This window comes from Oncorhynchus mykiss, chromosome 5, assembly GCF_057628025.1.
Source record: "Oncorhynchus mykiss isolate SJ-2025 chromosome 5, ASM5762802v1, whole genome shotgun sequence".
NCBI classification, from domain to species: Eukaryota; Metazoa; Chordata; class Actinopteri; order Salmoniformes; family Salmonidae; genus Oncorhynchus; species Oncorhynchus mykiss.
This window is the reverse complement of record NC_143026.1, coordinates 2512412-2656590: the sequence shown is the minus strand read 5'-3', so window position 1 is coordinate 2656590 and position 144179 is coordinate 2512412. Positions and strand designations below refer to the sequence as shown.

Sequence of the window (144179 nt, the reverse complement as noted above, 5' to 3'; positions counted from 1 at the left end):
TTCTGACGGCCATCCCTTTTGATTGGAGCAGTACCTTCCACAGGCTACGTGTTTGCCCCGGGTAGAAGTGTCTTCATCACAGAAAAACAGGAACGGTTGAATTTCATCAAATTTGAACGCTTACAAACAATTTGATAATTTCTTGAATATTTGTAATTTTTTAACGTCATTTTAATAAAAAAAAAAAAAACTTATAACCCTTTACGACTTGTTTACAGGTTGAAATGGCAGATTCTATCATTGATACGTGCCTAAATTGGAACGCAGTCACTGTACAGTAACATGGCGTCAGAACTCAGGCTCTTGGCTTTGCAGCGCAGCATGGGTTTAGAGACTGACAGACGCTCAGAGTGAGCACCGTGCGCGACAAGACGCTCCCCCATCCCTCTCCCCTAATTGGACAACTTTTCCTCATTTGTTGTCTTGAGAGAGGAATTCTGTAAATGGAGAGGAGTCGATGTGTTCTGAACGATGAGACGTTGAGGATTATAATAAATACCGCTTTGATGTCATTACAAGCAAACCACACACCCGTGAGGCCAAATGTGCACTTCACATTTCCATATTATAAAACTCATGTCATTTACAGTGTCCATGTTTATAATCCCCATGTTTAGTGTACAGTTACAAGGATGTGATACTGTGTGTATCTGGGACTGAACACCTCCTTCTGCAACTGGATCCTGGACTTCCTGACGGGCCGCCCCCAGCTGGTGAGAGTAGGTACCTCCACCGTCCCCTCAGGGGTGCGTGCTCAATCCCCTCCTGTACTCCCTGTTTACTCCATCATCACGTTTGCTGACGACACGACGGTGGTAGGCCTGATCACCCATGGCGATGAGACAGACTATAGGGAGGACGTCAGAGACCTGGCAGTGTTGGGCCAGGACAACAACCTCTCCCTCAATGTCAGTAAAACAAAGGAGCTGATTGTCGACTACAGGAAACAGCGGGGAGGGGGGGGCTCAGCATGGTGGAAGTGTTGTTGCCTACCCTCAACACCTGGGGCCAACCCACCAGGAAGACCAGGGTCCAGTTGCAGTGGGAGATGTTTAGTCCCAGGGTCCTTAGCTTAGTGATGAGCTTCGTGGGCACTATGGTGTTGAACTCTGAGCTGTAGTCAATGAATAGCATTCTCACATAGGTATTTTCCCTCTTGAAGTGCAATTGAGATTGAGATGGTGTGAGTGAGGAGTGAGTCTAGGGTGTCTGGGATGATGCTGTTGATGTGAGCCATGACCAGTCTTTCAAAGCATTTGATGTGAGTGCTACAGGACAATAGTAATTTAGACAGGTTACTTTGGAGCTCTTTGGATCAGGGACATTGGTGGTCATCTTGAAACCTGCTGGGATTACAGACCGGGACAAGGATAGATTGAGATATTTGAGAACGTTCCCTGGTATTCTGTGTGTGATTGTTAACGTTTAAATGTTCTGCTCACATCGGCCCCTGTCATCCGGAAAAACAGGGGCTTTCACGCAAGGCACAGTGTTATTTTCCTCGATCAAATCAAACATTTGTTACATGCACCGAATACAAGTGTAGACTTTATCGTGAAATGCACACTTACAAGCCCCTAACCAACAGTGCAGTTCAAGAAGAGTTAAGAAAATATTTACCAAATAAACTAAAGTAAAGTAACACACTAAAATAACAGTAACGGGGCTATATACAGGGTGTTAGGGTACAGAGTCAATGTGCGGGGCTACCGGTTAGTTGAAGTAGTTTGTAGATGGAGGTAGATGGAGGTAGATGGAGGTAGATGGAGGTAGATGGAGGTAGATGGAGGTAGGGGTGAAGTGACTATGCTTAGATAATAAACAGAGAACAGCAGCAGTGTACAAAACAAATGGGGGGTAGTCAATGTAAATAGTCTTGGTGATCATTTGATTAATTGTTCAGCAGTCTTGTGGCTTGGGGGTAGAAGCTGTTAAGGAGCCTTTTGGTCCTAGACTTGGCACTCCGGCAACACTTGTTGTGTGGTAGCAGAGAGAACAGTCTATGACTGGGGTGGCTGGAGTCTTTGACAATTTTTAGGGCCTTCCTCTGACACCAGCTATTATATAGGTCCTGGATGGCAGGAAGCTTGGCCCCAGTGATGTACTGGGCCATACACACTACCCTCTGTAGTGCCTTACGGTCAGATGCAAAGCAGTTGCTATACCAGGCGGTGATGCAACCGGTCACGATGCTCTCGATGGTGCAGCTGTAGAACCTTTTGAGGATCTGAGAATTTTGAGGAATCTCTCAACCTGCTCCACTACAGCCCCGTCGATGAGAATGGGGGTGTGCTCAGTCCTCCTTTTCCTGTAGTCCACAATCATCTCCTTTGTCTTGATCACGTTGAGGGAGAGGTTGTTGTCCTGGCACCACACGACCAGGTCTCTGATCTCCTTATAGGCTGTCTCATCATTGTTGGTGATCAGGCCTACCACTGTTGTGTCATGGCAAACTTGATGATGGTGTTGGAGTCGTGCTTGGCTATGCAGTCGTGAGTGAGCAGGGAGAACAGGAGGGGACTGAGCACGCACCCCTGAGGGGCCACATGTTGAAGATCAGCATGGTGGATGTGTTGTTTCCTACCCTTACCACCTGGGGGCGGTCCGTCAGGAAGTCCAGGATCCAGTTGCAGAGGGAGGTGCTGTCACGAGAATTATGTTCTCAATGTTCATAACCCAATTCAATTAACTAATCAGCCTGAAGCCCAGAATTTGTAAGAAACTGGTTGAAATGAATCAGACGGAGGCCCAGCTACGAAAGTTTATTTACGGGAGCGCTGGTTGGTTATACAAAACCATTCATTTTATACTGGCTTCTCACGCACACACATTCACACTAACATACTCACACACATTCACACTAACATACACACACACATTCACACTAACATACTCACACACATTCACACTAACATACTCACACACATTCACACTAACATACTCACACACATTCACACTAACATACTCACACACATTCACACTAACATACTCACACACATTCACACTAACATACTCACACACATTCACACTAACATACTCACACACATTCACACTAACATACTCACACACATTCACACTAACATACTCACACACATCATTAGAATAATCTTATGATTCTAATCAATTTCATCCAATCATATGGTTTCAGGGTGGAATATTCTAATCATTCACATGATCAAATAAATCCCATTATCAATCCACCGTTAATGACTAAATAATACACACTGATACCTCATGTACTATCTGGAAATTTAAATGGTATCCAAGATTAATTCAAACCAATACATGTATGTACATTCGATATTCATCAATGACTGTTATAGGCCTATATCCGATCATAATGCTTCCTGTTAGGATTTTTATTACCATCTTCATTAAAAAAAATTACATGATATACATGTATGTACATTCGATATTCATCAATGACTGTTATATATTATATATTATATATATATAGATATATATATATAGATACTACAATCTTATTATATCTTATATTACAATCTTCATTAAAAAACAGTCTTAACCCTCAAAAACAGTCTCATCCAACATGGGCCCCTCGTATTACAAGAAACGGAGCCATCTCCTAGGCCTGGAGGCCCGTATTCGTCATCCCACTGGCCGGAGCTTGGAATCAGTCCATACCTCACCATCTGTTGACCTCTCCAGAGTCCTGGTAATCAAACCTCTCACACAGGGAACCAAACAACATCCACACAGAACCAAAACACTCATACAGGTGAAAGTTGCCCACAACACCCTGATTAGGACATTTTTCCATTTCCCAAACATACTGTCAAACCAATTTGTTAGAGCATTATCCACCCCAGAGTTCTCTGCTAATTCGTGAGCTAATGTGGTTAAACCAGCCAGGGCCTTGGTCACTGATCCGTCTGGAGCTGTGTTATTGTTGATGAAAGTACAACATTCTGCTCCGAATTTCACACACACACCCCAACCTTTTCAGCCAGTAACATATCCAAGGCTATTCTATTCTGCCATACCATCAAACTAGTTGCCGCGGTTTGTCCTGCTAAACCTTTTATCGCCTCTCTAGTATAGTTGATGAAACGCTGTTGGTTATAGTAGATATAATTGATCCAATCTACATTTTAATTGAAAGTTGACCACCAGAAGATGCTTGATTCCAATCCAGCCCATATCAGATTCCAATCCAGCCCATATCTGATTCCAAGCCAGCCCATATCTGATTCCAAGCCAGCCCATATCTGATTCCAAGCCAGCCCATATCTGATTCCTAGCCAGCCCATATCTGATTCCTAGCCAGCCCATATCTGATTCCAAGCCAGCCCATATCTGATTCCCATCCAGCCCATATCTGATTCCTAGCCAGCCCATATCTGATTCCAAGCCAGCCCATATCTGATTCCAATCCAGCCCATATCTGATTCTAAGCCAGCCCATATCTGATTCCCATCCAGCCCATATCTGATTCCCATCCAGCCCATATCTGATTCCTAGCCAGCCCATATCTGATTCCAAGCCAGCCCATATCTGATTCCAAACAAGCCCATATCTGATTCCCATCCAGCCCATATCTGATTCCCATCCAGCCCATATCTGATTCCAAGCCAGCCCATATCTGATTCCCATCCAGCCCATATCTGATTCCCATCCAGCCCATATCTGATTCCTAGCTTTGAACTCCAATGCTATCAATGTAAACTCTATTGTCAAAAGATCCTGACGGAGCACTCCTTCTCTCTCTTCTACCTGGCCCTAGGTCTTTGTGTTTGACAAGGGCATGCCTAACTGCACTAGTGCACAAATACCGGTTCAATTTGTAGGCAGGTTAGGCCACAGCTTCAGATCTCCACACAACCAACCACTCCCTCATTGTCTTGTCGGTTGTAACATTCTCTGTCCTATTGCATGTTCTTACTTCCCCTACGTCCCATCCGTGTGTGATGTATTGAGCCATACAATAATAATGTCCTCCTGTAACTGTGAAAGGGGAAAGTCTGGATGTAATGGGCACATGGGGGTACAGATAATGCAGATCAATGCAACTGTCATTGTCTGGCTTCCCTGCCTTCATGAACAGCTTTAACATACAGGCCATTCCCCTGGGTGTATCAATTCCATCAAATGGAAAGGGAATGGTTGTCAACTGAGGTTTTGCTGTGGCACAGGCATAACATTCTTCTTTCGCTACTGATCTGGCTGTATACTGAATCCATTCTAATCATAGGTTAGAATCCCCATAACCAGTTTCCACCTCAATCACTTCCTTTAGATCTTTCATCTGAACTATCTACACTGGCCCTTGGCTCTGGACGTCTCCACGGTCAGAATCTGTTTTGTTAGGGGCTCTGCTTCTATTCTGGCTGGCTATAGCACTATCACTGGCCCTAACCTCTTCTACCCGGAATGGTACCGTAGAGAGGTAACCCCCGAACCCTATTGGTATTCGGTTCTTCTCCTAACTCTGTGATTGTTCGACAGTGTCCGTGTGTCTTACCCTCTTGCAATGTGTGATATGAACCCACCGCGAAGGCTATCACCAGGAGTAGTTGGTATGGCCCCTCCCAACGGGCCTGCTTCCCGTCTATTCTCCTCAGGGACTGGATCCATACCCAGTCTCCTGGTTGCATTGAGTGAATCACCTTCTCCTGTAATTCACCTGTCGGACACAAAATCTTGGACATACGGGTTTGGTTAACAAACAGTCTTCTCATGTGTTCTGCTAGTATATCTTCAACTTCTATGTCTACTTGTTCTGTCTGGCATTATCCATTATTTAAATTATTGCTATATTTGCTCTATTTATCTATTACATTTTTTTTTTGATTATCCAATAGGCCACAAAGTATCCTAACCTACCCCCTCTTGATACATGGCCCTGCCCATATTGCCGCATAACAATGATTTAGGTAAGATTAGTCAATTATCCTTATGTCAATCATTTCTAGACCATGGTTCAGTGTCTAACATCTTAGCTCCCGAAACCATCTAAACTGTTTGCGTGTCTGACTAGAGCGTCAACAAGCGTCTGACTAGAGCGTCAACAAGCGTCTGTCTAGAGCGTCAACAAGCATCTGACTGACTAGAGCGTCAACAAGCATCTGACTAGAGCGTAAACAAGCGTCTGTCTAGAGCGTCAACAAGCATCTGACTGACTAGAGCGTCAACAAGCGTCTGACTAGAGCGTCAATAAGTGTCTGACTAGAGCGTCAACAAGCATCTGACTGACTAGAGCGTCAACAAGCGTCTGACTAGAGCGTCAACAAGCGTCTGACTAGAGCGTCAACAAGCATCTGACTGACTAGAGCGTCAACAAACGTCTGACTAGAGCGTCAACAAGTGTCTGACTAGAGCGTCAACAAGCATCTGACTGTCTAGAGCGTCAACAAGCATCTGACTGACTAGAGCGTCAACAAGCGTCTGACTAGAGCGTCAACAAGCGTCTGACTGACTAGAGCGTCAACAAGTGTCTGACTGACTAGAGCGTCAACAAGTGTCTGACTAGAGCGTCAACAAGTGTCTGACTAGAGCGTCAACAAGCATCTGACTGTCTAGAGCGTCAACAAGCATCTGACTGACTAGAGCGTCAACAAGTGTCTGACTAGAGCGTCAACAAGCGTCTGACTGACTAGAGCGTCAACAAGCGTCTGACTAGAGCGTCAACAAGTGTCTGACTGACTAGAGCGTCAACAAGCATCTGACTGACTAGAGCGTCAACAAGTGTCTGACTAGAGCGTCAACAAGTGTCTGACTAGAGCGTCAACAAGTGTCTGACTGACTAGAGCGTCAACAAGCATCTGACTGACTAGAGCGTCAACAAGCGTCTGACTAGAGCGTCAACAAGTGTCTGACTAGAGCGTCAACAAGCATCTGACTGACTAGAGCATCAACAAGTGTCTGACTAGAGCGTCAACAAGTGTCTGACTAGAGCGTCAACAAGTGTCTGACTGACTAGAGCGTCAACAAGCATCTGACTGACTAGAGCATCAACAAGTGTCTGACTGACTAGAGCGTCAACAAGCGTCTGACTAGAGCGTCAACAAGCGTCTGACTAGAGCGTCAACAAGTGTCTGACTAGAGAGTCAACAAGCATCTGACTGACTAGAGCGTCAACAAGCGTCTGTCTAGAGCGTCAACAAGTGTCTGACTGACTAGAGCGTCAACAAGCGTCTGACTGACTAGAGCGTCAACAAGCATCTGACTAGAGCGTCAACAAGCGTCTGACTAGAGCGTCAACAAGTGTCTGACTAGAGCGTCAACAAGTGTCTGACTGACTAGAGCGTCAACAAGTGTCTGACTGACTAGAGCGTCAGCAAGTGTCTGACTGACTAGAGCGTCAACAAGTGTCTGACTGACTAGAGCGTCAACAAGTGTCTGACTAGAGCGTCAACAAGTGTCTGACTGACTAGAGCGTCAACAAGTGTCTGACTAGAGCGTCAACAAGCGTCTGACTAGAGCGTCAACAAGCGTCTGACTAGACCTAAAAAAGGACCTGTGCATTTCAGGTAAAATAACAACCCAATGTTTATATCCCAGGACAAATTATTTAGCAACAGCAAGTCAGCTAGCTAAATGTCCATGAATCGTTTAATGTGTTTCGACCTGTCCCCAAATGAATATAGTTTGTTCATGGCCGCTAGCATTTCTTAATGAGCACGGATTAAAAACGAACAAAAAACAAAGGCCAAACCAGGAAGTGCAGTAACCCTTTAGGAGAGTGTGTTATGCAACTATTTTGTCTGTCTTCAGACTTATTTATTGTCTGTGTTCATGACATCTTGTAAATAGCAGCATCCGACTGGGGAAACATCTCCGTTAACACCCTTGTAACTGGTAATTACTAGTGGGAAACTCATTATCTCTAAGCTCCAGCTTTTACGACATGTCGAACTGTAACATCACATACTAAGGAAATGACCTTGATAACATCATGTTTCAACAGTTATATCACATCCAAACAACAACAGTGGTTCATTTGAGCCAGAACCTGCCGGAACAGGATCCGGCACCTCTCAGTTTTGGGCTGTTTAGTTCTGGTACTTCTGGTGGCATAAACAATCATTTTCACTGTTTGATCTTTTTTAAAATTGTTTAATTGCAGAGTTAAATCAGTTTTACTACTCCTTAATTCTATGTTATGCTGCATCCTTTAGCCTGATGTTGTTTTTGTTGGGCCAATTAGGTTGCAGGTTTCTCTCTAAGGAAGGGACTGACTTTTCTACCCATGAGGAGCTGTGGCACATGAGGAGCTGTGGCGCATGACAGCGCCCAGTGGGTCTTTCTGCTTCAGAATCCTCTTCGTAGTGCTCTTTTACACGTGTCTGTTACCCTGAGGTAACGTGTTACTCTGAGGGAGGTAATGTGTTACTCTGAGGGAGGTAATGTGTTACCATGAGGGAGGTAATGTGTTACTCTGAGGGAGGTAATGTGCTACTCTGAGGGAGGTAATGTGTTACGATGAGGGAGGTAATGTGTTACTCTGAGGGAGGTAATGTGTTACTCTGAGGGAGGTAATGTGCTTAAAGTCAATCTGCTTTGCCATTTCTTGGAACTCGGAACTCAAGAATTCGGGGCCCGTTGTCACTAACGACCTCATCTGCCATGCCTTGTGACGGTTCAGCTTCAGGAAGACCTGGGTAGTGTGGTTGTAGACGTGTAGAATCTCAGTGAATCTTGAGTTGTAGTCCGATACATGATCAGATTAGTTCTGTTTTGTTATGCTCACATAGGTCCAGAGCAATTGGCCCCGTTAGGGAGCCCGTCCTTTTGCTATGACTTTTTTTTTATCTCACAACAGAACTGACAACACCTTTACCTTTGAAATCCCGCCCACCATACCGAGGCGTCCCCCCCCCCCCCCCCGCATTTAGTCAGACCTTGATGTCTGACTCAACTGACTTACCCAGTTAAAGGTTAAATAAAATGTTTTTTTTTTTTTTTTTTTTAGATTCATGAGGAAAACACGGTTTAATACATTTTAGAATAAGGCTGTAACGCAATAAAATGAGGATGCACTGTACATTAACCAGATTTATTTGTGGGTAAAGTTGATAACATTACCGGTGGAGGGTTCTTATCAACAGTCTAAACCCATCTACATTTTCTAGAAATAAAATTAAAAAGCAGCTAGTGTGAGTTATTTTTGAATTCCCCCTATTGATTTAATGAATGTAAACATGTTTTTACATTTTTTTTTTAAAGTTTAACTTTCCAGTTTTGTTAATATAAATATACAATGAGCCTAACATCAACCCATACGTTGTCCTCAGTTTTCTCATCCTTCCAATTGTCCTGTATTTGTATTTATTATGAATAAGATGATCATTTTCATCTCTCATAACAACACGATGACGTAGCTACATATCCGAATCGACGTATTTCCGGTAAGGCCTCGTTGTATTTCTATGTTTTGGAGAAGAAGAAGAAGAAGAAAATATCTCTCACTATCCAGCTAGTCGGAGTGGTTTATCGCTTGCTTTGACCGCTGATTGTTACTTATTATCATCCCAAACAACTCCTTCCTTTTATATTAGAAGAAATAGCTATATGAAGAGTCTCCGGTGTAAAGGTAAGTGTTTATTGACAATAACAGAGAGATAGGCGTCTCTTTGTTCTATGAGTCGGATCACGCTAACGACCGTAGCTAGCTAGTTAGCCGTAGACGAAAGCTAGCTTCACATTCGGGCTGCTGTTTGATTTGAAATAGCTGAATAGCTAGCAAGATAACTGGCTAGCTCGGGTGTGTTATGTTAGCCACGGGCCCAGCTAGATAATTAGCAAGCTAGATAGGTAGCGATATGCAGAAAGGTTGAAATGACTAGCCAGCCCAGACTTAACATTATATCAATGTGTTAGCCACTGATAACGAAATGGGCTATGAACAGTATTTTATGTGTTGCTAAATATCTAGTAATTGTAACAGTAGGCCGTTCTTTGCCTTAGTTGTCTTATGCTCGGTATACACTACACGACTTCTGAAATCGTAACAACTTGGACGTGCTCACATTTCCCGATGTCCTTGGCCCCAAATCTTTCTTCCCATCCACCCTAAAACCACAGGACGAGGGTGTTCACACAATGAGTTCCTAGTTGATCCTGTCCTGCTTTTCTCGGTTGTCGTAGGAAGAAAACAAATGGGTGCAGATGTATTTTTTTAAAGTATTGAGGCGCAGAATATGGTCTTGATTTCATGTCGTTATATTTTTATTTATTTCTGTCATGTAATGTAGGACACTGATGTAATATTGGTTCGTTTTGCTTTGCCTGTTGCCTCGGGTGAGTGGAGGTTTTATGTAAGTACCAAGGATTCTGTGGTTTCCCTTGCAAAAGGGGTTGCTTTTGATAAAAACGTATTTTTCTTCCTTCCCAATGAAAACGAATTAGAAAATGTTAAAATATGTATTTTATGGAAAATATATGAATGTTTATGGACGATGCACCATGCTGCCTTGTTGACAAAATGACAGAGCTGCTCCATTTGAGAAGGACATGCCTCCCTCCCCGTTTTCACCAGATGTGACAGGCATCGGCCTGGGCTCAACATAATTGAATCCGCCCAATTGTTTTCGTCTCACATGCTGAATGCTCAAGGGCTATTGGGAGCAGTCCTTGCCCAATCATGCTGTAGCACTGCTCATACTATAACATGCAAACCCAAAATGTAGGACATGTCAGGACATCCGACAGGGGTCTGGAGAACAGAACAGCCATCATTGGTGCGTCCTTGACCTGCTCAAACTATGCGAGTCTCGACGTAATGATCCTAGCCCAAGTTCATAGGATTTCAGCCAGATCATTCGTATTCGTCTGAGATGGCAAAAATGTAGCGAATTCATGTCAAGGTTGTGTATTGTATTCCCGGCCTTAAACCCTCTACAGACTATGATTTTACCTGTCTTATGCTGTGATTTTGCAGACACTTCCACATCGTTGGCAATTTTTTTTTAATCGTAAACGATTGTTGGACATCTTGGCTCGTTCAGTGTAACGGGGTCTAGGTCGTAGGCTCTGACCGTTCGTTCTGGCGGTGTCTTTATCGTGTCAGGTGTTCCGAGCTGATCCCAGTGACTGACCAATAGGAACACTTGAGCACACAATTTGTCAGAGTAATATAATAGTTTGATTTTTAAACATTTACATGCTGTGCAAGAAGGAACGATTTCCCTAATAATCTTGTTTACATGATGGGATTTTGATAAATGCAGAAAATATCTAAACAAAATAAACCTTCCACCATGTTATTTTGGGGAAGCTTCTTTTGATTCTGACTTGGGACATATGAAGTTTATATGTGTAAACTTTTTTTTAAAGATTCATATGTTCAGTTTTTCCTGAACTCACTTCTCTCGCGCATAACCGTAGAGAGAGGCTTGCGCTGCTGGTGCATAGATCAAATACACCGCTGATGTTGACGTAAGCCTGTACCAATTTAACCAGCTTGATATCAAGATTTTAATTCATATCACATACAGTGACGTGATAATTGTAAAAGACAGAATCTGACGTACAGTCTGCACAAAGGCCTTAAACTCAACTCTACGAATTACTATGGTGAGTGTGAGCGGACTGTTGCTAGCAGATTGTAACGTGCTCCATTAGCCATTACAGGATAGTAGGCAGGGCAAACCCTGGTAGATCATCTACAAATAAATTGCAGTTTTTGGACACATTCAGCAGCTTTTACCAGATTAAATACAATACCATTGGAAATCAATGTTAAAAATTCAGTTGTATATTCATAAAAACTTAAATTGAAAATTATGCTGTCAACTGCTTCTTTTTTTGGGGGGGGGGTCACGTCACAGACGCCAAGCCCCTCCCCCATGCCACTCGCAACAGACACAAAATTATCTTCTTCCTCTTTGACAACAAGCAGTGTTAACTTGCTATTTGCATTTGAGGTTTGGTCCAACACAATCGGTCATATGGACACCGAAACACATTGAGACACTATTTGACTGGAATAGAGGAGACCTTGACCTTTCTAATAATACCCTATTTATGTCTCAACTCCTAACATGTCGAACAAAGCAGACCCTACTAAAACGAGAGGATCAATGAACATGTTGTGGAAAATCAATCAAATGTATTTATAAAGCCCTTTTTACATCAGCCGATGTCACAAAGTGCCGTACAGAAACCCAGCCTGAAACCCCCAAACAGCAAGCAAAGCAGATGTAGAAGCACGGTGGCTAGGAAAAACTTCCTAGAAAGGCAGGAACCTAGGAAGAAACCTAGAGAGGAACCAGGCTATGAGGGCAAGCCAGTCCTCTTCTGGCTGTGCCAGGTGGAGATTATAACAGAACATGGCCAAGATGTGGGGTCAGCGTGCTCTGGGCATTACTGACTCAAATTAATGAGATGTGTCTGATGTAGTACAGAGTTTTTTTTTTTTTTTTCAACAAACCTTAACTTGGTGATACCATCTCAGTTCTCCTATCCTCTAAAATATAAGTTTTCTTGTTTGCGGGTTTGTTTTGATTTTGGAGCAAAAAATTGTAAAATAAATCAATCTGCTAGGTAGGCACCTCTGACTACATCGAGTCGCTGTCAGTTCATACTTGGAAAAATGTTACCTATTTTTGTCCTGTGTAAATGTGTTCTTTTCTTTGGGTGCTGCAATCTGTCGTGTTTTAGCCCTGCCAAGGGAGCGGGTGTTAATGCAGAATGACTAGATCCCATTTAGCCCTGCCAAGGGAGCGTGTGTTAATGCAGAATGACTAGATCCCATTTAGCCCTGACAAGGGAGCGGGTGTTAATGCAGAATGACTAGATCCCATTTGGCCCCTGAATACTTAATGATAAGCTGTAGACCACACTGTCACCAAGAGTTCTCATCTATATTATTCGTAGCCGTCTATTGACCACCACAGAACGATACTGGCACTAAGACCGCTCTCAACCAACTCTACAAGGCCATAAGCAAAGAAGAAAATGCTCACCCAGAAGTGGGGCTCCTAGTGGCCGGGGACTTTAAGGCAGGCAAACTTAAATCAGTTTAACCAACATTTTACCAGTATGTCACATGTGCAACTAGGGAAAAAACAAAATCCTAGACCACCTTTACTCAACACAAAGAGATGCATACAAAGCTCTCCATCGCACTCCATTTAGGAAATCTGCCCATAATTCTATCCTCCCTGATTCCTGCTTACAAGCAAAAACTAAAGCAGGAAGTACCAGTGACTTCCGTGTTGCTCAATACGGAAGTGGTCAGATGACGCGGATGCTACACTACAGGACCCTTTTGCTAGCACAGACTGGAATATGTTCCGGGATTCATCCAATGGCATTGAGGAATGCAAGACACGGATGTGCATCGTTGACATCGTCCCCACAGTGACTGTACGTACATATCGCAACCAGAAGTCATGGATTACAGGCAACATTCTCATCGAGCTAATGGCTAGAGCTGCCGCTTTCAAGGAGCGGGAGACTAATCCGGACACTTATAAGAAATCCCGCTATGCCCTCAGACGAACCATCAAACAGGCAAAGCATCAATACAGGACTAAGATTAAATCGTACTACACCGTCTCTAAAGCTCGTCAGATGTGGCAGGGCTTAAAAACTATTACAGACTACAAAGGGAAACCCAGACTCGAGCTGCCCAGTGACGTGAGCCTACCAGACGAGCTAAATGCCTTTTATGCTCGCTTCGAGGCAAGCAACCCTGAAGCATGCACGAGAGCACCAGCTGTGCTGGATGACTGTGTAATAATGTGAACAAAACCTTTAAACAGGTCAACGTTCACAAAGCCGCTGGGCCAGACAGATGACCTATTACTGCTCGGCATCTGCCCGTAAGGCAGGGTGGTGTGAATGGCCCAGTACATCACCGGGGGCCAAGCTTCCTGCCATCCAGGCGGTGTCAGAGGAAAGCCTATAAAATTGTCAGACCACACAGCAAGTGGTACTGGAGCGCCGAGTCTCGGACCAAAATGCTCCTTAACCGTTTCTACCCCCCCCAAACCATAAGACTGTTGAATAATTCATAAAATCGCCACCGGACAATTTACATTGACCCCCACCCCCGTTCCCCCTCCCTTTTGTACACTGCTGCTGTTTGTTTGTAACCTATGCATAGTCACTTTGCCCCCACCTACATGTACAGATTACCTCAACTAGCCTGTACCCCTACACCCTGACTCTGTACTGATGCTCCCTGTATTTAGCCTCGTTATTCTTATTGTATTACTGTTGGTAAAATTATGATTAAATGACTGAACAAATCATTTTAAATGGAACTTTAAGTAAACTTAGTTACAAATAAAATACTCTGTTTTATTATATCCGATTTACAATGAGTTCATACGATGTGATTGTGTGACATGGACAAGGAGTAATTAAAGTTAATGAACACCATTCCAACTAGGAAGAAACAAATGTGTTTTCACAGTCCCCAACCCATAAGGTTGTTAACCTAGGAATGCACTCACTGTCTTATCTAAAAACCCCAGAGCTAAGTTTCTGTGGGTTCAACCATAGGTTATCTGTTAATTAGAACTGTCAGCTCAGTGGTGATCGATAATGTTGAGGGGTCAAAAGTTACCTGGGAGTGTGTTAGTAAGTTAGAATGAACTTTTCACCTCACTTTGTCCCGGTCGAGAGGAGGGGATTCTGTTAAAGCAATGAAATGACGTCATGATCTGTATATAAACTGTTGCTCGTGGTTAAGTGGGAGAATAAATTCTGTTACCTATTATTAAAAAGACTGGTCTCCGTCTATTTTATGCAAAAAATAATCTTACAAATTCTCATAAAATAGATTAAGGGTTTTCAATAATATATATATATATATATAATAATTAAATTACACTAACAATTACTTTTTATTATTACTTTGTATTTGTCTACTTGGTAAATATGTTCTTCTTAAACTGCACTGTTAAGGGCCTTTAAGGGCCACTGTTAAGGGCCTTTAAGGGCCACTGTTAAGGGCCACTGTTAAGGGCCACTGTTAAGGGCCTTTAAGGGCCACTGTTAAGGGCCTTTAAGGGCCACTGTTAAGGGCCACTGTTAAGGGCCTTTAAGTAAGCATTTCATGGTAAAGTCTACACCTATTGTATTAGGCGCGTGTGACGAAGTTTGATTAGATTTTGATTTGAACTCACACTTCTATTATGAATAAGTAATATACATTTTTCCATAGGGGAAACGGCTCCAACTCACGATGGAAGACTGCTTGCACACTTCTTCAGAGAACCTGTCTAAGCTGGTCCGCTGGGCCCACAGTCACGGCACCATCTGTGCTCTCATCCCGAACCTCAAACACCTGCTTACCGAGGGTTCCCATGGGAACCTGACCGCCATGTGGGGGTGCAGCGCGGGCCACGCCTACCACTGGCCCCTCCCCGCCACCTGTAAAACAGGCCAGAAGGTAGGTGGTTTTTTTTTGTCCCAGATGTTTGTGATTTTGACTGTTCTATTGACAAGCTGAACATGTTTGGGTTGGCAAGAGGGCAGAAACAGACTGGAGCCCAGGATAGGCATTTATGGCACTGCAATGTACACTGTGGCCAGTTTACACCACCCCGTTCACAAAAATGGTTCGCTCCTCCAGACAGTGAGTCGCGTGTCCGTGGCTTGCTATATAAAGCAGGCAGGCAGGCATCGAGACATTCAGTTACTGTTTAATTGAATGTTAGAATGGGTAAAACAAGTGACCTACACGACTGAGCGTGGTATGATTGTCGGTGCCAGGTGTGCCAGTTCCAATGCTCTGGTTCTCAGAAACGGCTGGGCTCCTGGGCTTTTCACGCACGACAGTGTCTAGGGTTTACCGAGAATGGTGCGACAAACATAAAAATATCCGGTCAGTGGCAATCCTGTTGCCAAAAACAGCTCGTCGATGAGATGTCGAAAGAGAATGGCAAGAATCGTGCAAGCTAAAAGGTGGTCCACGAACAGGCAAATAACGGTGCAGTACAACAGTGGTGTGCAGAAACGGCTTCTCGGAACGCAACTCGTCGGTCCTTTTCACGGATTGGCTATTGCAGCAGATGACCACACCAGGTTCCAATCAGATAAAAAAAAAACAAGAGGAAGTGGCTCCAACTGCCAACACTGGACAATAGAGGAGTGGAAAAACATTGCCTGGTCCAACGAATCCCGGCTCCTGTTGTCAAGCTGATGGCACTCAGTGTTTAGCATGAGGGGCGGCAGTGTAGCCTAGTGGTTAGAGCGTTAGAGCGTTGGACTAGTAACCGGAAGGTTGCAAGTTCAAATCCCCGAGCTGACAAGGTACAAATCTGTTGTTCTACCCCTGAACAAGGCAGTTAACCCACTGTTCCTAGGCCGTCATTGAAAATAAGAATTTGTTCTTAACTGACTTGCCTGGTTAAATAAATGTAAAGAAAAAATGAGCAGCAGAGCGCTCTGTAAGCAGTATGAGTCATGGCCCCATCCTGCCTGGTGTCAACACTACAGGCTGGTGGCGGTGATTTAATGGAGCGGGGAATGTTTTGCTGGCATGCCTTAAGTCCCTTGATACCTATTGAGCAACTTTCCCTGACGAAGTCTGGCTTTTCTGGAGGCAAAGGGGGTTCAACCCAGTACTGTAAGAGTTTACAATCAGTGGACAGTTTGTTTTTCTGTAAATAATGGGGCCAATGTGTGACATTGGGATAAACATTTCTAAATGGTTTGAAACTAAAATAATTTTTATTTTCATGCAGTTCCAAATGTGAACTCAGAGGAATAAAAGTGAATATATGCAAATTGGCCCATAACTCTGTCGTGTCTGTCATTAAACTGAAGACTTTTAGTTTTTATCAAAGATTCTCTGTAATTAGTATTACACGATCAAACTGATTAATCATGTAGCCGTAAATAACTAGGAAGTCGGGGCACCAAGGAAAATATTCAGATTACAAGGTTATAATTTCCTAATATAACCTTTCAGATATTTTATCTGATCAATTAGTCTTCGAAATAATGAATTATTTACTTTACCTCACGTTAGTCTCATTCCAAACGTCGTAAATTGTTGGTTTGCTGCACGAACCCAGTCTTCACTATGAGTCATCCATACATCAATTGTCTTAAATCATTTATTTATTACTAACTAAGTAATTCACAGAAATGCATAAACAAACACAGTAAATATGGTTACAAGAAATGATAAGGGAATGTGTCCTAGTGGGCTAAACCGGCATCGTGGCTTGGTGGACAAAACGGGGAGTGGAGGTCAGCTGAGAAGTCACTACAGAGTTGGTAATTATAACAATTGAAATGCTAATCCTTTACACATGAACGCTCACTCATTCGGGAACAATTGCAATCAATATATATATTTACGCTCAGTGTGTCATCTTGATCGCTGGTGAAAAGTGTGTTTCTTTTGTAGAATTGTCCGTCTCTCTCTCTCTCTGTCGTGGTTAGAGGGGATAGTTCAGAGTGACATTCATTCATGTCGTTGTAGAATGGATGTTTCGGCGGTTGTCATTCTTCAATGATACCGAATTCCTAGCTGCAGACTAGTAATTAATATCAAAGACTTGTTCTTATTCTGTCGATATCGATAGTCTAAGAGTTTAACCACGTGGTATGGTTAAAAGATTCAGCAATGGTCTTTGTCCCCTCGTAATGGAGGAAAACATGGTCTACTTGAGAATTTCTCAAAGTTGGGGTTTTATTCGGAATTGCAGAAAAGGGGCTGTCCCAGGATGCCTGACCCTAACTGGGCTCAGTGGCGGTCCTCTGATTTAGTTCAACTCAAAAGAGAATTGGAGTTTCCTTCATTAAACAGTCCAAAATCACATCACACAATTTTACAAACAGTGTCATACTCACTCATTCATCTTATACAACAATTAGATGTAATTACAATTAGATGTAAACCTCATATCTGGGGCTACTATATAAACAGCGTTATGGTAATGTGGTCACACCGTCTCCCATGAGCTTCACCAAGTTGTAACAAACGGACCAGTTCGTAGCTGGATTCTTCACCCATCTTTTATACTTTCTCCGGAACCTGAAATTTGTTCATACTTCAAGTTCTGTGCGGTGGAAGAAATTCCTTCTATGACTAGGGTGGCTGGAGTCTTTGACAATTTTTAGGGTGTTTATCTGACACCACCTAGTATATAGGTCCTGGATGGCAGGAAGCTTGGCCCCTGTGATGTACTGGGCCGTACGCAATAACCTCTGTAGTGCCTTGCGGTCAGAGGATGAGCAGTTGCTATACCAGATGGTGATGCAACCCGCCAGGATGCTCTCGATGGTGCAGCTGTAAAACCTTTTTTGGATCTGAGGACCCATGCCAAATCTTTTCAGTCTCCTGACGGGAAAAGGTTTTCTCGTGCCTTCTTCACGACTGTCTTTAGTGTGCTTGGACCATGTTAGTTTGTTGGTGATGTGGACACCAAGGAACTTGAAGCTCCGAACCTGCTCCACTACAGCCCCGTCGATGAGAATGGGGGCGTTCTTGGTCCTCCTTCTCCTGTAGTCCACAATCATCTCTTTTGTCTTGATCACGCTGAGGGGGAGGTTGTTGTCCTGGTACCACACGGCCAGGTCTCTGACCTCCTCCCTATAGGCTGTCTCATCATTGTCGGTGATCAGGCCTACCACTGTTGTGTCATCGGCAAACTTAACGATGGTGTTGGAGTCGTGCCTGGCCGTGCAGTCATGAGTGAACAGGGTTTTAAGTGTCAATGTAAAGTGACTCTCGGTTAGAAGCATTCCATAATTTGGGATGTGTGTGTCCATGAAAACCGTTTTCACCTGTAACATAAAGACACACAAAATGTAATGAGATCTTTATGCACAAACTATCCAACAGCCTGATACCTGGTTCGATGTCTAATTTAACCTCTAGCGACGAGCAATCCCGTATCCGGGAGCGTAATCATAGCCTCAAGCTCATTACCATAACGCAACGTTTCCTATTCATGAAAATCGCAAATGAAATGAAATAAATATATTGAAACAGCTTAGCCTTTTGTTAACAACACTGTCATCTCAGATGTTCAAAATATGCTTTTCAACCAAAGCTACACAAGCATTTGTGTAAGAGTATTGATAGCCTAGCATAGCATTAAGCCTAGCATTCAGCAGGCAACATTTTCACAAAAACAAGAAAAGCATTCAAATAAAATCATTTACCTTTGAAGAACTTGGCATGTTTTCAATGAGGAGACTCTCAGTTAGATAGCAAATGTTCATTTTTTTCCAAAAATATTATTTGTGTAGACAAAGTAGCTCCGTTTTGTTCATCACGTTTGGCTAAGAAAAATACCGGAAAATGCAGTCACTAACAACGCCAAACTTTTTTCCAAATTAGCTCCATAATATCGACAGAAACATGGCAAACGTTGTTTAGAATCAATCCTCAAGGTGTTTTTCACATATCTATTCGATAATCTATCAGTGGTGGCAGCTGGCTTCTCATCAGAAGCAAACGGAAAAATACTGCAGCTGGAGATTATGCAATAATTGCAACGGAGGACACCAAGCGACCACTTATGGTCAGTCTTCCAATGATATGCCTACAAATACGTCACAATGCTGTAGACACCTTGGGGAAAACGTGGAAAACGTAAGCTGACTCCTAGCTCCTTCACAGCCATATAAGGAGTCATTGGCATGAGGCGGTTTCAAAAAATGCGGCACTTCCTGATTGGATTTTTATCTGGGTTTCGCCTGTAACATCAGTTCTGTGGCACTCACAGACAATATCTTTGCAGTTTTGGAAACGTCAGTGTTTTCTTTCCAAAGCTGTCAATTATATGCATAGTCGAGCATCTTTTCGTGACAAAATATCTTGTTTAAAACGGGAATGTTTTTCATCCAAAAATTAAGAGCGCCCCCTATATCGAAGAAGTTAACGTCAGTTTACACTGCCAAAATATAATGAGATCTTTATACACAAACTATCCAACAGCCTGATACCTGGTTCGATGTCTAATTTAACGTCAGTTTACACTGCCAAAATGTAATGAGATCTCTATACACAAACTATCCAACAGCCTGATACCTGGTTCGATGTCTAATTTAACGTCAGTTTACACTGCCAACATGTAATGATCTCTACACAAACTATCCAACAGCCAAAATGCAAGTCATGTTTTATGTCACACAATCTTGGGATTTGGACAAATAAAACAGTTAAAAACCGGTTTTAAATCAACTTGTGAATGTTATTGATTATGATCCCCCATCTTCATTTAATTTTTAAAAATCTTTTTATTTTACCTTTATTTAAGGTAAGAACAAATTCTTATTTTCAATGACGGCCTAGGAACAGTGGGTTAACTGCCTGTTCGGGGGCAGAACGAACGACCTTGTCAGCTCGGGGATTTGAACTTGCAACCTTCCGGTTACTAGTCCAATGCTCTAACCAGTAGGCTACCCTGCCCGCCCCATGACATTAAAACATTGTCAGATTGTTATCAATGACTTCTAAAAGCTGGAACACCTTTTCAGGGAAATCCTCACCGGTACCCATCCTCTGGTACCCATCCTCTGGTACCCATCCTCTGGTACTCTAGTTTATAGAAAGGTCATATTGGAAGTATTCTGACCCTGTGACTTTTTCCACGTTTTGTTTCGTTACAGCCCCTCCCCCCTCATCAATCTACACACAATACCCCATAATGACAAAGCGAAAACAGGTTTATATTTTTATATATCACATTTACATAATTATTCAGACCTTTTACTCAGTACTTTACTCAGCACCTTTTGTAGCCATTATAGCCTGGAGTCTTCTTGGGTATGACGCTACAAGCTTTGCACACCTGTAATTTGGGGAGTTCCTCCCATTCCTCTCTGCAGATCCTCTCAAGCTCTGTCTGGTTGGATGGGGAGCGTCACTGCGCAGCTATTTTCAGGTCTCTCCAGAGATGTTCGATCAGGTTCAAGTCCGGGCTCTGACTAGGACACTCAAGCACATTCAGAGACTTGTCCCGAAACCACCCCTACATTGTCTTTGCTGTGTGCTTAGGGTCCTTGTCCTGTTGGAAGGTGAACCTTCGCACCAGTCTGAGGTCCTGAGCACTCTGGAACAGGTTTTCATCAAGGATCTCTGTACTTTGCTCCGTTCATCTTTCCCTCTATCCTGTCTAGTCTCCCAGTCCCTGCCGCTGAAAAACATCCCCACAGCATGATGCTGCCACCACCATGCTTCACCGTAGGGATGGTGCCAGGTTTCCTCCAGACGTGACGCTTGGCATTCAGGCCAAAGAGTTCAATCTTGGTTTCATCAGACCAGAGAATCCTGTTTCTCATGGTCTGAGAGTCCTTTAGGTGCCTTTTGGCAAACTCCAAGCGAGCTGTCATGTGCCTTTTACTGAGGAGTGGCTTCCTTCTGGCCACTCTACCATAAAGGCCTGATTGGTGGAGTGCTGTAGAGATGGTTGTCCTTCTGGAAGGTTCTCCCATCTCCACAGAGGAACTCTGGAGCTCTGTCAGTGACCATCAGGTTCTTGGTCACCTCCCTGACCAAGGCCCTTCCAAATCATGTCCAATCAATTGAATTTACCACAGGTGGACTCCAAGTTGTAGGAACATCTCAAGGGTGATCATTGGAAACATGATGCACCTGAGCTCAATCTAGAGTGTCATAGCAAAGGGTCTGAATACTTAGGTATTTTTAGTACATTTGCAAGAAAATCTAAACTTGTTTTCGCTTTGTCATTATGGGGTATTGTGTCTAGATTGAGGCGGAAGAGAACGACTTAATCCATTTTAGAATGAGGCTGTAACAAAATGTGGAGAATAGTTGCGGGGTCTGAATACTTCACTGTATTCTCTCTGATGTTGTCAGGGCCATTCCACCAGGTCAAATTCCCGATCCATGTCAAATGTCTTTGTTGACTTCTGATTCTAAAGGAGCGGGGGGGCTGCTTCCAGGACAGCCGAAGCATCAACTCAGACAGCCTCAGTGTCCAGGGAGGGGCCTCAGCCCGTCAGAGCAGCCCAGGAGGTGAGAGGTTTCTGAGCCGCTCCACCAAGGCCAAGGGAGGTGACAGCAGCCAGACACGGGACTCCTGCGACTTCTCCAACTGCAGCGACGACAACACCGAGGCTGACGACAACACCGAGGAGTATAACAACAACCTGTTTGATATTGTCTGTGAGTCTTCAGCCACGACGGATGAGGATGGAGACGTAGACTACGAGCCTCATCACAGACCCAGGAAGAGGGGTCCCCCGGGGGGCATGCCCGGCCCCCAGAGACCAGGGTCTGAGGACAGGGGACAGGGGGACAAGTCAGTGAAGAAGATCAAGCAGGAGACTGCTGAGGACTTTTACTCAGTACCTAAAGCCCAGCTAGCAGCAGGGGTAGGTACTGACTCAGGCCTAGCCTCTCACTCAGTCTCCCAGTCCCCAAAACCTAATAATTCCCTGTCCCACCATGCATTGCCACACAAACCCTTGCAGCTGGACGCCGACTGTTTGGTTGGTGGTGTGTCGTCTTCTCTGCTGGGCCACTCCTTTCCTCACAAACCTCTCCGAGGCTCTATCTCCAGCTCTATCTCCAAACCTTCCATGATGAGCACTAGTTCTCCCAGACATCAGGACCTGTCTTCGGTGTCGACCCAGGGCCTGAGCACCCTCCCTGGGGCAGGTAGTGAGCTGATGGAAGACCTGCTGAACCATGGAGGATCTGAGGGGCCGTTGGGGAACCTGACTCCCTCCTCTCCCAGTGGGATGAACCCTGACCTGGACCTCCTGGGAGCAGAGACCAAAGGAGAGGCAACAGGTACAGTTAACCTCTCGCTCTCTCTCTCTCTTGCTCTCTCTCTCACTCGCTCTCTTTTCTCTTCTCTTGCCCTCCCTGTCTGTGTGTGTGTGTGTCACCACACTGGTTCTGCTGTCATACATAAACAAACACAACCAATTGTCACAAAAAGGCCCCTCGCCATTTCTGAGTGGTGTACCTGAGAGCACTTAAAGAGATTCTAAACATCTAGAATATAATGTACCGTTACCCCTTTTCTATACCGGTGGAAACCTGTATCTGTCTGTTTTGTTGTTTTATTTCAGTCTTTTCTGTCTGTTGTAATCTGTTCAGCAACACTGCTGCATGCTCCATAAGACATGACAGTTCCTCTGTGAATCCTGTAGGCCTCTTAAGGGTGTAACAGGACACGTATGTGTGTACTGAACCGTTTGGCACGGGGACCTCGGTTCGGTCCGCACTGTGAACTCTAATACCTCTAAAAATATATTTACAAAGTAAAAATACTAGGCCTAAAGTCTATGCCTAAACTGTGTGGTGGGGCCCTGCTCCTCTGTGTGGTGGGGCCCTGCTCCTCTGTGTGGTGGGGCCCTGCTCCTCTGTGTGGTGGGGCCCTGCTCCTCTGTGTGGTGGGGCCTGCTCCTCTGTGTGGTGGGGCCTGCTCCTCTGTGTGGTGGGGCCCTGCTCCTCTGTGTGGTGGGGCCCTGCTCCTCTGTGTGGTGGGGCCCTGCTCCTCTGTGTGGTGGGGCCCTGCTCCTCTGTGTGGTGGGGCCCTGCTCCTCAAGTAAATCAGAGCTGAAAAAAAACCATTTCATGCTATTCTGTTAAAACAACTAAAGCCTATGTGCACGTTAATCAAACTTTAAAATCTTAATTGGCGCACTCCTTTTTGTGAGGCGCAGCCAGGAAGTACTTCTGTGCGATGGCGAGTGGTGGGGTCATACTTTGCTCTTGCACCCGTTATCGTAGACAGGCCATCACATTACCCCAGGGGTGGGAGATGTACCGTGCTACAGACACAACACCTTTTATTAGTCAGGGCGTCTGGCACTGAAGGAGGTAGTGTCACGGTGCGTTCGTAACCAAGGAAGAGGGAATTTACCACATACGACTGGGGAGAAATCCACTTTCCTCCAAGTGGTTATTACTATTGGGGAAACGATCATCCTGAGCACACACTTCTCCCACATGGTGACCTCACCTACTGAGGAAATGGCTTCTACAACAGCATTTAAATGCAACAAAACATTATATATGAATAAAAAGCTATTTATTGTGTTTTTAAAAAAACTATAATTTGTTTACAATAATGATAGCTGTACTTTTAGTTTATGGTTGACACCGCTTGTTGGTCATTAGCCAGTTGGCATTTCTCAACGAGTTCAAATCACATGAAATGCTTCCAACTGGTATTTTATGACTTCAGAGTGGAAACTTGAGGCCCGACGTAATAATCCGGTCACAACAGACAAAGTAAGGAACATTTTGAATTTAATTTACCGGACAGCCGAACCCGTGACCCCCAAAACCACAATAAGTACCGAACTTTGGTTTTTGGAAAACATTACACATTCACATATCACATATGGGGCGGCAAGGTAGCCTAGGTTTGGTAACGGAAAAAGTGGTCTGATACTCCTTCCATTTCAATATTATCGCTTGCACAGTGCTCCTTGGGATGTTTAAAGCTTGGGAAATCTTTTTTGTATCCAAATCCGGCTTTAAACTTCTTCATAACAGTATCTCGGACCTGCCTGGTGTGTTCCTTGTTCTTCATGATGCTCTCTGCGCTTTTAACGGACCTCTGAGACTATCACAGTGCAGGTGCATTTATACGGCGACTTGATTACACACAGGTGGATTGTATTTATCATCATTAGTCATTTAGGCCAACATTGGATCATTCAGAGATCCTCACTGAACTTCTGGAGAGAGTTTGCTGCACTGAAAGTAAAGGGGCTGAATAATTTTGCACGCACAATTTTTCAGTTTTTGATTTGTTAAAAAAGTTTGAAATATGCAATAAATGTCGTTCCACTTCATGATTGTGTCCCACTTGTTGTTGATTCTTCACAAAAAAATACAGTTTTATATCTTTATGTTTGAAGCCTGAAATGTGGCAAAAGGTCGCAAAGTTCAAGGGGGCCGAATACTTTCGCAAGGCACTGTATTTGACAAATCAAATTGGATCTGATTTGAAACTATTATGACTGGAATGATGAGACTCTCAAAATGGATACATTTTTTTATTTTCCTCATCAATCTACATACAATACACCATAATAGGTTTTTAGACACTTTTGCTAATTTATATATATTTAAAAAAGTGAGGTGTCTCGTTCAGAACCCTTCACTTTTCCCACATTGTTACGTTAGACCTATTCTGAAATTTATTAAATTGTTTCCCCCCCCCCTCATCAATCTGCACACTATACCCTATAATGACAAAGCAAAATATATTTTTTTCGTTTCATTTTTGCTAATTTATTAAAAATAAACTTAAACATTACTTTTACGTAAGAATTCAGACCCTTTCTTTACTCAGTACTTTGTTGAAGCACCTTTGGCAGCGATTACAACCTCAAGTCTTCTTGGGTATGACGCAGCAAGATTGGCACACCTATATTTGGGGAGTTTCTCCCATTCTTCTCAGCAGATCCTCTCAAGCTCTGTCAGGTTGAATGGAGAGTGTCGCTGCACAGCTATTTTCAGGTCTCTCCAGAGATGTTAGATCGGGTTCAAGTCCGGGCTCTGGCTGGGCCACTCAAGCACATTGAGACTTGTCCTTAAGCCACTCCTGCGTTATCTTGTCTGTGTGCTTAGGGTCACTGTCCTGTTGGAAGGTGAACCTTCGCCTCAGCCTGAGGTCCTGAGTGTTCTGGAGCAGGTTTTCATCAAGGATCTCTCTGTACTTTGCTCCTTCATCTTTCCCTCGATCCTGACTAGTCTCCCAGTCCCTGCCGCTGAAAAACATCCCCACAGCATGATGCTACGACCACCATGCTTCACAATAGGGATGGTGCCAGGTTTCTTCCAGACATGATGCTGCCACCACCATGCTTCACCGTAGGGATGGTGCCAGGTTTCTTCCAGACGTGACACTTGACATTCAGGCCAATAAGTTCAATCTTGGTTTCATCAGACCAGAGAATCTTGTTTCTCATGGTCAGTCTTTTGGTGCCTTTTGGCAAACTCCAAGCGGGCTGTTATGTGCCTTTTACTAAAAAGGATTTAAAAAATAATAATAATAATTAAATCCTCAATCTACACACAACACCCCATAATGACAAAGCGACAACAGGTTTTTAAACATTTTTGCACATTTATATAACATTTTTAAATGAACAGAAATACCTTATTGACATACAGTTGAAGTCGGACGTTTACATACACTTAGGTTGGTGTCATTAAAACTTGTTTTTCAACCACTCCACAAATTTCTTGTTTACAAACTATAGTTTTGGCAAGTCAGTTAGGACATCTACTTTTTGCATGACACAAGTCATTTTTCCAACAATTGTTTACAGACAGATTATTTCACTTATAATTCCCTGTATCACAATTCCAGTGGGTCAGAAGTTTACATACACTAAGTTGACTGTGCCTTTAAACAGCTTGGAAAATTCCAGAAAATGATGTCATGGTTTTAGAAGCTTCTGATATGCTAATTGACATCATGTGAGTCAATTGGAGGTGTACCTGTGGATGTATTTCAAGGTCTACCTTCAAACTCAGTGCCTCTTTGCTTGACATCATGGTAAAATCAAAATAAATCAGCCAAGACCTACAATAAATTGTAGACCTCCACAAGTCTGGTTCATCCTTGGGAGCAATTTCCAAACACCTGTCAAAAAATGATTCAGCTTTCCCTGACTGTACAGTGCCTTTTCAATGTTAGGGTTGACTTTCCCTGACTGTACAGTGCCTTTTCAATGTTAGGGTTGATTGCGGGCCTCAAATGTTAAACTTTTATCACATAGTCGGGAGGTTGCGGATGAGTAAGAAGAAACGGCTGACCTGCGCACCACTAATCTCAATATAAGGTGAGTTATTAAACCTTTTCGTTGTTGAGTGATCACATATATAATTATAGCCATTTTGTGTAATGTAGCTCTGTGAAATCGGATTTCATTGTATTGAGATTGCCTGTATGCTGTAACTAAGGAGAGCACTGTATGTATCCGTCCTAAATCCCACCCCATTCCCTAAGTATTGCACTGCTTTTGCCCAGTGCCCATAGGGAATAGGGTCCAATTTAGGGAATTAAGGTGCCAACAGTAGACTGTTTTTCTTCATGTGAAACAGTGAATGAGCACGTGTTCAATCCCATTTTATAGGTCCACCAGACTGTTCCAAGAAGATGGAGTGAGCTGTTTTTTACTTTGAGAGAAATGGTTAGTTATTTGTATGTACATTTCCAATTAAATGTGCTTTTAAATGTCATGACCAATCAAAATCATGTTTTTCATTTTTAATTGGATGATATTTGGATGAAACCAGATCAGAAGTATGAATAAATTATAAATGTTGTTTCTACATCGCTAAAGTTTGATTATAAAGTTACTCCCCCAAACACTTGGATTCAGGAGGCGGGATTATTAAGATGATCGGGTGACATCACTTTTAATAGACCAATGGTAACATGATTATTATTTCACCTAATTTAAATAAGTAGGGGCTTGTAACCAACATCAGAGATGGTGTGTTTGCAGAGGGGCGTGTCCCATATAGCTCTAAAGCTACTCTACTGGTGCCAAAATCTGACTGTAGGGTGGCAGCTAATATCATTTAAAGTTTTTACTCATTCGTTTACCCTTTCATCCGGCTAGCTAGGTCTTTAGCCAGCATAGAACAGGGGGGGGGGGGGGTTGTTCAAAACTCAGGTCAACACGTCCGTCAGGGCTGCTGTGAACCGCGTCACGAGACTTAACAAAGAGATGCAGATCCAGTGATGTTTCACCAAATTAGGTTGAGATGATTTTACTGCAACGTTGTGTTTTCAAAGAGCTGTCAGTCAAGGCCACCTCGTGAATATAAGCTCCCCGCAAACTCAACCGGTCTTTTTTTTTTTTTTTTTTTACTTCCTGGTAGGAAGTACTTTTTCCTCTAAATTTAGTCTTGTTTGACATGGGAATCAGAATGACTGTTGAGGACCTATGACTAGGCATTGTTCAGTGAATACTGTGTAAAATAAACTGTAATAAAAAAAAAAATGTATAGCCAAACTGTGTTGTCATTATGTCTCATAGGGATTATAGTTTAAAGATGCACTATGTAGAAATCGCTCCGCCATTTCCTGGTTGCAAAATTTCAAAAGTTTGCCCAATTTCAGTTTGTGACAGAACGAGAAAGGCCAGTGTAGAGAATCATTGTACCATCTAAACCACTGTGAAATTGATCTTTTCCATAACTCAAAATATTGTATTTTCAGCTGTTTGAAGCTGGTGGACAAAACTGAAAGTAAAAAAAAACAAAAAAACGCAAAAACTTAAAAACAGGAAGCATAGAAATAGCACATACAGAACAGATCTGCCGTTTCTTAGACTCGGCGACAGATCTATAACTCTAATTTCTATGAGTTTGTTCGGCTCATCCAAAAAGTGACATATTGCCACTTTTAATGGAAAATATTTATATAAACCTGTCTGATTCCTCCTTTTTTAGACGTAATCTGGCCCACCTCTTCAAGCCACTGCCTGACCAGCGAACCGGCAGAGGAGAGGCGGCGCGTTGAAGAGTTTGTTGCTAGAATAGGTGCGACCATTCTGGAACTACGCTAGTTTTCAAATGACACTATTGATGAAGGTTTTCTCCTAGGCACATTTTGTAGAAATTGCTCTGTGTTTTGTTTTAGTGTGTAAATATCTCTGTTGTTCTCTACAGATCTGGGTCAGCTACAGAGTCTACAGACAGTCATCCACCAGGTTCTGTCTTTCCGTGACAAGAAAATGGAGAGAGGGGAGGATTGGAAAACGGAGAGAGGGGAAGAGAGGAAAATGGAGAGAGAACAGGATTGGAAAACGGAGAGAGGGGAAGAGAGGAGAACGGAGAGAGGACAGGATTGGAAAACGGAGAGAGGGGAAGAGAGGAGAACAGGGAGAGGGGAAGAGAGGACAACGGAGAGAGGGCAGGATTGGAGAATGGAGAGAGGGGAGGATTGGAAAACAGAGAGAGAGGAAGAGAGGAGAACGGAGCGAAGGCAGTACCATGAGGATAGAGCTCCCAGTCATTATCCCCAGCCCCACATTTATCAACCCAACACCCATCAGCAACAGACCCAGTTCCAGTCCCATCTTGAGACCCATCAGCCACAGCTTCAACCCCAGCCGGAGCCGACGCGCTGGCGAGGCCGTCACAGGGAGCAGCTGCAGGGCCAGCAGGAGCTCTACCCCGGCTCGGGAGTTCTGCTGTCCTCCCTGCAGCTAGCTGCCATGTTTCAGGAGGCCAGAGGGAACTGCATGAGACTCTTTCATCTCCTATTCGAGCATTTCTTCACCGAGGAAGACCTCATAGGGGCGGTGGCCTTCGGCAGGAGGGGGAAAGTACCTGACGGCAAGAAGATTCTTGACCGCAGAACGGTGGACGCAATCATAGGTGAGGAGGAGTAGAAGATTGTTAATGCACTTTTTCGGGCCCTGGTCTAAAGTAGTGCACTATATAGAGGGAATAGGGCCCTGGTCTAAAGTAGTGCACTATATAGAGGGAATAGGGCCCTGGTCTAAAGTAGTGCACTATATAGAGGGAATAGGGCTCTGGTCTAAAGTAGTGCACTACATAGGGAATAGGGACCTGGTCTAAAGTAGTGCACTATATAGGGACTAGGGCTCTGGTCTAAAGTAGTGTACTATATAGAGGGAATATGGCCCTGGTCTAAAGTAGTGTACTATATAGAGGGAATAGGGCTCTGGTCTAAAGTAGTGTACTATATAGAGGGAATAGGGCCCTGGTCTAAAGTAGTGTACTATATAGAGGGAATAGGGCCCTGGTCTAAAGTAGTGCACTATATAGAGGGAATAGGGCCCTGGTCTAAAGTAGTGCACTATATAGAGGGAATAGGGCCCTGGTCTAAAGTAGTGCACTATATAGAGGGAATAGGGCCCTGGTCTAAAGTAGTACAATATATAGAGGGAATAGGGCCCTGGTCTAAAGTAGTGCACTATATAGAGGGAATAGGGCCCTGGTCTAAAGTAGTGCACTATATAGAGGGAATAGGGCCCTGGTCTAAAGTAGTGCACTATATAGAGGGAATAGGGCCCTGGTCTAAAGTAGTGCACTATATAGAGGGAATAGGGCCCTGGTCTAAAGTAGTGTACTATATAGAGGGAATAGGGCCCTGGTCTAAAGTAGTGTACTATATAGAGGGAATAGGGCCCTGGTCTAAAGTAGTGCACTATATAGGGACTAGGGCTCTGGTCTAAAGTAGTGCACTATATAGGGAATAGGGCCCTGGTCTAAAGTAGTGCACTATATAGAGGGAATAGGGCCCTGGTCTAAAGTAGTGTACTATATAGAGGGAATAGGGCTCTGGTCTAAAGTAGTGTACTATATAGAGGGAATAGGGCCCTGGTCTAAAGTAGTGCACTATATAGAGGGAATAGGGCCCTGGTCTAAAGTAGTGTACTATATAGAGGGAATAGGGCCCTGGTCTAAAGTAGTGCACTATATAGAGGGAATAGGGCCCTGGTCTAAAGTAGTATACTATATAGAGGGAATAGGGCCCTGGTCTAAAGTAGTGCACTATATAGAGGGAATAGGGCCCTGGTCTAAAGTAGTATACTATATAGAGGGAATAGGGCCCTGGTCTAAAGTAGTGCACTATATAGAGGGAATAGGGCCCTGGTCTAAAGTAGTGCACTATATAGAGGGAATAGGGCCCTGGTCTAAAGTAGTGTACTATATAGAGGGAATAGGGCTCTGGTCTAAAGTAGTGTACTATATAGAGGGAATAGGGCCCTGGTCTAAAGTAGTGCACTATATAGAGGGAATAGGGCCCTGGTCTAAAGTAGTGTACTATATAGAGGGAATAGGGCCCTGGTCTAAAGTAGTGCACTATATAGAGGGAATAGGGCCCTGGTCTAAAGTAGTATACTATATAGAGGGAATAGGGCCCTGGTCTAAAGTGGTGCACTATATAGAGGGAATAGGGCCCTGGTCTAAAGTAGTGCACTATATAGAGGGAATAGGGCTCTGGTCTAAAGTAGTGCACTATATAGAGGGAATAGGGCCCTGGTCTAAACTAGTGTACTATATAGAGGGAATAGGGCTCTGGTCTAAAGTAGTGTACTATATAGAGGGAATAGGGCTCTGGTCTAAAGTAGTATACTATATAGAGGGAATAGGGCCCTGGTCTAAAGTAGTGCACTATATAGAGGGAATAGGGCCCTGGTCTAAAGTAGTGTACTAGTACTATATAGAGGGAATAGGGCCCTGGTCTAAAGTAGTGTACTATATATAGGGAATAGGGCCCTGGTCTAAAGTAGTATACTATATAGAGGGAATAGGAACCTGGTCTAAAGTAGTGCACTATATAGAGGGAATAGGGCCCTGGTCTAAAGTAGTGTACTAGTACTATATAGAGGGAATATGGCCCTGGTCTAAAGTAGTGTACTATATAGAGGGAATAGGGACCTGGTCTAAAGTAGTGCACTATATAGAGGGAATAGGTTGCCATACACGTGATTGTTACTTGTGTTTTCTACTCTGGGCCCATGTATGTATTGACTCATATCAACTGCTCAACGTGTCAGTTAACTCACTGTATCTACACTTCACAGCGTACGTCCTCCACTGCTCTGCCCTGGATGGATGGACGTCGGTGGAGTCGTCCAAACTGAAGAAAGCATGCATCAATAAGTGTAGACTGAGGATGTGTCAGAGGAGAATTGTTACATGTCCTGACGACTTTCCGCAGGTCAGGGTCTGAGGATCCTACCATTGTGGAGGAAAGGAGGTCATCATGTCTGCCTTCTGTTAGACATGAGACCATGTCTTTGTCCCAAACGGAACCCTATTGCCTTCATATGGGCTCTGGTCAAAAGTAGTGCTCTATATAGGGCTCTGGTCAAACGTAGTGCTCTCTCTAGGGAATCTGGTGCCATTTTGAACATGGCCTGTGGGATGACGTGTTTTCTAATCTAGAAGACATGACGCCAGCGGAATGCAGGGTTCTATGTTCTTTACTTCCATTTTTCCTGCATTAAGTTATTGTTGTTAGTAACGATGTTAGACCAATGACTGAAGGAGAAACGTTGTGTGTAATGATGTTAGACCAATGACTGAAGGAGAAACGTTGTGTGTAACGATGTTAGACCAATGACTGAAGGAGAAACGTTGTGTGTAACGATGTTAGACCAATGACTGAAGGAGAAACGTTGTGTGTAACGATGTTAGACCAATGACTGAAGGAGAAACGTTGTGTGTAATGATGTTTGACCAATGACTGAAGGAGAAACGTTGTGTGTAACGATGTTTGACCAATGACTGAAGGAGAAACGTTGACAGTATGTTGCCCTGAAATAAATGGTCAATCCCCTTCGATGGTGTCGATAAATTATTTAATGGATATTTAAATAGACAGGCCTTGATCTCAGCCATAGAAGGGTTTAAACTTCTCTTCATGTTTCTCTACAACTTTTCTTTAATCAATTCTGTATGTCCCAGTTTTATATTAGTGATTCGTGTTGAAGACTAGCTATAGTTGAAGTCGGAAGTTTAAATACACTTAGGTTGGAGTCATTAAAACTCGTTTTTCAACCACTCCACACATTTCTTGTTAACAAACTATAGTTTTGGCAAGTCAGTTAGGACATCTACTTTGCATGACACAAGTCATTTTTCCAACAGTTGTTTACAGACAGATTATTTCACTTATAATTCACTCTATCACAATTCCAGTGGGTCAGACGTTTACATACACTAAGTTGACTGTGCCTTTAAACAGCTTGGAAAATTCCAGAAAATGATGTCATGGCTTTAGAAGCTTCTGATAGGCTAATTGACATCATGTGAGTCAATTGGAGGTGTACCTGTGGATGTATTTCAAGGTCTACCTTCAAACTCAGTGCCTCTTTGCTTGACATCATGGTAAAATCAAAAGAAATCAGCCAAGACCTCAGAAAAATCATTGTAGACCTACACAAGTCTGGTTCATTCTTGGGAGCAATTTCCAAACGCCTGAAGGTACCACGTTCATCTGTACAAACAATAGTACGCAAGTATAAACACCATGGGACCACGCAGCCGTCATACCGCTCAGGAAAGAGATTAGTTCTTTCTCCTAGAGATGAACGTACTTTGGTGCGAAAAGTGCAAATCAATCCCAGAACAACAGCAAAGGACCTTGTGAAGATAATGGAGGAAACAGGTACAAAAGTATCTATATCCACAATGAAACAAGTCCTATATCGACATAACCTGAAAGGCAGCTCAGCAAGGAAGAAGCCACTGCTTCAAAACCGCCATTAAAAAAGACAGACTACGGTTTGCAACTGCAAATGGGGACAAAGAACGTTGAAGAAATGTCCTCTGGTCTGATGAAACATAAATAGAACTGTTTGGCCATAATGACCATCGTCATGTTTGGAGGAAAAAGGGGGATGCTTGCAAGCCGAAGAACACCATCCCAACCGTGAAGCACGGGGGTGGAAGCATCATGTTGTGGGGGTGCTTTGCTGCAGGAGGGACTGGTGCACTTCACAAAATAGATGGCATCATGAGGTAGTAAAATTATGTGAATATATTGAAGCAACATCTCAAGACATCAGTCAGGAAGTTAAAGCTTGGTCACAAATGGGTCTTCCAAATGGACAATGACCCCAAGCATACTTCCAAAGTTGTGGCAAAATGGCTTAAGGCCAACAAAGTCAAGTGGCCATCACAAAGCCCTGACCTCAATCCTATAGAAAATATGTGGGACAAACTGAAAAAGTGTGTGCGAGCAAGGAGGCCTACAAACCTGACTCAGTTACACCAGCTCTGTCAGGAGGAATGGGCCAAAATTCACCCAACTTATTGTGGGAAGCTTGTGGAAGGCTACCCAAAACATTTGACCCAAGTTAAACAATTTAAAGACAATGGTACCAAATAATAATTGAGTGTATGTAAACTTCTGACCCACTGGGAATGTGATGAAAGAAATTAAAGCTGAAATAAATCATTCTCTCTACTATTATTCTGACATTTCACATTCTTAAAATAAAATGGTGATCCTAACTGACCTAAGACAGGGAATTTTTACTAGGATTTAATGTCAGGAATTGTGAAAAACTTGAGTTTAAATGTATTTGGCTAAGGTGTATGTAAACTTCCGACTTCAACTGTATGTACTAAATAGCTAATCGATATTTTAAAACTTTTCCCAACTCCCTTTCATTTATTAAAACACATATAGGACCGATAACTGTATAGAGTTTTAAAGCAAGTGGGAAAAACTCCTCTCATATTGGAAAGTTAACTGCACCTGTTATGAGTAGCAGGTAGGTTCCAGTTTCTCTCGTAATGTTTTCCGTTTCCTTTTTATTTGGCCTTCGTGCATTCTGCATGTGTTCTCTCATATGTTGGAACCAGGGGGGGGTTCTGACTACACTAGTTTGAAAGTGACCCTACTCTGTATGTTCTCTGAACTATGACCCCTTTTCCAACACCCATAGACACCCTCCCAGTGTTAACTTCATTTAGCTTTTGTATGTACTTTAAAATTATTTCTGTAATAAAGTTACTATAATTATTATTATTATTATGTACGTATTGAAAGTGTTATATCCTGTCTCACCCTTCCTGTCTCTGTTGCCAGTGGGACCAGCTCTGTGTGAGATAGAGCGGCTGCGAGCGTTGCTGAGTGTTGAGCGTAGCCGCAGTGAGCAGATGGGGGAGACCATCTCTAGTCTGAAACAGGACAAGGAGCTGCTGCAGCAGGAACTCACTAAGAAGGCTGAACTCATCTGTGACTTCCTGCAAGACCAGCTACGACCAGGTACGCTCTTACTACGCCCAGGTAGGCACCTCTCATTCTTCTCAGGTACCCTATGAGCTCAATGGGATGTTATATAATGGGATATTAATATTGAGGGTTATGTGTTCAACGCTGACAGACAGGGTAGAGGTGATGGAGTGGCCATTTTGATAGAAAATAAACAAGTTGTCTCTTTACTAAAATCAATTTTCCCAAAAAATTGTCACTACTACCTGTCTGTTTGTCTGGATAAAAATGTATCCATAATTGTTATAGGGGTCTACCGTCCTCCCTCGGCTGTGCACTCGAGGAGTTAACTAGTTTGTTGTCTTCTACTAAGTCAGAAGTCATTATCCTGGGTGACCTAAATTGTGATTGTCTGAAGCCTGCATTTCCCAATCTAAAAAGTAATGTGTAATGACCTAAACCTAACCGAGCTGATGACTAAGACTACATGAGCCCAACCCTAAAGAGCCTTTAAAGTCAACTCTGATCTTATTCTGACAAATACACCAGCGAAATATGTTTCTACTGGTGTATTCTCCCAAGACAATTGCCCAGTTTGTGTTTGAGATGTGACAATACAAAACATCTAAGCTTCAGCAAATAGGCTTTTAAAAATGATCTTTATTTTAGTGATCTTGATTGTATTTCAGCTATCCCTGAACCTGATTTAGTTTTCAGCCTTTTTTCAGATGTTTTCAGTACTGTTGTGAATGATCCCTTCAAAAATACTCAGGGTTAAAGGAGGATTGACTGCCTGGTACACTCTGGAATTCATAAAAAAAAAAAAGAAGATTATGCTTGGGTCAAGGCCAGGAACACAGTCTTAGGCCCGGACTGGACTGGCGTTTAAGCAACTGAGGAAACGTTTTTGTAAGACAAATAAAGAAAAGCTGAATCTGATTTATTATGTTCTTATGTTATTATGTTATTATATATTCTCCCTTTTGGATTGTAATGGGAACCCGGCTAAATTCTGGGAAGGTGTCAAATCCCCGTAGGGTTCTATTCCTCCTCTCTACCACAACAAATTTAATTCAGACTCTGGCCTCATCATTGATGCGTTTAATCACCATTTTTATTTCAGCGGGTTATCTCTCTTTGAAAGAACTTCTAAGTCTATTCACAATGATACTGGGCTGGATGCTGGCAGGGGAAACTTACTGAATGATCTGAGAAATGATAGTCAAAGCTTTTCTTTTAATCTATATACAGAAAAATAAAGTCCTGGATGCTTTGCTAGCAATATCCAACGAAAAATAGACACAGGGACCGAACACTCGGACCCTGGTCTGCTTAAGTTTGCCGCGCCCATCATTGTTGGCGCAATAAACCACTTTTTTTAATTTAACATTGTTATCAGGAAATATTTCAAAAGTCTGGAAATCAGCTGTTGTTCTGCCACTCCTTCAGGACGTGGATAGTAGAGATGTTAATAACTATCGGCCCATTTCAAGGCTTCCTGGTCTAGCGAAGATTCTAGAAAACTTGGTAGATGTACAATTTTTATTTTTTTTATTTTTTACCTTAAATGTATTTTGAATGTAAACCAATCAGGGTTTAGGCCTGGGCATCCAATCAGGGTTTAGTCCTGGGCATCCAATCAGGGTTTAGTCCTGGGCATCCAATCAGGGTTTAGTCCTGGGCATCCAATCAGGGTTTAGGCCTGGGCATCCAATCAGGGTTTAGTCCTGGGCATCCAATCAGGGTTTAGTCCTGGGCATCCAATCAGGGTTTAGTCCTGGGCATCCAATCAGGGTTTAGTCCTGGGCATCCAATCAGGGTTTAGTCCTGGGCATCCAATCAGGGTTTAGGCCTGGGCATCCAATCAGGGTTTAGTCCTGGGCATCCAATCAGGGTTTAATCCTGGGCATCCAATCAGGGTTTAGTCCTGGGCATAGCACTGTTACAGCTTCCACTTTAGTAGTTAATAATCTTGTCAATTCTTTAGACACTACGATGACATGTTCTGCTTTGTTTGTGGACCTGTCAAATGATTTTGATACTGTTGATCGTGCTATTTTATTGAATAAGTTGTCCTCGATAGGTCTGAGCTCTGACACCTGTTCATGGTTTCATGATGATCTTAGTGACAGAACTCAGGCCATCCTGATGGATGGGGTTAAGTCTGAATTTCTAGAGGTACATAAAGGTGTACCACAGGGGTTGATTTTGGGACTTCTCATTTACTACTAATATAAACACCATTGGTCAATCTGTTAAATTGTAAACTTCATCTATATGCAGATGATACCATTATGTCTACTATTGTCCCGACTTTTGATCTGGCTGTGTCAAAACTACAGTCAGATTTTATAGCTATGCAGGAATATCTAGCTGATGTGCTTAAAACAGGGCAAAACTAAACTCATGTTGTTTTTAAAACTCTCGTAGGCATGTTTCAGATGAACTACATGTTCTCCAATCGAACGTGTTCCTGCATATACAGTTCCTTCAGAAAGTATTCAGACCCTTTGACTTTTTACACATTTTTTTATAATAATGACATCACAATACCCCATAATGACATCACAATACCCCATAATGACATCACAATACCCCATAATGACATCACAATACCCCATAATGACATCACAATGCCCCATAATGACATCACAATACCCCATAATGACATCACAATACCCCATAATGACATCACAATGCCCCATAATGACATCACAATACCCCATAATGACATCACAATACCCCATAATGACATCACAATACCCCATAATGACATCACAATACCCCATAATGACATCACAATACCCCATAATGACATCACAATACCCCATAATGACATCACAATGCCCCATAATGACAAAGCGAAAACAGGATTTTAGAAAGTTTTGCAATTATATTACAAATAAAAACTGATACCTTTACATAAATATTCAGAACCTTTGCTATGAGACTTGAAATTGAGCTCAGGTGCATCCTGATTCCATTGATCACCCTTGAGACGTTTCTACAACTTGATTGGTGTGCACCTGTGGTAAATTCAATTGATTGGACATGATTTGGAAAGGCACACACCTGTCTATATAAGGTCCCACAGTTGACAGTGCATGTCAGGGCAAAAACCAAGCCAAGGTCGAAGGAATTGTCCGTAGAGCTCCGAGACAGGATTGTGTCGAGGCACAGATCTGGGGAAGGGTACCAAAACATTTCTGCAGCATTGAAGGTTCGCAAGAACTCAGTGACCTTCATCATTCTTAAATGGAAGAAGTTTGGAACCAACAGAGCTTCCTAGAGCTGTCCGCCCGGCCAAACTGAGAAATCGGGGGAGAAGGGCCTTGGTCAGGGAGGTGACCAAGAACCCGATGGTCACTCTAACAGAGTTCCTCTGTGGAGATGGGAGAACCTTCCAGAAGGACAACCATCTCTGCAGCACTCCACCAATCAGGCCTTTATGGTAGAGTCGCCAGACGGAAGCCACTCTTCATTAAAAGGCACATGACAGCACGCTTGGAGTTTGCCAAAAGGCACCTAAAGGAATCTCAGACCATGAGAAACAAGATTCTCTGGTCTGATGAAACCACGATTGAAGTCTTTGGCCTGAATGCCAAGCGTCATGTCTGGAGGACACCTGGCACCATCCCTACGGTGAAGCATGGTGGTGGCAGCCTCATGTTTTTCAGCGGCAGAGACTGGTATCCATTAAAGATATCCATAAAAAGTGTTGTTTAAAGTTTGCCACAAGCCACCTGGGAGACACACCAAACATGTGGAAGAAGGTGCTCTGGTCAGATGAAACCAAAATTAAACTTTTTGGCAACAATGCAAAACGTTATGTTTGGCGTAAAAGCAACACAGCTCATCACCCTGAACACACCATCCCCACTGTCAAACATGGTGGTGGCAGCATCATGGTTAAAATTGATGGGAAGATGGATGGAGCCAAATACAGGACCATTCTGGAAGAAAACCTGATGGAGTCTGCAAAAGACCTGAGACTGGGACGGAGATTTGTCTTCCAACAAGACAATGATCCAAAACATAAAGCAAAATCTACAATGGAATGGTTCAAAAATAAACATATCCAGGTGTTAGAATGGCCAAGTCAAAGTCCAGACCTGAATCCAATCGAGAATCTGTGGAAAGAACTGAAAACTGCTGTTCACAAATGCTCTCCATCCAACCTCACTGAGCTCGAGCTGTTTTGCAAGGAGGAATGGGAAAAAATTTCAGTCTCTCGATGTGCAAAACTGATAGAGACATACCCCAAGCGACTTACAGCTGTAATCGCAGCAAAAGGTGGCGCTACAAAGTATTAACTTAAGGGGGCTGAATAATTTTGCACGCCACCATGGTACTCTGTGCACAACGTTGACATCAGCAAACCGCTCGCCCACACAACGTCATACACGCCATATATGTTGAGGCCAGTTGGACGTACTGCCAAATTTTCAAAAAACGACGTTGAATGCTTATTTTGGAGAAATTAACATTAAATTATCTGGCAACAGCTCTGGTGGACATTCCTGAAGTCAGCATGCCAATTGTATGCTCCCTCAAAACGTCAGACATCTGTTGCATTGTGTTGTGTGACAAAACTGCACACTTTAGAGTGGCCTTTTATTGTCCCCCAGCACAAGGTGCACCTGTGTAATGATCATGCTAGCGTCCCACCTGGCCAACATCCAGTGAAATTGCAGAGCGCCAAATTCAAAAACAGAAATACTCATTATAGAAATTCATAAAACATACAAGTGTAATACATCGGTTTAAAGATGAACATCTTGTTAATCTAACCACGGTGTCAGATTTAAAAAAGGCTTTACAGCGAAAGCATAACATGCTTATCTGAGAACATCTCCCAGCAGATAAATCATTACAAACAGTAACCAGCCAAGTAGAGGAGTTACATGTCAAATGATGTTTCTAATTAATCCTCAGGTTGTTTTTAGTCATAATGATCAATAATATTTCAACCGGACAATAACGTTGTCAATATAAAAGGTAAACAAGAAAGGGGCGCTCTCGGTCGTGCGCATGAAAAACCTCTGGGACACTGTAGGGTCCAGTCATTCAGACTGGTCTTACTTCCTCATTTTTCAGAATACGAGCCTGAAACCATTTATAAAGACTGTTGGCATCTAGTGGAAGCCATAGGAAGTGCAATTTGAGTCGTAAATCAATGAATACTGTAATGGCATTCAATAAAAAACTACAAAAATAAAGAAATATCACTTCCTGGATGGATTTTTCTCAGGTTTTCGCCTGCCATATCAGTTCTGTTATACTCACAGACATTATTTTAATGGTTTTGGAAACATTAGAGTGTTTTCTATCCAAATCTACCAAATATATGCATATCCTAGCTTCTGGGCCTGAGTAGCAGGCAGTTTACTTTGGGCACGCTTTTCATCCGGAGGTGAAAATAGTGCCCCCTAACCTAATGAAGTTAATCAGCTTCTTGATATGCCACACCTGTCAGTTGGATGGATTATATTGGCAAAGGAGAAATGCTCACTAACAGGAATGTAAACACACGTGTGCACAAAATTTGAGAGAAATAAGCTTTTTGTCCGACACTTCTTATTTCAGCTCATGAAATATGGGACCAACACATTACATGTAATATTTTTGTTCAGTATAGAACATAATTAGGTCTAGTCTGAGGCTACAAACTGTACCTGATCATCATCAGCAGGGGTGGGGGAGGCATGTGGATGAAGAATGACACTCTATTATACATCCAGAGTTAAAAACATGGCGTGATGTTTCTGCCAGAGACCATCGGTTTAATGTTTTTTTTCTTTTCCTCAGAGAAGAGGCGTGGTCTTTCGTCCAGCCAGATGGAGCTGGGGACGGGTAGCTCCTCCCACATGGGGGTGGGTTTCCCTGATGAGGGCGTGGCTTTTGAGAACCCCGCCCTATTCGACAGCTTTGAGGAGGTGGAGCTCCACAGGGTGATGAAGAGCTCCAAGAGGAGCAGAGATGGAGAGAACACACGAGTTAGGAGTAAGTACTGTAGATGGCCCTTAAACGGAGTCGGGACTACAGTACTGTAGATGGCCCTTAAACGGAGTCGGGACTACAGTACTGTAGCTACCCCTTAAACAGAGTCAGGACTACAGTACTCTAGATGGCCCTTAAACAGAGTCGGGACTACAGTACTGTAGATGGCCCTTTAACAGAGTCGGGACTACAGTACTGTAGATGGCCCTTAAACAGAGTCGGGACTACAGTACTGTAGATGGCCCTTAAACAGAGTCGGGACTACAGTACTGTAGATGGCCCTTAAACAGAGTCGGGACTACAGTACTGTAGATGGCCCTTAAACAGAGTCGGGACTACAGTACTGTAGATGGCCCTTAAACAGAGTCAGGACTACAGTACTGTAGATGGCCCTTAAATAGAGTCAGGACTACAGTACTGTACCCAATACCATAGAGTTGGATAGAGGGCACACTTGGACCAAAGCCTGGTGATGTCGCTGAATCACAGAAGTGGCCAATGCGAAGATAGGAGATGAGCTCTCTAGTACTGAAACATGTCGAATAAAGAGTTGAGAAATCAGCTTTTTAAACAACAAATGCATTTGTTTTACTATTACTTAACCCCGTCGGTCCTGTCTCTCTCTCTCTCTCCCCAGTGAAGAACGTGGTGGGCGTCATCGCCAGGTACATGGCGGCCCTGCAGGAGTTCAGACGCAGCGTCTCCATGAAGGTGGCGTTCGACCGCGTGGGCGTCGACCGCAACACCATCTCACGGACGGCCGCCATCGCCGAGCTGAGCCTGGCCGCTCCGGAGGTGAATCCTTCTTATCGTCCGATGGGGACATTTTAATCTAAGGCTCTCCATTGAGCTTTTTAGTCTGGGATTAGGTTTTTATCATTTGTGTCTGTCATTGTATTTATTCAGTGTTGTATGTATTAGCTGGTCCTTTGGGGGTTAATAAAGTATTATTTAATCGTAGGTGTTCCACGCTCTGCCACCTTGGGACGAGAAAGAGGAGACGCTGGCTCACTACGCCCACCGCTGCAGGCAGGCCATGGACGACACCATCAGAGCCAAGATCAAAACCATGAAAACCAAGGGAGACCTGCTGCCCATAGTCAGCAAATAACCCCAGAGACGGAAAGTGTGTCCTCGGATGCCTGTAGGACAAACCAGACCAACACCATCTGCGGTAGATTACCTGCTCGTGTTTTGACGAACGGTGGCAATTTTAACATGTAGAATCGTCAGGAAATTAAAAGAAAATGGCGGCTGATGTTCTGTGGTCAAAGGCGATGGGACGGCTGTGTACGGCCTACGTTCTTCGTGTTGGTCTGTCTTGTCCTTATGATAAAAGCCTGGTCCACAGATCTGTTTGTGCTGTCGTGCCAAGTTGGAATGACGACACAAACAGGTCTGGGACCAGGCTTGCCCTCTGATCCCCAGTGATGCTCGACTGCCATTTCAAAACAAGTGAAATGTTGTTATTGCTCCATTCCATTTGTCTGGCCACCCCCACTATGACCTTAACCCATCAATGATGACAGACACCATGACTATCATTAAAAACACATTGTAGTGCACAAATGTTTGATTTACTGTAATGTGTAACATTTATTTAGTCTTTTGAACGATGTGCTAATGCTTTGAAGTGTTTTTAGTAGTGGAGAACAACATTGGAAAATACTGTTCAAATAAGGATCTTATTTTTGTCAAGAGATTTTCCGGTACTTTTGGTGGTGTGTGTAGTGTTGTTTTTAAAGAGATTCTCCAGTACTTTTGATGGTCTGTGTAGTGTTGTTTTTAAAGAGATTCTCCGGTACTTTTGTAAACTTTTCAGCCAGTAGTTTTGAAAGTATCGCTCACGAGCCAAAAGGAGTCCGTGAAAATTGCGTACTGTGTCACTGCGCTCGCTGTGTGTGCGCATCTTGCTAGCTGTCACTCAAATGGCGAGAGGTTGAAGCTCATTGGTTGAAACTCAAACTGCTAGAGGGCTGGCTCACGTGGAAGGAAATGGCACAGCTTCCAGAAAAACAGGTGCTTTCAAACTAGGGATTTTAGGGCTAATTGAGATGAGATGAGTTTGCCCCTTTAGAGCACCCGTACTGATCCAGTGATGTCTGAGGTTGTGTACATTGTCACTCGTGGGAAAGGAGGAGAGCTGTCGGGACAGCCTAAATCCTTACCCGGTGAGAAGAAACGAGCTCACAGTTCAGTACTGCTTGCTCTGGGGCTTTCCAAGTCATCATGCAGCTCCTTGAAGAACTCTATTCAGGGCACTGTGGTGTGAATGAAGGAGATTGCACGCAGCTACTTCTGGTGGCCAGGATGCAGTTATCAAAGACTAGGCCAAGTGTTGTTCTGCATGTCACATGACGAGGAACGTGCCTTAGCTAGCGCTGCTACACTCATGGGACTTCCCAGAGGGGCCTTGGCAGCGAGTCCACATGCAGGCCTACTGGAGCAAGGTTTCCTAAACTCTGTCCAGGGCTCCTCCCTGGGTGCACGTTTTGTTTTTTTGCCCCTAACACTACACAGCTGTTTAAAATAATCAAAGCTTGATGATGAGTTTTGCTAGGGGCAAAAAAAACACCAGAAACCTGCACCCAGGGTGGGCCCTGGGACCGAGTTTGGAAAACCCTAGACTGGAGAATCGTATGTTCCTAGTCACACAGCAAATGGCCTGAGGTTGCAGTGATGAAGAACACTTCAGCAGAGAGAGCCATCGAAAAGTTAGTCAATATTCAGTCGCTTCGGCTTGCCAACGCAACTCGTTAGTGATAATGTCCCCCAGCTGGTGTTTGAAGAGTTCCGGTCATTCATTGAAGCAACAGAATCCATCACATCAAAATCAGCGCTGTATCACCCTGCAACGAACTGCCTCGTCGAAAGATTAGTCCAGACTATGAAGCAAGCTTTAAAAATCATCACAAGGAAACGGGTCCCTCAACACCTTCCTGTTGACCAACAGAAACACCCCCCCCAATAAAAAAAAATATCTGGTCGGGAGTGTCCTTGATGCCATCTCTTGCTGTTGTGTCCGTAAACTCCAAACTGCTCACCGGGTGGTGTAGTATGGCTGCCCTCTACTCCGACCTCTGTGTTTCTGAGGGGTCAGACTAAAGCACAAGACATTTCCATACAGCATCAACAGAGACAAGGAGGCCATACTTGCAACCATTTAAAGTTAAATAGGTTCTCCAGGCAATGAAATGCATTGATTTACTTGTGTGTGTGACAGAACACTAAATTGTAGCTTGTCCCATCAGATAACATGGCACATGTTACATATTAAAGCATTAGACCTCTCACTGAAGGCTTCAGTCATACAAACATTATATTTAAATCCAAGCTGGTTCTCTAGCAGATCAGTAAGACTGTCTCACCCCATGTTCAAGAATGGCCTTTTTATTCAGATTACAACCTCTCCCTTTATTCAAGGGAGAGGGGCGGCAGGGTAGCCTAGTGGTTAGAGCGTTGGACTAGTAACCGGAAGGTTGTAAATTCAAACCCCATAGCTGACAAGGTACATAATCGTTCTGCCCCTGAACAATGGCAACCCATTGTTCCTAGGCCGTCATAGTCGTTCTGCCCCTGAACAATGGCAACCAATTGTTCCTAGGCCGTCATTGTAAATAAGAATTTGTTCTTAACTTGTAAAGGTAAAATAAAAAAAATAAAAAATAAAAATTCAGATTACAACCTCTCACTAAGGCCTAATCTTTGTAAATGTTATCATAAATGTGACTGGTGAAGTTATGTCACACATAACTTGCTAACACATATGGAAATGTGTGCTCCACCCAAAATCACAACCAACTAATTGCAGCGTTACCACAAAAATGGAACAGGCAAGTAGAAGTGGGGAAAAAGTAAGCAATGTGTCTGTTGGCCCTGCATTAAAGACCAAAATTGGTTAAAGAAAATTGTGATACATTAAAAAGTATACCAGTTTCATTTAAGTACCAACATTTTTTGCAGCTGTGCCATATATAGTTGGTAAGAGATTTGATGTACTGATTCTATGGCACATGGTTTATGAACAAAATGACACCGTATTCAAAACATACAAAATTCTGGTTAATTTAAGACGATGAAATTCTGAAGATTTCAAGAACGTTGAAAGTTAACTCAAGTGCAGTCGCAAAAACCATCAAGCGCTATGATGAAACTGGCTCTCGTGAGGACTGCCACAGGAAAGGAAGATCCAGAGTTACCTCTGCTGCAGAGGATAAGTTCATTAGAGTTACCAGCCTCAGAAATTGCAGCCCAAATAAATGCTTCAGAGTTCAGGTAACAGACACATCTCAACATCAACTGTTCAGAGGAGACTGTGTGAATCAGGCCTTCATGGTCAAATTGCTGCAAAGAAACCACTACTAAAGGACACCAATAAGAAGAGACTTGCTTGTGCCAAGAAACACTGGACATTAGACCGGTGGAAATCAGCATCCACAATCATCCGGCCTCAATCAAATTGAGATGGTTTGGGGTAAGTTGTACCACAGAGTGAAGGAAAAGCAGCAAACAAGTGCTCAGCATATGTGGGAACTCCTTCAAGACTGTTGGAAAAGCATTTCAGGGTGAAGCTGGTTGAGAGAATGCCAAGTGTGCAAAGCTGTCATCAAGGAAAACTTTGAAGAATCTGAAATATATTTTGATTTGTTTAAAACTTTTTTGTTACTACATGATTCCATATGTTATTTCACAAGCTATGTTCGTAGATTACTTTCTAAATATAATCAGTTAGTTACCTACCAAAAATTGTAATAACTAATGTGATTTTGGGATTACCCAAACGCAGTAATTTGATTACCTTGTTACTTTCGTATTATATAAAAAGGATCCATCAAACACATTTGACGTGTCATCATATTGGTCTCTTGACTAGTGGTCAAGACTCGCTCAGAACAAACTATAAAACGTGCGTTTTTTTTCCAATGCTGAATTGAATGTTGGGGAAACAGAAAGGTGTCGGTGTATTTTTTTCACAAACATCCTTTCGGAATTTAAAAATAATCCAAGAAGTAATTTAGTATATTCAAAAGTATCTGTAATCCAATTACAATATTTTTTGCTGGTAACGTAATTGATTTGTTTTGTCATCAAATTACGTAAACAGTAAACCCAACCCTGGTTCCTTCTATGTTGTAACAATATAACGTCTGGGTTTAATATAATGAGCAAATTCCCAAGTAAAAAGGTCCAAATGTTGTTGTTGACTTGATCTTTATTTGATTATTTTTCCATTTATAAAAAAATGTTAGAAAAATGACATTTGTCTTTCAAAACCACATGATGTACGGTGCACCAAAAATAGACAGAAATAACATGACCCTTAGCTTCAACAAACAATCCAAGACCTTGTTCAGAAAGTCCTTGTAACAAAGTCACTATGTCTGTTCGTGGAGAAAACACCAGAAACGAACGTCGGCCTTGTGCACTAAACGATGTGCTGTGTGTCGACGAACAGTGGCAATTCAACAGAATCCGAATGGCCGATCTGTGGTCCGCTGCCATTCGTCAACACCCAACAGGTGATCTGTGGCCCCGCTGCCATTCGTCAACACCCAACAGGTGATCTGTGGCCCCGCTGCCATTCGTCAACATGTGATCTGTGGTCCGCTGCCATTCGTCAACACCCAACAGGTGATCTGTGGCCCCGCTGCCATTCGTCAACACCCAACAGGTGATCTGTGGCCCCGCTGCCATTCGTCAACACCCAACAGGTGATCTGTAAACCACCTGCTGCTTTTAGCCGTTGGGTGTTTTCTTCTTAAGGTTCTGTTATTCTGCTGGTGGAGGTGGGTCTAGACGGGGCAGCACCGGGAGGATCAGGTTCCCGAAGGACGAGTCTTGAGTGATGAAGAATCCAGAAGAGTGAGCATGGGCATGCTACAAACAGAAGATAAAGGAAGATTAGATTGTTTTCCACAAGTTCACAGAGTAGAAAGTGACCTCTATGGTTAGATTGTGTTTGACAAAGAAGCTCTAATTTGGTGGCTTCTGGTACATTCTGGCCTTGATTCCATCTGAATACACAGACAAATGATAAAGTATTCTATCAAGTTTACCTCCCAGATTAGAACATTTGTTGTGTAAAAAATAACACTTTCTTATTTTCAATGCCGGCCTGGGAACGGTGGGTTAACTGCCTTGGTATTGTGTAAAAAATAACACATTCTTATTTTCAATGCCGGCCTAGGAACGGTGGGTTAACTGCCTTGGTCAGGGACAGAACGACAGGTTTTTACCTTGTCAGCTCAGGGATTCAATCTTGCAACATTACGGTTAACAAGTCCAACGCTCTAACCACCTGCCTCACGAGGAGACTGCCTGTTACGCGAATGCAGTAAGAAGCCAAGGTAAGTTGCTAGCTAACATTAAACTTAATCACTCATAATCACTAGATATAACCACACATGGTTGATGATATTACTAGTTTATCTAGCGTGTCCTGCGTTGCATATAATCGATGCATTGTGCATTCGTAAAAAAGGACTGTCGTTGCTCCAACGTGTACCTAACCATCAACATCAATGCCTTTCTTAAAATCAATACACAGAAGTATATATTTTTAAACCTGTATATTTAGCTAAAGGAAATCCAGGTTAGCAGGCAATATTAACCAGGTGAAATTGTGTCACTTCTCTTGCGTTCATTGCACGCAGAGTCAGTGTATATGCAACAGTTTGGGCCGCCTGGCTCATTGCGAACTAATTTGCCAGAATTTTACGTAATTATGACATAACATTGGAGGTTGTGAAATGTAACAGGAATATTTAGACTGAGGGATGCCACCCGTTAGATAAAATACAGAACGGTTCCGTATTTCACTGAAAGAATAAACGTTTTGTTTTCGAGATGATAGTTTCTGGATTCGACCATATTAATGACCAAAGGCTCGTATTTCTGTGTGTTATTATGTTATAATTAAGTCTATGATTTGATAGAGCAGTCTGACTGAGCGATGGTAGGCAGCAGCAGGCTCAGAAGCATTCATTCAAACAGCACTTTCGTGCGTTTAGCCAGCAGCTCTGCGGTTTATGACTTCAAGCCTATCAACTCCAGAGATTAGGCTGGTGTAACCGATGTGATGTGAAATGGCTAGCTAGTTAGCGGGGTGCGCGCTAATAGCGTTTCAAACGTCACTCGCTCTGAGACTTGGAGTAGGTATCCCCCTTTACAACTGACTAGATATCCCCCTTTCCAACTGACTAGATATCCCCCTTTCCAACTGACTAGATATCCCCCTTTCCAACTGACTAGATATCCCCCTTTCCAACTGACTAGGTGTCCCCCTTTCCAACTGACTAGGTGTCCCCCTTTCCAACTGACTAGGTGTCCCCCTTTCCAACTGACTAGGTGTCCCCCTTTCCAACTGACGAGGTATCCCCCTTTCCAACTGACGAGGTATCCCCCTTTCCAACTGACGAGGTATCCCCCTTTCCAACTGACGAGGTATCCCCCTTTCCCTTTCCAACTGACTAGGTGTCCCCCTTTCCCTTTCCAACTGACTAGATATCCCCCTTTCCCTTTCCAACTGACTAGATATCCCCCTTTCCCTGTACAACTGACTAGATATCCCCCTTTCCAACTGACTAGATATCCCCCTTTCCAACTGACGAGGTGTCCCCCTTTCCAACTGACGAGGTGTCCCCCTTTCCAACTGACGAGGTGTCCCCCTTTCCCTTTCCAACTGACGAGGTGTCCCCCTTTCCAACTGACTAGATATCCCCCTTTCCCTTTCCAACTGACTAGATATCCCCCTTTCCCTTTCCAACTGACGAGGTGTCCCCCTTTCCCTTTCCAACTGACGAGGTGTCCCCCTTTCCCTTTCCAACTGACTAGGTGTCCCCCTTTCCAACTGACGAGGTATCCCCCTTTCCAACTGACGAGGTATCCCCCTTTCCAACTGACGAGGTATCCCCCTTTCCAACTGATGAGGTATCCCTCTTTCCCTTTCCAACTGACTAGGTATCCCCCTTTTCAACTGACTAGTTATCCCGCTTTACAAGTGACTAGGTATCCCCCTTTCCCTTTCCAACTGACTAGGTGTCCCCCTTTCCCTTTCCAACTGACTAGATATCCCCCTTTCCCTTTCCAACTGACTAGATATCCCCCTTTCCAACTGACTAGATATCCCCCTTTCCCTTTCCAACTGACTAGATATCCCCCTTTCCAACTGACGAGGTGTCCCCCTTTCCAACTGACGAGGTGTCCCCCTTTCCCTTTCCAACTGACTAGGTATCCCCCTTTCCAACTGACTAGATATCCCCCTTTCCCTTTCCAACTGACTAGATATCCCCCTTTCCCTTTCCAACTGACTAGATATCCCACTTTCCCTTTCCAACTGACTAGATATCCCACTTTCCCTTTCCAACTGACTAGATATCCCCCTTTCCCTTTCCAACTGACGAGATGTCCCCCTTTCCCTTTCCAACTGACTAGGTATCCCCCTTTCCCTTTCCAACTGACTAGATATCCCCCTTTCCCTTTCCAACTGACGAGATGTCCCCCTTTCCCTTTCCAACTGACTAGGTATCCCCCTTTCCCTTTCCAACTGACTAGATATCCCACTTTCCTCTTTGATTACATTAAGATACAGTCACATCTTTTCATTTTTTTGTCTTGAGAATATTTGGGAACAGATTTTCTACATTAAACTCATTCTTAGCTTTATTCTTAGTAATTTTAGTCTTTTTTAAACCTAAAAATAAAAATCACTCGTGGGCCACATGTTGCCGACCCCTGCCTTTCTGTATTTATAGAGATCATGCAGAATGGCTCTGGGGCCACCTATGACCCTCCTAAAAAAAAAACTTCTGAAATGCATTCTTCCATCCTACCGTCCTCGAAGAAATCCCAGATCTGAATTGGTCGGTTTAGGTAACACCTCGCTCACACCCGTCCAATCACTTATAGATCTATGCTTACCCCCAGATGAAACAAGGAGGGAGGGGTGCATTTCTGAAATTTTAGAATGAGGTCAAGGCCTTACCTGCAGAGCTGCTTTCTGCTGGGCAGCGATGTGCTGCTGCTCCGCGTGGTCTCTGAAGTCTTTATTCAGGGCTGGTCTGGAGAGAGGGATGCTGTTGGCGAGAGGGATGGAGGGATATGGGTCAGGGGCTGCACTGGGGTCTACGTCCCAAACAACACCCTATATAAATGCAATACTTTTGACCGGGGCTCATAGGGCTCTGTTCAAAAGTAGTTCACTATAAGGGACGCAGACAAAGTTTGTCACTGACACACACACACACACACACACACACACACACACACACACACACACACACACACACACTTCCAGATACCTGGCTCCAGGGTTATTCATGGAGGAGTTCTGTATCAAGCGTCTTTTCTCCTTGTCCAATTCAGCCAAAATGGCAACACGGTTCTTGTTCTGGAATCCTGAGTAGAGAAAAAAAATACTGATTAGCAACAACATAATATTACAGAAATGCAGTATCAGCACAAATAAAGCCAACTGTAGTCCAGTGCTACTTGAAGAAGACTCGCCATCAGCAAGCAGCAGAAACCACCCTGGCTCACAGCTACCTACTAGCTATACTACCCGGCCTTCTGCTACTTGACTTACCCGCTCCAGGTGCAGGCGAGGCCATGTCAGAGGAAGTGACTGCAGCCTAAACAACACAAAAGATAGAGAGAGCGCTGGGCTAGCTAGTTAGCATTAGCACTGGGACAAATCGACCAAGGATAAGCAGATGTTCACCGCTCGTTCAAATAGCTACATAACTATTACAAAGAATAGAATGCTTGAGTTCTACGTAAAAATATATATATTTGTGTTGCTATATACAGAAACAAAGCCGCTAAAACATAACTACGTTTTACTTCTCTGGTGAACTCGTGTATCAACAAAAAAGAAAGTAACGTGACCACTTCAACTAAGGGCGCGTTCGAGCGGATCGTTTTTGTCAAGTTGGGGACTATCGATCGAATCAAGGTTTATTTGGTCGAGTACACAGATCTGCAGGCGCAGCGAAATGTTTGCTCCTTCTTCTTCGTCTTCTTCTTCTTTGTGATTGGGTTGGCGGATCGCATCCAACTTTTAAGATCCATACAACGCTACCTATTGTACTGGAGTGTGAGGCCGGTGACTGCCTACCTATATTAAATTATCTTCATTAGTCCTGTTCCTCTAAGAAAGTGAAATAGAGCCTTAGACACCACTTCCCTTGCCCTTTCCTTCCCCCACTAATCCACCCAAACCCCAACCCCCGTCCATCCTCTCTAACCCTTTCACACAATCTCTCCCATCTACGTTATACAGTTCACAAAATATAAAACACATGTTCCACCGTTTGTGCCGCTAAACACTCATCACACAGACCTGTTTCATTTCTCCCTATCATCCACAATGTGGCATTCAAACCTGTGTGCCCAAGTCTACTCCACATAACTTCCTCTCTCCTACACCCCATACTCCCCACAATGTTACTGGGGAGGCAGGTAGCCTAGTGGTTTTTTTATTTTTTTTTATTTCACCTTTATTTAACCAGGTAGGCTAGTTGAGAACAAGTTCTCATTTGCAACTGCGACCTGGCCAAGATAAGGCATAGCAGTGTGAACAGACAACACAGAGTTACACATGGAGTAAACAATTAACAAGTCAATAACACAGTAGAAAAAAGGGGAGTCTATATATACATTGTGTGCAAAAGGCATGAGAAGGTAGGCAAATAATTACAATTATGCAGATTAACACTGGAGTGATAAATGATCAGATGGTTATGTAAAGGTAGAGATAGAGATATTGGTGTGCAAAAGAGCAGAAAAATAAATAAATAAAAACAGTATGGGGATGAGGTAGGTGAAAATGGGTGGGCTATTTACCAATAGACTATGTACAGCTGCAGCGATCGGTTAGCTGCTCAGATAGCAGATGTTTGAAGTTGGTGAGGGAGATAAAAGTCTCCAACTTCAGCGATTTTTGCAATTCGTTCCAATCACAGGCAGCAGAGAACTGGAACGAAAGGCGGCCAAATGAGGTGTTGGCTTTAGGGATGATCAGTGAGATACACCTGCTGGAGCGCGTGCTACGGATGGGTGTTGCCATCGTAACCAGTGAACTGAGATAAGGCGGAGCTTTACCTAGCATGGACTTGTAGATGACCTGGAGCCAGTGGGTCTGGCGACGAATATGTAGCGAGGGCCAGCCGACTAGAGCATACAAGTCGCAATGGTGGGTGGTATAAGGTGCTTTAGTGACAAAACGGATGGCACTGTGATAAACTGCATCCAGTTTGCTGAGTAGAGTGTTGGAAGCAATTTTGTAGATGACATCGCCGAAGTCGAGGATCGGTAGGATAGTCAGTTTTACTAGGGTAAGTTTGGCGGCGTGAGTGAAGGAGGCTTTGTTGCGGAATAGAAAGCCGACTCTTGATTTGATTTTCGATTGGAGATGTTTGATATGGGTCTGGAAGGAGAGTTTAGAGTCTAGCCAGACACCTAGGTACTTATAGATGTCCACATATTCAAGGTCGGAACCATCCAGGGTGGTGATGCTGGTCAGGCGTGCGGGTGCAGGCAGCGAACGGTTGAAAAGCATGCATTTGGTTTTACTAGCGTTTAACAGCAGTTGGAGGCCACGGAAGGAGTGCTGTATGGCATTGAAGCTCGTTTGGAGGTTAGATAGCACAGTGTCCAAGGACGGGCCGGAAGTATATAGAATGGTGTCGTCTGCGTAGAGGTGGATCAGGGAATCGCCCGCAGCATGAGAAACATCATTGATATATACAGAGAAAAGAGTCGGCCCGAGAATTGAACCCTGTGGCACCCCCATAGAGACTGCCAGAGGACCGGACAGCATGCCCTCCGATTTGACACACTGAACTCTGTCTGCAAAGTAATTGGTGAACCAGGCAAGGCAGTCATCCGAAAAACCGAGGCTACTGAGTCTGCCGATAAGAATACGGTGATTGACAGAGTCGAAAGCCTTGGCAAGGTCTATGAAGACGGCTGCACAGTACTGTCTTTTATCGATGGCGGTTATGATATCGTTTAGTACCTTGAGCGTGGCTGAGGTACACCCGTGACCGGCTCGGAAACCAGATTGCACAGCGGAGAAGGTACGGCGGGATTCAAGATGGTCAGTGATCTGTTTGTTGACTTGGCTTTCGAAGACCTTAGATAGGCAGGGCAGGATGGATATTGGTCTGTAACAGTTTGGGTCCAGGGTGTCGCCCCCTTTGAAGAGGGGGATGACTGCGGCAGCTTTCCAATCCTTGGGGATCTCAGACGATATGAAAGAGAGGTTGAACAGGCTGGTAATAGGGGTTGCGACAATGGCGGCGGATAGTTTCAGGAATAGAGGGTCCAGATTGTCAAGCCCAGCTGATTTGTACGGGTCCAGGTTTTGCAGCTCTTTTAGAGCTAGGTTAGAGTGGAGGGGAGGCAGGTAGCCTAGTGGTTAGAGTGGAGGGGAGGCAGGTAGCCTAGTGGTTAGAGTGGAGAGGAGGCAGGTAGTCTAGTGGTTAGAGTGGAGGGGAGGCAGGTAGCCTAGTGGTTAGAGTTGAAATCTGGGATACACACCCCTGCCCCTGACTATATCCTTTCAACCATCTGTAAAAATCCTTAAACACCGTCTCACGTTCTCTCCCCATTCTCTCTTACCCTCAATCATATCCACATCTACACTTGGTTTCAGAAACAGCCGCGGAGGGACGTTCTCCAATGCAATTGCCGGCCCTAATCTCTCTCTCCCCTCAGTCCATATTCTACCACTTTCTGCCCAATTATCCACCCGCATGCCCTCTGCTTATCCACTCCTCGCTCCCAGCATTCCCCAGTTGCCGTGACCGCAGGGTGTCCTTCTGAACTCCTTTTCAATCTCGGGCCAGTACAATAATGCCAGTTTGTCCTTCCTCATCCTCAGTGGCAGTTCCCCACTATCGACCTGCAATGCCTCAACAGGTGTCGTCCTGAAGGCACCAACACACACTCTCAGGGCCGTTGACTGTATCCTATCGAGGCGCTGTGGTACCGTTTTGGCTGCCGATCCATATACAAAGCACCCATAATCCAAAGATGACCTGATCGATGCCTGGTACATATAAAACGGTGTTTGTGTGTCGTGTGTCTTCCACGTAAACCTCTCATTGAACCACATACCCAAAACTCAGACACGCGACCTATATCATTCTTGTGTTTCTAGCTCCAAAAGTGCAGTAATAGCAATAAAAAACAATACATAATCCAACAACTAAAAAGAAAGAAATATCAGAATGAGCCGGAATATATCTATTTGTTTTTAAATTTCACGAGTCAGTTAAGAACAAACTCTTATTTACAATGACGGCCACAGCCAGGGGGGTTAACTGCCTTGTTCAGGGGTAGAATGACAGATTTTTGACCTTGTCAGCTCAGAGATTCAAACCAGCAACCCTAAAAAAATTTGAATAAAAGAGATCAAAGTTAATTTGAGTTGCCCCCACAAATGTAATGTGAAAACGTAGATTTTTCAACCCTGGCCTAATATTCTAAGAGTTGATTTGGTTTGAGCCGGCCCTGGTTTATGGTTTGCGTAACATTTTTACCTACGTTTGAGACCAACAGGTGACCGGGGCTGCGTGAAAAACATGCCAGTATCTCTCACGTTACTAGAATGACATTCGCGTTCTACGATCTCTCTCTCTCCCTCTCTGGTCTGATAGACATCAAATCAAATCAAATGTATTTATATAGCCCTTCGTACATCAGCTGATATCTCAAAGTGCTGTACAGAAACCCAGCCTAAAACCCCAAACAGCAAGCAATGCAGGTGTAGAAGCACGGTGGCTAGGAAAAACTCCCTAGAAAGGCCAAAACCTAGGAAGAAACCTAGAGAGGAACCAGGCTATGTGGGGTGGCCAGTCCTCTTCTGGCTGTGCCGGGTGGAGATTATAACAGAACATGGTCAAGATGTTCAAATGTTCATAAATGACCAGCATGGTCGAATAATAATAAGGCAGAACAGTTGAAATTGGAGCAGCAGCACGGCCAGGTGGACTGGGGACAGCAAGGAGTCATCATGTCAGGTAGTCCTGGGGCATGGTCCTAGGGCTCAGGTCCTCCGAGAGAGAGAGAGAAAGAAAGAGAGAAGGAGAGAATTAGAGAATGTACACTTAGATTCACACAGGACACCGAATAGGACAGGAGAAGTACTCCAGATATAACAAACTGACCCTAGCCCCCCGACACATAAACTACTGCAGCATAAATACTGGAGGCTGAGATAGGAGGGGTCAGGAGACACTGTGGCCCCATCCGAGGACACCCCCGGACAGGGCCAAACAGGAAGGTTATAACCTCACCCACTTTGCCAAAGCACAGCCCCCACACCACTAGAGGGATATCTTCAACCACCAACCTACCATCCTGAGACAAGGCTGAGTATAGCCCACAAAGATCTCCGCCATGGCACAACCCAAGGGGGGGGCGCCAACCCAGACAGGATGACCACATCAGTGAATCAACCCACTCAGGTGACGCACCCCTTCCAGGGACGGCATGAGAGAGCCCCAGTAAGCCAGTGACTCAGCCCCTGTAATAGGGTTGGAGGCAGAGATTCCCAGTGGAAAGAGGGGAACCGGCCAGGCAGAGACAGCAAGGGCGGTTCGTTGCTCCAGAGCCTTGAGTTTAAGTTTGAGTTTATTTTTATTTTTACAGGGACAGGGCACATTAATCAACGTTTCAGTAAAAGTGCAGGTTTTAGCCAGCCGGCTAATTTTCAACCGCAGTCCCTGGGCAGGTTATTAAAAACAATTACAATATAGACAATAGCAGCATAGAACAAGCAAGACATAGCAACATAGGACAAGCAAGACATAGCATACAGACAGAGCAACATAGGACAAGCAAGACGTAGCATACAGACAGAGCAACATAAAACAAAAAGCAGTTCACCTTCCCACTCCTGGGCCAGACTACACTCAATCATATGACCCACTGAAGAGATGAGTCTTCAGTAAAGACTTAAAGGTTGAGACCGAGTTTGCGTCTCTGACATGGGTAGGCAGACCGTTCCATAAAAATGGAGCTCTATAGGAGAAAGCCCTGCCTCCAGCTGTTTGCTTAGAAATTCTAGGGACAATTAGGAGGCCTGTGTCTTGTGACCGTAGCAACTCTCATCTCTCCAGCGTTGCACTTCAACATTTATTTCCTTATAGAATCATAGCAGCACAAAGGGTTCTGGGGGAACTGCTGCACCCCTGATGAATTGAAATAGATTTGACAAAGTTATAGAATAGAATGTCTGTTCATAAATAAATGAAATAATTCAGAGTAGCCCACTACACCATGAGAAGGCTTATAATTTAGCCACTGAGGATCAATAGCTTCTTTTTAAAATAGCATGTGGATCGTAGCCAAATAACAAGGAATAGCCTACAGTCGGGAACGTGCGGCAAATCTGTCAGAGAAAAATAAGGCCTTTCGCAATATTTCGAATACAATCGAGGGAAAACACGGGTTGGGAAGCAAATGGCTCCTGCTGAAAACAGAACATAATGCTGTAGGTTACCAATATATTAGATCACCTTCCAAATATTGTTTTACAAGAGAGAAAGATAGACTTTGGCATCGGCCATCACCAGCAAGTGAACTGCGCATCATTGGGTGAGTCAGTGAAACTGGAAAGCATTTTTAGGACTATAATTTCCTCCTCATATTGTAGCCTACAATATGTCTCCACACACCTAGGCCTAGGCTATTGATGGATTCAAGACAAGGTCGTTTTTAATGTTCTCAGTTTGTCAGTGTCAAAGTAGTCTGCCATTTCGATCGTTTATGCGGTTTAAAAAAAAATCTCCCGGTCATGTGAAATGAAATAGAATTGCATGAAATGCGTTTTTAAAAGACACATTTTTCCCAGCCCCTAGGCTACTAAAAATGTTCTCCATGTGTACAACTTCTGTAAGTGCCTCTACTCTACTGGTCGACATAAAGCTGTCTTAACAGCAGAGCTTTCTTTTCAGCACCATGGAGTGAATCCTTACCACCACTACACCTGGCTATCAGTGGAGCCTTGTTTTCAGCACCATGGAGTGAATCCTTACCACCGCTACACCTGGCTATCAGTGGAGCCTTGTTTTCAGCACCATGGAGTGAATCCTTACCACCGCTACACCTGGCTATCAGTGGAGCCTTGTTTTCAGCACCATGGAATGACTCCTTACCACCGCTACACCTGGCTATCAGTGGAGCCTTGTTTTCAGCACCATGGAATGACTCCTTACCACCACTACACCTGGATATCAGCTGAGCTTTCTTTTCAGCACCATGGAGTGAATCCTTACCACCACTACACCTGGCTATCAGTGGAGCCTTGTCTGGCAGCCAAACAGTTCATTCACCATGGAGTGAATCCTTACCACCACTACACCTGGCTATCAATGGAGCCTCGTCTGGCAGCCAAACAGTTCATTCAGCCTCATTTACTGATTTTGTAAAAAAACAACAACATAGGGCTGACTTACTTAAACAAATGGTGTTTCTACTGACAATTGAGATGTACAAACTATGGCATAATGGGACGATGAGCTGATAAGAGGCGATCCGTCATTTAGATCTACATTAATGAGATGGACGTAGTCAATGTACAGTTGAAGTCGGAAGTTTACATACACCTTAGCCAAATACATTTAAACTCAGTTTTTCAAAATTCCTGACATTTAATCCTAGTAAATCCCTGTTTTAGGTCACTTAGGATCACCACTATTTTCAGAATGTGAAATGTCAGAATAACAGTAGAGTGGTTGATTTCAGCTTTTATTTCTTTCATCACATTCCCAGTGGGTCAGAGGTTTAAATACACTCAATTAGTATTTGGTAGCATTGCCTTTAAAATTGTTTAACTTGGGTCAAACGTTTCGGGTAGCCTTCCACAAGCTTCCCACAATAAGTTGGTTGAATTTTGGCCCATTCCTCCTGACAGAGCTGGTGTAACTGAGTCAGGTTTGTAGGCCTCCTTGCTCGCACACACTTTTTCAGTTCAGCCCATACATTTTCTATAGGATTGAGGTTAGGGCTTTGTGATGGCCACTCCAATACCTTGACTTTGTTGTCCTTAAGCCATTTTGCCACAACTTTGGAAGTCTGCTTGGGGTCATTGTCCATTTGGAAGATTTGATTCGCACCTTCCGCACCAAAGTACGTTCATCTCTAGGAGACAGAACGCGTCTCCTTCCTGAGCAGTATGACGGCTGCGTGGTCCCATGGTGTTTATACTTGCGTACTATTGTTTGTACAGATGAACGTGGTACCTTCAGGCATTTGGAAATTGCTTCCAAGGATGAACCAGACTTGTGGAGGTACACAATTATTTTTCTGAGGTCTTGTCTGATTTCTTTTGATTTTCCCATGATGTCAAGCAAAGAGGCACTGAGTTTGAAGGTAGACCTTGAAATACATCCACAGGTACACCTCCAATTGACTCAAATTATGTCAAGCTGTTTAAAGGCACAGTCAACTTAGTGTATATGAACTTCTGAACCACTGGAATTGTGATACAGTGATTTATAAGTGTAATAATCTGTAACAATTGTTGGAAACAAAGTACATGTCCTAACCGACTTGCCAAAACTATAGTTTGTTAGCAATACATTTGTGTAGTGGTTGAAAAACTAGTTTTAATGACTCCGACCTAAGTGTATTTAAACTTCTGACTTTGACTTCCCCTTTCCCATTACAACTGACTAGATATCCCCTTTCCCATTACAACTGACTAGATATCCCCTTTCCCTTTCCAACTGACTAGATATCCCCTTTCCCATTACAACTGACTAGATATCCCCTTTCCCATTACAACTGACTAGATATCCCCTTTCCCTTTCCAACTGACTAGATATCCCCTTTCCAACTGACTAGATATCCCCCTTTCCAACTGACTAGATATCCCCCTTTCCAACTGACTAGATATCCCCTTTCCCTTACCAACTGACTAGATATCCCCCTTTCCCTTTCCAACTGGCTAGATATCCCCCTTTCCTTTTACAACTGACTAGGTATCCCCCTTTCCAACTGACTAGATATCCCCCTTTCCCTTTACAACTGACTAGGTATCCCCCTTTCCCTGTACAACTGACTAGATATCCCCCTTTCCCTGTACAACTGACTAGATATCCCCCTTTCCAACTGACTAGATATCCCCCTTTCCAACTGACTAGGTATCCCCCTTTCCCTTTAGAACTGACTAGATATCCCCCTTCCCTGTACAACTGACTAGATATCCCCCTTTCCCTGTACAACTGACTAGATATCCCCCTTTCCAACTGACTAGATATCCCCCTTTCCAACTGACTAGGTATCCCCCTTTCCCTGTACAACTGACTAGGTATCCCCCCTTCCCTGTACAACTGACTCGATATCCCCCTTTCCCTTTACAACTGACTAGGTATCCCCCTTTCCAACTGACTAGGTATCCCCCTTTCCCTGTACAACTGACTAGGTATCCCCCCTTCCCTGTACAACTGACTCGATATCCCCCTTTCCCTTTACAACTGACTAGATATCCCCCTTTCCCTGTACAACTGACTAGATATCCCCCTTTCACTTTCACATAGGTTGTAATAGGACTTTTTTGGAGGGAGGGGGGGGGGGGGGGGGGCTTGGCTTCAGTGACTTTACACATGCACAGCTACTGTTTGGGTGCTGTATATGAATTACTGTGTGACAAAAGTGGTCCATATTTGAAAACAAGATTTGTCTTTCATGGCACAAGAGACAGCTGCCTGATTTGTGCCTGTCTCAGTGGACTCATCCATTGAGTAGGCCTGTCTCAGTGGACTCATCCATTGCGGAGGCCTGTCTCAGTGGACTCATCCATTGAGGAGGCCTGTCTCAGTGGACTAATCCATTGAGGAGGCCTGTCTCAGTGGACTCATCCATTGCGGAGGCCTGTCTCAGTGGACTCATCCATTGCGGAGGCCTGTCTCAGTGGACTCATCCATTGCGGAGGCCTGTCTCAGTGGACTCATCCATTGCGGAGGCCTGTCTCAGTGGACTCATCCATTGCGGAGGCCTGTCTCAGTGGACTCATCCATTGAGGAGGCCTGTCTCAGTGGACTAATCCGGAGGCCTGTCTCAGTGGACTCATCCATTGAGGAGGCCGCTGGGTTGACACGGTCAAAGAATATGGGGATTGTGGCTCAGATGCACAAGGCACGTCTCTCTCCAGAATACCTCTTTCCCTCCAAACTGCTTTCTGTTTCAGTCATGTCTTTGGTCCCGTTCACATCGGTTAACAAAAAATACTTATGATTGACAATTAGTGCCTTCCACAATGCAGGCAATGGCTTCAAGTTGAGGAGCAACTGCAGAAATGTGCAGTCAAAACCTTTGATCACATTCATTTAACCAGGCAAGTTATTGAAGAATAAATTATTATTTACAATGACGGCCTAGGAACAGTGAGTTAACTGCCTTGTTAACGACAGATTTTTACCTTTTCAGCTCGGGGATTTGATCTATCAACCTTTAGGTTACAGGCCCAATGCTCTAACCACTGGGTTACCTGTGGTGGTTGTATTGTTCATGCAGTGGACATGTAGGTGCAAGTGGGACAATTTTATCCCAATAATGCAACACACTTTGAAAGGATCTGACCAACGATTGTCACCCGAATTGACAAAAGTGATCCACTCGAACGCGCCCCCCGGCTCAAGCGTTGTATTACTTCCGGTACTGTTATTGTACTTCCGAGACTGCGCGGTGCGAGTCACCTGACGGTTGTGTGGTTGCAGCCAGCGGGTTCAGCATTTGATACACGGGATTGGAAATAATCACAAAACAAACCATAATTCCAGGCCAAGAAACTAAGACATTTTCCGGTAAATCCGTTCTCGGTTTCCCCTCGCTTGCACAATGAGTGCCTGCACCCCTAAATCGCTGGCTTCGTCGGGACAAAAGCCCATTCAGGAGATGTGCCATCCGCTCGGAGCCGAGGAGGCAGTTCTCACACCCAGTCCAGATGTCAGAAACATCACTAGCAGCATTGGAGAGAAGGTATGATAGATAGATAAATACGTTAAATACAGATTTGTTTAGATACTTTGGTCTTACACGGGTTGAGGATAATAACCGGCTAACCTGGTTACCAAATGCTTTCAGATTTATGTTTTCTGAACGCTCATCTGCTTCGCCAGACCACATATCCTTTCCAATATGACATTTTATCAGTGTATCCTGTATACGTGTAATCGATCTGGTGACAGAGCTGTTTGGAGACTGATTTCCATTGATTACTTGAAGCTACATGGATTCAGTGAATTCACCATATGGTATCAACTATAGATGCTTGTTGTGACTGTCACTAGTAAAAAAAAAAATAAGACCTAACAAAACATTGTTTAACTCTGTATAACATTTTGTAAATGAATCCATGCCAAAGGTTTTCTGATCACAGGATAAAGATGGAGTCATCAAGCTGGAGATTCCTTCTACCAGTAGTTTGTAAAGAACACAAGATAACAATATCACACGTAGCCTAATACACATGAATACCAGGTCCAGGTTTGAAAAATGTTCAATCTGTTGTTGATACAGAGCAGATGTTGTCACTTTAAAACCATGGTCTGGAAAGCAGTGGTATTTAAAACACAAACACACACACAAACAAACAGTCATAGACAGTTGAGCTCGTTTTGTGATACTGTTGGTTTCTTCAGAGTGGGATGTCCGTGCCAGTCGTGGGGAGCGCAGCCTGACAACGACACTGTGTTTTCCTCAGGGACATCTCCTTCTCATGGCCTGTGGCCAAATGGCACCTGATTCTCAATATAGTGCACTACTTTTGACCAGAGCCCTCCAAAAAGTAGTGAACTACATAGGGAACAGGGTGCCGTTTGGCCTCAGCCGATGCTCTCTATGGGGATTGTTTACTGTGTATAACTTGTTGTATCATAATGTGTGTAGTGAAAATGGGGCCACGTCCAACACAAGCTGTGGCCTGTTCAGAGATACGTTATGTTTACAAATAGCAGGAGAAGTAGAAAACTAAACAATGTCCTTTCTCTCATAGCGTCAGTTTGCCGCGCACGGGCTAAAAATACAGTGAAATGCTGAATACAACAGGTGTAGTAGACCTTACAGTGAAATGATGAATACAACAGGTGTAGTAGACCTCACAGTGAAATGCTGAATACAACAGGTGTAGTAGACCTCACAGTGAAATGCTGAATACAACAGGTGTCGTAGACCTTACAGTGTAATGCTGAATACAACAGGTGTAGTAGACCTTACAGTGAAATGATGAATACAACAGGTGTAGTAGACCTTACAGTAAAATGATGAATACAACAGGTGTAGTAGACCTCACAGTGAAATGCTGAATACAACAGGTGTAGTAGACCTTACAGTGAAATGCTGAATACAACAGGTGTAGTAGACCTTACAGTGAAATGCTGAATACAACAGGTGTAGTAGACCTTACAGTGAAATGATGAATACAACAGGTGTAGTAGACCTTACAGTGAAATGATGAATACAACAGGTGTAGTAGACCTTACAGTGAAATGCTGAATACAACAGGTGTAGTAGACCTTACAGTGAAATGATGAATACAACAGGTGTAGTAGACCTTACAGTGAAATGCTGAATACAACAGGTGTAGTAGACCTTACAGTGAAATGCTGAATACAACAGGTGTAGTAGACCTCACAGTGAAATGCTGAATACAACAGGTGTAGTAGACCTTACAGTGAAATGCTGAATACAACAGGTGTAGTAGACCTTACAGTTAAATGCTGAATACAACAGGTGTAGGTAGACCTTACAGTGAAATGCTGAATACAACAGGTGTAGTAGACCTCACAGTGAAATGCTGAATACAACAGGTGTAGTAGACCTCACAGTGAAATGCTGAATACAACAGGTGTAGTAGACCTTACAGTGAAATGCTGAATACAACAGGTGTAGTAGACCTCACAGTGAAATGCCGAATACAACAGGTGTAGTAGACCTCACAGTGAAATGCCGAATACAACAGGTGTAGTAGACCTTACAGTGAAATGATGAATACAACAGGTGTAGTAGACCTTACAGTGAAATGCTGAATACAACAGGTGTAGTAGACCTTACAGTGAAATGCTGAATACAACAGGTGTAGTAGACCTTACAGTGAAATGCTGAATACAACAGGTGTAGTAGACCTTACAGTAAAATGCTGAATACAACAGGTGTAGTAGACCTTACAGTGAAATGCTGAATACAACAGGTGTAGTAGACCTTACAGTGAAATGCTGAATACAACAGGTGTAGTAGACCTTACAGTGAAATGCTGAATACAACAGGTGTAGTAGACCTTACAGTGAAATGCTGAATACAACAGGTGTAGTAGATCTTACAGTAAAATGATGAATACAACAGGTGTAGTAGACCTTACTGTAAAATGATGAATACAACAGGTGTAGTAGACCTTACAGTAAAATGATGAATACAACAGGTGTAGTAGACCACACAGTGAAATGCTGAATACAACAGGTGTAGTAGATCTTACAGTAAAATGATGAATACAACAGGTGTAGTAGACCTCACAGTGAAATGCTGAATACAACAGGTGTAGTAGACCTTACAGTGAAATGCTGAATACAACAGGTGTAGAACTCACAGTGAAATGCTGAATACAACAGGTGTAGTAGACCTTACAGTAAAATGCTGAATACAACAGGTGTAGTAGACCTTACAGTGAAATGCTGAATACAACAGGTGTAGTAGACCTTACAGTGAAATGCTGAATACAACAGGTGTAGTAGACCTTACAGTGAAATGCTGAATACAACAGGTGTAGTAGACCTTACAGTGAAATGATGAATACAACAGGTGTAGTAGACCTTAAAGTGAAATGCTGAACACAACAGGTGTAGTAGACCTTACAGTGAAATGCTGAATACAACAGGTGTTGTAGACCTTACAGTGAAATGCTGAATAAAACAGGTGTAGTAGACCTGACAGTGAAATGCTGAATACAACAGGTGTAGTAGACCTCACAGTGAAATGCTGAATACAACATGTGTAGAACTCACAGTGAAATGATGAATACAACAGGTGTAGTAGACCTCACAGTGAAATGCTGAATACAACAGGTGTAGTAGACCTTACAGTGAAATGCTGAATACACAGGTGTGGAACTTAGTGAAATGCTGAATACAACAGGTGTAGTAGACCTTACAGTGAAATGCTGAATACAACAGGTGTAGTAGACCTCACAGTGAAATGCTGAATACAACAGGTGTAGTAGACCTTACAGTGAAATGCTGAATACAACAGGTGTAGTAGACCTCACAGTGAAATGCTGAATACAACAGGTGTGGAACTTAGTGAAATGCTGAATACAACAGGTGTAGTAGACCTTACAGTGAAATGCTGAATACAACAGGTGTAGTAGACCTCACAGTGAAATGCTGAATACAACAGGTGTAGTAGACCTTACAGTGAAATGCTGAATACAACAGGTGTAGTAGACCTTACAGTGAAATGCTGAATACAACAGGTGAAATGCTTACTTACAAGACCAACAATGCTTTAAGAAGTCAATATAACATTTGAAAAAAAGTGTTAAATAGAAAATAAAAGTTGCATGTTTAAAGAGCAGCAGTAAATAACAATAGCGGGGCCATATACAAGGTGTTACGGTACAGAGTCAATGTGGAGGCTATATACAAGGTATTACGGTACAGAGTCAATGTGGAGGCTATATACAAGGTGTTACGGTACAGAGTCAATGTGGAGGCTATATACAAGGTGTTACGGTACAGAGTCAATGTGGAGGCCATATACAAGGTGTTACGGTACAGTGTCAATGTGGAGGCTATATACAAGGTGTTACGGTACAGTGTCAATGTGGAGGCTATATACAAGGTGTTACGGTACAGTGTCAATGTGGAGGCTATATACAAGGTGTTACGGTACAGTGTCAATGTGGAGGCTATATACAAGGTGTTACGGTACAGAGTCAATGTGGAGGCTATATACAAGGTATTACGGTACAGAGTCAATGTGGAGGCTATATACAAGGTGTTACGGTACAGTGTCAATGTGGAGGCTATATACAAGGTGTTACGGTACAGAGTCAATGTGGAGGCTATATACAAGGTATTACGGTACAGAGTCAATGTGGAGGCTATATACAAGGTGTTACGGTACAGAGTCAATGTGGAGGCTATATACAAGGTGTTACGGTACAGTGTCAATGTGGAGGCTATATACAAGGTGTTACGGTACAGAGTCAATGTGGAGGCTATATACAAGGTATTACGGTACAGAGTCAATGTGGAGGCTATATACAAGGTGTTACGGTACAGAGTCAATGTGGAGGCTATATACAAGGTATTACGGTACAGAGTCAATGTGGAGGCTATATACAAGGTGTTACGGTACAGAGTCAATGTGGAGGCTATATACAAGGTGTTACGGTACAGAGTCAATGTGGAGACTATATACAAGGTATTACGGTACAGAGTCAATGTGGAGGCTATATACAGGGTGTTACGGTACAGAGTCAATGTGGAGGCTATATACAAGGTATTACGGTACAGAGTCAATGTGGAGGCTATATACAAGGTGTTACGGTACAGAGTCAATGTGGAGACTATATACAAGGTGTTACGGTACAGAGTCAATGTGGAGGCTATATACAAGGTGTTACGGTACAGAGTCAATGTGGAGACTATATACAAGGTGTTACGGTACAGAGTCAATGTGGAGGCTATATACAAGGTGTTACGGTACAGAGTCAATGTGGAGGCTATATACAAGGTGTTACGGTACAGAGTCAATGTGGAGGCTATATACAAGGTGTTACGGTACAGAGTCAATGTGGAGACTATATACAAGGTGTTACGGTACAGAGTCAATGTGGAGGCTATATACAAGGTGTTACGGTACAGAGTCAATGTGGAGGCTATATACAAGGTGTTACGGTACAGAGTCAATGTGGAGGCTATATACAAGGTGTTACGGTACAGAGTCAATGTGGAGGCTATATACAAGGTGTTACGGTACAGAGTCAATGTGGAGGCTATATACAAGGTGTTACGGTACAGAGTCAATGTGGAGGCTATATACAAGGTGTTACGGTACAGAGTCAATGTGGAGGCTATATACAGGGTGTTACGGTACAGAGTCAATGTGGAGGCTATATACAGGGTATTACGGTACAGAGTTAATGTGGAGGCTATATACAAGGTGTTACGGTACAGAGTCAATGTGGAGGCTATATACAGGGTGTTACGGTACAGAGTCAATGTGGAGGCTATATACAAGGTGTTACGGTACAGAGTCAATGTGGAGGCTATATACAAGGTGTTACGGTACAGAGTCAATGTGGAGACTATATACAAGGTGTTACGGTACAGAGTCAATGTGGAGGCTATATACAAGGTGTTACGGTACAGAGTCAATGTGGAGGCTATATACAAGGTGTTACGGTACAGAGTCAATGTGGAGGCTATATACAAGGTGTTACGGTACAGAGTCAATGTGGAGGCTATATACAAGGTGTTACGGTACAGAGTCAATGTGGAGGCTATATACAAGGTGTTACGGTACAGAGTCAATGTGGAGGCTATATACAAGGTGTTACGGTACAGAGTCAATGTGGAGGCTATATACAGGGTGTTACGGTACAGAGTCAATGTGGAGGCTATATACAGGGTATTACGGTACAGAGTTAATGTGGAGGCTATATACAAGGTGTTACGGTACAGAGTCAATGTGGAGGCTATATACAGGGTGTTACGGTACAGAGTCAATGTGGAGGCTATATACAGGGTATTACGGTACAGAGTCAATGTGGAGACTATATACAGTGGGTACCGGTACAGAGTCAATGTGGAGGCTATATACAAGGTGTTACGGTACAGAGTCAATGTGGAGGCTATATACAGGGTGTTACGGTACAGAGTCAATGTGGAGGCTATATACAGGGTATTACGGTACAGAGTCAATGTGGAGGCTATATACAGGGTGTTACGGTACAGAGTCAATGTGGAGGCTATATACAGGGTGTTACACTACAGAGTCAATGTGGAGACTATATACAGTGGGTACCGGTACAGAGTCAATGTGGAGGCTATATACAAGGTGTTACGGTACAGAGTCAATGTGGAGGCTATATACAGGGTGTTACGGTACAGAGTCAATGTGGAGGCTATATACAGGGTATTACGGTACAGAGTCAATGTGGAGGCTATATACAGGGTGTTACGGTACAGAGTCAATGTGGAGGCTATATACAGGGTGTTACGGTACAGAGTCAATGTGGAGGCTATATACAGGGGGTACCGGTACCAAGTCAATGTGGAGGCTATATACAAGGTGTTACGGTACAGAGTCAATGTGGAGGCTATATACAAGGTGTTACGGTACAGAGTCAATGTGGAGGCTATATACAAGGTGTTACGGTACAGAGTCAATGTGGAGGCTATATACAGGGTATTACGGTACAGAGTCAATGTGGAGGCTATATACAGGGTGTTACGGTACAGAGTCAATGTGGAGGCTATATACAGGGTATTACGGTACAGAGTCAATGTGGAGGCTATATACAGGGTGTTACGGTACAGAGTCAATGTGGAGGCTATATACAGGGTGTTACGGTACAGAGTCAATGTGGAGGCTATATACAGGGGGTACCGGTACCAAGTCAATGTGGAGGCTATATACAAGGTGTTACGGTACAGAGTCAATGTGGAGGCTATATACAAGGTGTTACGGTACAGAGTCAATGTGGAGGCTATATACAAGGTGTTACGGTACAGAGTCAATGTGGAGGCTATATACAGGGTGTTACGGTACAGAGTCAATGTGGAGGCTATATACAAGGTGTTACGGTACAGAGTCAATGTGGAGGCTATATACAAGGTGTTACGGTACAGAGTCATTGTGGAGGCTATATACAAGGTATTACGGTACAGAGTCAATGTGGAGGCTATATACAGGGTGTTACGGTACAGAATCAATGTGGAGGCTATATACAGTGGGTACCGGTACAGAGTCAATGTGGAGGCTATATACAAGGTGTTACGGTACAGAGTCAATGTGGAGGCTATATACAGGGTGTTACGGTACAGAGTCAATGTGGAGGCTATATACAGGGTGTTACGGTACAGAGTCAATGTGGAGGCTATATACAAGGTATTACGGTACAGAGTCAATGTGGAGGCTATATACAGGGTGTTACGGTACAGAATCAATGTGGAGGCTATATACAGTGGGTACCGGTACAGAGTCAATGTGGAGGCTATATACAAGGTGTTACGGTACAGAGTCAATGTGGAGGCTATATACAGGGTGTTACGGTACAGAGTCAATGTGGAGGCTATATACAGGGTGTTACGGTACAGAGTCAATGTGGAGGCTATATACAAGGTATTACGGTACAGAGTCAATGTGGAGGCTATATACAAGGTGTTACGGTACAGAGTCAATGTGGAGGCTATATACAAGGTGTTACGGTACAGAGTCAATGTGGAGACTATATACAAGGTGTTACGGTACAGAGTCAATGTGGAGGCTATATACAGGGGGTACCGGTACAGAGTCAATGTGGAGGCTATATACAAGGTGTTACGGTACAGAGTCAATGTGGAGACTATATACAGGGTGTTACGGTACAGAGTCAATGTGGAGGCTATATACAAGGTGTTACGGTACAGAGTCAATGTGGAGACTATATACAAGGTGTTACGGTACAGAGTCAATGTGGAGGCTATATACAGGTGTTACGGTACAGAGTCAATGTGGAGGCTATATACAGGGTGTTACGGTACAGAGTCAATGTGGAGGCTATATACAGGGGGTACCGGTACAGAGTCAATGTGGAGGCTATATACAGGGGGTACCGGTACAGAGTCAATGTGGAGGCTATATACAGGGTGTTACGGTACAGAGTTAATGTGGAGGCTATATACAAGGTGGTACGGTACAGAGTCAATGTGGAGGCTATATACAAGGTGTTACGGTACAGAGTCAATGTGGAGGCTATATACAAGGTGTTACGGTACAGAGTCAATGTGGAGGCTATATACAAGGTGTTACGGTACAGAGTCAATGTGGAGACTATATACAAGGTGTTACGGTACAGAGTCAATGTGGAGGCTATATACAAGGTGTTACGGTACAGAGTCAATGTGGAGACTATATACAAGGTGTTACGGTACAGAGTCAATGTGGAGGCTATATACAAGGTGTTACGGTACAGAGTCTATGTGGAGGCTATATACAAGGTGTTACGGTACAGAGTCAATGTGGAGGCTATATACAAGGTGTTACGGTACAGAGTCAATGTGGAGGCTATATACAAGGTGTTACGGTACAGAGTCAATGTTGAGGCTATATACAGGGTGTTACGGTACAGAGTTAATGTGGAGACTATATACAAGGTGTTACGGTACAGAGTCAATGTGGAGGCTATATACAGGTGGTACCGGTACAGAGTTAATGTGGAGGCTATATACAAGGTGTTACGGTACAGAGTCAATGTTGAGGCTATATACAGGGTGTTACGGTACAGAGTCAATGTGGAGGCTATATACAGGGTGTTACGGTACAGAGTTAATGTGGAGGCTATATACAAGGTGTTACGGTACAGAGTCAATGTGGAGACTATATACAAGGTGTTACGGTACAGAGTCAATGTGGAGGCTATATACAGGTGTTACGGTACAGAGTTAATGTGGAGGCTATATACAAGTTGTTACGGTACAGAGTCAATGTTGAGGCTATATACAGGGTGTTATGGTACAGAGTTAATGTGGAGGCTATATACAAGGTGTTACGGTACAGAGTCAATGTGGAGGCTATATACAGGTGGTACCGGTACAGAGTTAATGTGGAGGCTATATACAAGGTGTTACGGTACAGAGTCAATGTTGAGGCTATATACAGGGTGTTACGGTACAGAGTCAATGTGGAGGCTATATACAGGGTGTTACGGTACAGAGTTAATGTGGAGGCTATATACAAGGTGTTACGGTACAGAGTCAATGTTGAGGCTATATACAGGGTGTTACGGTACAGAGTTAATGTGGAGGCTATATACAAGGTGTTACGGTACAGAGTCAATGTTGAGGCTATATACAGGGTGTTACGGTACAGAGTTAATGTGGAGGCTATATACAAGGTGTTACGGTACAGAGTCAATGTTGAGGCTATATACAGGGTGTTACGGTACAGAGTCAATGTGGAGGCTATATACAGGGTGTTACGGTACAGAATCAATGTGGAGGCTATATACAGTGGGTACCGGTACAGAGTCAATGTGGAGGCTATATACAAGGTGTTACGGTACAGAGTCAATGTGGAGGCTATATACAGGGTGTTACGGTACAGAGTCAATGTGGAGGCTATATACAGGGTGTTACGGTACAGAGTCAATGTGGAGGCTATATACAAGGTATTACGGTACAGAGTCAATGTGGAGGCTATATACAAGGTGTTACGGTACAGAGTCAATGTGGAGGCTATATACAAGGTGTTACGGTACAGAGTCAATGTGGAGACTATATACAAGGTGTTACGGTACAGAGTCAATGTGGAGGCTATATACAGGTGTTACGGTACAGAGTCAATGTGGAGGCTATATACAGGGTGTTACGGTACAGAGTCAATGTGGAGGCTATATACAGGGGGTACCGGTACAGAGTCAATGTGGAGGCTATATACAGGGGGTACCGGTACAGAGTCAATGTGGAGGCTATATACAGGGTGTTACGGTACAGAGTTAATGTGGAGGCTATATACAAGGTGGTACGGTACAGAGTCAATGTGGAGGCTATATACAAGGTGTTACGGTACAGAGTCAATGTGGAGGCTATATACAAGGTGTTACGGTACAGAGTCAATGTGGAGGCTATATACAAGGTGTTACGGTACAGAGTCAATGTGGAGACTATATACAAGGTGTTACGGTACAGAGTCAATGTGGAGGCTATATACAAGGTGTTACGGTACAGAGTCAATGTGGAGACTATATACAAGGTGTTACGGTACAGAGTCAATGTGGAGGCTATATACAAGGTGTTACGGTACAGAGTCTATGTGGAGGCTATATACAAGGTGTTACGGTACAGAGTCAATGTGGAGACTATATACAAGGTGTTACGGTACAGAGTCAATGTGGAGGCTATATACAAGGTGTTACGGTACAGAGTCAATGTGGAGACTATATACAAGGTGTTACGGTACAGAGTCAATGTGGAGGCTATATACAAGGTGTTACGGTACAGAGTCAATGTGGAGACTATATACAAGGTGTTACGGTACAGAGTCAATGTGGAGGCTATATACAAGGTGTTACGGTACAGAGTCTATGTGGAGGCTATATACAAGGTGTTACGGTACAGAGTCAATGTGGAGACTATATACAAGGTGTTACGGTACAGAGTCAATGTGGAGGCTATATACAAGGTGTTACGGTACAGAGTCAATGTGGAGGCTATATACAAGGTGTTACGGTACAGAGTCAATGTGGAGGCTATATACAAGGTGTTACGGTACAGAGTCAATGTGGAGACTATATACAAGGTGTTACGGTACAGAGTCAATGTTGAGGCTATATACAGGGTGTTACGGTACAGAGTTAATGTGGAGGCTATATACAAGGTGTTACGGTACAGAGTCAATGTTGAGGCTATATACAGGGTGTTACGGTACAGAGTTAATGTGGAGGCTATATACAAGGTGTTACGGTACAGAGTCAATGTGGAGGCTATATACAGGGTGTTACGGTACAGAGTTAATGTGGAGGCTATATACAAGGTGTTACGGTACAGAGTCAATGTGGAGACTATATACAGGGTGTTACGGTACAGAGTTAATGTGGAGGCTATATACAAGGTGTTACGGTACAGAGTCAATGTGGAGGCTATATACAGGTGGTACCGGTACAGAGTTAATGTGGAGGCTATATACAAGGTGTTACGGTACAGAGTCAATGTTGAGGCTATATACAGGGTGTTACGGTACAGAGTCAATGTGGAGGCTATATACAGGGTGTTACGGTACAGAGTTAATGTGGAGGCTATATACAAGGTGTTACGGTACAGAGTCAATGTGGAGACTATATACAAGGTGTTACGGTACAGAGTCAATGTGAAGGCTATATACAAGGTGTTACGGTACAGAGTTAATGTGGAGGCTATATACAAGGTGTTACGGTACAGAGTCAATGTGGAGGCTATATACAGGTGGTACCGGTACAGAGTCAATGTGGAGGCTATATACAGGGGGTATCGGTACAGAGTCAATGTGGAGACTATATACAGGGTGTTACGGTACAGAGTCAATGTGGAGACTATATACAGGGTGTTACGGTACAGAGTCAATGTGGAGGCTATATACAAGGTGTTACGGTACAGAGTCAATGTGGAGGCTATATACAAGGTGTTACGGTACAGAGTCAATGTGGAGACTATATACAAGGTGTTACGGTACAGAGTCAATGTTGAGGCTATATACAGGGTGTTACGGTACAGAGTTAATGTGGAGGCTATATACAAGGTGTTACGGTACAGAGTCAATGTTGAGGCTATATACAGGGTGTTACGGTACAGAGTTAATGTGGAGGCTATATACAAGGTGTTACGGTACAGAGTCAATGTGGAGGCTATATACAGGGTGTTACGGTACAGAGTTAATGTGGAGGCTATATACAAGGTGTTACGGTACAGAGTCAATGTGGAGACTATATACAGGGTGTTACGGTACAGAGTTAATGTGGAGGCTATATACAAGGTGTTACGGTACAGAGTCAATGTGGAGGCTATATACAGGTGGTACCGGTACAGAGTTAATGTGGAGGCTATATACAAGGTGTTACGGTACAGAGTCAATGTTGAGGCTATATACAGGGTGTTACGGTACAGAGTCAATGTGGAGGCTATATACAGGGTGTTACGGTACAGAGTTAATGTGGAGGCTATATACAAGGTGTTACGGTACAGAGTCAATGTGGAGACTATATACAAGGTGTTACGGTACAGAGTCAATGTGAAGGCTATATACAAGGTGTTACGGTACAGAGTTAATGTGGAGGCTATATACAAGGTGTTACGGTACAGAGTCAATGTGGAGGCTATATACAGGTGGTACCGGTACAGAGTCAATGTGGAGGCTATATACAGGGGGTATCGGTACAGAGTCAATGTGGAGACTATATACAGGGTGTTACGGTACAGAGTCAATGTGGAGACTATATACAGGGTGTTACGGTACAGAGTCAATGTGGAGACTATATACAGGGTGTTATGGTACAGAGTCAATGTGGAGGCTATATACAGGGTGTTACGGTACAGAGCCAATGTGGAGGTTATATACAGGGGGTACCGGGACAGAGTCAATGTGGAGGCTATATACAGGGGGTACCGGTACAGAGTCAGTGTGGAGGTTATATACAGGGGGTACCGGTACAGAGTCAATGTGGAGGCTATATACAGGGGGTACCGGTACAGAGTCAATGTGGAGGCTATATACAGGGGGTATCGGTACAGAATCAAGGTGGAGGTTATATACAGGGTGTTACGGTACAGAATCAATGTGGAGGCTATATACAGGTGTTACGGTACAGAATCAATGTGAAGGCTATATACAGGGGGTACCGGGACAGAGTCAATGTGCGGGGGCACCGGTTAGTCAGGGTAATTGAGGTAATATGTACAGGTAGGTAGAGTTAAAGGGACTATGCATAGATAATAAACAGAGAGTAGCAGCAGCGTAAAAGAGGGGTCTGGGCCCTTTGATTAACTGTTCAGGAGTCATGGCTTGCTGGTAGAAGCTGAGATTTATCCTGGACTAAAAAGCATTTTCAATAGATTGTCCATTGATTAAGCTTTTTAGTCCAGGGATAGACCTTAATCCGTGTCCTGCAAACCTCCCCATAATCTTGGTTGAAGCATTCCTGGCGTTCCACGGTGTAATGCATTACTAATGCTGCCTCCTAGGTCTCGAGGAATTAGGCTGTTTTAAACCATCTTTCCATAAATCACTGGACTGACCTTAAAGAAATCCTTTCAAGAATGTGTTCATTTGTTATCATAGTTTACCGTCATAGTTTGGGTACAATAAGGAGCTTGCTTCCTGTGCTCATCTGCTCAATAGGCCATTCTTTCTTAGCCTTGTGATCTGAATATGCAACAGAACCCCATATAAATGAATGCACAGTGATGGGCTGAATCTCAACTGGCATCCTCTTACCTATTTAATGCACTGTTTTGACCAAGGCCCATAGGGTTCTGTTTTGACCAAGGCCCATAGGGTTCTGTTTTGACCAAGGCCCATAGGGTTCTGTTTTGACCAAGGCCCATAGGGTTCTGTTTTGACCAAGGCCCATCGGGTTCTGTTTTGACCAAGGCCCATAGGGCTCTGTTTTGACCAAGGCCCATAGGGTTCTGTTTTGACCAAGGCCCATAGGGTTCTGTTTTGACCAAGGCCCATAGGGTTTTGTTTTGACCAAGGCCCATAGGGCTCTGTTTTGACCAAGGCCCATAGGGTTCTGTTTTGACCAAGGCCCATCGGGTTCTGTTTTGACCAAGGCCCATTAGGTTCTGTTTTGACCAAGGCCATCGGGTTCTGTTTTGACCAAGGCCCATAGGGCTCTGTTTTGACCAAGGCCCATCGGGTTCTGTTTTGACCAAGGCCCATCGGGTTCTGTTTTGACCAAGGCCCATAGGGCTCTGTTTTGACCAAGGCCCATAGGGCTCTGTTTTGACCAAGGCCCATAGGGCTCTGTTTTGAAAATTGTTGATCGACCAATTGGACAACATATTAAAAAGTGTATTTATCCATATATTGACACATCCTATGTGTTTAAAAAAAAATCAGCTATATGCCACGAGCTTGTCTGATGCTTTAAGCACAGTGTTTGATTAAGTCATTAAGACACAAATGACTAGAGGGAGCACAGCTGCCTTTTCAACTTAAAAAAGTTGCCTATTACCTCCAATTCCCTCTGTAGAAAAAAAAATCAATTTAGTTCACATCACCTCGTTCTCTCTACAGCTCCACCAGTCTGTCTCCATCACCTCGTTCTCTCTACAGCTCCACCAGTCTGTCTCCATCACCTCGTTCTCTCTACAGATCCACCAGTCTGTCTGTCTCCATCACCTCGTTCTCTCTACAGATCCACCAGTCTGTCTGTCTCCATCACCTCGTTCTCTCTACAGCTCCACCAGTCTGTCTCCATCACCTCGTTCTCTCTACAGCTCCATCACTGTCTCCATCACCTCGTTCTCTCTACAGCTCCACCAGTCAGTCTGTCTCCATCACCTCGTTCTCTCTACAGCTCCACCAGTCTGTCTCCATCACCTCGTTCTCTCTACAGCTCCACCAGTCTGTTTCCATCACCTCCTTCTCTCTACAGCTCCACCAGTCTGTCTGTCTCCATCACCTCGTTCTCTCTACAGCTCCACCAGTCTGTCTCCATCACCTCGTTCTCTCTACAGCTCCACCAGTCTCTGTCTCCATCACCTCGTTCTCTCTACAGCACCACCAGTCTGTCTCCATCACCTCGTTCTCTCTACAGCTCCACCAGTCTGTCTCCATCACCTCGTTCTCTCTACAGCTCCACCAGTCTCTGTCTCCATCACCTCGTTCTCTCTACAGCACCACCAGTCTGTCTCCATCACCTCGGTTCAAACGGTGCATGTTGTTTCTTTTCTCTAAGCCATCATTGTTTTGGTCTCAAATGCTGAGTACTCATTGGCTATTGGCAGCAGTCCCTGCCCAATCATGTTGTAGCCCTGTTCATACTACAAGATGCACGACCACCATTTCTTACATGTCAGAAATGTCAACAGATCCATAGATGACACAATCTCAGTCTCCGACTGGGTTCTGGTGGCATATCCTTCCGGAGAGAGTTGAGAGTTGAAAGACTTTGTCCTGCTAGGCTTGAGGGGGTGGGGGTGCTTATATTTGTCCTGGGTATCATTTTTCAGTGTTTTAACATCAGTGTTTAACTTTAGCTAACACTGTTATTGTCTGTTTAGGAAAGAGCACTTCAAGCTCAACTCTCACAGCTGGCTGGGCAGGCTACCAGGAAAGTTTTGTCAGTGTTTTCCACCAGCAGCAGTAGCAGCTCCTTTTAAATTAGGTTGTCTTTTAGGGCCTTATATTACAAAACTCTCTCTCCTCCCCACCACTATTACAATGCTGGTTTGATGTCCTGATACAGTTGTAATACCTAACAACACAGTACACTCATGTGATCTGTTATTAGATTACATGTAGAGGACCAGTCATGTGATCTGTTATTAGATTACATGTAGAGGACCAGTCATGTGATCTGTTATTGGATTACATGTAGAGGACCAGTCATGTGATCTGTTATTAGATTACATGTAGAGGACCAGTCATGTGATCTGTTATTAGATTACATGTAGAGGACCAGTCATGTGATCTGTTATTAGATTACATGTAGAGGACCAGCCATGTGATCTGTTATTAGATTACATGTAGAGTACCAGTCATGTGATCTGTTATTAGATGTAGAGTACCAGTCATGTGATCTGTTATTAGATTACATGTAGAGGACCAGTCATGTGATCTGTTATTAGATTACATGTAGAGGACCAGTCATGTGATCTGTTATTAGATTACATGTAGAGGACCAGCCATGTGATCTGTTATTAGATTACATGTAGAGTACCAGTCATGTGATCTGTTATTAGCTGTAGAGTACCAGTCATGTGATCTGTTATTAGATGTAGAGTACCAGTCATGTGATCTGTTATTAGATTACATGTAGAGTACCAGTCATGTGATCTGTTATTAGATTACATGTAGAGGACCAGTCATGTGATCTGTTATTAGATTACATGTAGAGGACCAGTCATGTGATCTGCTATTAGATTACATGTAGAGTACCAGTCATGTGATCTGTTATTAGATTACATGTAGAGGACCAGTCATGTGATCTGTTATTAGATTACATGTAGAGGACCAGTCATGTGATCTGTTATTAGATTACATGTAGAGGACAAGTCATGTGATCTGCTATTAGATTACATGTAGAGTACCAGTCATGTGATCTGTTATTAGCTGTAGAGTACCAGTCATGTGATCTGTTATTAGCTGTAGAGTACCAGTCATGTGATCTGTTATTAGATTACATGTAGAGTACCAGTCATGTGATCTGTTATTAGCGGTAGAGTACCAGTCATGTGATCTGTTATTAGCTGTAGAGTACCAGTCATGTGATCTGTTATTAGATTACATGTAGAGGACAAGTCATGTGATCTGTTATTAGCTGTAGAGTACCAGTCATGTGATCTGTTATTAGCGGTAGAGTACCAGTCATGTGATCTGTTATTAGATTACATGTAGAGTACCAGTCATGTGATCTGTTATTAGCGGTAGAGTACCAGTCATGTGATCTGTTATTAGATTACATGTAGAGTACCAGTCATGTGATCTGTTATTAGATTACATGTAGAGGACAAGTCATGTGATCTGTTATTAGCTGTAGAGTACCAGTCATGTGATCTGTTATTAGCGGTAGAGTACCAGTCATGTGATCTGTTATTAGATTACATGTAGAGTACCAGTCATGTGATCTGTTATTAGCGGTAGAGTACCAGTCATGTGATCTGTTATTAGATTACATGTAGAGTACCAGTCATGTGATCTGTTATTAGCTGTAGAGGACCAGTCATGTGATCTGTTATTAGATTACATGTAGAGGACAAGTCATGTGATCTGTTATTAGCTGTAGAGTACCAGTCATGTGATCTGTTATTAGCGGTAGAGTACCAGTCATGTGATCTGTTATTAGATTACATGTAGAGTACCAGTCATGTGATCTGTTATTAGCTGTAGAGGACCAGTCATGTGATCTGTTATTAGATTACATGTAGAGGACAAGTCATGTGATCTGTTATTAGATTACATGTAGAGTACCAGTCATGTGATCTGTTATTAGCTGTAGAGTACCAGTCATGTGATCTGTTATTAGCGGTAGAGTACCAGTCATGTGATCTGTTATTAGCTGTAGAGTACCAGTCATGTGATCTGTTATTAGCTGTAGAGTACCAGTCATGTGATCTGTTATTAGCGGTAGAGTACCAGTCATGTGATCTGTTATTAGCTGTAGAGTACCAGTCATGTGATCTGTTATTAGCGGTAGAGTACCAGTCATGTCTGTAGTGTAGTGTATGTTGGGTGGTATTCTCTGGTTAGAAGTCGTGCACTATGTTGGGTGGTATTCTCTGGTTAGAAGTAGTGCACTATGTTGGGTGGTATTCTCTGGTTAGAAGTAGTGCACTATGTTGGGTGGTATTTAGGACACATCCAACTACTTAAGCTGTTTCTATGGTCTTCATGTTTCCTGCTTCTAGGACCAAATTCTGCCCAATGGGACGCCGGTGGAGACATCTAGTCCCTCCTCCTCGTCCTCCCTCCTGAACCGGCTGCAGCTGGATGACGACCTGGATGGAGAAACACGTGACCTCTTCGTCACCGTCGACGACCCGAAGAAACACGTCTCCACCATGGAGACCTACATCACCTACAGAGTGGTCACTAAGGTGGGTAGGGTCCTCTCGCATGCTCGCTGTCTCTCAGCTCCATGGAGAGTCAATGTGTCTGTGGAGAAGCAGTCTGTTACCCTCTGGAGGACACATGATGCTGAAGGACCTCAGATCTGGAATGTGGATGGAGGACACGTGATGCTGAAGGACCTCAGATCTGGAAAATACAACCTGTAATGTGGATGGGAAAACACAGCATCTGCCCCAACCCTTTCAACCATAAAGCTTTGTTGCTGTTAGAATTCTGTTTTTATTCTGTCATCAAATAGACCAACTTAGAGGCTGGAGCAACAATGTTGTCGTCTCTCCCTTCTCGCTCATCCCCCTCTTTAGCTCTCCTCACCCCTCTTCACCTCTCCTCACCCCTCTTCACCTCTCCTCACCCCTCTTCACCTCACCCCTCTTCACCTCTCCTCACCCCTCTTCACCTCTCCTCACCCCACTTCACCTCTCCTCACCCCTCTTTAGCTCTCCTCACCCCTCTTTAGCTCTCCTCACCCCTCTTCACCTCTCCTCACCCCTCTTCACCTCTCCTCACCCCTCTTCGCCTCTTCACCTCTCCTCACCCCTCTTCACCTCTCCTCACCCCTCTTCACCTCTCCTCACCCCTCTTCGCCTCTTCTCACCTCTCCTCACCCCTCTTCACCTCTCCTCACCCCTCTTCACCTCTCCTCACCCCTCTTCACCTCTCCTCACCCCTCTTCGGCTCTTCTCACCTCTCCTCACCCCTATTTACCTTTCCTCACCCCCCTTTACACATATTTACCCCTCCTTCCCCCCATTCACCCCTCTTCACCTCTCCTCTCTTCACCTCTATTCACCTCTCCTCACCCCTCTTCACCTCTCCTCACCTCTCCTCACCCCTCTTCACCTCTCCTCTCTTCACCTCTATTCACCCCTCTTAACCCCTCTTCACCTCTCCTCACCTCTCCTCACCCCTCTTCACCTCTCCTCTCTTCACCTCTATTCACCTCTCCTCACCCCTCTTCACCTCTCCTCACCCCTCTTCACTTCTCCTCACCCCTTTTCACCTCTCCTCACCTCTCCTCACCCCTCTTCACCTCTCCTCACCCCTCTTCTCCTCTCCTCACCCCTCTTCACCTCTCCTAACCCCTCTTCACCTCTCCTCACCCCTCTTCACCTCTCCTCACCCCTCTTCACCTCTCCTCACCCCTCTTCACCTCTCTTCACCCCTCTTCACCTTTCCTCATCCCTCTTCACCTCTCCTCACCCCCCTTCACCTCTCCTCACCCCCCTTCACCTCTCCTCACCCCTCTTCACCTCTCCTCACCTCTCCTCACCCCTCCTCACCTCTCCTCACCTCTCCTCACCTCTCCTCACCCCTCTTCACCTCTCCTCACCTCTCCCCTCTTCACCTCTCCTCACCCCTCTTCGCCTCTCCTCACCTCTCCTCGCCCCTCCTCACCTCTCCTCGCCCCTCTTCACCCCTCCTCACCCCTCCTCGCCCCTCTTCACCCCTCCTCACCCCTCCTCACCCCTCTTCACCCCTCCTCACCCCTCCTCACCCCTCTTCACCCCTCCTCACCCCTCTTCTCCTCTCCTCACCACTCTTCACCTCTCCTCACCCCTCTTCACCTCTCCTCACCCCTCTTCACCTCTTCTCACCCCCTTCACCTCTTCTCACCCCCTTCACCTCTCTTCACCCCTCTTCACCTCTCCTCACCCCTCTTCACCTTTCCTCATCCCTCTTCACCTCTCCTCACCCCCCTTCACCTCTCCTCACCCCTCTTCACCTCTCCTCACCTCTCCTCACCTCTCCTCACCCCTCTTCACCTCTCCTCACCCCTCTTCACCTCTCCTCACCCCTCCTCGCCTCTCCTCGCCTCTCCTCGCCCCTCCTCGCCCCTCCTCGCCCCTCCTCACCCCTCCTCACCCCTCTTCTCCTCTCCTCACCCCTCTTCTCCTCTCCTCACCCCTCTTCACTGCTCCTCACCCCTCTTCACTTCTCCTCACCCCTCTTCACTTCTCCTCACCCCTCTTACCTTCTCTTCACCCCTCTTCACCTCTCCTCACCTCTCCTCACCCCTCTTCACCTCTCCTCACCTCTCCTCACCCCTCTTCTCCTCTCCTCACCCCTCTTCTCCTCTCCTCACCCCTCTTCACCTCTCCTCACCCCTCTTCACCTCTCCTCACCCCTCTTCATCTCTTCTCACCCCCTTCACTTCTCCTCACCCCCTTCATCTCTCCTCACCCCTCTTCACCCCTCCTCACCCCTCTTCACCCCTCTTCACCTCTCCTCACCCCTCTTCACCTCTCCTCACCCCTCTTCACCTCTTCTCACCCCCTTCACCTCTCCTCACCCCTCTTCAAAAGTAGTGCACTATATAGGGAATAGGAAGACCCATAGGACTCTGGTCAAAAGTAGTGCACTATGTAGGGAATGGGGTGCCATTTGGGACGAATACAGTAATCACAGTCCAGAGGACAGATATGGGACTGGAGTAGATGGACTGTATCATGGCAACCGTCCAGTGTTTGTGATAAGGGTCGTATGCATGGCAACCGTCCAGTGTTTGTGATAAGGGTCGTATGCATGGCAACCGTCCAGTGTTTGTGATAAGGGTCGTATGCATGGCAGCGTTGGATAACCGCCCTGGTGAAAGAAGCACTGATTATAAACCCTGCCAATGATTGAGGGTTTCAGTTTAGTTGTGTTTACGTTGTCTGAGACTCATTATAAACCCTGCCAATGATTGAGGGTTTCAGTTTAGTTGTGTTTACGTTGTCTGAGACTCATTATAAACCCTGCCAATGATTGAGGGTTTTAGTTTACGTTGGTTTTACGTTGTCTGAGACTCATTATAAACCCTGCCAATGATTGAGGGTTTTAGTTTACGTTGTGTTTACGTTGTCTGAGAATAAGAACTTGGTCCTTGGCTGATTAGAGGTACCCTGGTTACCCTGGTTACCCTGGTTACCCTGGTTACCCCAAACTGAACACTGTACTGTGAAGTGAAACCATGGTGAACACAGTGACCAGTGTGGTTTAACCAGGCCAGAAGGGTCATTCCTAACCAACACAGTAGGCTGGCCTAATTGGGATTCTAGCCCAGATATTGTGTCAGTGTTGTCACGATACCAGAACTTTGACTTGGATACTGATACCGGGTTTAGTAACAAAATACTGTATACCAAAACAATGCTGATACCGGGTTTAGTAACAAAATACTGTATACCAAAACAATGCTGATACCGGGTAATACACACACTTTACTATGCAATACTATAGTAATACTGTATACTGCTGTAATACACACACTTTACTATGCAATACTATAGTAATACTGTATACTGCTGTAATACACACACTTTACTATGCAATACTATAGTAATACTGTATACTGCTGTAATATACACACTTTACTATGCAATACTATAGTAATACTGTATACTGCTGTAATACACACACTTTACTATGCAATACTATAGTAATACTGTATACTGCTGTAATATACACACTTTACTATGCAATACTATAGTAATACTGTATACTGCTGTAATACACGCACTTTACTATGCAATACTATAGTAATACTGTATACTGCTGTAATATACACACTTTACTATGCAATACTATAGTAATACTGTATACTGCTGTAATATACACACTTTACTATGCAATACTATAGTAATACTGTATACTGCTGTAATACACACACTTTACTATGCAATACTATAGTAATACTGTATACTGCTGTAATACACACACTTTACTATGCAATACTATAGTAATACTGTATACTGCTGTAAAACACACACTTTACTATGCAATACTATAGTAATACTGTATACTGCTGTAATACACACACTTTACTATGCAATACTATAGTAATACTGTATACTGCTGTAATACACACACTTTACTATGCAATACTATAGTAATACTGTATACTGCTGTAATATACACACCTTACTATGTAATACTATAGTAATTTTGTGGAGCGATGGGTAACGCTGCTTCAAGTGTGGCTGTTGTCGATGTGTTCCTGGTTCGAGCCCAGGTAGGGGCGAGGAGAGGGACGGAAGCTATACTGTTACACTGGCAATACTATAGTGCCTAAAGAACATCCAATAGTCAAAGGTATATGAAATACAAATGGTATAGAGATAAATAGTCCTATAAATACTATATTAACTACAACCTAAAACCTCTTACCTTGGAATATTGAAGACTCATGTTAAAAGGAACCACCAGCTTTCATATGTTCTCATGTTTTGAGAAAGGAACTGAAACGTTAGCTTTTTTACATAGCACATATTGCACTTTTACTTTCTTCTCCAACACTTTGTTTTTGCATTATTTAAACCAAATTGAACATGTTTCATTATTTATTTGAGGCTAAATAGATTTTTATAGATTTTTTATTCAATTTAGCCTCAAATAAATAATGAAACATGTTCAATATTAAGTTAAAATAAGTGTTCATTCAGTATTGTTGTAATTGTCATTATTACAAATAAATAAATAAAAATCGTCCGATTAATCGGTATCGTCGTGTTTTGGTCCTCCAATAATCGGTATCGGCGTTGAAAAATCATAATCGGTCGACCTCTAATACACACAAGTGTAAAGGAATGAATAAGAATGTGTACATATAAATATATGATGAGCGAAGGCCGTGTGGCATAGGCAAGATGCAGTAGATGGTATAGAGTACAGTGTATACATATGAGATGAGTAATGTAGGGTATGTAAACATTATATAAAGTGGCATTGTTTAAAGTGGCTAGTGATACATTTATTAAGTACATTTTTTATATTGAGTTTAGTGACGACTGTTTACAGTCTGATGGCCTTGAGATAGAAGCTGTTTTTCAGTCTCTCGGTCCCAGCTTTGATGCACCTGTACTGACCTCGCCTTCTGGATGATAGCGGGGTGAACAGGCAGTGGCTCAGGTGGTTGATGTCCTTGATGATCTTTATGGCCTTCCTGTGACATCGGGTGGTGTAGGTGTCCTGGAGGGCAGGTAGTTTGCCCCCGGTGATGCGTTGTGCAGACCTCACTACCCTCTGGAGAGCCTTACGGTTGTGGGAGGAGCAGTTTCCGTACCAGGCGGTGACACAGCCCGACAGGATGCTCTCAATTGTGCATCTGTAAAAGTGTGTGAGTGTCTTTGGTGGCAAGCCAAATTTCTTCAGCCTCCTGAGGTTGAAGAGGCGCTGTTGCACCGTCTTCACCACACTGTCTGTGTGGGTGGACCATTTCAGTTTGTCTGTGATGTGCCGAGGAACTTAAAACTTACTACCTTCTCCACTGCTGTCCCCTCTGCTGTTTTCTGAAGTCCACGATCATCTCCTTTGTTTTGTTGAACTTTTAATGCTTAAAACCACCAAATCAAATTGTTTGGGGACAGACTTGGTCTTAGAGCCAACACAGATGCCAAACAGCTCTCTGTCCTTTAGGGCTAACCCCATCTAGTCGACTGGTTGATTGTTTGATTTACAGGCTGTTGGTTGTCTGACATTTCTTTAGTTCAGCAGGGTAAAAAACATATGGTGGACAAGACACCTGTCTGATTGGCTCCTGTCTGTGTGGACTGATCCATTGTGGAGGCCATGGGGGTGGCACAGTCCATCAGTTTAGGACATGTGCTACGGACATTGTATATGATTGTATTACATTAGAACAATGGTGCAACACTTATTAAACATTGTATTATTTTATAACAAATGCTCTTTCTCCCGTGTTGGCTACTGGTCGCTGTCTGCGGTTCAGAAACACATCAGTGCGCTGTGGAAGTGTCACCTGGTAATATAACAAAGTTAACCAGCTTAGTGTAGGAGCCTTGCATAACCCCCATGTCATTATCATTAGTAGTCTTAGTGTAGGAGCCTTGTATAACCCTCTTGTAGGTAATGTCATTATCATTAGTAGTCTTAGTGTAGGAGCCTTGTATAACCCTCTTGTAGGTAATGTCATTATCATTAGTAGGCTTAGTGTAGGAGCCTTGTATAACCCTCTTGTAGGTAATGTCATTATCATTAGTAGTCTTAGTGTAGGAGCCTTGTATAACCCTCTTGTAGGTAATGTCATTATCATTAGTAGTCTTAGTGTAGGAGCCTTGTATAACCCTCTTGTAGGTAATGTCATTATCATTAGTAGTCTTAGTGTAGGAGCCTTGTATAACCCTCTTGTAGGTAATGTCATTATCATTAGTAGGCTTAGTGTAGGAGCCTTGTATAACCATCTTGTAGGTAATGTCATTGTCATTAGTAGGCTTAGTGTAGGAGCCTTGTATAACCACCATGTCATTATCATTAGTAGACTTAGTATAGAACCACCATGTCATTATCATTAGTAGACTTAGTATAGAACCACCATGTCATTATCATTAGTAGGGTTAGTATAGAACCACCATGTCATTATCATTAGTAGGGTTAGTATAGAACCACCATGTCATTATCATTAGTAGACTTAGTATAGAACCACCATGTCATTATCATTAGTAGACTCTGTATAGGGCCACTGTGTCATTATCATTAGTAGTATAGAATCACCATGTCATTATCATTAGTAGTATAGAATCACCATGTCATTATCATTTGTAGTATAGAATCAACATGTCATTATCATTAGTAGTATAGAATCAACATGTCATTATCATTAGTAGTATAGAACCACCATGTCATTATCATCAGTAGTATAGAACCACCATGTCATTATCATTAGTAGTATAGAACCACCATGTCATTATCATTAGTAGTATAGAACCACCATGTCATTATCATTAGTAGTATAGAACCACCATGTCATTATCATTAGTAGACTTAGTATAGAACCACCATGTCATTATCATTAGTAGTATAGAACCACCATGTCATTATCATTAGTGGTATATAACCACCATGTCATTATCATTAATAGTATAGGAGCAGCCTTGTAGAACCACCATGGGGCTGTAGGCCTTAGAGCACATCCTGTTTAGTCTTAATACTGTAACTTAGAGGCCTACATTTCAATACTTAATGAAATTTACTTCATCAATCAATACTTTATTTGTTCAAGTCATCAAACAGCATACAACTCCTTCATGGTGTGAAATGCAATCAAGCATTTTAGTTTTAAAATACCAAAGGGACCACTGAATAATTAGTGTAAACAATAAACAGGCCTAAACCGTTCCATTTAGTGACGGTCTTGGCTGTAATAAATGTTTTATAAAAAAAAACGCGGCTCTTGCTTCTTACCTTCTTTTTCTTGATCTCCAGTATTTTCTACAACGAGTCACATTTATTCCACACGCCAGACTTCCCCTTTACCTCCTGGGCAACCAGTAAACATTCCCCCGTTTCGAGTTTATTTATCAGGTCCTCTGCATCCATCTTGCTGTCACGCGTGTTATGGTGTTCAGAGTTTGTTAGAACCAATTTATTGATGCGATTATGATATACTGTATAGGTCAGGCCCTATTGATGCATACACGTGTCACGCAAAGAGAGCAAGGGTTGAGGGGATGGGGAATGTTTTTCCTAAACAAATGAGGGATATCGGAAACAGATCTTTTCATACAGAAGTGGCTGTAATTATGTATCAGCTTCAGCAACAAGGACGGCGCTATAAACACTGTTGATGTTCTGTGGTTGTCGCTGCAGCAGGGAGGAGAGCGAGACAATGGGTTCTAGTCACAGGGAGGAGAGAGAGACAATGGGTTCTAGTCACACAGTCACAGGGAGGAGAGAGAGAAAATGGGTTCTAGTCACACAGTCACAGGGAGGAGAGAGAGACAATGGGTTCTAGTCACAGGGAGGAGACAGAGACAATGGGTTCTAGTCACATAGTCACAGGGAGGACAGAGAGACAATGGGTTCTAGTCACAGGCAGGAGAGCGAGACAATGGGTTCTAGTCACACAGTCACAGGGAGGAGAGAGAGACAATGGGTTCTAGTCACGCAGTCACAGGGAGGAGAGACAGACAATGAGTTCTAGTCACGGAGGAGAGCGAGACAGTGGGTTCTAGTCACACAGTCACAGGGAGGAGAGAGAGAGACAATGGGTTCTAGTCACGGGGGAGAGAGAGAAAATGGGTTCTAGTCACACAGTCACAGGGAGGCGAGAGAGACAATGGGTTCTAGTCACAGGGAGGAGAGAGACAGTGGGTTCTAGTCACAGGGAGGAGTGCGAGACAATGGGTTCTAGTCACAGGGAGAGAGACAATGGGTTCTAGTCACAGGGAGGAGAGAGACAATGGGTTCTAGTCACACAGTCACAGGGAGGTGAGAGAGACAATGGGTTCTAGTCACATAGTCACAGGGAGGAGAGAGAGACAGTGGGTTCTAGTCACAGGGAGGAGAGAGAGACGATGGGTTCTAGTCACAGGGAGGAGAGAGAGACAATGGGTTCTAGTCACAGGGAGGAGAGAGAGACAATGTGTTCTAGTCACAGGGAGGAGAGAGACAATGTGTTCTAGTCACAGGGAGGAGAGAGAAACAATGGGTTCTAGTCACAGTCACAGGGAGGAGAGAGAGACAATGGGTTCTAGTCACAGGGAGGAGAGACAATGGGTTCTAGTCACACAGTCACAGGGAGGAGAGAGAGACAATGGGTTCTAGTCACAGGGAGGAGAGAGAGAAAATGGGTTCTAGTCACACAGTCACAGGGAGGAGAGAGAGACAATGGGTTCTAGTCACAGGGAGGAGAGGGAGTCAATGGGTTCTAGTCACAGGGAGGAGAGAGAGACAATGGGTTCTAGTAACAAAGTCACAGGGAGGTGTGAGAGAAAATGGGTTCTAGTCACAGGGAGGAGAGGGAGAATGGGTTCTAGTCACAGGGAGGAGAGAGAGTCAATGGGTTCTAGTCACAGGGAGGAGAGAGAGACAATGGGTTCTAGTCACACAGTCACAGGGAGGAGAGAGAGACAATGGGTTCTAGTCACAGGGAGGAGAGAGACAATGGGTTCTAGTCACACAGTCACGGAGGATAGAGAGACAATGGGTTCTAGTCACAGGGAGGAGAGACGATGGGTTCGAGTCACACAGTCACAAGGAGGAGAGAGAGACAATGGGTTCTAGTCACACAGTCACAGGGAGGAGAGAGAGAAAATGGGTTCTAGTCACAGGGAGGAGAGAGAGACAATGGGTTCTAGTCACAGGGAGGAGAGAGAGAATGGGTTCTAGTCACAGGGAGGAGAGAGAGAATGGGTTCTAGTCACAGGGAGGAGAGAGAGACAATGGGTTCTAGTCACAGGGAGGAGCGAGATACATTGGGTTCTAGTCACAGTCACATAGAGGAGAGAGAGTCAATGGGTTCTAGTCACAGGGAGAGGAGAGAGACAATGGGTTCTAGTCACAGTCACAGGGAGGAGAGAGAGACAATGGGTTCTAGTCACAGTCACAGGGAGGAGAGACAATGGGTTCTAGTCACACAGTCACAGGGAGGAGAGACAATGGGTTCTAGTCACACAGTCACAGGGAGGAGAGACAATGGGTTCTATTCACACAGTCATAGGGAGGAGAGACAATGGGTTCTAGTCACAGGGAGGAGAGACAATGGGTTCTAGTCACACAGTCACAGGGAGGAGAGAGACAATGGGTTCTAGTCACAGGGAGGAGAGACAATGGGTTCTAGTCACAGCGAGGAGAGACAATGGGTTCTAATCACAGGGAGGAGAGACAATGGGTTCTAGTCACACAGTCGCAGGGAGGAGAGAGACAATGAGTTCTAGTCACACAGTCGCAGGGAGGAGAGACAATGGGTTCTAGTCACACAGTCACAGGGAGGAGAGACAATGGGTTCTAGTCACACAGTCACAGGTAGGAGAGACAATGGGTTCTAGTCACAGGGAGGAGAGAGAGACAATGGGTTCTAGTCACACAGTCTCAGGGAGGAGAGAGACAATGGGTTCTAGTCACACAGTCACAGGGAGGAGATAGACAATGTGTTCTAGTCACAGTCACAGGGAGGAGAGAGAGACAATGGGTTCTAGTCACACAGTCACAGGGAGGAGAGAGACAATGGGTTGTAGTCACACAGTCACAGGGAGGAGAGACAATGGGTTCTAGTCACACAGTCACAGGGAGGAGAGACAATGGGTTCTAGTCACAGGGAGGAGAGACAATGGGTTCTAGTCACACAGTCACAGGGAGGAGAGACAATGGGTTCTAGTCACAGGGAGGAGAGACAATGGGTTCTAGTCACAGGGAGGAGAGACAATGGGTTCTAGTCACAGGGAGGAGAGAGAGAGATTTTTTTTTTAGTCTGGGACAGTCCTACGTTATTCTTGGATTTCAGTGCGGCCTCTCTGGTCCAGTTCTGATTTGGTTTAGGACCTATTTAACCGATCAATAGTTGTTTTTGTCACCCTTGGTGAACATAACTCGATACATATCAAATGTGGCTTTCCACAAGGTTCGATTTTGGGTCCGTTACTGTTCAGTTTGTTATATATGATACCCCTTGGCATCGTTATCACAAAGCACAGATTTGCACTGCTAGGCAGATGATACACAACTTTACATCTCTGTGTCACCAGAGGATTTTAGCTCCACGGATAAATTATTAGACTGTATTAGTGTTTTTAAATAGTTGGGTGGCTCAACTTCCAACAGCTAAATCAAGACAATACCGAGCCAAAGCACAGAGAGAATCTCGACGCACATTTTTATTCCCGGGCAATAAAGATAAAACACCAGGTTAAAAACCTAGTTGTTATTTTAGATTCTGAACTCAATTGTGCATCACACATTAGGAATGTGACCAAAATAGCTTTTTACCACCTGAGGAACATTGCCACGGTGCAGGCGTTTCTCTCTCAGGCTGATATAGAGAGACTGATCCATGCTTTTACTACAAACAGGCTTGTTGGCTTTGGAGATGACCAATGAGATGTAGTGCGTGCTACGGGTGGGTGTTGTTATCGTGACCAGTGAGCTGAGAAGGCGGGGCTTTACCTAGCAGAGACGTATAGATGACTTGGAGCCAGTTGGTCTGGCGACGAATATGTAGCAGGGCCAGCCGACGAGAGCATACAGGTCGCCGTGGTGGGTGGTATGAGGTGATTTGGTAACAAAATGGATGGCAGTGTGATAGACTGCATCCAGTTTATAGTTGCGGTGAGTCCCTGTAATCCTAGATTCAGATCTTTCAGGTGAGAAAAAGCATCCCCCAGATAGGCCAGTCGTGTGAGAAACTCCTCATCATGCAAGCGGTCAGACGAGTGAAAATTATGATCGTAAAGAAAACTTTAATCTCGTCTCTCAATTAAAAAAAACGTGTCAATACTTTGCTCCTTAATAATCAGCGCACTTCTGTTGTAAAAGCGTTACATGGTCGCTGTCCATATCATTGCATAGTGCAGAAAATACACAAGAGTTCAGTGGCCTTGCTTTAACAAAGTTAACCATTTTCACTGTAGTGTCCAAAATGTCTTTCAAGCTGTCAGGCATTCCCTTGGCAGCAAGAGCCTCTCGGTTGATGCTGCAGTTCACCCAAGAGCCTCCCGGTGGATGCTGCAGTGTACCCAAGAACCTCCCGGTGGATGCTGCAGTGTACCCAAGAGCCTCTCAGTGGATGCTGCAGTGTACCCAAGAGCCTCTCGATGGATGCTGCAGTGTACCCAAGAGCCTCTCGGTGGATGCTGCAGGTTACCCAAGAGCCTCTCGGTGGATGCTGCAGTGTACCCAAGAGCCTCTCGGTGGATGCTGCAGGTTACCCAAGAGCCTCTCGGTGGATGCTGCAGTGTACCCAAGAGCCTCTCGATGGATGCTGCAGTTTACCCAAGACCCTCTTGGTGGATGCTGCAGTTTACCCAAGACCCTCTCGGTGGATGCTGCAGTTTACCCAAGACCCTCTCGGTGGATGCTGCAGTTTACCCAAGACCCTCTCGGTGGATGCTGCAGTTTACCCAAGACCCTCTCGGTGGATGCTGCAGTGTACCCAAGAGCCTCTCGGTGGATGCTGCAGTTTACCCAAGACCCTCCCGGTGGATGCTGTAGTGAACCCAAGTGGCGTCAGGAGCAACTGCTTGCGCGCGTGTTACCACTCCACTGTGTCTCCCTGTCATGGCCTTTGCTCCATCAGTACAGACCCCATCATGAGCAGCAGCTATGTTTGGCTACATACGGACCGTTAGTGGAATTCCCACGAGAGAGTAACGGTTCATGTGATTGGATGTTCATTATTTGACAAGGCTACTTGTATTTGACATTGTGTTGTTATTTCGCTGAACACTAGATGGTTTAATTGTATTTTTGGCAGTGAAACGAGGCTGAGAGAAAAAAGCCTAACCCAAAAATGGAAAATATAAATGGACTGTTTGAAAATGTGAAGGGGGGAAAAAAAGTTTTGAAATTAAAAAAAAGAAAAAAAGTTAAATATATTTATAGTATTTTTTTGAAAATGTGAATCCCATTTTTATTTGGGGTACCCCCGACGGCATTGTGTGTACCCCAGTTTGGGAATACCTGCTCCAGACTGGTGGAGTTTGACCTACCTCAGTACTCTGTGTAACCCTCCATGTCTCTCTCTCTCTCTCCAGACAACACGGGTGGAGTTTGACCTACCAGAGTACACCGTGAGGAGACGCTACCAGGACTTTGATTGGCTCAGGACCAAGTTGGAGGATAGTCAGCCTACACATCTCATACCAGTAGGTAACCCTTAACCCCTGACCCTAGACTACACATCTCATACCAGTAGGTAACCCTTAACCCCTGACCCTAGACTACACATCTCATACCAGTAGGTAACCCTTAACCCCTGACCCTAGACTACACATCTCATACCAGTAGGTAACCCTTAACCCCTGACCCTAGACTACACATCTCATACCAGTAGGTAACCCTTAACCCCTGACCCTAGACTACACATCTCATACCAGTAGGTAACCCTTAACCCCTGACCCTAGACTACACATCTCATACCAGTAGGTAACCCCTGACCCTAGACTACACATCTCATACCAGTAGGTAACCCCTGACCCTAGACTACACATCTCATACCAGTAGGTAACCCTTAACCCCTGACCCTAGACTACACATCTCATACCAGTAGGTAACCCCTGACCCTAGACTACACATCTCATACCAGTAGGTAACCCCTGACCCTAGACTACACATCTCATACCAGTAGGTAACCCTTAACCCCTGACCCTAGACTACACATCTCATACCAGTAGGTAACCCTTAACCCCTGACCCTAGACTACACATCTCATACCAGTAGGTAACCCCTGACCCTAGACTACACATCTCATACCAGTAGGTAACCCCTGACCCTAGACTACACATCTCATACCAGTAGGTAACCCCTGACCCTAGACTACACATCTCATACCAGTAGGTAACCCCTGACCCTAGACTATACATCTCATACCAGTAGGTAACCCCTGACCCTAGACTACACATCTCATACCAGTAGGTAACCCCTGACCCTAGACTACACATCTCATACCAGTAGGTAACCCCTGACCCTAGACTACACATCTCATACCAGTAGGTAACCCTTAACCCCTGACCCTAGACTACACATCTCATATCAGTATGTAACCCCTGACCCTAGACTACACATCTCATACCATTAGGTAACCCTTAACCCTAACCCAAGTCTCCACATCTCATACCAGCGCTCCTCACTCTCTCTCCTGTCTTGCTCGATCTCTCTTGTGCTCTCTCTGCCCCTTCCAGCCCCTCCCTGAGAAGTTTGTGATGAAGGGGGTGGTGGACCGGTTCTCTGAGGAGTTTGTTGAGACGAGGAGGAAGGCTCTGGATAAGTTCCTGAAGAGAGTTGCTGACCATCCTGTCCTATCGTTCAACGAACACTTAAACTCCTTCCTCTCTGCCAAGGTATGTTTGTAGAGCTCTTCTACCAGAGCCCGATGGGCCCAGACGTTATCGGGTTAGGACTGTTTTTCATCAATGCCTGAGGTATGGTTAGGACTCGGGTATAATTAAATTGATCACTAACATTTTGAAGCCATTTGTTCGTGCTCTGCTGCTGCAGTAAAGTCTGACTGATCATAACATGGTGTCAGAAGTGCTTCAACCTTGTCAAATATAAGACAGGAAAGATTATTTGTTTAGAAAAAAAAAAAAATGTTCCTTGAGTTGTCGGAGTTTAGACCAAAAAGTAGCCAACAGCTAAGTACTCTGTCAAGTCTCTTCGTCGTTGAGCAGAGCCAGAGATACATTTGAGGAGATTGGAAATCGTATTTACACGGGGGGGGGGTTCAGGGAGTGACTGACTAGCAGAGGAAGTTTGTGGTTTCGGGCCGGGCCTTAAATTAGGCAGAATCATTCGGGCCTGGTCTGAAGGTCATTGGCATGGGTAGGCTTCAGGCTTAACATTGATGCAGGGCTCTATATAGTATGTTAGCATGGGAGGTGTGACAATACTGTATATATCAGTCTCTCGTAACTCTGTAAATTAAATAAAGTTTTAAGGAGTATACAATCAAAGTCTTTCAAATGTCAGTTAGTCTAATGTTGTAACAGTGGTGAACAAGGCTCTACCCTGCGTGTTGTGGTGTTAACCTGTGAGTTGTGGTGTTAACCTGCGTGTTGTGGTGTTAACCTGTGAGTTGTGGTGTTAACCTGCGTGTTGTGGTGTTAACCTGTGAGTTGTGGTGTTAACCTGCGTGTTGTGGTGTTAACCTGTGAGTTGTGGTGTTAACCTGTGAGTTGTGGTGTTAACCTGCGTGTTGTGGTGTTAACCTGCGAGTTGTGGTGTTAACCTGCGAGTTGTGGTGTTAACCTGCGAGTTGTGGTGTTAACCTGCGTATTGTGGTGTGGTGTTAACCTGCGTGTTGTGGTGTTAACCTGCGTGTTGTGATGTTAACCTGCGTGTTGTGTTGTTAACCTGTGAGTTGTGGTGTTAACCTGTGAGTTGTGGTGTTAACCTGCGAGTTGTGGTGTTAACCTGCGAGTTGTGGTGTTAACCTGCGAGTTGTGGTGTTAACCTGCGAGTTGTGTTGTGGTGTTTACCTGCGAGTTGTGTTGTGGTGTTTACCTGCGAGTTGTGTTGTGGTGTTAACCTGCGAGTTGTGGTGTTAACCTGCATGTTGTGTTGTTAACCTGCGTATTGTGGTGTTAACCTGCGTGTTGTGGTGTTAACCTGCGTGTTGTGGTGTTAACCTGCGTGTTGTGTTGTGGTGTTAACCTGTGAGATGTGGTGTTAACCTGCGAGTTGTGGTGTTAACCTGCGAGTTGTGTTGTGGTGTTAACCTGCGAGTTGTGGTGTTAACCTGTGAGTTGTGGTGTTAACCTGTGAATTGTGGTGTTAACCTGCGAGTTGTGGTGTTAACCTGCGAGTTGTGGTGTTAACCTGCGTGTTGTGTTGTGGTGTTAACCTGCGAGTTGTGGTGTTAACCTGCGTGTTGTGTTGTGGTGTTAACCTGCGTGTTGTGGTGTTAACCTGCGTGTTGTGGTGTTAACCTGCGTGTTGTGGTGTTAACCTGCGAGTTGTGTTGTGGTGTTTACCTGCGAGTTGTGTTGTGGTGTTAACCTGCGAGTTGTGGTGTTAACCTGCATGTTGTGTTGTTAACCTGCGTATTGTGGTGTTAACCTGCGTGTTGTGATGTTAACCTGCGTGTTGTGTTGTGGTGTTAACCTGTGAGTTGTGGTGTTAACCTGCGAGTTGTGATGTTAACCTGCGAGTTGTGTTGTGGTGTTAACCTGCGTGTTGTGGTGTTAACCTGCGTGTTGTGTTGTGGTGTTAACCTGCGTGTTGTGTTGTGGTGTTAACCTGTGAGATGTGGTGTTAACCTGCGAGTTGTGGTGTTAACCTGCGAGTTGTGTTGTGGTGTTAACCTGCGAGTTGTGGTGTTAACCTGCGAGTTGTGGTGTTAACCTGCGAGTTGTGGTGTTAACCTGCGAGTTGTGGTGTTAACCTGTGAGTTGTGGTGTTAACCTGTGAGTTGTGGTGTTAACCTGCGAGTTGTGGTGTTAACCTGCGAGTTGTGGTGTTAACCTGCGTGTTGTGTTGTGGTGTTAACCTGCGAGTTGTGGTGTTAACCTGCGTGTTGTGTTGTGGTGTTAACCTGCGTGTTGTGGTGTTAACCTGCATGTTGTGTTGTGGTGTTAACCTGCGAGTTGTGTTGTGGTGTTAACCTGCGAGTTGTGGTGTTAACCTGTGAGTTGTGGTGTTAACCTGCGTGTTGTGGTGTTAACCTGTGAGTTGTGGTGTTAACCTGTGAGTTGTGGTGTTAACCTGTGAGTTGTGGTGTTAACCTGTGAGTTGTGGTGTTAACCTGTGAGTTGTGGTGTTAACCTGCGTGTTGTGGTGTTAACCTGTGAGTTGTGGTGTTAACCTGCGAGTTGTGGTGTTAACCTGCGAGTTGTGTTGTGGTGTTAACCTGCGTGTTGTGGTGTTAACCTGTGAGTTGTGGTGTTAACCTGTGAGTTGTGGTGTTAACCTGCGTGTTGTGGTGTTAACCTGCGAGTTGTGGTGTTAACCTGTGAGTTGTGGTGTTAACCTGCGTGTTGTGGTGTTAACCTGCATGTTGTGTTGTTAACCTGCGTATTGTGGTGTTAACCTGCGTGTTGTGGTGTTAACCTGCGTGTTGTGATGTTAACCTGCGTGTTGTGTTGTGGTGTTAACCTGTGAGTTGTGGTGTTAACCTGTGAGTTGTGGTGTTTACCTGCGAGTTGTGTTGTGGTGTTACCTGCGAGTTGTGTTGTGGTGTTAACCTGCGAGTTGTGGTGTTAACCTGTGAGTTGTGGTGTTAACCTGCGTGTTGTGGTGTTAACCTGTGAGTTGTGGTGTTAACCTGTGAGTTGTGGTGTTAACCTGCGAGTTGTGGCGTTAACCTGCGAGTTGTGTTGTGGTGTTAACCTGCGAGTTGTGTTGTGGTGTTAACCTGCGAGTTGTGGTGTTAACCTGTGAGTTGTGGTGTTAACCTGCGTGTTGTGGTGTTAACCTGCGAGTTGTGGTGTTAACCTGCATGTTGTGTTGTGGTGTTAACCTGAGAGTTGTGTTGTGGTGTTAACCTGCGAGTTGTGGTGTTAACCTGCGAGTTGTGTTGTGGTGTTAACCTGCGAGTTGTGTTGTGGTGTTAACCTGAGTGTTGTGTTGTGGTGTTAACCTGCGTGTTGTGGTGTTAACCTGCGAGTTGTGGTGTTAACCTGCGAGTTGTGGTGTTAACCTGCGAGTTGTGTTGTGGTGTTAACCTGCGTGTTGTGGTGTTAACCTGCGAGTTGTGGTGTGATGTTAACCTGCGAGTTGTGTTGTGGTGTTAACCTGAGTGTTGTGTTGTGGTGTTAACCTGCGTGTTGTGGTGTTAACCTGCGAGTTGTGGTGTTAACCTGCGTGATGTGGTGTTAACCTGTGTGTTGTGTTGTGGTGTTAACCTGCGTGTTGTGGTGTTAACCTGCGTGTTGTGTTGTTAACCTGCGCGTTGTGTTGTGTTGTGGTGTTAACCTGCGTGTTGTGTTGTTAACCTGCATGTTGTGGTGTTAACCTACGTGTTGTGTTGTATTGTGGTGTTAACCTGCGTGTTGTGGTGTTAACCTGCATGTTGTGGTGTTAACCTGCGTGTTGTGTTGTGGTGTTAACCTGCGTGTTGTGGTGTTAACCTGCGTGTTGTGTTGTGGTGTTAACCTGCGTGTTGTGTTGTTAACCTGCGTGTTGTGTTGTGTTGTTAACCTGCGTGTTGTGTTGTGGTGTTAACCTGTGTGTTGTGTTGTTAACCTGCGTGTTGTGGTGTTAACCTGCGTGTTGTGTTGTGGTGTTAACCTGTGTGTTGTGTTGTTAACCTGCGTGTTGTGGTGTTAACCTGCGTGTTGTGTTGTGGTGTTAACCTGCGTGTTGTGTTGTTAACCTGCGTGTTGTGTTGTGGTGTTAACCTGCGTGTTGTGGTGTTAACCTGCGTGTTGTGGTGTTAACCTGCGTGTTGTGTTGTTAACCTGCGTGTTGTGTTGTGTTGTGGTGTTAACCTGCGTGTTGTGTTGTTAACCTGCGTGTTGTGTTGTGGTGTTAACCTGCGTGTTGTGGTGTTAACCTGCGTGCTGTGTTGTGGTGTTAACCTGCGTGTTGTGTTGTTAACCTGCGTGTTGTGTTGTGTTGTGGTGTTAACCTGCGTGTTGTGGTGTTAACCTGCGTGTTGTGTTGTGTTGTGGTGTTAACCTACGTGTTGTGTTGTGGTGTTAACCTGCGTGTTGTGGTGTTAACCTGCGTGTTGTGGTGTTAACCTGCGTGTTGTGTTGTGTTGTGGTGTTAACCTGCGTGTTGTGGTGTTAACCTGCGTGTTGTGGTGTTAACCTGCGTGTTGTGTTAACCTGCGTGTTGTGTTGTGTTGTGTTGTTAACCTGCGTGTTGTGTTGTTAACCTGCGTGTTGTGTTGTGTTGTGGTGTTAACCTGCGTGTTGTGTTGTGTTGTGGTGTTAACCTGCGTGTTGTGTTGTTAACCTGCGTGTTGTGTTGTGTTGTGGTGTTAACCTGTGTGTTGTGGTGTTAACCTGCGTGTTGTGTTGTGGTGTTAACCTGTGTGTTGTGGTGTTAACCTGCGTGTTGTGGTGTTAACCTGCGTGTTGTGTTGTGGTGTTAACCTGCGTGTTGTGTTGTGGTGTTAACCTGCGTGTTGTGGTGTTAACCTGCGTGTTGTGTTGTGTTGTGTTGTTAACCTGCGTGTTGTGTTGTGGTGTTAACCTGCGTGTTGTGGTGTTAACCTGCGTGTTGTGTTGTGTTGTGTTGTTAACCTGCGTGTTGTGGTGTGTTGTGGTGTTAATCTGCGTGTTGTGTTGTTAACCTGCGTGTTGTGTTGTGTTGTGGTGTTAACCTGCGTGTTGTGTTGTGTTGTGGTGTTAACCTGCGTGTTGTGTTGTGTTGTGGTGTTAACCTGCGTGTTGTGGTGTGTTGTGGTGTTAATCTGCGTGTTGTGTTGTTAACCTGCGTGTTGTGTTGTGTTGTTAACCTGCGTGTTGTGTTGTGTTGTGGTGTTAACATGCGTGTTGTGTTGTGTTGTGGTGTTAACCTGCGTGTTGTGTTGTGTTGTGGTGTTAACCTGCGTGTTGTGTTGTGTTGTGGTGATAACCTGCGTGTTGTGTTGTGGTGTTAACCTGCGTGTTGTGGTGTGTTGTGGTGTTAACCTGCGTGTTGTGTTGTGTTGTGGTGTTAACCTGCGTGTTGTGGTGTTAACCTGCGTGTTGTGTTGTGTTGTGGTGTTAACCTGCGTGTTGTGGTGTTAACCTGCGTGTTGTGTTGTGGTGTTAACCTGCGTGTTGTGGTTTCTCCTCAGGACCTGAATAAGAGACCAGGCCTAGCCCTGCTCTCTAAGATGGGGGAGTCGGTGAAGTACGTGACAGGAGGGTACAAGCTGAGGGGCCGACCCGTGGAGTTTTCTGCTATGGGAGACTACCTGGATATGTTCACACAGAAGCTGGGTACTATCGACAGGATAGCCCAGAGAATCATCAAAGAACAGTCTGGTGGGTAACATAACTGTCTTGTTCATACTTCACTCTGTCGGACTGTCTCTCTGTGCTGGGACTCTCTATCAGACTGTCTCACTGTGCTGGGACTCTCTGTCAGACTGTCTCTCTGTGCTGGGACTCTCTATCAGACTGTCTCTCTGTGCTGGGACTCTCTGTCAGACTGTCTCTCTGTGCTGGGACTCTCTATCAGACTGTCTCTCTGTGCTGGGACTCTCTATCAGACTGTCTCTCTGTGCTGGGACTCTGTCAGACTGTCTCTCTGTGCTGGGACTCTCTATCAGACTGTCTCTCTGTGCTGGGACTCTCTATCAGACTGTCTCTCTGTGCTGGGACTCTCTATCAGACTGTCTCTCTGTGCTGGGACTCTCTATCAGACTGTCTCTCTGTGCTGGGACTCTCTATCAGACTGTCTCTCTGTGCTGGGACTCTCTGTCAGACTGTCTCTCTGTGCTGGGACTCTGTCAGACTGTCTCTCTGTGCTGGGACTCTCTGTCAGACTGTCTCTCTGTGCTGGGACTCTCTATCAGACTGTCTCACTGTGCTGGGACTCTCTGTCAGACTGTCTGTGTGCTGGGACTCTGTCAGACTGTCTCTCTGTGCTGGGACTCTCTATCAGACTGTCTCACTGTGCTGGGACTCTCTGTCAGACTGTCTCTCTGTGCTGGGACTCTCTATCAGACTGTCTCACTGTGCTGGGACTCTCTGTCAGACTGTCTCTGTGCTGGGACTCCCTTTCAGACTTTCTCACTGTGCTGGGACACTGTCAGACTCTGTCTCTCTGTGCTGGGACTCTGTCAGACTGTCTCACTGTGCTAGGACTCTGTCAGACTGTCTCACTGTGCTAGGACTCAGACTGTCTCTTTGTGCTGGGACTCTCTGTCAGACTGTCTCTCTGTGCTGAGACTCTCTGTCAGACTGTCTCACTGTGCTAGGACTCTGTCAGACTGTCTCACTGTGCTAGGACTCAGACTGTCTCTTTGTGCTGGGACTCTCTGTCAGACTGTCTCTCTGTGCTGAGACTCTCTGTCAGACTGTCTCTCTGTGCTGGGACTCTCTGTCAGACTGTCTCTCTGTGCTGGGACTCCGTCAGACTGTCTCTCTGTGCTGAGACTCTCTGTCAGACTGTCTCTCTGTGCTGGGACTCTGTCAGACTGTCTCTCTGTGCTGGGACTCTCTGTCAGACTGTCTCTCTGTGCTGGGACTCTGTCAGACTGTCTCTCTGTGCTGGGACTCTCTGTCAGACTGTCTCTCTGTGCTGGGACTCTCTGTCAGACTGTCTCTCTGTGCTGAGACTCTCTGTCAGACTGTCTCTCTGTGCTGGGACTCTCTGTCAGACTGTCTCTCTGTGCTGAGACTCTCTGTCAGACTGTCTCTCTGTGCTGGGACTCCGTCAGACTGTCTCTCTGTGCTGAGACTCTCTGTCAGACTGTCTCTCTGTGCTGGGACTCTGTCAGACTGTCTCTCTGTGCTGGGACTCTCTGTCAGACTTTCTCACTGTGCTGGGACTCTCTGTCAGACTGTCTCTCTGTGCTGGGACTCTCTGTCAGACTGTCTCTCTGTGCTGGGACTCTGTCAGACTGTCTCTCTGTGCTGGGACTCTGTCAGACTGTCTCTCTGTGCTGGGACTCTGTCAGACTGTCTCTCTGTGCTGGGACTCTGTCAGACTGTCTCTCTGTGCTGGGACTCTCTGTCAGACTGTCTCTCTGTGCTGGGACTCTCTGTCAGACTTTCTCACTGTGCTTGGGACTCCCTTTCAGACTTTCTCACTGTGCTGGGACACTGTCAGACTCTGTCTCTCTGTGCTGAGACTCTCTGTCAGACTGTCTCTCTGTGCTGGGACTCTGTCAGACTGTCTCACTGTGCTAGGACTCTGTCAGACTGTCTCACTGTGTGATCTCGGTCTGCTCTTCCCCTCTCTGTCTCTCTCTCTCTAAAGTACATTTTGGAGCCGAAGGATTATGGTCCATTCTACACCTGCTGGGTTTTGACTCTGCGTCCCTTACTCCTCCCCTCCGTGTGTGTGTGTGTGTGTGTGTGTGTGTGTGTGTGTGTGTGTGTGTGTGTGTGTGTGTGTAGAGTACCTAGCAGAGCTGAAGGAGTACGGTCCAGTCTACACCACCTGGGCGGCGTCGGAGGCGGAGCTACAGGGGCCTCTGGAGGGCGTGGCCAGCTGCATGGCTAACTGCTCCATCGCCCTGGACGAACTCACCCAGGATATGAGCGGAGACTTCCTGCCCGTGCTCCGAGAATACGTCCTCTATATCGAGTCCATGAAGGTACAGTAGAAAAAGTCCTCTATATCGAGTCCATGAAGGTAAGTCTAGGAGTACCACAGTGCTAGATTTCTCTTAACTCAGTGGGTGGGTGTGTGGGTATGTGTGTGGGGGGGGGGGGATGGGTGTGTGCGGCTGTGGGTGTGTGTGGGGATGTGTGTGTGCGGGGGTGGATGTGTGTGGGTGGGTGGGGGGGGAGTGTGGGTGTGTGTGGGGATGTGTGTGGGTGTGAGCGGCTGTGTGGGTGTGTGTGGGGATGTGTGTGTGGCAATCAGAGTTTGTATTAAGACTTTTTAAAGAAACATATCCCCTGACACATTCACAGCCTTGTCCAACCCCATGTCTCCCATTTCACCCTGACCTCTGACCTCCAACACGTTCCTTAGTTCCAACCCCATGTCTCCCATTTGACCCTGACCTCTGACCTCCAACACGTTCCTTAGTTCCAACCCCATGTCTCCCATTTGACCTTGACCTCTGACCTCCAACACGTTCCTTAGTTCCAACCCCATGTCTCCCATTTGACCCTGACCTCTGACCTCCAACACGTTCCTTAGTTCCAACCCCATGTCTCCCATTTGACCCTGACCTCTGACCTCCAACACGTTCCTTAGTTCCAACCCCATGTCTCCCACTTGACCCTGACCTCTGACCTCTTTCCTTAGTTCCAACCCCATGTCTCCCATTTGACCCTGACCTCTGACCTCCAACACGTTCCTTAGTTCCAACCCCATGTATCCCACTTGACCCTGACCTCTGACCTCGTTCCTTAGTTCCAACCCCATGTCTCCCATTTGACCCTGACCTCTGACCTCGTTCCTTAGTTCCAACCCCATGTCTCCCATTTGACCTCTGACCTCTTACCTCCAACACGTTCCTTAGTTCTAACCACAGCCAGGGACTTTCTCTACATATGACTCTAGTTCCACCCAACCCAGTGTTGTTTCAGTCACACCACTCTGCTAACTAACTAACCCAGTCATATTTCCTTCACGTCACTCTAACTAACTAACTAACCCATTGTTGTCTCAGTCACATCTCTCTACTAACTAACCCAGTCTTGTTTGTCACATCTCTCTACTAACTACCCCAGTCTTGTTTGTTACATCTCTCTACTAACTAACCCAGTCTTGTTTGTTACATCTCTCTACTAACTAACCCAGTCTTGTTTGTTACGTCTCTATACTAACTAACCCAGTCTTGTTTGTTACATCTCTCTACTAACTAACCCAGTCTTGTTTGTTACATCTCTCTACTAACTAACCCAGTCTTGTTTGTTACATCTCTATACTAACTAACCCAGTCTTGTTTGTTACATCTCTCTACTAACTAACCCAGTCTTGTTTGTTACATCATTGAAACACTTCAGCGAGCAGGCCTTTCTAATCGACCTGGCCGGGGTATCCTGGAAGGATATTGACCTCATCCCGTCAGTAGAGGATTCCTGGATATTTTTTAAAAATGCCTTCCTAACCATCTTAAATAAACATGCCCCATTCAAGAAATTTAGAACCAGGAACAGATATAGCCCTTGGTTCTCCCCAGACCTGACTGCCCTTAACCAACACAAAAACATCCTGTGGCGTTCTGCATTAGCATCGAACAGCCCCCGTGATATGCAGCTGTTCAGGGAAGCTAGAAACCATTATACACAGGCAGTTAGAAAAGCCAAGGCTAGCTTTTTCAAGCAGAAATTTGCTTCCTGCAACACTAACTCAAAAAAGTTCTGGGACACTGTAAAGTCCATGGAGAATAAGAACACCTCCTCCCAGCTGCCCACTGCACTGAAGATAGGAAACACTGTCACCACTGATAAATCCACCATAATTGAAAATTTCAATAAGCATTTTTCTACTGCTGGCCATGCTTTCCACCTGGCTACTCCTACCCCTGTCAACAGCACTGCACCCCCAACAGCAACTCGCCCAAGCCTTCCCCATTTCTCCTTCTCCCAAATCCATTCAGCTGATGTTCTGAAAGAGCTGCAAAATCTGAACCCCTACAAATCAGCCGGGCTAGACAATCTGGACCCTTTCTTTCTAAAATTATCTGCCGAAATTGTTGCCACCCCTATTACTAGCCTGTTCAACCTCTCTTTCGTGTCGTCTGAGATTCCCAAAGATTGGAAAGCAGCTGCGGTCATCCCCCTCTTCAAAGGGGGGGACACTCTTGACCCAAACTGCTACAGACCTATATCTATCCTACCATGCCTTTCTAAGGTCTTCGAAAGCCAAGTCAACAAACAGATTACCGACCATTTTGAATCTCTCTGCTATGCAATCTGGTTTCAGAGCTGGTCATGGGTGCACCTCAGCCACGCTCAAGGTCCTAAACGATATCTTAACCGCCATCGATAAGAAACATTACTGTGCAGCCGTATTCATTGATCTGGCCAAGGCTTTCGACTCTGTCAATCACCACATCCTCATCGGCAGACTCAACAGCCTTGGTTTCTCAAATGATTGCCTCGCCTGGTTCACCAACTACTTCTCTGATAGAGTTCAGTGTGTCAAATCGGAGGGTCTGTTGTTGGGACCTCTGGCAGTCTCTATGGGGGTGCCACAGGGTTCAATTCTTGGACCGACTCTCTTCTCTGTATACATCAATGAGGTCGCTCTTGCTGCTGGTGAGTCTCTGATCCACCTCTACGCAGACGACACCATTCTGTATACTTCCGGCCCTTCTTTGGACACTGTGTTAACAACCCTCCAGGCAAGCTTCAATGCCATACAACTCTCCTTCCGTGGCCTCCAATTGCTCTTAAATACAAGTAAAACTAAATGCATGCTCTTCAACCGATCGCTACCTGCACCTACCCGCCTGTCCAACATCACTACTCTGGACGGCTCTGACTTAGAATACGTGGACAACTACAAATACTTAGGTGTCTGGTTAGACTGTAAACTCTCCTTCCAGACCCATATCAAACATCTCCAATCCAAAGTTAAATCTAGAATTGGCTTCCTATTTCGCAACAAAGCATCCTTCACTCATGCTGCCAAACATACCCTTGTAAAACTGACCATCCTACCAATCCTCGACTTTGGCGATGTAATTTACAAAATAGCCTCCAATACCCTACTCAACAAATTGGATGCAGTCTATCACAGTGCAATCCGTTTTGTCACCAAAGCCCCATATACTACCCACCATTGCGACCTGTACGCTCTCGTTGGCTGGCCCTCGCTTCATACTCGTCGCCAAACCCACTGGCTCCATGTCATCTACAAGACCCTGCTAGGTAAAGTCCCCCCTTATCTCAGCTCGCTGGTCACCATAGCATCTCCCACCTGTAGCACACGCTCCAGCAGGTATATCTCTCTAGTCACCCCCAAAACCAATTCTTTCTTTGGCCGCCTCTCTTTCCAGTTCTCTGCTGCCAATGACTGGAACGAACTACAAAAATCTCTGAAACTGGAAACACTTATCTCCCTCACTAGCTTTAAGCACCAACTGTCAGAGCAGCTCACAGATTACTGCACCTGTACATAGCCCAGCTATAATTTAGCCCTATCAACTACCTCTTTCCCAACTGTATTTAATTTATTTATTTATTTTGCTCCTTTGCACCCCATTATTTTTATTTCTACTTTGCACATTCTTCCATTGCAAAACTACCATTCCAGTGTTTTACTTGCTATATTGTATTTACCTTGCCACCAAGGGCTTTTTTGCCTTTACCTCCCTTCTCACCTCATTTGCTCACATTGTATATATAATTGTTTATACTGTATTATTGACTGTATGTTTGTTTTACTCCATGTGTAACTCTGTGTCGTTGTATCTGTCGAACTGCTTTGCTTTATCTTGGCCAGGTCGCAATTGTAAATGAGAACTTGTTCTCAACTTGCCTACCTGGTTAAATAAAGGTAAAATAAAAAATCAAAAAAAACCCAGTCTTGTTTCAGTCACATCTCTCTACTAACTAACCCAGTCTTGTTTCAGTCACATCTCTCTACTAACTAACCCAGTCTTGTTTCAGTCACATCTCTCTACTAACTAACCCAGTCTTGTTTCAGTCACATCTCTCTACTAACTAACTAACTAACCCAGTCTGGTTTCTAACCCAGTCTTGTTTCAGTCACATCTCTCTACTAACTAACCCAGTCTTGTTTCAGTCACATCTCTCTACTAACTAACCCAGTCTGGTTACAGTCACATCTCTCTACTAACTAACCCAGTCTTGTTTCAGTCACATCTCTCTACTAACTAACCCAGTCTTGTTTCAGTCACATCTCTCTACTAACTAACCCAGTCTTGTTTCAGTCACATCTCTCTACTAACTAACTAACCCAGTCTGGTTTCTAACCCAGTCTTGTTTCAGTCACATCTCTCTACTAACTAACCCAGTCTTGTTTCAGTCACATCTCTCTACTAACTAACCCAGTCTGGTTTCAGTCACATCTCTCTACTAACTAACCCAGTCTTGTTTCAGTCACATCTCTCTACTAACTAACCCAGTCTTGTTTCAGTCACATCTCTCTACTAACTAACCCAGTCTTGTTTCAGTCACATCTCTCTACTAACTAACCCAGTCTTGTTTCAGTCACATCTCTCTACTAACTAACCCAGTCTGGTTTCAGTCACATCTCTCTACTAACTAACCCAGTCTTGTTTCAGTCATATCTCTCTACTAACTAACCCAGTCTTGTTTCAGTCACATCTCTCTACTAACTAACCCAGTCTGGTTTCAGTCACATCTCTCTACTAACTAACCCAGTCTGGTTTCAGTCACATCTCTCTACTAACTAATCCAGTCTGGTTTCAGTCACATCTCTCTACTAACTAACCCAGTCTTGTTTCAGTCACATCTCTCTACTAACTAACCCAGTCTTGTTTCTACAAGAGGAGTTGAGTTGAAGAATTAGTTTTCCCTCCACCTTTAAAAACAGATATTAAACTATGATTTGAATAAGAAGTGTGGATTGTAATGATGAACAGTATGAATGTGAGAGTGGGATAGATGTAACATCTGGTGTCTTTCTGCTCTGCCAGGCTGTTCTGAAGAAGAGGGACAACGTCCAGGCAGAATATGAGGCCAAACTGGAAGCTGCTGCACTCCGGAAAGAAGAGAGACCAACAGCCAAGGTTAGTCTAGTCAACACTCAACGGGCTTTTGCCAAAAGTAGTGCACTATATAGGGAAATAGGGGGCCATTTTGAGATCCATAGGAGCCTACAGCAATGTTTCTAAACCAGTTACTCAAACACAGACGCGCTTAAACTTAGACAGCTTAGTTTAATAGCAGGTCATAAAACGAATAAGTACACGTTTTTCTGTGTCTGGTTGGATGAATCAGTTTTCCTCATACCTACAGTAGCTATGAAGAATGTGACATTCCTGAGCAGGCAAGCAACAAGTGTAGTTGACAGTGGTACAGTGGTAATGATCCAGTGCTAATTCTGTACTAAGTCAATGCTAATGCTAATGATCTAGGCTTGCACTAAATCAATGCTAATGATCGAGGCTTGCACTAAGTCAATGCTAATGCTAATGATCTAGGCTTGCACTAAGTCAATGCTAATGATCTAGGCTTGCACTAAGTCAATGCTAATGCTAATGATCTAGGCTTGCACTAAATCAGAGGCTAATGCTAATGATTGAGGCTTGCACTAAGTCAATGCTAATGCTAATGATCGAGGCTTGCACTAAGTCAGTGCTAATGCTAATGATCTAGGCTTGCACTAAGTCAATGCTAATGCTAATGATCTAGGCTTTTCCCCAACCATTCCTTTAGCCCTTTTTAGCGTAGTGCTATGCCCATTGAAGCAGACTCCAAGCAGAGCCACATGCCCATAAAGCCTTGCTTCGAGCGCTACGGTATGTGTCCCTAGCAGTTTACCCATAGTGCCTTGCTTCGAGTGCTGCGGTATGTGTCCCTAGCAGTTTACCCATAGTGCCTTGCTTCGAGCGCTGTGGTATGTGTCCCTAGCAGTTTACCCATAGTGCCTTGCTTCGAGTGCTGTGTCCCTAGCAGTTTACCCATACTCCCATGCATATTTCTGTTAGTTCTGTTCCCTGTCCTCTCTACAGCAGGTGCTTAGTTCTGTTCCCTGTCCCCTCTCTACAGCAGGTGCCTAGTTATGTCCCCTCTCTACAACAGGTGCTTAGTTCTGTCCCCTGTCCCCTCTCTACAGCAGGTGCTTAGTTCTGTCCCCTCTCTACAGCAGGTGCTTAGTTCTGTCCCCTTTCTACAACAGGTGCTTAGTTCTGTCCCCTGTCCTCTCTACAGCAGGTGCTTAGTTCTGTCCCCTCTCTACAGCAGGTACTTAGTTCTGTCCCCTGTCCTCTCTACAGCAGGTACTTAGTTCTGTCCCCTGTCCCCTCTCTACAGCAGGTGCTTAGTTATGTCCCCTCTCTACAGCAGGTGCTTAGTTCTGTCCCCTCTCTACAACAGGTGCTTAGTTCTGTCCCCTGTCCTCTCTACAGCAGGTGCTTAGTTCTGTCCCCTCTCTACAGAAGGTACTTAGTTCTGTCCCCTGTCCCCTCTCTACAGCAGGTACTTAGTTATGTCCCCTCTACTGCAGGTGCTTAGTTCTGTCCCCTCTCTACAACAGGTGCTTAGTTCTGTCCCCTCTCTACAACAGGTGCCTACAGACGTGGAGAAGTGCCAGGACAGAGTGGAGTGTTTTAACGCTGACCTGAAGTCAGACTGGGACCAGTGGCAGAACAACAAGACACAAGACTTCAGACAGTTACTCACTGGCATGGCAGACCACAACATCCAGTACTATGAGAAGGTAACAGCAGGAGACTACAACAGACTACTGGCTCATGTTATCATATGTCCATTTAATACAGGTGGTAGTACAGGGTGCAAAGGGAAGCGTTTCTTATTGATCCAATGTATTTTCAGTAATATCATCAAAATCAATTCATCATATTAGGTTATTAGGCTCGTTACGTCGTTTTTACCTGTCTATCATTAAAAAAATGTTTTTATTAAGTATAACTAATTTTCCTAAAACATAATTTGATAACGATACTGTTGCTGCTTCCTGTTTGGGTGTCAAAGCACTTTTTTTTAATGTTCAAATTCATAATCAATATGTTGAAATAAGTTCTATGTCTTGGTCTTCGACATACAGCATCACAAACACGTGTCGCACTTGGGATGACTTATACTGTATTTAGCTAAATTAGTACCTGAGAAACATCAACATTTACCAAGTGGACACTCCTAAACCGGTATTGAATAGCTTGTTCTACTGTAATCAATAGTGTGCGCAAATTAATCCCCCACGGTTAAATACAAAATATATTGACATTGTATAGAAAGCATTGAATATTATAGTAAATCTAGAAATTGGACTGGCACCAATGTACCATTTGCTCTAAAAGACAAAACACAAGGAACTAACTAACTAAACTATATGACATATACCTGTTGATACCACTGCTGGCTTGCTTCTGAAGCTAAGTAGGGTTGGTCCTGGTCAGTCCCTGGATGGGAGACCAGATGCTGCTGGAAGTGGTGTTGGAGGGCCAGTAGGAGGCACTCTTTCCTCTGGTCTAAAAAATATCCCAATGCCCCAGGGCAGTGATTGGGGACACTGCCCTGTGTTGGGTGCCGTCTTTCGAATGGGACGTTAAATGGGTGTTCTGACTCTCTGAGTTCATTAAAGATCCCATGACACTTATCGGAAGAGTTGGGGTGTTAGCCCCGGTGTCCTGACTCTCTGTGGTCATTAAAGATCCCATGGCACTTATCGTAAGACTAGGGGTGTTAACCCCGGTGTCCTGGCTAAATTCCCAATCTGGCCATCAAACCATCACGGTCACCTAATAATCCCCAGTTTACAATTGGCTCATTCATCTCCCTCCTCTCCCCTGTAACTATTCCCCAGGTTGTTTCTGTAAATGAGATGTTCTCAGTCAAATTACCTGGTAAAATAACAGATAAATAAAATAAAAATAGATGATAAGATGTAGTAGCTCCGTGTTTATGGTAGATGACCCATTTGAGAATGAAACGCAACACTTTGCCAAAGCACAGCCCCCACACCGCTAGAGGGATATCTTCAACCACCAACTTACCATCCTGAGACAAGGCCGAGTATAGCCCACAAAGATCTCCCCCACGGCACAACCCAAGGGGAGGCGCCAACCTGGACAGAAAGATCACGTCAGTGACTCAACCCACTCAGGTGACGCACCCCTTCCAGGGACGGCATGGAAGAGCACCAGTAAGCCAGTGACTCAGCCCCCGTAATAGGGTTAGAGGCAGAGAATCCCTGTGGAAAGAGCAGCAGAGACAGTAAGGGCGGTTCGTTGCTCCAGTGCCTTTCGGTTCACCTTCACACTCCTGGGCCAGACTACACTCAATCATATGACCTACTGAAGAGATGAGTCTTCAATAAAGACGTAACCTTTCTAGCGTCAACATTCCGCTGAAAAGGCAGCGCGCGAAACGCAAAATTAATTTTGGGAAATATGTAACCTTCAGACATTAACAAGTCCAATACAGCAAATGAAAGATAAACATCTTGTTAATCTACCCATCGTGTCTGATTTAAAAAAAAATGCTTTACAGCGAAAGCACCACATATGATTATGTTAGGCCACTGCCAAGTCGAAAAAACACAGCCATTTTTCCAGCCGAAGATAGGAGTCACAAAAAGCAGAAATATAGATAAAATTAATCATTAACCTTTGATGATCTTCATCAGATGACACTCATAGGACATCATGTTACACAATACATGTCTGTTTTGTTCGATAATGTGCATATTTATATCCAAAAATCTCAGTTTACATTGGCACCTTACGTGCATTAATGTTTTGATTTCAAAACATCCGGTGATTTTGCAGAAATACTCATAATAAACATTGATTAAAGATACAAGTGTTATTCACAGAATTAAAGATAGACTTCTCCTTAATGCAACCGCTGTGTCAGATTTTTTAAAAAAAAGCATAATCTGAGAACGGCGCTCAGAACCCAAAACACCCAGAGGAATATCCTCCATTTTGGAGTCAACAGAGTTAGAAACAACACCAGAAATATTCACTTACCTTTGATGATCTTCATCAGAAGGCATTCCCAGGATTCCCAGTTTGACAATAAATGACTGATTTGTTCCATAAAGTTCCATAAAGTCTGTCATTTATGTCCAAAAAGCCACTTGTTGTTAGCGTGTTCAGCCCAGTAATCCATCTTCATGATGCACAGGCACTTCATCCAGACAAACCTCTAAAAGTTCCATTACAGTCCTTCAGAAACATGTCAAACGATGTATGGAATCAATCTTTAGGATGTTTTTAACATAAAACATCAATAATGTTCCAACCAGAGAATTCCTTCAGAAAAGTTCTGGAACTCTGTCGGAGCGCGCGTCATGAGACCAAGGCTCTCTGCCAGACCACTGACTCAAAGAGGTCTCATGAGCCCCTCCTTTATAGTAGAATCTTCACTCAAGTTTCTAAAGACGGTTGACATCTAGTGGAAGCCGTAGGAAGTGCAACTTGATCCATATCTCAATGTGTATTCAGTAGGCCAAGCTTTGAAAAACTACAAACCTCAATGTCCCACTTTCTGTTTGGATTTCTTCTCAGGTTTTTGCCTGCCATATGAATTCTGTTATACTCACAGACATCATTCAAACAGTTTTAGAAACTTCAGACTGTTTTCTATCCAATAGTAATAATAATATGCATATATTATCATCTGGGACAGAGTAGGAGGCAGTTCACTCTGGGCACGCTATTCATCCAAAAGTGAAAATGCTGCCCCCTATCCCAAAAAGGTTAATCAAGTAACTGTAATTAACGAGGAAGTCGGGGCACCTAGGAAAATATTCAGATTTCTAATGTAAGTTATACTTTTCCTAATATAACTTTTCAGATATTTTAATATTTGATCAATTAGTCTTCTGATTAATAAGTAGTTTAATCACGTAATAATAATTACAGAGTTATTTGATAAATAGGTCTTCAGTTTTAATGATGCCAAAGACACGACAGTCTCTACGAGGCTGAACGTTCTCCATCCCTACTAGTGTTTCAGTGCAGCAGGCTGAACGTTCTCCGTCCCTACGAGGTTGAACGTTCTCCGTCCCTACGAGGCTGAACGTTCTCCGTCCCTACGAGGCTGAACGTTCTCCGTCCCTACGAGGCTGAACGTTCTCCGTCCCTACGAGGCTGAACGTTCTCCGTCCCTACGAGGCTGAACGTTCTCCGTCCCTACGAGGCTGAACGTTCTCCGTCCCTACGAGGCTGAACGTTCTCCGTCCCTACGAGGCTGAACGTTCTCCGTCCCTACGAGGCTGAACGTTCTCCATCCCTACTAGTGTTTCAGGTCAGCTGAACCTGGTTGAATAAATAAAGGAAAAACAAACAGTAACATATTCTAACTAGATGTATTAAAGCCCTTTGGTGACTTGTGACATTGAAACTAACAGGGCCTGGGCCAACAGGAAGTAGGAATGGTCTGTAGAGGAACTAAGGATGACTTTAGAAACCTTTTCATCTCATGTCTTTTGATGCATTCAGTGTCATTCTGGTGCCTACTGTCTGTGTGTTTCAGTGTCATTCTGGTGCCTACTGTCTGTGTGTTTCAGTGTCATTCTGGTGCCTACTGTCTGTGTGTTTCAGTGTCATTCTGGTGCCTACTGTCTGTGTGTTTCAGTGTCATTCTGGTGCCTACTGTCTGTGTGTTTCAGTGTCATTCTGGTGCCTACTGTCTGTGTGTTTCAGTGTCATTCTGGTGCCTACTGTCTGTGTGTTTCAGTGTCATTCTGGTGCCTACTGTCTGTGTGTTTCAGTGTGTTAACACGGCCATCTCTCTGTGTGTTTCAGTGTGTTAACACGACCATCTCTCTGTGTGTTTCAGTGTGTTAACACGACCATCTCTCTGTGTGTTTCAGTGTGTTAACACGGCCATCTCTCTGTGTGTTTCAGTGTGTTAACACGGCCATCTCTCTGTGTGTTTCAGTGTGTTAACATGACCATCTCTCTGTGTGTTAACACGACCATCTCTCTGTGTGTTTCAGTGTGTTAACACGACCATCTCTCTGTGTGTTTCAGTGTGTTAACACGACCATCTCTCTGTGTGTTAACACGACCATCTCTCTGTGTGTTAACACGACCATCTCTCTGTGTGTTTCAGTGTGTTAACACGACCATCTCTCTGTGTGTTAACACGACCATCTCTCTGTGTGTTAACACGACCATCTCTCTGTGTGTTTCAGTGTGTTAACACGACCATCTCTCTGTGTGTTTCAGTGTGTTAACACGACCATCTCTCTGTGTGTTTCAGTGTGTTAACACGACCATCTCTCTGTGTGTTTCAGTGTGTTAACATGACCATCTCTCTGTGTGTTAACACGACCATCTCTCTGTGTGTTTCAGTGTGTTAACACGACCATCTCTCTGTGTGTTTCAGTGTGTTAACACGACCATCTCTCTGTGTGTTAACACGACCATCTCTCTGTGTGTTAACACGACCATCTCTCTGTGTGTTAACACGACCATCTCTCTGTGTGTTTCAGTGTGTTAACACGACCATCTCTCTGTGTGTTTCAGTGTGTTAACACGACCATCTCTCTGTGTGTTTCAGTGTGTTAACACGGCCATCTCTCTGTGTGTTTCAGTGTGTTAACACGACCATCTCTCTGTGTGTTTCAGTGTGTTAACATGACCATCTCTCTGTGTGTTAACACGACCATCTCTCTGTGTGTTTCAGTGTGTTAACACGACCATCTCTCTGTGTGTTTCAGTGTGTTAACACGACCATCTCTCTGTGTGTTTCAGTGTGTTAACACGACCATCTCTCTGTGTGTTAACACGACCATCTCTCTGTGTGTTTCAGTGTGTTAACACGACCATCTCTCTGTGTGTTTCAGTGTGTTAACACGACCATTTCTCTGTGTGTTTCAGTGTGTTAACACGACCATCTCTCTGTGTGTTTCAGTGTGTTAACACGGCCATCTCTCTGTGTGTTTCAGTGTGTTAACACGACCATTTCTCTGTGCGTTTCAGTGCCTTGCAGCGTGGGAGTCTGTCATTCCAGTATTACAGGACAAGCAACCACAGGAGACAGAAACAGAGGAAGACTGACACGGCCAGCTCCCCTTTGGAGCACATTGGAAAGTGGACATAACATCTCAAACACTTCTCTACCCGAGTTTCCAGTGTCACACACAGACACAGATACTCTCGACGGGAGATGACCAAGGAAATGGGCTTTTGGGTCTACAGACTGAAGTCCTCTTTAGTTTTGGTGTTTCTATATGTGAAACCCAGTCAGTCGGAACGTCCCTTCCTGCCTGCTGGGCATTGTCTCACGTCAGGTAGCGCAACGGCCACCTGCACTCATCTGTCTGATAACTTGCGAACACTCATGGGATAGCTAAAAAGAAGTTTGGCCACAATATGCTGTGCTAACATTCGGGATGTTACAAAGGTGACATCGTCTACTAAAAGCCTCTACATCATCTGAAAGAGTCCGAGTTAATCTGACCAGAAATATCACCCTGGAGTCAGATTTAATCTGACCAGAAATATCACCCTGGAGTCAGATTTAATCTGACCAAAAATATCACCCTGGAGTCAGATTTAATCTGACCAGAAATATCACCCTGGAGTCAGATTTAATCTGACCAAAAATATCACCCTGGAGTCAGATTTAATCTGACCAGAAATATCACCTTGGAGTCAGATTTAATCTGACCAGAAATATCACCTTGGAGTCAGATTTAATCTGACCAGAAATATCACCCTGGAGTCAGATTTAATCTGACCAGAAATATCACCCTGGAGTCAGGTTTAATCTGACCAGAAATATCACCCTGAAGTCAGGTTTAATCTGACCAGAAATATCACCCTGGAGTCAGGTTTAATCTGACCAGAAAATATCACCCTGAAGCTAATAAATCTTCACTACCTAATTCTACATCTAACGAAGGTGTTATGTGGTTGGAAGAATCAGTATTTATGAAATTCGTAATGTACACTAAAATTAGCTAGCTAACGCATCAGCTACAGTAGCTAGTGTCTGCTTGCTGGCTGTACCAGTCTCAAATCAATCCATAATGAAAGGCAGGGATGCTAACAATGCGAGTTCACACACACTCAATGCTGAATAATCCTAGTAAATTCTAGCTAATGCACAAACGAGTTGTCATGATATCTTGTTCTGCTGTGATTTAGTGTGCCGAGTTCTACAGCACAGCTGAATGTAGCAAGGCACATTGCCAGCTGTCAGAGTCAGAAACCTGCTGATTTCTGAGAACTTTGGTGCCTTACAAGCTGGCAAACTATCTACCGAATGGCCATTCAAACAAGCCCTGCACTCCACTGCTAACTGGAGTTTACTCAAGTGATTGTGTTTCCGTAGTATCCCGTGTGTCATAGCTACAGAGAGAGAGTTATTTTCAGAATTAGGAACTAGAATTAGGCAGAAGAGCAAAATGTAGATTATTAGAGATGTGTTCCACGTCCTACGTGACAGATCGGTTGAGGGATGAGCCCCCCTCTCTCGTAGGAGGGACGCTATCTGACGTGAGACAATGGCCTGCTGGGAAGAGCCATGGAGCAGAGTGGATGGTTCTCTCTCTCTACCTCTCTCTCTCTCTCTCTACCTCTCTCACTCTCTCTCTCTCTCACTCTCTCTCCCTCTACTCTCTCTCACTCACTCTCTCTCCCTCTACTCTCTCTAGTCTCTCTCTACCTCTCTCTCTCACTCTCTCTCTCACTCTCTCTCTCCCTCTACTCTCTCTCTACTCTCTCTCTCTCTCTCTCTCCCTCTACTCTCTCTCTCACTCTCTCTCAATCTCCCTCTACTCTCTCTAGTCTCTCTCTACTCTCTCTACTCTCTCTCTCTACTCTCTCTACCTCTCTCTCTCCCTCTACTCTCTCTCTACCTCTCTCTCTCACTCTCTCCCTCTACTCTCTCTCTACCTCTCTCTCTCACTCTCTCCCTCTACTCTCTCTCTCACTCACTCTCTCTCCCTCTACTCTCTCTAGTCTCTCTCTACCTCTCTCTCTCACTCTCTCCCTCTACTCTCTCTCTCACTCTCTCTCAATCTCCCTCTACTCTCTCTAGTCTCTCTCTACTCTCTCTCTACTCTCTCTACTCTCTCTCTCTCTCTACTCTCTCTACCTCTCTCCCTCCCTCTACTCTCTCTCTACCTCTCTCTCTCACTCTCTCCCTCTACTCTCTCTCTACCTCTACTCTCTCTCTCTCTCACTCTCTCTCCCTCTACTCTCTCTCTCTCTCTCTCTTTCCCTCTACTCTCTCTCTCACTCACTCTCTCTCTCTCTCTACCTCTCTCTCTCTCACTCTCTCCCTCTACTCTCTCTCTCACTCACTCTCTCTCAATCTCCCTCTACTCTCTCTAGTCTCTCTCTACTCTCTCTCTACTGTCTCTCTCTACTCTCTCTCTACTCTCTCTCTACCTCTCTCTCTCACTCTCTCTCCCTCTACTCTCTCTCTCACTCACTCTCTCTCTACTCTCTCTACTCTCTCTCTACTCTCTCTCTACTCTCTCTCTACCTCTCTCTCACTCTCTCCCTCTACTCTCTCTCTACCTCTCTCTCTCACTCTCTCCCTCTACTCTCTCTCTCACTCACTCTCTCTCCCTCTACTCTCTCTAGTCTCTCTCTACCTCTCTCTCTCACTCTCTCCCTCTACTCTCTCTCTCACTCACTCTCTCAATCTCCCTCTACTCTCTCTAGTCTCTCTCTACTCTCTCTCTACTCTCTCTACTCTCTCTCTCTCTCTACTCTCTCTACCTCTCTCTCTCCCTCTACTCTCTCTCTACCTCTCTCTCTCACTCTCTCCCTCTACTCTCTCTCTACCTCTCTCTCTCACTCTCTCCCTCTACTCTCTCTCCCTCTACTCTCTCTCTCTCTCACTCTCTCTCCCTCTACTCTCTCTCTCACTCTCTCTCTCACTCTCTCTCTCTCAATCTCCCTCTACTCTCTAGTCTCTCTCTACTCTCTCTCTACTGTCTCTCCCTACTCTCTCTCTACTCTCTCTCTACCTCTCTCTCTCACTCTCTCTCCCTCTACTCTCTCTCTCACTCACTCTCTCTCTACTCTCTCTACTCTCTCTCTACTGTCTCTCTCTACTCTCTCTCTACTCTCTCTCTACTCTCTCTACCTCTCTCTCTCACTCTCTCTCCCTCTACTCTCTCTCTCACTCACTCTCTCTCTCTCTCTACCTCTCTCTCTCACTCTCTCTCCCTCTACTCTCTCTCTCACTCACTCTCTCTCAATCTCCCTCTACTCTCTCTAGTCTCTCTCTAGTCTCTCTCTACTCTCTCTACTCTCTCTCTACTGTCTCTCTCTACTCTCTCTACCTCTCTCTCTCTCTCTCTCTCTCTCTCCCTCTACTCTCTCTACTCTCTCTCTACTCTGTCTCTCTCTCTACCCTCTCTCACTCCCCCTCTACTCTCTTTACTCTCTCTACTCTGTCTCTCTCTCTCTCTACTCTCTCTCTACTCTGTCTCTCTCTCTCTCTCTACTCTCTCTGTACTCTCTCTACTCTTTCTTCTCTCTCTACTCTCTCTCTCTCTACCCTCTCTCACTCCCCCTCTACTCTGACTACTCTCTCTCTACTCTGTCTGTCTGGAAGCCCTGTTCTGTACCTTGTTGCACACCAAAATAGCCTGGGTTGTATTCACTAGAAACCAAACAGAAGAAAACAGACTACCTGAACTTGTCCAAAAAGGAAACTATTTTTTGTTGCTGAACGCTTTCCGTGTGTTTAACGTTTTGCTACGTTGTGCACTAATGAACATGACCCTGATACCGTAGACAGGCTGTCCTATAGAAGCGTTCTGTCCCACCGACCAGCCAAAGGATTAGCGAATGTAGAGACCAAACTAATATTAGGGTGTCCAAAACACCCTTTGGGGATGAAGTTTCACTTTCTTATGTTTTATAACACATTTTACAGAGACAAATACGATTATTTATGTTCTGACTCGTTCAGTGGGGTTTTCTTTAACATATCCTTAACATTATATCAGAAAGTAGGATTTTTTTTGTAACCTAACATCTGATGATAACCACCTGGCTCTGTTGACGTTGCAGTGCACGTTTCTCCTAACAACTTTTGAGGATTTTACATTTTGTTGTCGTCGTCTTCAAAGTTGTTTCCGCGTGTGACACAAAAAAAAAAAAACAGCCAAATTTGACACGAACTGAATTAAAATGTAAAAGGCTTGAAAATAAATAGCTCGATATACGCTCAGTGCTCTGTACACATTTCACAGAGAAACGCTTTGGGTTTTTTTTTGTGAGAAAGCTTTGAAAAAGAACAGGATTTTTTTAATGAATATGAAAATACTATGTCATATCTCAAAATTGATATTTATGTTACATCTAGATTGTTTTATGTCCTGTCGGAGTTGAGAAGAGAGATGAAGAGTTCAATGGGAAAGGGATCCTGCCACTTTAGCTGATTCTATTTTACAGATTTTTCTACACAATTAACATATTATTACCGATTGGTCAAAATATGTGTTTTTGATTGGACACCCTATAAATATGCACAGTGTTTATTTTCTGTTAGAAGGTTGTAGTCTGTTGGTTGGTTGCCAATTATCTTTTTGTAAACAATGCAGGTGTTTGATGGTCTTCGATGCCCAAAGCCCTTGAAGAGTCCAGCATCTTCATCATGTTTTTTATCATGTTGTTGTTGAAGCACTAACAGAACCAGCCGTGCAGGAGAGTAGAGCAGCAATCCTCTGGCCGAAGAGGAAACCTACCTAACATACTGTCTAACGTTTCCTGGTTGGTGTTCTGACTCCCACACCTATTCACTAGGAACCAAACGTAAGCAAACAGGCTGCTCACACAGGATTTGATTCTGGGGTGCCAAGATTACACCACACCATACCAGACTCTTCCTCCTGTGCCCAATAGCCTGGGGATGAGGTCAAAGGTTAACTGGTATGAATCCATGTTAGCGTCTCAAATACCCCTCCTATCTAGTGTGCTACTGTTGACCAGGATTCTGGTAGTGCAATATATATAGGAAATAGGATGCAATTTGGGACGCAGACATGTAGTGCCAAATCGTGTTGGACTGCCTCTTCCTCCCCTATCCACTGTCATGTAACACAGTGTGGTTGTTGACATGGATTTGATGATATCTCTGTTCACTACTCAGCTATCTGCAGCTGGGACATTACACAAAACCGGTACGATTTTTTTTTAAACCAAAATAAATACTTATTTCTGAGCACCTCACAACATTAAGGACATATTGAACCTCTTCAGAAAACATATTTTTCCATCTCAGGCAAGAAAAGCCCTGTTATTGTCAGCCATTTTCTTCTGATATGGACACGATTTGTCCTTTTATGGACACTGTGAAAGTTGTCTGGATGTGATTATAACATACACTTGTAATAAAATTAATATTTCACATGTCAACAGGTCATCTTACTGAACAGGTCAATAGGTCATCTTACTGAACAGGTCAATAGGTCATCTTACTGAACAGGTCAATAGGTCATCTTACTGAACAGGTCAATAGGTCATCTTACTGAACAGGTCAATAGGTCATCTTACTGAACAGGTCAATAGGTCACCTTACTGAACAGGTCAACACAACACAGGTCATTTTACTCATCAGGTCATCTAGCTGAACAGGTCATCTTACTGAACAGGTCATTTTACTGAACAGGTCAACAGGTCATCTTACTGAACAGGTCAACAGGTCATCTTACTGAACAGGTCATCTTACTGAACAGGTCATCTTACTGAACAGGTCAACGGGTCATTTTCCTGAACAGGTCATTTTCCTGAACAGGTCCTCTAACTCAACAGGTGATCTATCTCAACAGGTCATCTATCTCAAGAGGTCATCTATCTCAAGAGATCATCTATCTCAAGAGGTCATCTATCTCAACAAGTCATCTTCCTGAACAGGTCCTCTAACTCAACAGGTCATCTATCTCAAGAGGTCATTTTACTCAACAGGTCATTTTACTCAACAGGTCATTTTACTCACAGGTCATTTTACTCACAGGTCATTTTACTCAACAGGTCATTTTACTCAACAGGTCATCTATCTCAAGAGGTAATTTTACTCAACAGGTTATTTTACTCAACAGGTCATTTTACTCAACAGGTCATTTTACTCAACAGGTCATTTTACTCAACAGGTCATTTTACTCACAGGTCATTTTACTCACAGGTCATTTTACTCAACAGGTCATTTTACTCAACAGGTCATCTATCTCAACAGGTCATTTTACTCAACAGGTCATTTTACTCAACAGGTCATTTTACTCAAAAGGTCATTTTACTCAAAAGGTCATCTTACTCAACAGGTCATCTTACTCAACAGGTCATCTTACTCAACAGGTCATCTTACTCAACAGGTCATCTTACTCAACAGGTCATTTTACTCAACAGGTCATTTTACTCAACAGGTCATCTTACTCAACAGGTCATCTTGGTCAACAGGTCATCATACTGAACAGATCATCTTACTGAACAGGTCATCTTACTCAACAGGTCATCTTACTGAATAGGTCAACAGGTCATTTTACTCAACCGGTCATTTTACTCAACAAGTCATCTTACTGAATAGGTCAACAGGTCATCTTACTCAACAGGTCATCTTACTGAACGTAGAATTTTACTGAACAGTTCAACAGGTCATTTTACTCAACCGGTCATTTTACTCAACAGGTCATCTTACTGAATAGGTCAACAGGTCATCTTACTGAATAGGTCAACAGGTGATCTTACTGAATAGGTCAACAGGTCATCTTACTCAACAGGTCATCTTACTCAACAGGTCATTTTACTGAACAGGTCATCTTACTCAACAGGTCAACGGATAATCTTACTGAACAAGTCAACACAGGTCATCTTACTGAACAGGTCAACACAGGTCATCTTACTGAACAGGTCAACACAACACAGGTAATTTTACTCATCAGGTCATCTAGCTGAACAGGTCATCTTACTGAACAGGTCATTTTACTGAACAGGTCAACAGGTCATCTTACTGAACAGGTCATCTTACTGAACAGGTCATCTTACTGAACAGGTCAATGGGTCATTTTCCTGAACAGGTCATTTTCCTGAACAGGTCCTCTAACTCAACAGGTCATCTATCTCAAGAGGTCATCTATCTCAAGAGGTCATCTATCTCAAGAGGTCATCTATCTCAAGAGGTCATCTATCTCAAGAGGTCATCTATCTCAACAGGTCATCTTCCTGAACAGGTCCTCTAACTCAACAGGTCATCTATCTCAAGAGGTCATTTTACTCAACAGGTCATCTATCTCAACAGGTAATTTTACTCAACAGGTAATTTTACTCAACAGGTCATTTTACTCAACAGGTCATTTTACTCAACAGGTAATTTTACTCAACAGGTCATTTTACTCAACAGGTCATTTTACTCAACAGGTAATTTTACTCACAGGTCATTTTACTCAACAGGTCATTTTACTCAACAGGTCATCTATCTCAAGAGGTCATTTTACTCACAGGTCATTTTACTCAACAGGTCATTTTACTCAACAGGTCATTTTACTCAACAGGTCATTTTACTCAACAGGTCATTTTACTCAACAGGTCATCTTACTCAACAGGTCATTTTACTCAACAGGTCATTTTACTCAACAGGTCATTTTACTCACAGGTCATTTTACTCAACAGGTCATTTTACTCAACAGGTCATCTTACTCAACAGGTCATCTTGGTCAACAGGTCATCATACTGAACAGATCATCTTACTGAACAGGTCATCTTACTCAACAGGTCATCTTACTGAATAGGTCAACAGGTCATTTTACTCAACCGGTCGTTTTACTCAACAAGTCATCTTACTGAATAGGTCAACAGGTCATCTTACTCAACAGGTCATCTTACTGAACATAGAATTTTACTGAACAGTTCAACCGGTCATTTTACTCAACAGGTCATTTTACTCAACAGGTCATCTTACTGAATAGGTCAACAGGTCATCTTACTGAATAGGTCAACAGGTCATCTTACTCAACAGGTCATCTTACTCAACAGGTCATCTTACTGAACAGGTCATCTTACTCAACAGGTCAACGGATAATCTTACTGAACAAGTCAACACAGGTCATCTTACTGAACAGGTCAACAGGTCATCTTACTCAACAGGTCAACGGGTTAACTTACAGGACAGGTCAACTTACTGAACAGGTCATCTTACTGGACAGGTTAACAGGTCATCTTATTGAATGAACAGGTCATCTTACTGGACAGGTTAACAGGTCATCTTACTGGACAGGTTAACAGGTCATCTTACTGGACAGGTTAACAGGTCATCTTACTGGACAGGTTAACAGGTCATCTTACTGAACATATCATTTTACTGAACAGTTCAACAGGTCATTTTATTCAACAGGTCATTTTATTCAACAGGTCATTTTACTCAACAGGTCATTTTACTCAACAGGTCATCTTACTCAACAGGTCATCTTACTCAACAGGTCATTTTACTCAACAGGTCATTTTACTCAAGAGGTCATTTTACTCAACAGGTCATCTTACTCAACAGGTCATTTTACTCAACAGGTCATTTTACTCAAGAGGTAATTTTACTCAACAGGTCATTTTACTCAACAGGTCATTTTACTCAACAGGTCATCTTACTCAACAGGTCATCTTGCTCAACAGGTCATTTTACTCAACAGGTCATCTTACTCAACAGGTCATCTTGCTCAACAGGTCATCTTGCTCAACAGGTCATTTTACTCAACAGGTCATCTTACTCAACAGGTCATCTTGCTCAACAGGTCATTTTACTCAACAGGTCATTTTACTCAAGAGGTCATTTTACTCAACAGGTCATTTTACTCAACAGGTCATTTTACTCAACAGGTCATTTTACTCAACAGGTCATCTTACTGAATAGGTCAACAGGTCATCTTACTGAACAGGTCAACAGGTCATCTTACTGAACAGGTCATCTTACTGAACAGGTCATCTTACTCAACAGGTCAACGGATAATCTTACTGAACAAGTCAACAGAGGTCATCTTACTGAACAGGTCAACAGGTCATCTTACTCAACAGGTCATCTTACTCAACAGGTCATCTTACTCAACAGGTCATCTTACTCAACAGGTCATCTTACTCAACAGGTCATCTTACTCAACAGGTCATTTTACTCAACAAGTCATTTTACTCAACAGGTCATTTTACTCAAGAGGTAATTTTACTCAAGAGGTCATTTTACTCAAGAGGTCATTTTACTCAAGAGGCCATTTTACTCAAGAGGTCATTTTACTCAAGAGGTCATCTTACTCAACAGGTAATTTTACTCAGCAGGTCATTTTATTCAACAGGTCATCTTACTCAACAGGTCAACTTACTCAACAGGTCATTTTATTCAACAGGTCATCTTACTCAACAGGTCATCTTACTCAACAGGTCATTTTACTCAACAGGTCATTTTACTCAACAGGTCATCTTACTCAACAGGTCATCTTCCTGAACAGGTCAACACAGGTCATCTTACTGAACAGGTCATCTTACTGAACAGGTCAACACAGGTCATCTTACTCAACAGGTCATCTTCCTGAACAGGTCATCTTCCTGAACAGGTCATCTTACTCAACAGGTCATCTTACTCAACAGGTCATTTTACTCATCAGGTCATTTTACTCAACAGGTCATTTTACTCAACAGGTCATCTTACTCAACAGGTCATTTTACTCAACAGGTCATTTTACTCAACCTATTCAGTAAGATGACCTGTTATCTTACTGAATAGGTCAACAGGTCATCTTACTCAACAGGTCATCTTACTCAACAGGTCATCTTACTCAACAGGTCATCTTACTCAACAGGTCATCTTACTCAACAGGTCATCTTCCTGAACAGGTCAACACAGGTCATCTTACTGAACAGGTCATCTTACTGAACAGGTCAACACAGGTCATCTTCCTGAACAGGTCATCTTCCTGAACAGGTCATCTTACTCAACAGGTCATCTTACTCAACAGGTCATCTTACTTAACAGGTCATCTTCCTGAACAGGTCATCTTACTCAACAGGTCATCTTACTCAACAGGTCATTTTACTCAACAGGTCATCTTACTCATCAGGTCATTTTACTCAACAGGTCATTTTACTCATCAGGTCATTTTACTCAACAGGTCATTTTACTCAACAGGTCATCTTACTCAACAGGTCATCTTACTCAACAGGTCATCTTACTCAACAGGTCATCTTACTCAACAGGTCATCTTACTCAACAGGTCATCTTACTCAACAGGTCATCTTCCTGAACAGGTCAACACAGGTCATCTTACTGAACAGGTCATCTTACTGAACAGGTCAACACAGGTCATCTTCCTGAACAGGTCATCTTCCTGAACAGGTCATCTTCCTGAACAGGTCATCTTACTCAACAGGTCATCTTACTCAACAGGTCATCTTACTCAACAGGTCATCTTACTCAACAGGTCATTTTACTCATCAGGTCATTTTACTCAACAGGTCATTTTACTCAACAGGTCATTTTACTCAACAGGTCATCTTACTCAACAGGTCATCTTACTGAACAGGTCATCTTACTGAATAGGTCAACAGGTCATCTTACTCAACATGTCATCTTCCTGAACAGGTCAACACAGGTCATCTTACTGAACAGGTCATCTTCCTGAACAGGTCAAAACAGGTCATCTTACTGAACAGGTCATCTTACTGAACAGGTCAACACAGGTCATCTTACTGAACAGGTCATCTTACTGAACAGGTCAACACAGGTCATCTTACTCAACAGGTCATCTTCCTGAACAGGTCAACAGGTCATTTTACTGGACAGGTCATCTTACTGAACAGGTCAACAGGTCATCTTACTGGACAGGTCAACAGGTCATCTTACTCAACAGGTCATCTTACTGGACAGGTCAACTTACTGAACAGGTCAACAGGTCATCTTACTGGACAGGTCATCTTACTCAACAGGTCATCTTACTGGACAGGTCAACTTACTGAACAGGTCAACGGTTCATCATACTGAACAGGTCAACAGGTCATCATACTGAACAGGTCAACAGGTCATCTTCCTGAACAGGTCAACAGGTCAACTTACTGATCAGGTCATCTTACTGAACAAGTCATCTTACTGAACAAGTCATCTTACTGAACAAGTCATCTTACTGAACAGGTCAACTTACAGAACAGGTCATCTAACTGAACAGGTCAACAGGTCATCTTCTTGAACAGGTCACCTTACTGAACAGGTAAACCGGTCATCTTATTGAACAGGTCAATGATCAGTAAGATTGTATCTTGTCAAAAACACATTTTTCCAGAAGTTTACTACGGGTAGGTAACAGGCTGATTGGTCGGCTATTTGAGCCAGTAAAGTGGGCTTTACTATTCTTGGGTAGTGGAATGACTTTAGCTTCCCTCCAGGCCTGAGGGCACACACTCTCTAGTAGGCTTAAATTGAAGATATGGCAAGTAGGAGTGGCAATATCATCCACTATTGTCCTCAGTAATGTTCCATCCAAGTTGTCAGACCCCAGTGGCTTGTCATTGTTGATAGACAACCATAATTTGTTCCTCTTCTACACTCACTTAACAGAACTCGAAATTACAATGTTTGTCTTTCATAATTTGATCATTTATACTTGGATGTGTAGTGTCAGTGTTTTTTGCTGGCGTGTCATGCCAAAGTTTGCTAATCTTGCAAATGGAAAAAAAATCATTAAAGTAGTTGGCAATATCAGTGGGCTTTGTGATGAATGAGCCATCTGATTCAACCTATGGATTTTTTCCCCCAGAATTTCACTTAAGGTACTCCAACGTTTTTCATAATGGCTGCATGCCTATTAGTAACCCTGAATAAGCTATTTCACAAATGTGTCTAATGCAGCATCTGTTGGCTCCTCATTACTCACCACAGACCAACCAATATTAGTTACATCATGAACTGAGGAATCACTACAACACTTATTGAATGACCTCTTATATACTATATTAGGCCCAGCCTTTGGATCTTTGGTTTTCCTAGATTTAGCTACTATATTGTGATCATCCGATGGATTTGGATACTGCTTTCAAGCTAAATATCGGCAGCGTTAGTAAAAATGTGATCAATGTTGATGATTTCATTCCTGTCAATCTATCAATCAAATGTATTTATAAATCCCTTTTTACATCAGCCGGTGTCCAGCCTAAAACCCCAAACAGCAAGCAATGCAGATGTAGAAGCACGAGGGCTTAAAACTCTAGAAAGGCATAAACCTAGGAAGAAACCTAGAGAGGAACTGGGCTCTGAGGGCTGGCCAGTCCTCTTCTGGCTGTGCCGGATAGAATTTATAAAAGTACATGGCCAAGATGTTCAAACGTTCATAGATGACCAGCAGGGTCAAATAATAATAATCACAGTGGTTGTAGAGGGTGCAACACCTCAGGAGTAAATGTCAGTTGGCTTTTCATAGCTGAGCATTCAGCTTTAGAGACAGCAGGTGCGGTGGAGAGAGAGAGTCGGAAACAGCAGGTCCGGGACAAGGTAGCACGTCCGGTGAACAGGTCAGGGTTCCATAGCCGATCATTCAGAGTATCTCTACCTCTCCTGCTGTCTCTAGAGAGTTGAAAACAGCAGGTCTGGGACAGGTAGCACGTCCGGTGAACAGGTCGGGGTTCCATAGCTGCAGGCAGAACAGTTGAAACTGGAGCAGCAGCACGACCCGGTGGACTGGGGACAGCAAGGAGTCATCAGGCCAGGTAGTCCTGAGGCATGTTCCTAGGTCTCGGGTCCCCCGGGACGAGATGGAGAGAGAGAATTAGAGGGAGCAGACAAATTAACGCAGGACACTGGATGGGAGAAATACTCCAGATATAACAGACTGACCCTAGGTAGGCCGTCATTGTAAATAAGAATTTGTTCTTAACTGACTTGCCTAGTTAAATAAATGTTACATTATATATATTTTTTAATTGCCCCCGACACAAACTATTGCAGCATAAATAAATACTAGAGGTTGAGACAGGAGGGGTCAGCAGACGCTGTGGCCCCGTCAGACGATACCCCTAGACAGGGCCTGTTTGAAGCTACCCTGGTAGGTTGACTGTTAACCTGAACCAGGTTGTGATGGTGTGTTTTCGTGATAAAAGTGGAGCAACGTTTGAATGCCACAAGATATCTGAACATCATTGCCCTTCATGACAGCAGTGTATCCATCTGCAAATTAATTTTTTTAGCAGGATAATCTCATCTGTGAGTTGAGGTGGAACAAGCTATTTGGAGTAGAGATCCACTACCAGCCACCTTGACATCCCTGTGGACACCTTATAGAGTCCTTGCTCCGACCAAATTGAGGCTTTTCTGAGGGCATAAGGGGGATGCAATTCAATATTAGGAAGGTGTTCCTAATGTTTTGTACACTCGGTGTATAGTACAATGTAATTTCATTGATTTTTTTTGTGACTTTTTTGTAAAAATGAAAAGAGTTTTGGCCAAATTAGGAGAGGATGTGAAGTTATTATTCATTGTTTGTTTGTTTATAGTTCAGATCCAATGGTGGTTATTGGTGAGAGTAGAGATGGGCTCTATCCGAGGGATCGGGATGGGGAAGCTGGGAGGGCATGTGTGGTGCCTCCACTCATCTCACTTCGGTCTTTCAGTGGACCTACTCTCCACAAGTAGAGCCCCACCAGCCACTATACTTGAATTTAACTCACAAGCTACTTCAAACTGACCAGTATTTAAGTCGCGGTCTTTCTCCTATGTACAGTGACATATAATCCACAGACATTAGGAGAGGAGTAGGATCTTGAAGCCCTAAAAAAAAGGCACAGCGCCTCAAAGTACAAAGAAGTACTTGCTTAATGTTTTTTGTGTTCTCTTTAAATGTTTGCTCAGCCTACATGTTCATAGGTTTTATATATGTAATGTATGTAAGGTATACAATAACTATGTATTCATACTCTTCCATATCCATGCAGAATGTCCACCGTCCTCATATTCCTCTGGTTTCTCAATGACAGATGGAACAGTTCACTTTGATTCTATACATGTGGTGGCCAACGTAAGTCTAATGTATTCCATGGCATGCGCACAGGCTTCATGATGATGGGGGGGGGCACAAGGTTCTTGAATATTTAAAGATATTTTCAGCTGATGGGGTTTTCCTGCAAGAGATACACTTACAAAGGAGAAATAGAATATTTAAAGAGGAGCTTGGTTGGAGAGAGCCAATGCTGCCACCTACTGTAGTAACAGAGCCAATGCTGCCCCCTACTGTAGTAACAGAGGTCTATACTGCCCCCTACTGTAGTACCAGCAGAGGTCTATACTGCCCCCTACTGTAGTACCAGCAGAGGTCTATACTGCCCCCTACTGTAGTACCAGCAGAGGTCTATACTGCCCCCTACTGTAGTACCAGCAGAGGTCTATACTGCCCCCTACTGTAGTAACAGAGGTCTATACTGCCCCCTACTGTAGTACCAGCAGAGGTCTATACTGCCCCCTACTGTAGTACCAGCAGAGGTCTATACTGCCCCCTACTGTAGTACCAGCAGAGGTCTATACTGCCCCCTACTGTAGTACCAGCAGAGGTCTATACTGCCCCCTACTGTAGTACCAGCAGAGGTCTATACTGCCCCCTACTGTAGTACCAGCAGAGGTCTATACTGCCCCCTACTGTAGTACCAGCAGAGGTCTATACTGCCCCCTACTGTAGTAACAACAGAGGTCTATACTGCCACCTACTGTAGTACCAGCAGAGGTCTATACTGCCCCCTACTGTAGTACCAGCAGAGGTCTATACTGCCCCCTACTGTAGTAACAGCAGAGGTGTAGGTATCCTGATACATAAGAATGCACCCTTTTCCCTTGTATCCCAGCATACAGACCAAGAAGGACGTTTGCTAATTTTGAATTGTACCTTACATGGGGAAAAATACACATTGATTTCATTGTATATCCCCCCAAGGGGCAAACTTGATGTTTTTAGATATAATTAATTTTAGATCAAACCCAGACAGGAAGTATTATTTTAGCAGGTGACCTAAATCGAGCATTCAACAAATTAGACAGATATAGCAATAAATAAGGGAAAGTCAAGGAAATTCCAAAGAGCCTGAAAATGTTCATCTCTACAAATATTTTACAGGACACCTGGAGATTATTATTCCCAACTTGTTTTCTCAAAGTATGTAAAGCTATTCAAGAATTCACTACATTTTTACTTCCAAACAATATACTGGGTTCTAAAATCCATATTATAGACTGGGTGGTTCGAGCCCTGAATGCTGATTGGCGTACAGCCGTGGTATATCAGACATTATAAACTGAGTGGTTCGAGCCCTGAATGCTGATTGGCTTACAGCCATGGTATATCAGACAATATAAACTGGGTGGTTCGAGCCCTGAATGCTGATTGGCTTACAGCCATGGTATATCAGACATTATAAACTGGGTGGTTCAAGCCTAGAATGCTGATTGGCTTCCAGCCATGGTATATCAGACCGTATACCATGAGTATGATAAAAGTATTTTTACTGCTATAATTACGTTGATAACCAGTTTATAATAGCAATAAGGCACCTCTGGCGGTTTGTGATATATGGCCAATATACGGGCTGTGTCAGGCACTCCGCGTTGTGCCGTGCTTAAGAACAGCCCTTAGCTGTGGTATATTAGCCATATACACCACATCTCCTTTGGCCTTATTGCTTAAATATAGTGATATTGGATCATTCTCCTGTATCATGCTTAATTACACCATCAGAAAATACACTTAGTGAGAATATGGAGAACGAACAGAGCACATCTTCAGGACCCAAAATATATTAGAGATAATTTGTGGTTTAGTACGGTACCCTGCATCACTAATTCATGGGGGGGGGAGTTAGAGCGCTGATTATGATTTTGGGTCCCAAGGCGCTACTGTGTCTCTAACTGACAATGAATGGATGACATAAACCAAATAGAAACTGATAATTGTGCACTTACTAAAACTGTTGTTACACCAAGGTTTTTATTCTAAGAGAAACTTAGACTAAAATGAGGGTGTGGAAATGTTAGGATTAGCTTGCTCTTACTGTAGTACTGTAGCCTACTCCCGACCGGTCATGTTGTACAGCGCCTGAGTGGCGCCGTTGTCTAAGACACTGCATCGCAGTGCAAACTGTATTGCTTCAGATATTAGTTTGATACCCGTGCCGGCTGCGACCGGGAGACCCATGAGACAAGGGTAGGCTTTTGGTTTCTCTCCCTCTAAAAAAATTAATAAATCATTCAAAATAACAAAATGGCTTTATTTACAAATTAGTAAGAATGTGTCCAAGAAGGTTATTTGAAAACTAAATAATCTCCAAAATATCGTTATTTTTTAAACAAGCCATAGAAAGTTGGTTTCAATTTCAGTTTAATCCACCAGAAAATAAAATTGTTATTTTTTAACAAACCACAGACATTTGGTTGCAGTTTAATCCACCAGAAAAGACAGAACAAATAATACAACAAATATTGTGGTTAAACTCAAATATACTAATTGATTAAATGACCCTTATTCATATTAATATTAATATTAATTTAGAATCCTCCAATCCTCTAAATGTAATTATTGGCGGAGAGTCACGTCATTGTATTTTATTTTATTTTTTTAGGAATACTGTAGGCGACATGAGTCTCACAAGTTTTGTTAAAAGTGGTGAAGTTATTTTTAATGTGTACGCAGCATTTGTGTATTGGAGTCACTTTGAATTCTTTAGTGATCTGCAGTTTCTATCATGGGCTACTGTAATCAATGGGGGCTCAGGGTCGTACCGTTCTGCTCATCTGATGAAGGTGCAAATGGATCAGATTCAAACTTTGAAGACCGAGATCGAGTCATTGAAGGCAGACCAGCAGAAAGAGAAACATTATCTGAGGTCAGAGATACGGGCGACAACTGATGCATTGGTCCAGAGCCAGGCGCTATTGGCAAGAGAGTCAGGCGGAGAATGACGTGTTGAAGAGGGCAAGGAACGATGGAGTCACAATCCATGCCAGGCACACCTCTGAGCTCTGGAACTCCACCTCTGACAGACAGTCAACATACCTGATGGGTTCGTCAGGTCGTCAGTTCACCCTGACATTTCCATTCCTCTTCTGACAACAGAACTTGACCAACTGCTCACCAGGCACAGCAAGGGCCGTCCGGATCCGGATCCGGACCGTTATGCTGTTCTGCTATTCCAAGGATGTGGCAGGGTAGCCTAGTGGTTAGAGCGTTGGACTAGTAACCGGAAGGTTGCAAGTTCTAACCCCCGAGCTGACAAGACAAATCTGTCGTTCTGCCCCTGAACAGGCAGTTAACCCACTGTTCCTAGGCTGTCATTGAAAATTTAGAATTTGTTCTTAACTGACTTGCCTAGTTAAATAAAGGTTAAACAATAGTTTTTTTTAAAGTGTAACCGAAGAGAGATACCACGAGTGGACACAGAATACCACCTGGGATTGATCCCGAGGCAGATGTGTCTTACCAGTGAACCTCTGGGTGTTCATCATTAATACTGTCTCAGAAGTTTCTGTCCATGCAACCTTTAAAAAGCATTAAAGACAGAGTTAATGAGTACTTGAGGTCACTGAGAAAGTCTGGACATGTCCTGCTCTCCCTTATGTAAGGAATTAGGCACTTACCATGTTTATTATAGTATGTAATTTAGAATTATATAAAAGCCCCTTAGATATTCTTAGAGATCCTAATGGAAAATGCCCCTTAGATGTTAATATACTGTAGAGTCCTCCAATCCTCTAAATATAATTATTGGCTGAGTCACGTCATTGAAAAAGATATTTGTTGATATACTGTAGGCCTACCGTAGGTGACATGAGTCTCACTAGTGTTGAGTAATGTGTTGTTAAAAGTGCTGTAGGTCTTATTTATTTAAAAAGCATATTGAAGTGAGAAGCAATAGGATTTGAAGCAATACCTGCTGTGGTCAACTATTTTAGCACCGTTTCACTCTGCTCTGAGACAAACATGGGGCAGTGAGATTTTTATTTTCACTGAATCTCCATTTGGGTATTGGTTAGACTACAATTAGGGTGTGGAAATGTTATGCTCTTAGTACTGTGGCCTACACCCAACCGTCACGTTGTACAGCACCATATTTTCCGTTCCATCCTAACGGAAACCCTGTTTTTTTTTTTTTTTTTCTTGGATAGAAATACCATAATATTAATCAAATTAATTAAAATTAAATACATTTCTTAAAATCAATCCCATATACTATGTTCTTACAAAAATGGTTTTAAATTCTCAAGTACAGCCAATATTGAAGGCTATCAAATGCTTCTCAAAGATGCCCTCTGGTGGTCAAACTAGCATTAACGGTAACAATGGATGACAATGAAATAACATGCCATAGATTTATGCGGCAGCCTGCAAGGTGTGCTGCAGTATGACACAACTTTTACAGGAAGAACCACTGTACAGGTTAAACTCAAATATTTGATGGCAAATAAATCCGGTCTCACAGCCCTCACAAAATGAATACACACCAAACCAGTTATAATTTTTAAAAGATAAGGATGCAAACGCTTTAATTAGAAACAACGCTATTGACAACATAAAAAAAATATAAAGCTTCTATGAAAATCAATATAAATCAGAATTAAATTATCTGATAACTGATCCTGAGCCTTCTTAGACTCAACAACCCTGAAGCAATTATCAGCTGATTTTTTTTTTTTACTATCACAAAAGACGAAAATCACCCAAAAATAAATAATAGAGACATAAAACATTCGCTCAGAGAAAAGAACCAGGGCTTTTCCCATATAATTGTTTATTATAAAAAAATGGACAACACTCAATTCAGTACTTCCAATATCCATGTATCAAACGGTTATTTCAGTCATATTAAAACCAGATTCCCCTGCAGATTAAAGATTCATTTTTATAAATTGGCAACAATAAAATAATAACAAAACTTATAAACAATAGAATGGCAAAAGTACTTGATACATATTAAGGGTTTATTAAAAAAGGCTTTCAAACAAATACAATAACAGTATTAGTATTTAGTATTATACAATATGCAAAAACAAAACATGACTGTTGATGCTGAAAAGGCTTTTGACCGTCTTGTGTGGACTCTTATATTAAAAACTTTGGAAGCATTCATCTCTCCAGCTGAAATGATACATTTCATACAAATATTATACAAAAATCATAAAGCTAAAATATACAAAACTAAGCCATTATCTGATTAAATTTCTTTAGAAAGGGGCACAAGGCAGGGACGTCCCTTCTCCCCCCTCCTGTTTGCACTGGCAATTGAACCACATCCAGTAAGAATTAGACAGGATCCAAACGTAACAGGTACCAGTATTGGAAAACATGAATATAAACTAAACTTATCTGCTGACGATCTCCTGATATACCTGACTAATACTGAAAACTCAGTGCCCCCCTTGTTAAAAACAAAATCCGTATTAAATCTCAGGATTTAAAATGAACGTGGAATTAATGTCAATAGGAAAAATCTACAGCAAACCTTTAGGTTTACTACAAAAAATATAAAATACTTAGAATGCTTAATAAGTGACAACAAACAACAAATATATATAAAGATAAAGTTATCTCCTTACTCAAAAAAATGAAAGCAGATCTAGGTAAATTTAATTACCTCCCCATAAATCTTACAGATAGAACAAACCTCTTTGTTTCCAGACTTGGACTCGCCAGCCAACTCGCCACCCAAGAATTTTACTTGCGACATACACTGAGTATACAAAACATTAAGAACAACTGCTCTTTCCATGACATAGACTGACCATCTTAATCCAGGTGAAAGCTATAACCCCTTATTGATGTCACTTGTTAAATCCACTCCAATCAGTGTAGATTCAGGGGAGGAAACCGGTTAAAGAAGGATTTTTAATCCTTGACACAATTGAGACATGAGGTCTGATAGTGGCCAGTTTATATGATCTGACCTCAGGATAAGACCCAGATGCAGACAGTTCTAAGTAACAAAAGTTTATTACAAAAACAGGGGGCAGGCAAACGACAGGTCAAGGGCAGGCAGAGGTCAGTAATCCAGGGCAGTGTTACAAGGTACAGAACAGCGGTCAGGGCAGGCAGAGGTCAGTAATCCAGGGCAGTGTTACAGGGTACAGAACAGTGGTCAGGGCAGGCAGAGGTCAGTAATCCAGGGCAGTGTTACAAGTTACAGAACAGCGGTCAGGGCAGGCAGAGGTCAGGAATCCAGGGCAGTGTTACAAGGTACAGAACAGTGGGCAGGGCAGGCAGAACGGTCAAAACCGGGAAAACTATAAAACAGGGACTAGAGAGAAAACAGGAGTATGGGAAGAACGCTGGCAGGCTTGACAAGACGAGACGAACTGGCAACAGACCAACAGAGAGAACAGGTATAAATACACTGGATAATGGGGGAAATGGGCGACACCTGGAGGGGGGTGGAGACAAGCACAAGACAGGTGAAATAGATCAGGGTGTGACAGCTTGTCTTTAGAAACTATTGTACAATCAGCTTGTCTTGACAGTGCACAGAAGAAGTGTGTGTCTCAGTCGGTATAGCCTGGGGCTGGCACCGCCACTCATACGTAACTGAACGCTAACTGGCATACATTATGTGATGATTGGACCAGTCTATGATTATTATATATTAAGGCCATGGATCAGTCTATGATTATTCTATATTAAGGCCATGGACCAGTCTATGATTATTCTATATTAAGGCCATGGATCAGTCTATGATTATTCTATATTAAGGCCATGGGTAGTAGGCAGTGGACCAGTCTATGATTATTCTATATTAAGGCAGTGGATAAGTCTATGATTATTCTATATTAAGGCCATGGGTAGTAGGCAGTCTGTGATTATTCTATATTAAGGCCATGGGTAGTAGACAGTCTATGATTATTCTATATTAAGGCCATGGGTAGTAGGCAGTGGACCAGTCTGTGATTATTCTATATTAAGGCCATGGGTAGTAGGCAGTGGACCAGTCTGTGATTATTCTATATTAAGGCCATGGGTAGGCAGTGGATCAGTCTGTGATTATTCTATATTAAGGCCATGGGTAGTAGTCGGTGGATCAGTCTATGATTATTCTATATTAAGGCCATGGGTAGGCAGTGGATCAGTCTATGATTATTATATATTAAGGCCATGGGTAGTAGGCAGTCTGTGATTATGCTATATTAAGGCCATGGGTAGTAGGCAGTCTATGATTATTCTATATTAAGGCCATGGGTAGTAGGCAGTCTATGATTATTCTATATTAAGGCCATGGGTAGTAGGCAGTGGACCAGTCTGTGATTATTCTATATTAAGGCCATGGGTAGTAGGCAGTGGACCAGTCTGTGATTATTCTATATTAAGGCCATGGGTAGGCAGTGGATCAGTCTATGATTATTCTATATTAAGGCCATGGGTAGTAGGCGGTGGATCAGTCTATGATTATTCTATATTAATGCCATGGGTAGTAGGCGGTGGATCAGTCTATGATTATTCTATATTAAGGCCATGGGTAGTAGGCAGTGGACCAGGCTATGATTATTCTATATTAAGGCCATGGGTAGTAGGGCAGTGGATCAGTCTATGATTATTCTATATTAAGGCCATGGGTAGGCAGTGGATCAGTCTATGATTATTCTTTATTAAGGCCATGGGTAGTAGGGCAGTGGACCAGGCTATGATTATTCTATATTAAGGCCATGGGTAGTAGGGCAGTGGACCAGTCTATGATTATTCTATATTAAGGCCATGGGTAGTAGGCGGTGGATCAGTCTATGATTATTCTATATTAAGGCCATGGGTAGGCAGTGGATCAGTCTATGATTATTCTATATTAATGCCATGGGTAGTAGGCGGTGGATCAGTCTATGATTATTCTATATTAAGGCCATGGGTAGTAGGCGGTGGATCAGTCTATGATTATTCTATATTAAGGCCATGGGTAGGCAGTGGACCAGTCTATGATTATTCTATATTAAGGCCATGGGTAGGCAGTGGATCAGTCTATGATTATTATATATTAAGGCCATGGGTAGTAGGCAGTCTGTGATTATGCTATATTAAGGCCATGGGTAGTAGGCAGTCTATGATTATTCTATATTAAGGCCATGGGTAGTAGGCAGTCTATGATTATTCTATATTAAGGCCATGGGTAGTAGGCAGTGGACCAGTCTGTGATTATTCTATATTAAGGCCATGGGTAGGCAGTGGATCAGTCTATGATTATTCTATATTAAGGCCATGGGTAGTAGGCAGTGGATCAGTCTATGATTATTCTATATTAAGGCCATGGGTAGTAGGCAGTGGACCAGTCTATGATTATTCTATATTAAGGCCATGGGTAGGCAGTGGATCAGTCTATGATTATTCTATATTAAGGCCATGGGTAGTAGGCGGTGGATCAGTCTATGATTATTCTATATAAAGGCCATGGGGAGTAGGTGGTGGATCAGTCTATGATTATTCTATATTAAGGCCATGGGTAGTAGGCGGTGGATCAGTCTATGATTATTCTATATTAAGGCCATGGGTAGTAGGCAGTGGACCAGTCGATGATTATTCTATATTAAGGCCATGGGTAGTAGGGTAGTGGACCAGTCTGTGATTATTCTATATTAAGGCCATGGGTAGTAGGCGGTGGATCAGTCTATGATTATTCTATATTAAGGCCGTGGGTAGGCAGTGGATCAGTCTATGATTATTCTATATTAAGGCCATGGGTAGTAGGCGGTGGATCAGTCTATGATTATTCTATATTAAGGCCATGGGTAGTAGGGCAGTGGACCAGTCTATGATTATTCTATATTAAGGCCATGGGTAGTAGGCAGTGGACCAGTCGATGATTATTCTATATTAAGGCCATGGGTAGTAGGGTAGTGGACCAGTCTGTGATTATTCTATATTAAGGCCATGGGTAGTAGGCGGTGGATCAGTCTATGATTATTCTATATTAAGGCCGTGGGTAGGCAGTGGATCAGTCTATGATTATTCTATATTAAGGCCATGGGTAGTAGGCGGTGGATCAGTCTATGATTATTCTATATTAAGGCCATGGGTAGTAGGGCAGTGGACCAGTCTATGATTATTCTATATTAAGGCCATGGGTAGGCAGTGGATCAGTCTATGATTATTCTATATTAAGGACATGGGTAGTAGGTGGTGAATCAGTCTATTATTATTCTATATTAAGGCCATGGGTAGTAGGGCAGTGGACCAGTCTATGATTATTCTATATTAAGGCCATGGGTAGTAGGCAGTGGACCAGTCGATGATTATTCTAGATTAAGGCCATGGGTAGTAGGGTAGTGGACCAGTCTGTGATTATTCTATATTAAGGCCATGGGTAGTAGGCGGTGGATCAGTCTATGATTATTCTATATTAAGGCCATGGGTAGGCAGTGGATCAGTCTATGATTATTCTATATTAAGGCCATGGGTAGTAGGTAGTGGATCAGTCTATGATTATTCTATATTAAGGCCATGGGTAGGCAGTGGACCAGTCTATGATTATTCTATATTAAGGCCATGGGTAGTAGGCGGTGGACCAGTCTATGATTATTCTATATTAAGGCCATGGGTAGTAGGTAGTGGACCAGTCTATGATTATTCTATATTAAGGCCATGGGTAGTAGGTAGTGGACCAGTCTATGATTATTCTATATTAAGGCCATGGGTAGTAGGGCAGTGGACCAGTCTATGATTATTCTATATTAAGGCCATGGGTAGTAGGCAGTGGACCAGTCTATGATTATTCTATATTAAGGCCATGGGTAGTAGGCGGTGGATCAGTCTATGATTATTCTATATTAAGGCCATGGGTAGTAGGCAGTGGACCAGTCTATGATTATTCTATATTAAGGCCATGGGTAGTAGGCGGTGGACCAGTCTATGATTATTCTATATTAAGGCCATGGGTAGTAGGGCAGTGGACCAGTCTATGATTATTCTATATTAAGGCCATGGGTAGTAGGCAGTGGACCAGTCGATGATTATTCTATATTAAGGCCATGGGTAGTAGGGTAGTGGACCAGTCTGTGATTATTCTATATTAAGGCCATGGGTAGTAGGCGGTGGATCAGTCTATGATTATTCTATATTAAGGCCATGGGTAGGCAGTGGATCAGTCTATGATTATTCTATATTAAGGCCATGGGTAGTAGGTAGTGGATCAGTCTATGATTATTCTATATTAAGGCCATGGGTAGGCAGTGGACCAGTCTATGATTATTCTATATTAAGGCCATGGGTAGTAGGCGGTGGACCAGTCTATGATTATTCTATATTAAGGCCATGGGTAGTAGGTAGTGGACCAGTCTATGATTATTCTATATTAAGGCCATGGGTAGTAGGTAGTGGACCAGTCTATGATTATTCTATATTAAGGCCATGGGTAGTAGGGCAGTGGACCAGTCTATGATTATTCTATATTAAGGCCATGGGTAGTAGGCAGTGGACCAGTCTATGATTATTCTATATTAAGGCCATGGGTAGTAGGCGGTGGATCAGTCTATGATTATTCTATATTAAGGCCATGGGTAGTAGGCAGTGGACCAGTCTATGATTATTCTATATTAAGGCCATGGGTAGTAGGCGGTGGATCAGTCTATGATTATTCTATATTAAGGCCATGGGTAGTAGGCAGTGGACCAGTCTATGATTATTCTATATTAATGCCATGGGTAGTAGGCGGTGGATCAGTCTATGATTATTCTATATTAAGGCCATGGGTAGTAGGCAGTGGATCAGTCTATGATTATTCTATATTAAGGCCATGGGTAGTCAACCTCTGGAGAATGTCAACACTCTTCTCATTAATACCCCATCAGTTCATGTCCATTGGCTCAGTCTCAGGCTGGGATTCAATCAAAGGCTCGTTATAGTGCAGTTTCCCCAACATTCACAGTACCCCCCCACTATTGTCTCATGGCCTGACGTGGTGACACGATGACCTCACCACCCTCAGTCCCCCAGGATCCTTTCATAACCGTCAGCACGGCCAGCTCTGCAGCCCACCACGCTGGAGGAGAAGAAAACACTTTACATTTACAGGGCCCTTATTACTGTGTCACCATTCAGTGTAACAACAACCTGTACTTACACTGTACTTAGGGGTATGATGTCCTCTGGACCTGAGTCAATAGAGCATGGCGCTTGTAATGCCAGGATAGTGGGTGGATTTCCCAGGTCCACCCGTATGTAAAATGTTTCTACGCATGACTGTACGTTCCTTTGGATAAAAGTGTCTGCTAAATGGACTGATGATGTCATATCTTACCTGACCAGGTGTGGTGGTGAGGGCTGATGATGTCATATCTTACCTGACCAGGTATGGTGGTGAGGACTGATGATGTCATGTCTTACCTGACAGGTATGGTGGCGAGGACTGATGATGTCATATCTTACCTGACCAGGTATGGTGGTGAGGACTGATGATGTCACATCTTACCTGACAGGCATGGTGGCGAGGACTGATGATGTCATATCTTACCTGACAGGTATGGGTGAGAGATTGAGGTGTATTTTTATTGCCTAGGTGTATTTTTATTGCCTAGGTGATAACCTTCCTCATTACGCTTGGTACCTGTTGCAATTACAATGCCTAAGGAATTTGATTGTGAAATGTAGCCTACCTGATAACAAGGCTACTTTGTCTATCATACCGTTTAACTCTACTTATTAACCACCAATAGAGGCTATTTCACAACTCTCCGTGACACGTTGTGCTTCCGCACAAAATAATTACCTTTGTTAGCGCTTGTTATAAATTCTGATCCAGGCTCGGTCTTATTGTTTCTGATGTGCCTGAAGGTTTGGGCTGTGATGGTAAGAGCTGATCCTAAATCACTTTGTAATGCGTGGAACCGAATATGAAACGTCGGCTCAACAAATACAACATGGAATGTGGCACACCACAAAAATATATACATTTAGAAAAATGTAATTTCACTTGTTTAGAGACTAACATTTTTTTTTATTTTCTTTAGTTTTGCTATTTTTATTTAAGGTTAACAAATAGAAAGTGGGAAATTTACTTCAGTGTTTGTGTTCTGGAAGCCAAGAAAACTAGCTACAGATTGTTACATCAGAAAATGTGAAGAGGACTGGCCACCCCTCATAGCCTGGTTTCTTCCTAGGTTCTGGCCTTTCTAGGGAGTTTTTCCTAGCCATCGTGCTTCTACGCCTGCATTGTTTGCTGTTTGTGGTTTCAGGCTGGATTTCTGTACAGCACTTTGAGATATCAGCTGATGTACGAAGGGCTATATAAATACATTTGATTTGATTTGAGGTATGGTGGCGAGGACTGATGATGTCATATCTTACCTGACCAGGTATAGTGGTGAGGACTGATGATGTCATATCTTACCTGACCAGGTATGGTGGTGAGGACTGATGATGTCATATCTTACCTGACCAGGTATGGTGGCGAGGACTGATGATGTCACATCTTACCTGACAGGTATGGTGGCGAGGACGGTGAAGATGCTGGACAGGGTGAAGACGAACCCGGGAAACCAGTCCAGCGTAGCCTGGTACACCTTGGTGTAGATGGGAGTGTAGGCCAGGCTGGCGATCTTAAAGGACAGCTGCAGTGAGATGAGGGTGATCCCTGTGAAGAGAAAAGACACGTCAGTTAGCATTGTCTGTCTGCTGCAGTTTCCTACCAGTGTCCGTAGAGGAAGCTGGTACACCACACACTGTAGGTCTGAGAGGAGCAGATGAAAGCATTATGACAACGGGTGAAAGGCATTTACTATTTTTCTCTCTGCCAAATCAGTGTAGTGCTCCCTTTTTCAAATGATAATTCAATCTCTATCGCGGAAACCTTACAGATTGTGTAACCTACATTTTAAGGTAATTCTGATTGAGCTGATATGCAGCATTTACCTGTAAATGGAGTCTCCCGCTAATGCGGGCACATTGCCTTTAAATTCCAACCACTGTAACTCTACACAGAGCCCTTAAAGGAAGCAGAACTGGATACACTAGCTGGTCAGATAGTTCCAGTTGAGTAAAGTTGTTGGCAGAAAGTAAATCTATTCATGCTGTGGTGGTGGTGGTGGTGTGCAAAAGGTTGACTTGTCTGCTTGCTACGGTAGTTGTAACTTCCCCTTTTAACCTCGTCACAGTAGAACAGGGAAGAGAATCACCAGAGTGTCTGTTCTGGGTCAACCACATACTAACGTAACGAAAGCTTTGTTATAGTTATTTACTTAGCGACAACAAGGGTGCATCCCTAAAGGTCTCCTGTTCCCTACAGGAGTGAAGGGGTTCGTAGTGCACTATAAAGGTCTCCTGTTCCCTACAGGAGTGAAGGGGTTTGTAGTACACTATAAAGGTCTCCTGTTCCCTACAGGAGTGAAGGGGTTCGTAGTGCACTCTAAAGGTCTCCTGTTCCCTACAGGAGTGAAGGGGTTCGTAGTGCACTCTAAAGGTCTCCTGTTCCCTACAGGAGTGAAGGGGTTCGTAGTGCACTATAAAGGTCTCCTGTTCCCTACAGGAGTGAAGGGGTTCGTAGTGCACTATAAAGGTCTCCTGCTCCCTACAGGAGTGAAGGGGTTTGTAGTGCACTCTAAAGGTCTCCTGCTCCCTACAGGAGTGAAGGGGTTCGTAGTGCACTCTAAAGGTCTCCTGCTCCCTACAGGAGTGAAGGAGTTCGTAGTGCACTATAAAGGTCTCCTGTTCCCTACAGGAGTGAAGGGGTTCGTAGTGCACTCTAAAGGTCTCCTGTTCCCTACAGGAGTGAAGGGGTTCGTAGTGCACTCTAAAGGTCTCCTGTTCCCTACAGGAGTGAAGGGGTTCGTAGTGCACTATAAAGGTCTCCTGTTCCCTACAGGAGTGAAGGGGTTGGTAGTGCACTCTAAAGGTCTCCTGTTCCCTACAGGAGTGAAGGGGTTCGTAGTGCACTATAAAGGTCTCCTGTTCCCTACAGGAGTGAAGGGGTTTGTAGTGCACTATAAAGGTCTCCTGTTCCCTACAGGAGTGAAGGGGTTGGTAGTACACTATAAAGGTCTCCTGTTCCCTACAGGAGTGAAGGGGTTCGTAGTGCACTATAAAGGTCTCCTGTTCCCTACAGGAGTGAAGGGGTTCGTAGTGCACTATAAAGGTCTCCTGTTCCCTACAGGAGTGAAGGGGTTCGTAGTGCACTATAAAGGTCTCCTGTTCCCTACAGGAGTGAAGGGGTTCGTAGTGCACTATAAAGGTCTCCTGCTCCCTACAGGAGTGAAGGGGTTTGTAGTGCACTCTAAAGGTCTCCTGCTCCCTACAGGAGTGAAGGGGTTCGTAGTGCACTCTAAAGGTCTCCTGCTCCCTACAGGAGTGAAGGAGTTCGTAGTGCACTATAAAGGTCTCCTGTTCCCTACAGGAGTGAAGGGGTTCGTAGTGCACTCTAAAGGTCTCCTGTTCCCTACAGGAGTGAAGGGGTTCGTAGTGCACTCTAAAGGTCTCCTGTTCCCTACAGGAGTGAAGGGGTTCGTAGTGCACTATAAAGGTCTCCTGTTCCCTACAGGAGTGAAGGGGTTGGTAGTGCACTCTAAAGGTCTCCTGTTCCCTACAGGAGTGAAGGGGTTCGTAGTGCACTATAAAGGTCTCCTGTTCCCTACAGGAGTGAAGGGGTTTGTAGTGCACTATAAAGGTCTCCTGTTCCCTACAGGAGTGAAGGGGTTGGTAGTACACTATAAAGGTCTCCTGTTCCCTACAGGAGTGAAGGGGTTCGTAGTGCATCCCTAAAGGTCTCCTGTTCCCTACAGGAGTGAAGGGGTTTGTAGTACACTATAAAGGTCTCCTGTTCCCTACAGGAGTGAAGGGGTTGGTAGTACACTATAAAGGTCTCCTGTTCCCTACAGGAGTGAAGGGGTTCGTAGTGCACTATAAAGGTATCCTGCTCCCTACAGGATTAGGTTGCCATTTGCCAGAGCTTCCTGTTTGTTCCCTTATTCTGTGGCATGCAGGTTCACTTCCAGTTAAGGACTGTCAGGAAGGTAAAGGATATGATGTTGAGAGACACACTATCCATCCTGACCACACCTGACTGACAAGCTAATACTAACTATACCCAGGGACAGACTGGGAATGAAAAATGTCCCTGTACATTTTGACCAAAACCCACCCAGCGATACACCACCACCCACACAACCCACACCACACTTTATGTAAACAAGATTACTGAACAATATTTATAATAATAACTTAAATAAAATAGAACAAGGGGAACGTGTTGCTCTTAGGAGGAGGCTGGCTAGAAGGAGCCCATATTGGCACAATGTCACTGGCAGCAAGGTGGCAAGAATCTCTGGAACCATCTGACCAGTAAAATCAACAAGACAGGGAGAAATTTGTTGGCGAAAAGACTGGTGTGTAGGCAAGTCATAGGATAAAATACAAATATTTTCAATTGGCAATTTCTGCAGTAACTCACTTCTCTCAGCAATGCCATCTATAAACCAGGTCACTGTCCAGGGCCATTAAAACATCTCGCTCAGTACCCATTAGCATAAATGCATCCAGGTGCTGTTGAGAGAGTGCGCTCCTGAGCCTACTCTTGATGAATTTCAGAGTAGAGAAGCTCCGCTCATTACCTGGGTTACTGACAGGGTAAGTAGGAACCTGTAAGCAAGGCCCAGGATGTGGTATGTGTCGGTCAATAGGTTGTACTGACTAAGAATATGGTAGCAACACACTGGACAGTCCTCGCCAGATGAACAGTTCTTGTTCACCATCTCTACCTCGTCTTCATTTCCCTCAGGTTCATTGATCCTCCATAGTCCTGGTTGTGTAGTCTTCACATCCTGTGCATAGCACCACACAAGCACTCGATTGGTGGACTTTGCAGAGAGCACGGCAGAGAAGCCTTTATACTGGCCTTGCATACTGGAGGCTCCATCAGTGGAATTACCAATGCACTTGCTGAAGCCTCTCATGGACAACGTTCGTTACACATCTGACTGTGAGAAAGCATTTGATCTTGTGTTGTAATGTCCTGCATAGTGTCAATCTGGACTGTTTTGCAGAACTTCACTCAGTACCTGGACAAAGTAATGTCCAGTGGATGCCTTGCATTTCACCACAGCCACAAGCCTCTCATGGACGACATTCGTCACATATCTGACTATGACAGGGTATTGACCTTGTGTTGTAATGTAGCGTCAATCTGGACTGAAAACATACCAGCTTCCTGGATTTCACTTGATATGGTGGCCTGCATTGTGTGATGGTGGTAATGACGTTATCGATGGTGGTCTTTGATAAGAGTGATTAGAGAGCCCCTGCCCCTTCTTGACCAGGACTCAGTGTTTTGTGTTTTGCTTTTCTCGATGCAGGTAGTGAGATACTCTTTCATACGGCAGGCTACCCTATAGGGCGGCAGGGTAGCCTAGTGCATTGGACTAGTAAGAGGAAGGTTGCAAGTTCAAATCCCCGAGCTGACAAGGTACAAATCTGTCGTTCTGCCCCTGAACAGGCAAACCCACTGTTCCTAGGCCATCATTGAAAATAAGAATTTGTTCTTAACTGACTTGCCTAGTTAAATAAAGGTCAAATAAAATTTAAAAAATACACAGTTTGTACTTTCCCAGCAGAATGATCATCTCTAAAAAGTTGCCATGGTCAATACTGCTGTCATCTAGCGTATAAGCTGCTTCAGAAAAAAAATGTAGACCTCCACAAGTCTGCTTCATCCTTGGGAGCAATTTCCAAACGCCTGAAGGTACCACGTTCCTCTGTACAAACAATAGTACGCAAGTATAAACACCATGGGACCACGCAGCCGTCATACCGCCTTAGGAAGGTGACGCCTAGAGATGAACGTACTTTGGTGAGAAAAGTGCAAATCAATCCCAGAACAACAGCAAAGAACCTTGTGAAGATGCTGGAGGAAACAGGTACAAAAGTATCTATATCCACAGTAAAACAAGTCCTATATCAACATAACCTGAAAGGCTGCTCAGCAAGGAAGAATTCACTGCTCCAAAACCGCCATAAAAAAAGCCAGACTACGGTTTGCAACTGCACATGGGGACCCGATATAGCTAAATAGCCAGCTAGCCTAACCCAAACGTTGCTTACCTTCTCCCTATTGTCTTCTGTCTTACCGCTTCAGCTGCCAAACCTTGACTAACAGTTGAATTGGTATCGCTGGGCTCAACAATAGGTTGCTCTCTCTCCTCTCTGCTGCCTTCAAACTCACTAAGACCGCCCAATTTTTCAGTTTTTGATTTGTTAAAAAAGTTTGAAATATCCAATAAATGTCGTTCCACTTCATGATTGTGTCCCACTTGTTGTTGATTCTTCACAAAAAAATACAGTTTTATATCTTTATGTTTGAAGCCTGAAATGTGGCAAAATGTCGCAAAGTTCAAGGGGGCCGAATACTTTCGCAAGGCACTGTACCCTACTGATTTCACCCTAACATGACCTTAATATACCCTACTGATTTCACCCTAACATGACCTTAATATACCCTACTGATTTCACCCTAACATGACCTTCATATACCCTACTGATTTCACCCTAACATGACCCTAATATACCCTACTGATTTCACCCTAACATGACCTTAATATACCCTACTGATTTCACCATCATACCCTACTGATTTCACCCTAACATGACCTTAATATACCCTACTGATTTCACCCTAACATGACCTTAATATACCCTACTGATTTCACCCTAACATGACCCTAATATACCCTACTGATTTCACCCTAACATGACCTTAATATACCCTACTGATTTCACCATCATACCCTACTGATTTCACCCTAACATGACCTTAATATACCCTACTGATTTCACCATCATACCCTACTGATTTCACCCTAACATGACCTTAATATACCCTACTGATTTCACCCTAACATGACCTTAATATACCCTACTGATTTCACCCTAACATGACCCTAATATACCCTACTGATTTCACCCTAACATGACGTTAATATACCCTACTGATTTCACCATCATACCCTACTGATTTCACCCTAACATGACCTTAATATACCCTACTGATTTCACCATCATACCCTACTGATTTCACCCTAACATGACCTTAATATACCCTACTGATTTCACCCTAACATGACCCTAATATACCCTACTGATTTCACCCTAACATGACGTTAATATACCCAACTGATTGGTATAGACAGCGGTTTTAGAATTAGAGACGGGGGCTCTAGAACTGGAGACGGGGGCTCTAGAACTGGAGACGGGGGCTCTAGAACTGGAGACGGGGGCTCTACAACTGGAGACGGGGTCTCTAGAACTGGAGACGGGGGCTCTAGAATTGGAGACGGGGGCTCTAGAACTGGAGACGGGGGCTCTAGAACTAGAGACGGGGCTATAGAACTAGAGACGGGGGCTAATAGAACTAGAGACGGGGGCTAATAGAACTAGAGACGGGGTTATAGAACTAGAGACGGGGTTATAGAACCAGAGACGGGGGCTACGGAACCAGAGACGGGGGCTACGGAACCGGAGACG

At 43.9% G+C, this 144179-nt stretch overlaps 4 protein-coding genes across 9 annotated transcripts in view; 2 read left to right on the top strand and 2 right to left on the bottom strand.

Moving 5' to 3' along the window:
• kiaa1958 (KIAA1958 ortholog) overlaps positions 1-42350 on the top strand; it is a 56357-nt gene extending 14007 nt beyond the window's left edge. Inside the window, exons 1-9 of one of the 6 annotated variants that reach the window (XR_016495818.1) lie at positions 9344-9553; positions 15137-15364; positions 21823-22696; positions 28340-28429; positions 28559-29269; positions 31450-34667; positions 40401-40595; positions 41230-41387; positions 41554-42350. Coding sequence is in view for 4 of the 6 variants with exons in the window: in XM_090233576.1 (XP_090089702.1) it covers positions 15137-15364; positions 21823-22696; positions 34467-34667; positions 40401-40595; positions 41230-41387; positions 41554-41703 (1806 nt within the window). In the remaining 2 variants the exon portion in view is untranslated. Of the gene's footprint in view, positions 1-9343; positions 9554-15136; positions 15365-21822; positions 22697-28339; positions 28430-28558; positions 29270-31449; positions 34668-40400; positions 40596-41229; positions 41388-41553 lie in introns of those variants that run through there. The other 5 variants (XR_016495817.1, XM_021601482.3, XM_036976558.2 and 2 more) reach the window with 5 other exon arrangements.
• A 3436-nt stretch (positions 42351-45786) lies between these two features.
• LOC110523070 (ints3 and nabp interacting protein) lies at positions 45787-50920 on the bottom strand. The gene is made up of 4 exons (XM_090233586.1): positions 50176-50920; positions 49892-49988; positions 49576-49666; positions 45787-46469 (listed from the first exon to the last, which is right to left on the bottom strand). Exons 1-4 carry the CDS (start codon positions 50198-50200, stop codon positions 46362-46364), a joined length of 321 nt encoding a protein of 106 aa, XP_090089712.1. The 5' UTR covers positions 50201-50920; the 3' UTR covers positions 45787-46361.
• A 9345-nt stretch (positions 50921-60265) lies between these two features.
• Positions 60266-117138, top strand: LOC110523069 (sorting nexin-30). The gene is made up of 9 exons (XM_090233574.1): positions 60266-60581; positions 77906-78094; positions 90593-90703; positions 91739-91897; positions 97285-97474; positions 99557-99756; positions 104749-104841; positions 106341-106493; positions 111733-117138. Exons 1-9 carry the CDS (start codon positions 60441-60443, stop codon positions 111808-111810), a joined length of 1314 nt encoding a protein of 437 aa, XP_090089700.1. The 5' UTR covers positions 60266-60440; the 3' UTR covers positions 111811-117138.
• Positions 117139-134464: 17326 nt separating this feature from the next.
• LOC110524922 (solute carrier family 46 member 2) overlaps positions 134465-144179 on the bottom strand; it is a 22227-nt gene continuing 12512 nt past the window's right edge. The window contains exons 5-6 of the mRNA XM_036976552.2: positions 138150-138306; positions 134465-136716 (exon numbers count right to left, since the gene is read on the bottom strand). Coding sequence (XP_036832447.2) covers positions 136659-136716; positions 138150-138306 — 215 coding nt within the window. The 3' untranslated portion in view covers positions 134465-136658. The remainder of the gene's footprint in view (positions 136717-138149; positions 138307-144179) is intronic.

Coding starts and splice junctions, on each gene's coding strand:
- LOC110523069 (XM_090233574.1), top strand. CDS start 60,441: ATGAGTGCCTGCACCCCTAAATCGCTGGCTTCGTCGGGACAAAAGCCC. Junction 60,582..77,905: donor CTAGCAGCATTGGAGAGAAG/GTATGATAGATA, acceptor TCCTGCTTCTAG/GACCAAATTCTGCCCAATGG. Junction 91,898..97,284: donor ACTCCTTCCTCTCTGCCAAG/GTATGTTTGTAG, acceptor GTTTCTCCTCAG/GACCTGAATAAGAGACCAGG.
- LOC110523070 (XM_090233586.1), bottom strand. CDS start 50,200: ATGGCCTCGCCTGCACCTGGAGCGG. Junction 49,989..50,175: donor CTCGCCTGCACCTGGAGCGG/GTAAGTCAAGTA, acceptor TTCTCTACTCAG/GATTCCAGAACAAGAACCGT. Junction 49,667..49,891: donor ATGAATAACCCTGGAGCCAG/GTATCTGGAAGT, acceptor TCTCGCCAACAG/CATCCCTCTCTCCAGACCAG.